Source organism: Acomys minous, assembly GCF_964271855.1.
Source record: "Acomys minous genome assembly, chromosome: 6".
In the NCBI taxonomy this organism is placed as follows: domain Eukaryota; kingdom Metazoa; phylum Chordata; class Mammalia; order Rodentia; family Muridae; genus Acomys; species Acomys minous.
The window spans coordinates 95903285-96044779 of record NC_140487.1 but is presented as its reverse complement, the minus strand read 5'-3'; the positions used below and the strand labels follow the sequence as shown (position 1 = coordinate 96044779).

Below are 141495 nucleotides of genomic sequence, written 5' to 3'. Positions count from 1 at the left end.
TAACAATAGACATATATCTTCTGTTTGCTCTGTGGATGAGTTTCTCCTTGGATCCTGAGGGAGGCCCCTTAAGGCATTTCCAGGTGGCGAAGGGTTACCTTGCCTGTCCATTTTTGATCTGCATTCATTAGCTCAGTGCCAGCCTTTGCCGTGCCTTCTGCATACTCCAAAAACCTGGAGCCTTCTTTTTTAATTATCTCTAGAAAAAAATCGTTTCTAGGAACACTTTGCCTACAATCTTGTTTCAAATGACCTGACTTTCCACAATTAAAATATCTGACATTGTGGGGCTGGAGAGTTGGCTCAGAGGTTAAGAGCACTGACTGCTCTTCCAGAGGTGGTGAGTTCAATTCCCAGCAACCACACGGTGGCTCACAACCATCTATAGAGTGATCTGATGCCCTCTTCTGGCCTGCAGGTGTACATGCAGGCAAAGCACTGTATACATAATAAATAAATAAAATCTTAAAAAAAAAGAAGAAAGAAAGAAAGAAAGAAAGAAAGAAAGAAAGAAAATATCTGACATTGTGATTTTTCTTAAAGCTTTTAGAAATTTCTTCTCCTATCAGAGTAGCGTCATAAACATGAGATCCACTATCAGCTGTATTTCTTTTTGTTTGTTTGTTTGTTTTGTTTTGTTTTGTTTTTAAGATAAGGTTTCTCTGTGTAGCCTTGGCTGCCCTGGACTCGATTTGTAGACTAGGATGGCCTTGAACTCACAGTGATCCGCCCACCTCTGCCTCCCGAGTGCTAGGATTAAAGGCGTGCACCACCACGCACCACGCCCGGCTCAACTGTATTCCTAATCCATTCATTTATTGGTGTTGATCTTGCCTTTAAGGGCCTGATCACCTCTTTGCATTCTGAATTAGCGTTTTCAGAAGCCAAAGATTCAATTAGCATTTTTCTGATTTCTGAATCTGATACTATTCTATTTACAGCTGCAGTCCATCTTTTCAAAAAAAAAAAATCAGTGAAGGCTTCTTCCCTAATTCTTCAATCTTGCCCCAATCATTTAAAGCTACTAAATGACAAAACACCAAGGTATGATCATCAAATTCAAGCTGGCTTTGTAGTTCAGCATACTGACCTTCCCCTACCAACTGATCCTGGGAAATATTAATACCTCTAGCCATATATTATTGTTCTGTGTCCCTTGCTTCCTCTTTCGAACGTGTTCACCGTCGTAACTGAAGACCAGTTTCCAATATTGCTGTTGCCAATTCTTCCCAGTTTTGGGGGATATTCTGTTCTGACTTGCCATGAACTTAATATCTGCTTCACAGAGGGTGAATGCATACCATATGAAGTAATCACTTCTTTAAATCTCCTCTATAGGATTTCATTTAAACTTCTTCATAACCTTGGGGATGCCTGTCATTTCCTGGTAGATCTTTTATAGTAACTGGATGAACTAAGGTTGGATCTCTAACAACCTAGAGCCGTGCCTCTTCAGTTTCATCATGTGGTGGTGTGGTAGGTTCCTGTCTAAATCTATCTGTGCCTGAGTATTTTTTTTCCATTTTTATTTATGAGTCTTTTTAGATTTTCTTCTAAGGTTTGTATCTTATCAATCCAATTTTCATATTTTTCTTTTTCCTGTATTTCTAAGGCATTTTTCTTTTTGATGGCACAGAAAGCCACTATGGCTATTAATGGTAAAATAGGAAATACCAAAATAATAATAATCATAATTGGTATTGAGCTAATCTCATTTAAGTCATTTATCTTTTCATTTTCTGCTTCTATTGTTTTGTTGTTGTTGTTGTTGTTGTTGTTGTTGTTGTTGTTGTTGTTTTGGTTTTTTTGAGACAGCGTTTCTCTGTGTGGCTTTGGCTGTCCTAGACTCACTTTGTAGACCTGGCTGGCCTCAAACTCACAGTGATCCACCTGCCTCTGCCTCCCGAGTGCTGGGATCAAAGGCGTGCACCACCATGCCCAGCTTCTGCTTCTATTTTTAAGCCACCTAAAGTAGTACTATACAAGGTAATGCCTGGTATTATGGCATTTTCCATCCTTAACTCTCTCCTTGAGGACTTTCCAGATGACTTACCAAATCTGATGGCTTGTCAGTTTGTCTGTAACTGGTGTGATTTCTCTGTAATGCAATCAAGCCATATGTTGGACTGCCAAATTTTGTTTTTAACAAAACATCAATTGTTCAATTATACCAATAAAGACTAGGGAGCCAGATGCTGAGGTAAAAGCCTGCTAGCTCAAAGAGGCAGAGGAAATACCCAACTTACCTTCCTTCTCAGTGGATGTCCCAGAAGGAAGACCCCTTCTCTACACCATCTCAAAAACACTTAAACTGAACGCCCCTGCCTTCTACTTTCTGCATGTCTCTCTATCCATCCTCCTGACTTCCTCTTACTCTCTATGATTTTCTCCTATGTTCACTCCCTGTCAACTGATTGCTTTCTCCACCTCTTGACCTATGGTTAATTTTATTTAATTCAAGCAGAAAGATCTTGGATTAAAGGTGTGTGCTAGGACTGAGCCACACCACAACTAGAAACAGGTTTTTCCAGAAAACCCACAATCTTGTTGTTCACACCATGATTAAATACTCTAAAGCAAATACATTGCTAATATCTACACAAAATGAACACACACACACACACCAAGGTGTAAATTTACCAAATATGTGGAAAACCTCTATAATAAAAACTATAAAACTGAAAAAGTAGGACACAAAGAGATAGACAGTTGTGTTCATGGATTTGAAGAATCCATAGTGTTAAAACATCCATACTTCCCAATTAGTTACAAATGATATTATATTTCTAGAAAAACACCAATGACTTCCTTCTGAGAACCAGAAAACATCCTAAAACGGGTAGGTAACCACACAGAAAGAAAAAAAAAAATCAAGTGGCCAAAGCAATCTTGAGATAAAAAACAAAGACATTCCATTACTTGTTTCAAAAACAGGGAGGTGGAAGACAGCATAGTTGACAATGGACAGTCACAGACTTGAGCTGAGCACCTAGCATTTCTACATAACATCTGGGCACATATCAGCCTGTGCCTGTAATATCAGCGGTTGGGAAGACAGAGACAGCCAGGTTCCTGCAGCTCATTGACCAGACAATATAGCCTAATTGGTGAGCTCCAGGTTCAGTAAAAGTCTCTCTCAAAAAATAAAGTGGATAGCAGCTAAGGAAGACAGCCAACATCAACCTCCAGCTCCCACACAAGCATGTACACACACAGACACAGACACACACACACACACACACACACACACACACGTGTGCATGCATTTGCATAAATACATATATGGGCACACATGCATCTGCATATGATCATGCATGCACACATGCACAAACACACAAGGAAGCATGTAATCAAATAAAATATATGCTTAGAAAATTTAAATCTACTTACATTACTCTTATGGTTAAAAGAAAATCAAAATGGAAATGATAAACTATATATCAACAAACAACAACAATAAAAATGTTTGGTTCCCAGCCCCCACATCAGGTGGGCTGTAACTCCAGCTCCAGGAAATCATATGCCTCTGGCCTCCACTACTACCTGCACCCATGTGCACATCACTTACACACAGACACACACCCATATGCATAATTAAAAATAAATCTTAAAACAAAATAGATATGGGAATCTTTAATAAAATGTTAACTGAAATTTATCTATATGTTAAAATAATAAAACATAACCAGGTTTTACTTACCCACTAAATGAGAAAAGAGAAATTATCACACCATGATAAAAGTAAATTCCCAATGAAAGTGAAAGTATGTAGAGCATTGGCAATGTTTATATTTATTTTTAATTATATGTAGGTGTGTTTAGATATGTCTGTGTGCGGGTATAGGTGACATGAAGGCCAGAAGAGGGCATCAGATCCCATCAAGCTGGGGTTACAGGTGGTCATGAGCTGCCTGACATGGGTGATGGGAACCAAATTGTCCTCTGAAAGAGCATTACATACTCTCAACCAGTGAGACAGTCCATATAATATTCTTATGAATTGAGGTCGTAGACTGTAAACCTGAGTAGAAGCAGGCAGACAGCCATAAGGGAAGAGACTGGCCTATTTGGAAAATATATATATATACCATGTTTCAAAAATCACTAAAAGAAAATATTTAAAACATATTGTAGGGCTGGAGAGATGGCTCAGAGGTTAAAAGCACTATCTGCTCTTACAAAGGTCCTGAGTTCAATTCCCAGCAACCACATGGTGGCTCACAACCATCTATAATGAGATCTAGTGCCCTCTTTTGGCATGCAGGTGTACATGCAGGCAGAACATTGTATAAATAATAAATAAATAAATAATAAATCTTTTTAAAATATTGTATACAGAAAATAGAGATACCAACATTTGACATCTAAAAAATATACACATTATACATAAGATATAAAGGACAAATATTTATAGTATATAACACATCAAAAGTAGGCCAGTAACCTGAACAGAAAGCCCACAAAAAAAAAAAAAAAATAAGAATACAGCTGAAAAACACCTGCAAAGATCACAGTCTCATTAGTGATCAGCGGAATGCAAATTAAATTTTGTGCTAATTCCCACTAAGACTGTTTACAAATGAAATAAGTGGCACACATCTATAATCCCAGCACTTGGGAGGCAGAGGCAGGCAGATCTCTGTAAGTTCGAGGCCAGCCTGGTCTACAAAGCAAGTCGAAGACAGCCAAGGCTATAGAAACCCTGCCTCTGGAAAAAAAAAAAAGTAAGAAAGAAAGAAAGAAAGGAAATAAGGAAGGAAGAGAAATAAGTGGCTGACTGGTTTCCAATTTTGGCAATGATGAGAAATGACAATGAATTAAATAGATTTATAGCTTTTATTCTTAGAATATTAACCCCTTATTAATCTTAGTCTCCACTTATATTTTCCTTCTCTCCCCTCCGAAAGTTAATGTTAGGAAGAAAATTAAAAAGGCAATGTGCCCTGACAGTCATTTAGTGTGGCCATTTGTTTGTTTGAGATGGAGCCTCTTATTACAGCTTTGCTGCATAGCCAAGATTAACCTTCAGTCTCCTACCCCACTCACCTCCACCTACCAAATGCCAGGTCCCAGGCCTGCCTGTGTCACCATTCTCAACTGATAACAGTCACTTTTGATTCTGTGATCATGAACTTGTTGCCAACAGGGTCCCTGATTGAACTTTGGCTTCATCCTTACAGGACCAGAGACGAACTGGCTCAACTCATAGTTTGGGTCTGAGTAATTTTCTCTTTATGATCAGACTTTATGAATGCCAAGCCCTTAGAAAGGGGGGCCCTCCTCCCATCACATCTGATCTCAGCTTAGCCCGTGTCCTCTGTACTATACGTGTAACCTCTTCCTCTGTGTCCTGGCAAGGCCACCCTGCCAGGGTGGAAGTGAACAACATTAGGAGGCCCGAGTCCATGTCAGAAGTAGTCCCTACTCCCCATATTGTGGGACCCACAGGGAGACTGTGCTGCCTATCTAGAGGCAGACTTGAATTCTGGTGTGAGAATTAGTGTTGACAAGGATATTGAACTGGCTAACTGTCATGATTTCACTACTCTTTACTCTTAGAGAAGAAAATTTTAAAGAAATTAGAGGTTGCAGATGTCAACCCTGTTGCCAGTCCCTGAGCTGTCGTGTAAGGACTAGCAACAGCCTTCAATTATCCAAGAAACTCTGATGTTGGGGAACAGACTTGTGATGTCAAGGCCAGCTGGAGGGGCAGGAAGCTTCTGAGACAGCAGCATTTGTCTCCTGAATTGAGAGACCTGCCTGAGGCTAGTGTGTGTGTGTGTGTGTGTGTGTGTGTGTGTGTGTGTGTGTGTGTGTGTGTGTGTGTGTGTGTCACTTTGCAGGTGCAGTTACAAGGCCCAGACTCTGGGCCACGGGGATCTCCTGAAAGCTCTGTATTAGCCTGGCACTTCCCCGGAGGATATAAAAACTGCCAATTACACAGAAAGCCGCCTGCCTCTAATCCCAATTAAACTAAAGTAACGTTAATTGAGAGTTCTCAGCTCCTCTCCCCCTGTTGCTGAGAGTCTCCCAGTTCACTCCGCAGTTCCTGGGGCCACCCCTCTGTTCCGCTGCCCCAGGAGCCCCCCATCCTGGCTGCAGGCCAATTATGCTGCAGCTGAGCTGCTCTGAACTAAGAATTCCTGGGAGGCTTGTTAACTTCTCTGCTTCAGAAGATGAGAGGAGCATCATTAAGAACTTCGGCTTTAAAAAAAAAAAAGGAGGAAGAAGAACTGTAGCTTATTAGGTAGTGGGGACCTCACCAGCAGCAGCGCAGAAAAAAACAGAAGTGACGAGGTGGCAGTGTCCCTTAGAGGCACGTGAGGAAACTTGTCCTAACTTTTCGCTAATTCCCTAATCCCAAAGGACTTCGCATCCTACCACAGAGACTTACACATCATGTTCATGGCTGCTCTGTTCACAATTAACTAGGAAATGGAATCAAACTAGATGCCCTTCAACAGATGAATGGATAAGGAAAAATACGGTACATACACACAGCGGAATATTACCCTGCCATAAAGAAAAAAGACACAGTAAATGTGTGGAACCGACAAAACTTAGAATGAGTGAGGTCATTGAGGCCCAGAAAGGCACACACGGTATGTTTTCTCCCACATGTGGATCCTGCCTTCGAGTCTTTTGTTTGATGTTTCATGAGGCACAGAAGTGGAAGCCAAGATCTTAGAAAAGAGCTTTTGGGGAAGGGGAGAGTCCTGTTAAGGTGGAGGCATGGTAGATTAAAAGTAAAACCTTCCAAATCTTAAATAAATAAATAAATAAATAAATAAATAAATAAACTGAAGGTCATAATGGCCACTATATCCCAGGATACATGAATGAAAGATATACACTGTGCACATACACATGTACACACACACACACACACACACACACACACATACACACACACACACACACATGCACATATGTGTGCACCTGATAAGCTATCCTTCACATTGTATCTAGAATGCTCCATGGAAGTTACAAGTCTCAGAGCATCACTCTGTTTCAATACTCTAACAACTTGCCAGAACTTTTAAGATTAAAAACAGCAAGGTCTTCACGGCCCTCAAGAGCCATTGTTTTGCTCAGCAGCCTCCCTTGCTCTCAGCCTAGGTGACCTTCTTTCTGATCTTTAGATGTCACATGTTCTTTCTAGAAATATGATTTTTTTTCCTCCACCCTCTTCCATCGTCTTCCTCCAGATCTGTAAGTGATCTCACGCATCTCTTTACATCCACAGGATGCCTTTCCCACCCCCCTCCCGGCTGTCTTTAATTACTCTGGTTTTATAAGTTTGAAGGCGCCCTGCTACGTGCGTCAAAGTTGTCTTAATTATTTGAATTCCCATGTAACAAAAAAGTCAGGATGTCCTTCCCACTCACTCAATCACCATAAATAATGAACACACCTATCGTTTGTGTGCTGTTTCATTAAAGCTATAAGATCTGAGCACCTTCCGCTTTCTTACTCATAATGCTGAGTCTTCCCGTTAGTGAACACGGCACATCTCTCCATTTGTCGGTATATTCCTCAGTGGCTCTGAGACTGCAACCATGCTCTGAGGAGTTGCACTAGTGACTTTTCTCGTTGCTCTGACAGAAGCAACTTAAGGGAGAAAGGCTCTGTTTTGACTCATGGAAAACACGATGAGGTTCACGGAGGCCGGAGGACATGGCGTAGGTGCCTCACATCTCAGAGGATCAGGAATCAGTGGGTGTGGGAATCTCAGTGATCTGCCTCCAACAGACAGGACCCACAGCCTCCCACAACAGCACTGGCAGCCAGAGATCACTAGCTGACACATATGAGCCTATGGAGGACAGTTTGTCTTCAAACCATAACAGGGTCTGGAACATTTTTTCATTTTATTAATTTCTAGATATTAGATAAACTAATACTATTTGAGTGGCTTGGTGTTTTTTTAATGTTTTTATTTTCAAATTGATTATTAATTAATAACTTAGCTATTAATTAAATTTACTTAGCAATCTAAGAATCTATTGCTAACTGTTACAAATAGGAATAACTGCAATTGAGTTAATTTTAATTTAATCTAGTGACAGCAATTCACTTATGCCTTGTAACCTGTAAATTCTTTAGGTTCTCAATGTATGCAGTCACATTAATCTTATTTCTTCTTGTGTAATCTTTATTTCTTTTTCCTGTTTTATTCCACTCCTGGGTCATCAGTATAATGGTGTGTAGTAGTGCTGACTGGCTCTGTTGCCTTTATTCGATCTCAATATGAAATGCTTCCAGGATGTACTGCTCCGTGCCTGGCATTTTCTATAGAAAAATTTTATCTGACAACGGAAATTCTTTTCTACTTCCAATGTTGTACAATTTTATCATGAACAGATAAATAGCTAAACTTTATCAAATGTGTTTTTGCATCTATACAGATGTTAACAACACTATCTAAGCCTTGTTAGTAATGTATTAAAGACATAGACCCTGGGGCAGGGCAGCCATTCACACAGTGTGGGTCCACTCTCCTTTTCACCTTAGTTTTTTTTTATTTTTTATTTTATGTGTGCAGGTATTTTGCCTGCATGTATGTCTTTGCACTATGTGCATTCCTAAACCAGTTACATTCAGAAATCCTGTAACAAAACATGGCTCCCCGTGGTGCCCAGATACAGTGTGAACACAGAGAGATCCAGACCTGAGCAATGTGGAGACTATATTTTCAGGGCTTCAGAACAAGGTTCCAAAGCAGGCTGGAGGGATGGCTCAGTATTAACAGCCCTTGCTGCTCTCACAGGGGGCTGGGGTTCGGCTCCCAGCACCCACATGGTGGCTCACACCATCCAGTTCCAGGGGATCTGAAGCCCTCTTCCAATCTCCAGAGGCTCACGCATATACGTGGCATGTATAGAACTCAGGTTCACAAACATAAACATAAAAGAAAATAAATACATTTTTTAAAAAAAGGAAATGGAGAGAAAATTTTTACAGAATGGTTTGAAAAGTCACTAAAAACATGAAAATCCGAAGTGAATAAGGAGGGGCTGATGGCTGATCAAAGCAGGCAGAGAAAGAGCGAGGAGGACGCGTGGACTGGGGCCTTCTGTGGAATGAAGCCCTTTGAGCAAACCAGCCACCATCTTCATCAGACCAGCTGTGCCTGAGTACCAGATCCCACTCTGCTGGGTTGTTGACTGTTGGCATCGCCCGCACAAAAAGGAGAGGTTGGAGAGAGTCACAAGCCCCTCGGCAAGGATTCCAGCCGTTCTTCCCCGCCATTTGTGTGCAATGCTGCCCTAACTGCCCATGGCCTCAGGCCCCCCCAGAGGTGCTAGGGAAAGTTAACTGAAAGAGGCTGCCGTCTGTGCAGCTATGGGGAAGTCATCATCCGTGCTGGGTGAGAAGCTTCCACTGTGGCTGCTCTGGGGCATCCCCACCCCGTAAGCAATCACTCGCTGGTGTTCCATAAGACTGATAAACCCATTGGCTCCCCAAGTTGGAATCTAGTGGAACTATACTCTAGTTTGACACTGGGGCCACATAAAAGAGGGCAGATGTTTCTATCTCCCCAGGGAGTGAACTCTTATGAGAAATAACAGCAGTCACAACTACATTATGAACACACAGATACAAAGTGCATATAAAGGGTCAGAAAACTGAATGTCTAAGGAAGTGACTTCAGAGGTGAGATAAGTCCCAGCTAACAAATAGCACAAGATATGATCCAGCGGCGTGGAGTGAAATGTAGGTGCCACAGAAACCAGAACAGCGGGCTTGGAGAGATGACTCCGTGGTTAACAGGATTTGTCGCTCTTCCGGAGGACCTGGATTCAGTTCCCAGCATCCACAAGGCAGCTCACAACCATCCATAGCCCCAGTTTCAGGGGATCTGATGCCGTCTTCTGACCTGCAAGGGTATCAGACACACACGCGGTACACAGACATACACACAAGGCAAAACACTCAGACACATAAAATAAAATAAGTGAATTTTTTTTTTTAATTTAAACAGAAACCAGGGAAAAGATAAGCCAGAGCCAGAAGCAGATCGGGCCATCTATATGCACATTAAAGACACAGCAAGAACAAAACTAAGAAAAGTGCTACAGTTTTCATCAGAAGAGGATCCAGCAGACCAGGACAGGTCAGGACAGGACAAGGCAAGCGGTGGCAGGTAGCAAAAAATCAAGTGGTTGTTAAATAGGAAGAGATCAAGAGTGACTTTAAAGGCCCTGAGAGAACCACTGCAACACTACAGGACACACACCCCCTGCCTGCCCGTGAAGGACCACTCTGAAGCCCTACTTAAGGTACTAACACGTACAAGGGGAGCAGTGTCCTCTTCAGGAACACTCCAGTTGTTTAATCCAGGAGAGGCGAGGACCAGCCAGTGAGAACCGAGTCAAGCCTGCTTCCCATGCGGCTGGACGGCTTAGGCACACGACTGAAGTTTTATGAAAGTGGGAAGAAAAGGGAATAGAGTCGGGCCAAGGCAGGAAAAATCAGAATACTGTAGAGGTGAGCTCAGAAAAGGAGCCCAAAGGAGTCTGGGATTTGCCATGGCAAGGAAAGAAACCGGACATAGGAAGTAGAGTTGCCAGACGAGGCCAGGATGTAGGAAACCTCTCGAACAAACACACAGAGTAGGCATCTCAAGACGTGAGAAGGTGCAGCCTACAGTCACTAACGTGCTTCAGGAGGCAGCAGTCACCCCACCAGCTTGCCCCCAGGTTTATGATTCTGCTTAAGAATTAGACAACAGAGCTGGAGAGGTGGCTCGGAGGTGCCTCTTCACACCGCTCAGCTCTGTTTGCCTCAGTCTCACGTATTCCGGGACGTCCCGCTCAGAGGATAGTGCTGCCCATAGTGCGATGGCTCTTCCACACCAATTAAGACAACACACACACACACACACACACACACACACACACACACACACACACACAAAGATGCGCACGGGCCAACTCAAAACAGACTGAGACTCTTCCCAGGTGAGGCTAGGTGGTCTGAAGTTGACGGTTTAAGCTTTTCCCATTTCCCCAATTCTCCCAGCAGGACTGCTGCTGCCTGCCCCAAACTCTTGGCTCTGTCCTGTCCCTTTGACCAAGCTTCACCTTTTGAGGAGGAAAAAAAAAAAAGCGTGTTATTTGGAGAACAGGAAGAGACTAAGGTTACAGCCCCATTTCTTTCTTCTCTTTGCTATCTGACAAGATTGCTCAGGCCCAGGCAATGGGGTCAACTCCCCTGGCTGTCAGAACACCCACCCAGTGCATCAAAAGGGCGGGGTGTAAACTCATAATGGATGATGTAACAAGCGATGTATGAAACAAATGCCGGATCAGGGGCTGACACTTGCTCAGACACTGGCTATGGTGATGTGATGAAAGATGACCAGAAAGCTTCCTCGGACCTTCTCATCTCAGCTGCAGCCTCGCTCCTCACCTGGCTCTCCGCCCTCTCATCATCATCAAGCCCACCTTCCTCTGCTGACGACTCCATCCTCCAGACTTCAGCCTCCTCTCCAGCAAGACCCGTCCCTCTCTGTTTTCTGCCCCACCTCTTTCCCTCCTCTGACAGCCCCTTCCTACTACCCCACCCTAAGGCTCTCCGTGCCCAGCACCTCCAGACTTTCCGCTAAGCGCACTGTTAGGCTTCCCCCCCTCTCCTGTTACTCCTCCATCCTTGTCCCTACCCCTCCCAACAGCCCTGCTGAATAGTTCTCTTTTTTCTAGTCCCCACCTTCGACCCCACCCACCCACTCCTCCAGCCACACCGGGCGAGCCTTCAATCTCATCTTGGGGAGAGGCTCTCTCCTACCATTGCTGCCACACAGACGTACCAGGACTGTGGACAAAGGAATGCGGGACCATGGAGCCAATATGGACCGCCTCTCTGGTTAGTCAGTCAGGAGAGCTCTGTGGCTAGACTCTGGCTCTTACCTACTGTGGCTCTAACACGGTGGTTCTCAACCTGTGGGTCGTGACCCCTTTGGGTGCCGCATATCAGATATTTACACTATGATTCATAATAGTAGAAACATTACAGTTATGAAATCATGGGGAAATGATTTTATGGTGGGGGGGTGGTTGTCACCGCAACATGAGGAACTGTACTAAAGTGTCACAGTGTTAGGAAGGTTGAGAACCACTCATATAACCACTCTGTTATTTGTTCCTCCTGCCTCTTCACCTACCTTCGAGCATCTGCATTTCCAGCAAATGCGGGCTATAACCAGAGTTCAAATAGCAGGATCAGAGTTGGGGATAGAGCAGAGAGAGAAAGAGAAATACAGAAGGGAAGGTCCTGATCTGCCCTGGACTAAAATAGGAGTAGGGCAGGGTTCCTGCTCCTGTCAGAGATGGGGACTCCCGTGTCCTTGTTCTATTTATTATTAGTCCATTTCTCTTCACCCTAGACTTCAGACTCAGGACAGACCCCACCTGCCCTAGGGAAGCAGCTCCTGTCAGAGAGGGAGGGCTCCCCCATTGTGCTGTCATCAAGATTCTGAGGGGGGCCAGCGGTCAACTGCCTCTATCTGAGAGACAGGTGGTAAAGCCTAGAAGGCAGGTGCCTTCCCTACAAGGTCTCACACAGATATCCCAGGAGCCCTTGACCTCACTATGTAGCCAAGAACGACCTTGAACTCCTGATCCATTCATTTCCACTTCCCAAGTGCTGGGGCTACAGGCACGTGCCACAATTCCTAGGCAGATGGTCCTGAATGAGGACCCCCAACAATCCCTACAGATCTTAGCAAAACTTGAATAACTCATTAAAATTTGTGCAGAAATACAAAGTATTAAAAAGAAATTCTTCGGGCTGGAGAGATAGATGGCTGAGTGGTTAAGAGCACTGACTGCTCGTCCAGAGGACCTGGGTTCAATCCCAGCAACCACATGGCAACTCACAACTGTCTATAACTCCAAAATCTGACACACATACAGGCCCAACACCAATGTACATAAAATAAAAATAATTAAAAAAAAAAAGAATGAAATTCTTCACTACCAGATCCAACAGCTAATCCTCCAAATTGTAATTTAAATACTATAATGTTGAACTGATGCAAACACAAACAGTGCACAGCAGGGTGCCAGATGGACTCACAGATAAGACACGCACATTCTTAGGTTAATACTTGGAAAAATATAGTTTGTTCCTAATACAAATGGCTTGTTATTTTATCTTGGAATTTCTAGTTGATTTGCTCGCTGGCTGGGTCTTGGCATCTGATCCTAAGTGAGCAGGAACCCAGAGACTTCTCGAGAAATCAGCCCCCTAAGGACACTAGGTGTGTCACCACCCCAGTGTTTCTCAGTTCACAGTGTCCAGACAAGAATGAATCCTGTCTCCCTTAAGGGACAAAAGACTGTGACTGGCACTGATGGCCTGGAAGGGTTCCGGACAAGCAGAAGCCAGCCACACAGTGTCAATGGGCTGCCTGAGCTAGCTGAGTCTAGACCAGGGCACCTGGAGAACACTGACAAGTAGAGCTTGGGGTGGAGAGAGAAGCTTCAGAGCCTCTGATTGCCTTTTTTTTTTTTTAAAGTTTTGGGGTTTTTGTTTTGTTTTGTTTTGGGGGGGCCTTTTATTTGTTGTTGGTTTTTTGTTTAAGTGTATTTCCCTTATGCATATGGATGTTTTGCCTGCAATGTCTGTATGTGCACCACATGTGTGGCTGATGCAAATGGAGGTCAGAAAAGTGCATCTGATCCCCTGGCATATGAGTTACAGACGGTTGTGGGCTGCCATGCGGGCCCTGGGAGCAGAAGCCAGTTCTTCCACAAGCTCGGCACATGCTCTGAGCCACCGAGCCCTCACTCCAGCCCTGCTCACTCCTTTTCTCTGAGTTTCCACCCAGCCCAGCACGGAAGCTGACTGTAGCAATTCTGGTTATTACAAGTCAAGTGGACCCAAGATGAAGGAACTCAGCATTCAGGGCACAAACATCCTTTCTAGGTGCCCCCAAACTAACAAAGTGGCTTTTTTTTTAAATGAAGGCCATTTTCCTGTTTGCCTCAGGGACACCGAGTGGAGTGAGGCATGCCCACAATGACAAGGTACTTCCCTAGCCCAGCCAGGTGTGGTGGCATCTGTGTCTGGATGACGTAAAGGTTAACAAGAGAGTCCCATAGATGACGGCCAGCCAGCAAACTCTTAGCCAAGCACACAGACAGAAATAGTATAAATAATATGCTTTGTGCTCACGTAACTTAGACAAAAGCTCCAATCCAAGAGAACTTTCTTTGATGGTGACAGTGTTCTGTATCTGGGCTATAGCCATTAGACACACGTGACTGATGAACACTTGGAACATGGCTGGTGTGACTAAGAACTAGAGAGAGAGAGAGAGAGAGAGAGAGAGAGAGAGAGAGAGAGAGAGAGAGAGATTTGTGTGCAATGTACATATGTATGCATGTGTGCATCTATTCGAAGAGCACAGGATACCCTTTGAGTGTCCTTCTGCAGACACTGTCCGCCTTTTGAGGAGGACTAGGCTCTCTCACTGTCCTGGAGCTCACCAGGTGGGCTAGACTGGCTAGCTAGCAAGCCCCAGGGTTATGCCCATCCCTGCGCTGGGAGTACAAGTGTGTACTCGTGCCCAGCTCTTAAAATGTGGGTTCTGGAGATCAAACTCGGATCCTCATCCACAGCAAGCACTTTGCCTGCTGAGCCATCTCCCTAGACCAAGACGCTGCTTTTTTTTTTTAATTTAGTCTTAAGTCATTTAAGTTTGAGTATTCACACAAGCATTTTTTAAATTGTGTTTAATCTTAGTCATGTGAACTCAGGCAGTCACACACATACCCAACAATCACTGTACTGAGCAATGCTGTTCTACACTTCCGGGTCCTGGAAGGTTTACTGAACTTTGTCCCCTGATGCCCAGCACTATAATCAGTCATGTGTCACTCAATGGGTGCTGAAGAGGTACCTAGTCCAAGTCTTCCAGAGGGCAGGAAGGTAAAGTTCTAGCCTGAGCCACAATGCTTTGTTTCTCCAGTTCTTACAATTGCTAAAATAATAAAAAATTTTTAAAAATTATATAAAAAGCCCGAGCGAGGATCTGGCCTTCTCATGCACTGCACAGCTTGTCTTGGGTACGGGCTCCAAGATAAAGCTCCTGCATGGAGATAACGATGATAAAAGGCTGAGTAAGTCCCGGCTTTCCAGCAAGGACGGGGAGTAAATGAATTAGCAGGATTCTTGCCAGTATTAGACAAGGCAGACATGAACACCAAAATCCAAAGAACAACCCAGTTGAAAGAGCTCAAGAGCGCCTGAGTGGAGTTTGTCGATGATGGAATCTTTGTAACTGTGAAGGAAGGCGTGTTGTGTGTGGGGTGGGCGCTGGGCAGAAATCGTCCAAGCAATCAGGCAACTTAGAAAAATATTAGAGAATGCAAGTAACGTAACAGCATTTCTCCTTTCTCTTCAAGAATAACGCCCTAGGTCCCTAGGTGGAAAGAACACCTGTGGACGTGTTGCATGCTTCACAACTTCCTGGGCACTGTGGCACACTCACCGCACGTGACAGAAAGAACCAGTGCGGCTGGCCCAGCCAGGCCAGCCTCGCTTCAGACCCCTTTGGACCCCGCAGAGAATAGACTGTGTTTGTCCAAGTCGCAAGAGATCTGAAGCACTCGTGCCTGCTCATTATAAACCCGGGAGCAATGTCATCAGGTGACACTGGTGACAGTCTAAGAAACTATATTCTCCAAAACACTAGACCCAGGTGGTATGGACCTGTAAGATGCGTCTCAGCTGGTTTCAGAATGGTGGTTGGAGCCAGAAGCAGCTTGAGGAGCCTCGACAGGGGTGGGAAAGCCTCACCCCGTTCAGGAAGAGTACCCCCAGCTTCCATATGGGGACCTGGGAAGCCATGCTGGGTGGATGTCTCAGCATGTCTCCTTATTCTATTTACTTAAAATATACTGACTATGCTTATTACAGCAGGTATCCTTTCTGTAAAATTCATGTCAGCTGTTTGTGTGACTCCTTCAACACCTTCACTCAACAAACCTATTCCAGAAAAATCCCTAGTGTGTGCTGGATGTTGTCCCGGGAGGGAGAGCTCAGCTAAGTCGCAACACCCAGTCTCCTGGAACCTGCTTCCTAGCAAAGGGGAGGGTATCGACAGGTGCGGACAGTTGGAAGGAGAGGAGGACACAGCGGTCCTGGGGCTCAGAAATGCCTTGGGTCCATGACATGCTGGGCAGTAAAGCTCCGCAGCTCTGACGGACCTAGAAGTATCAGTGAGCTTTTAGAGAGCAGACATTCGATTTTTTCAGAGCAAACAGAAGGCCACTGATCCTTTCATTATCACCAAACAAATTTGTACAGAAAATATTGTCTCGGGGTTTCACTGCTGTGAAGAGACACCATGGCCGTGGCAACTCTTATAAAGGGAAACCTTTCACTGGGGCTGGCTTACAGTTCAGAGGGTTAGTCCGTTGTCATCATGGCGGGAAGCATGGTGACACACAGGCAGACCTGGTGCTGGAGAGGCAGCTGACAGCAGGAACAGAGGGTGCCACACTAGGCCCGGTTTGAGCATCTGAGACACACATCCTCCAGCAACGCCACACCTCCCAGGAGTGCCACTCCCTGTGAGCCGTCTTTATTCAACTGCCACACAAAGTGTGCCCTTTTGCCTGTCTCCTTCTCCAAGAAAACAAAAACAAAAATAAAATGAAAAAAAAAAAACAAAAAACCACTCAGATCAGCTATTGGACCACACAATTCAAACTAAATAACTTTGTCCTCATTGTAAAAAAAAAAAAAAATCTAGAAATTTTTGATTATATTTCCATCCCCATGACAAATGCATCAGAAACTAGATTAACATACTATCAGTACTTTCAGGCTCTTTCTACTTGATCTCGTAAATCTGAACTATAAGACAAATAGTTTTATATTTTGTTTATTATTTATTTAGTTTTGGTTTTTCAAGACAGAGTTTCTCTGTGTAGCCTTAGCTGTCCTGGACTCACTTTGCAGATCAGGCTGGCCTTGAACTCACAGAGATCCACTTGCCTCTGCCTCCTTGAGTGCTGGGAGTAAAGGTGTGTGCCACCACACCCAGCTTAGTTTTACATTTTTTTAAACTATGAAACTACATGGAAAGCTTTTAGAAAGAGGTAAAAATTACTGAATTTTGAAATATACTTGTCACTGTAGCTTTCCTTTGACCTGACTAAAAAGAAGAAACAGTCAAGGATCTCTTGCAGAAACTTCAAAAACATGCTTGTGAGAACTTTTCTCACCTTGACGTTGACAGCATCTGGGATCATTTGGCATGGCTGTGAGAGACCGGCTAGGTTACTGTCTGCACCTGTCTGTGAAAGTCTGTCTAGTCTAGCCTCTGCGCATGCCTGTGAGAGACCAGCTAAAAGTAGCCTCTGCGCATGCCTGTGAGGATATGTCTGGGTTAGTGTCTGGACATGTCTGGACATGTCGGTGAATGGTATCGTGACTAGGCTGTTGTGGTGGGAAGATGCACTCTGGGTGTGGGCAGCACCATTCCCACAAGGAGAGACCAAGCTGCACACCAGCATTTATTGCACTTCCTGACTGTTTGCAATGCGACCAGGAGCCTCAGGCTCCTGTTGCTATGACTTCCCTGTAGCCTTGAGTTGTAAGTCAAAAAGAAAATTATTGCTTTTGTCAGGGATTTTTCATTTTCTTTAAATCACAACAATGAGACAACTAACATTCTAATAGGCAGATATCATCCTTGGATCTCATTTGTTCTGAGACTACAGGACATGGCCTCACATAAGCACACGGTCTCATTAAGGGTCAGTTCTATTCTGTATCACAGAGGCCCCTATGTGAAAAACTGTAAACTAATGTACACAATGAAACCCAGCATTGTGTGCAAAATCCTTACATCTCAAAGGAGTCTCAAAGGAAACGCTGTGCACCTTTCATCTTCCTTTTGTTTGGAATTTCAGCAGATACAAAAATCCAAGTATCTACCTACCTTGTCTTCTGTGTCTTTGGTTTTCTTGGCCCAAAGAAGCCTTTACCCCCCTGGTATCCCCAAAGCCACCACCTCCCAGAGAACACCATATGAACATGTCAACAGCAGCATGGCCAGGAGCACGGCAGGTTGACCAATATCATTTGATTTGATTGGGAAGTCATTTCACATGTACACATTGCAGGCCCAATGACTTCTGCTTAATATCTTACACTAAAACCACGCAAAGATCCTGTTGGGTGTTCACTCATCAATTTGGAAAGCATTCCAATCACTTGAGTGCCTAACAAGTAGAGTTTGAGGTGCAGAAGTGAATCTGATTTTTAAAAAGAAATTATGTGTGTGGGTGTTTTGATTGCATGTATGATGTGCACCACGTGTGTGCCTGGTGTCTGAGGAAGCCAAAATCGTGCTTTAGATCCCTGTGAGCTCTGGGAATCCTCTGGAAGAGCTGCCAGTTCTCTTAATTGCTGAGCTCTCTCTCCAGCCCACTGGTTATTTTTGTCCCAAGGGTAACTCCAGAAATGATGGTTATGTTCCTAAAGGTCTGTTCCTTTCCATAGAATCACCATATTTCTGCTTTCACCTTTCCCCAAATGACCTAATAAAATAATTTTCATTAGTAATGACTCTTCAATGCAGAAGAAAATTTGTAAAATTAACGTTTATTGGGCTATAGAGTAAAACAGCACACTGTGTTGTTTTATCCAAATGTTCATCTGTCTAAGACTACATAGTTGGTGATACTGAGTAAGCTTTTCTTTTTGGTTTAAACTGAACCCAGGACCTATCATGCAATAAACAGGCACTCTACCATGATGGGTTTTTTTTTCCTTCCAAAATTAGATTTTGTATTGTGCATGTGTGTATCCACACATGTGGAAGTCAAAGGACAATTTGCAGGAGTTAGTTCTGCCCTTCCACCCTGTGGGTCCCTGGTATTGAACCCAAGGCAGCAGGCTTGGCAGCAAGCTCCTTTAACCACTGAGCCATCTCATTGGCCCAACACTTTTCTCTGCCTTGGCAAATTGCCTTTCTCCCTCCCAAGTCTGGGTTCCCATCTGACATCTTAACAATTAGTGCTTCCCATGTCATGAAGCCTCCCAAGGTTCTTTTCACTGAGGTCTACTGCCACTTTTTTAGCTGTTTGTGGGTACCTCTTTCTTCTACCTTTCTCCATCCCTTTTCTTCCTTTTCAACCCCCTAACACTAGATAGGAGAGAAAAAAAAAGATACAGGGGAAAGGGGGTGATGTTATTAGACTAATTCCTGCTAATTAGGGCCATTGAGCTCCTTGGGGGAAAGTTTTATATTTTTTTCTCCTTTCTCCTTTCTTCTTCTCCCTTCTTCTTTCTTCTTCTCTTCTTCTTTTCTTCTTCTTCTTCTTCTTCTTCTTCTTCTTCTTCTTCTTCTTCTTCTTTTCTTCTTCTTCTTCCTTCTTTGTACATGATTACTTAACAAACCACAACAAATAGCAACTAGCAACTAACAACCCACCATCTCTCTCAGGACCCTAGCATTTATCTACCCTCTGAAAAGTCCCCAGAATTCTAAACATCACACACTCACAAACCATCTGCAGCTGGCAAAAATCACACCTCTGCTGGATCATAAGGCAAATCAGAGTTACCTGCTGGGAAGCAGTCTCATATCCTGCTCATCCCTCACACCTGGGATTAAAACAAAAACATATTCCCATTATATTGCTGTTTGTTTGTGTGTGTGTGTTTGTTTTTCGAGGCAGGGTTTCTCTGCGTAGTCTTGGCTGTCGTGGACTCACCTTGTAGACCAGGCTGGCCTCGAACTCACAGCGATCCACTGCCTCTGCCTCCCGAGTGCTGGGATTCTCAATACATTTCTCCCCTTTCTGTTTTAAGCTATTTTGCTATCTGTAGTGGGAGCCATGAAGTTGAATCTGTTCTTGTGTATCAGAGTACTGCCCTTCAGTATTAGCAGCTTCTTCCCTCCACCATGTTAACCATTAACCATGGCAACCGCGGACCAGCCTCTCCTACAGATGTCACCATCGATTCCAGTCTTGGGGAGTAAGTCTGACTACCCAGTTATTTAGAGTTTGTTTCACGTGAGTGCATCCATACGAAATCATGGCCTCTTTAAACCACCTTAGACCTATCATTTCTATAGGATGCCATCCTATTTCATAATCTTGATCCACACCATTAGCAGGCATATTGCTGCATTTTTTTGTTTGTTTTTTTTTAAAGAAACCAAAATTCCAAAATTCTCACTATATACAATCACTTCTGTTCATGATCCTGAGACCCCCAAACCTGGGAACCTAAGCTGTCTACTTCTTTTCTGCCTGGCTATAGGCTATCACCTACATTATTTAACAAGCCAGAGAAAACTGATGAGCAGTTTACACATCACTTGGTGTGAGAATGTGCTTGTCTGGGTTTTAACCAGATCTCAGAGTCGAGTATTTAATAACTAAATGCATACCACCAAACCAACCCTGACCAGGAACTAGCACGCTCAAGGGCCCCTTGCCATATATACAGCCTCTCACAGCATTTCAGCATCTCCAACTTGACCCGCAAGGCTCATCAGACTTTTAAGGGAAGTTGCCACTGTACCTGGACAACATCTGTGCCCCAAGAGCTCATGGTGTTGACGCACAAGGTACTCTCGGTGGTAGGATGAGGAGCTGCTTCAAGAGAGGAGTCCTAGGGACATTGACATTGGGAGAATTGGTACCCATGTCACAAGATTAGTTCTTACAGAAACAAGTTGTAAAAGACCAAAGCTGGCCCCACAACCTCTTCCTGTAAGCCCTCCCATCATCATGATGCCATTGGGTCATGTTGCTCTCACGTTCCAGCAGAAGGGACTGCTGACCTACCTACCATCTTGGAACTACAACCTCCAGAACTGAGCTAAATGACACTTCTTTATCAAGTACTCCAACTCAGATTTTTGTTAGAGCAGCAAGATAGATTACTACGCAAACCCAGCAGAATAATCCTAAGCAAGGGACTGCTTAAGAATTATTGCATATAGAATGATTGGATTGAAGCCGGGCATGGTAGTCCACACCCTTTAAACCCAGCACTGGGGAAGCAGAGGCAGGAAGATCTCTGTGAGTTCAAGGCCAGCCTGGTCTACAAAGCATGTCTAAGACAGCCAGGGCTAACTACAAGAGAAACCCTGTCTCAAAAAACAAAAACAAACAAGCGAACAAACAGAAAAAAGGATGATTGGACTGTATGAGGATTCTACCTTAATTGTGAGGTGGGCAATGTTTTAGGTGTGAAAGGAAGACCAGGTGGAGAGGGCTATAAAAACAGTAAATGCCACAGTGGTGGCTGCCTGATCTAAAGCCATCTGCTATTTCATGAGCAAGTAGGGAGTTCTGAACACAAAAGCAGTGAGACTGAGATAAACATTAATTACATTGACTTCATCAATATACTGTACACACATATAGTATAGCCATAAATATTGAAGTAACACATTTGAGCAAAGGATGATGGTGCAAGCCTATGGTTCCAATATTTCGGAGGTAGACAGAGGATCAGTTTGAGGCCAGTTTGGGCTACAGTTTGAGAACACCTCAAAACAAAATGTAAATTGAAGCCAAATGTGCAAGGAAGGAAATGGTTCAAACAGGATGAAGGGGAGAGAAGAAAATATTCTCAAAACTTACTATTTCCATCACCAAAACACTAGGGCATTATAACTGTGGAAAAGCATGAGTTCCAGGGATGATAAAATGGCAAGGAGTGGTTGCCAGGCAGAATTTTCAAAAAAAAAAAAAAAAAGGGAAAGCCTGAATCTGCCAGGTGTGGTGGTGCACGCCTTTAATCCCAGCACTCAGGAGGCAGAGGCTGGAAAATGTCTGTTGACATCCCTGGTCTACAGACTGAGTTCCAGGACAGCTAGGGCTACACAGAGAAACTGTCTCAAAAAACAAAAACACAACAAAAAATTTTTTTAAGCCGAAATCTTTCTAAAAAGCCTAGAAAGCAGGGTGCCAGAGGCCTCCCATGTCAGAGGAGCTTTGAGAGGGAAGAGGGGAGGGAGACACCCCATTCCTCATGGCAACAGGAGGCTCCAGGACGGGGCTGGACCCCTTACCATCTTACGGAACAATTCTCAACAGTCAAATTAAAGGCCATTTCAGAAACGGAAGGTATGAAGTTTATCTGTTTGCTTACTAAACAATGGAACACAAGAAAAGTCTAAAGCAAGCCAGGAAAATACCAGGCCCTGGGGAGCAATGTGACCAATCTAGGTAGCCTAAAACAGAAACCAAGTTATGGGAGATCTGGGCTGTCATAGGAAAACTCTAAGACAGAAAACCAGACAGAGAGAAAACTAAGAACAGAAGGAAGACTGGGCAAGTGGGGAAGTGAGAAAACGCCAGCGGCTATGCGAGAGGCAACCTGATCGCAATATACCTTCCCAGGGACTGGCTGTGACAGGTCAGACTCCTGTGAAAGGACGGTTTAGAAGGACAAGTTAAAGTGAGGAGGTGAGGTTCAATCTGCAGCTACCAAAAGACAGGGTTTCTCTGTGTAGCCTCGGCTGTCCTGGACTCACTTTGTTGACCAGGCTGGCCTCGAACTCAACAGAGAACACTTGCCTCCGCCTCGCAGGTGCTGGGATTAAAGGCGTGCACCACCACTGACCAGCAGCACAATATTGCCAAATGTGCAAACTTCTCAATCTTTTAAAAAGTCTATTTTTGATCCAAGAGTATCATTAATTTATTAAAATAATTCTCTACAAAAAGCAAGACAAAAGCTCTGAATGTGCTATAGTCTGTACATCCTCCTTTTTCTTGGTTCTTTATAGAAGATGACGCTGTTCAGTGGGCTTTGCTCTTCATTTTCTGTCTTGTTCGTTTTCCGGGTCTCTTCTGCACAAACACACAAACAAAAGAAACCCGTATGTAGTCAAACAGCGCTTGGCCTTCTGTGCCAGGATGAGAAGGCACCAAGGGGAGTAGGAATGGGGTTGGGAAGCGACTGAACAGGCCCCAGCCTGGACCCTGCACTTACATTTGCCCCTTTCTTCCCAGGCCTCTTGGGGCCCTTGCCATGAGCCACCTTGGCTCGGAAGCTGGAGACGTCGTCGTAGCTCTCGCGAGTGTTCCATTTGGAGCCTTTCTTCTTTCCACCAAAACCAAACTTCTGGTTTTTGTACCTTCGTTTGGCGTTAGGCCTGGAAAAGGTGGCCTCATGGGTTAGTGCGCTGTAAACCCGACGGGCCTTGTGTCTGGTGACAGCCACAGGCCCATTCTGGAGGAAATGCTGCAGGCCTCTCCTTGGCCCCACATCTTTACTCTACAAACCACCCAGGCAAATTCATCAACTCATGAAGTAACTGCAGAGAAGGAAAACTAACAGGAAAAGCAGAGACGACCTATACACACCGCAGCTTCCTGCTTCCACTGCCGTCCCCTAACTCAGTCCTGCTCGTCAGCCTCACTTGCCTCCATTCCTCTCAAGGATAAAACCACAGCTGTCATTCAAATGTAACAAACTTTAAGAACCTGTCAGATCCTGCCTGGCCAAACCATGCCACTGCCCCTCCCAGACTGGTTCCAGTTCTTTAGGAAGGGTCAGCCCAGCACCCACCCTCACCCCGCCTTCCTTCCCTGTGCACGGCACTTGTGAGGCGCTGCCCTTGCTCAGGGGGTGTCTGTGGAAGCGGAGACTACCATCTCAGAACAGGAACATGACCTGCTTGTAACTGAGTCAAGCCAGTGCCTGTCCCCCTAATGCCAACAAGATGAAGGACCCTAAACCCTGGCCTCATGGTGTTTCTTGTGAGGGCAAGCACAGGTTCCACAAGGAGTTCATCCAGATCTTTCTTCTCTGGCACGTTCCTGCTCAGATGTTCATGCCCTTCATATTAGGCTCAGGTGGGATGGTCTGCCATGATGCCATCCCCAGACTGTGGCGGGACTTCAAAGTGTGCTTCCACACTACCGCCCTGGTATACCTACAAATCACCAGCCCAAAGGCCAGTGTCCACCACTGAGCCCTCCCCCACCTCCACCCTACCCCCACCTGCCCCCACTCCCTTTCAATGTTCACAGCGCTGAAGCACAAGCCACTGCCATTTTGAGGATGAGTGGCTGGACCTGGATTTAACTCCTCGGGCTGGACTCCCCACTACCACTCTGAGGGTCACGGAGAAAACAGTCATTTGACACTTATTTCAAATGATCCAGGAACCAATTTCCACCTTCAAGCATTGCGATGGCCATGGGCCACCTAATAGTATCAAAGTATCTGCCCCATGAGCAGCAGTACTTTACACTGGAGGCCTTCCCTGGGGAGCTAGCTCCCTCACTGGACTGACTGTGGGCCATCACAAGCCCGACATATCACAAGACAAAAGCAAACTGAAACCCTTACTTACCCTTTATTCATCTGCTGGCCTTTAGCTCCTGCCTTTGCACGGCGTTCCACAGGCTTCTGATCGCCCTCAAGGAAATCCAGCTTATCAGAGAAGCCTGTGCAGGGAGAAGCATTTCCGTCAGCACCACTGTGTTTCCAGGGATGGTCAAGACATGGCTGCTACTCCCTAATGGACCTTAAGAAGCGCATCTTGTTCCCAAACCTAAGCCCAGAAGACTAAAACCAAGATGACTACAAAGCACTATAGGGCTCCCTTAGTTCTAAGATGCGGACACCCAGGACCCCCTTAGCCGACAGACACACGGACCTTTCTGGTACTTCTTGATGGCGTTCATCATATGTGCTTTCTCCTTCTGCCTCTTCTGAAGGACCTCAGTTTGCACCTGGGAGACAGGCACAGAGTCAGTCGCATATCCCAGACCATGACTCCAGAGACTACCAGCTCAGCTGCTGCTACCATGCTATGTTGGGTGCGCCGCCATGGTGTCCCATGGTGCCTAGTGAACCTGTGCTCAGGGGTACCGGCAGACACACGTCACCAAGAGGTAAGACCCGCAGGACCAGACGCACACAGGGCAAGAACCAAATCACACCACAGTGACCTGGCCTGGCCTTCCCGGCCTAGTCCTATTCCGTGCAGGTGTTCTCCTCACCTTCTTTCCGTATTTCCTAAGCGCTCGAAGTTGCTTGGCCTTTTCAGATTTCTCCATGGCAGCCTGTTTGGTCTGCAGCTTCTGTCGGATCTAAAACGCAGGTAGTATTTGGAGCATACTAGAACAGGGATCCGGTGTCCCATTAACCCTCAACACCGTGGAACTCATATACTTTCCTACTTTTCCACATAAGGACAACAGAACCCCAAAGCTGAGCCTTCAGCCAGGTACCAAAAGTGCCAGTGCGCAGCCAGAGCTCACAAGCGGCCCTGCCTCTCCGAGCATGCTTGTTCCCTCACATGGAGCTGCCTGCCTGTCAGATAAGACCTGCTTCTCCCCAGAGCTGTTCACAGATCAATGCTACACTTCCGTGCTCTCTTCTTATGGGCCACCTATGCACACTCATACCTTGCCTCTTCCATCACACACACATACATTTTACCCAAAGTGGAAGGAGTTATCAGTGCGACTGTCAGCTGTATCTGTGCATGTCCCTGATTAGCTTCCTGGGGTACCATCTCCAATTCTCTATGATGAAGACTGAGACCAAAAGGGAAATTTAAATACATCCTGGATGTGATGCCAAGAAGTTTCTTCCTCCTGACAGGACATGAAGATCAAGTCCTCCGAACCCTAAGTTATACCGTATCTGAGCCAAATAATCAACAGTTCAGTTTCTAGAAGACAGAGGCCCAGAGGACAAAAGCTTCTCTACAGGCAGGAGCATTCATATTTCTGGACCCAGGACCACAAGACTGTTGTGTCTATACACCATGCCACTGACGCCAGGAAGGAAACATGCGAGCCTTATTACAGGGACCACACTTCCTCCAGCCCTACTCTGTTTCACCTAGGCTTCTGGCATGCCTCCGACACAGAGAGGTCCTACAGAAAAAGACTGATTACAACCAGCACAAATATGACCACAGGAAACGGGCCAGCTGAATGGGTACACTCTCAGGTGAAGCCTTGGCTTTCCAGAGGAAAAACGTGCCTGTCTCTCACCTTTTGCATCTGCTGATCAGACTTGGCCATCTCTGCAAAATAATCCGTGGGCCGCTTTGTGGGGACTTGGAGCTGGTGGAGCCGGGGTAATACAGCAAGCACTGCAGCCTGTGCCTGGCGGTAGCTGAAATCACAGGACAGGGTGACATGAGGAGAGGAGAAAGGCATTCCGTCCGTTTCTTCCCACTGCCTTTCAGAAGTTAATTAAACTCAAGAGTAGCAACATCCCGCCATCACTGGCGAGACAAAACAAGTAAACAAAAACTGCAATCAAACTCCACTAATTTCACATATAACAGAAATCCCACTTGACGTTTACTTTTATAAAGGGAAAATACTTCTAAGAGTAAATCAGCAGTTTCAAACAATGAGCTTATTAAAGGTGCTGTCAAAACACGAACTACTTTCTCAATTACAGAAAATCCACTCAAACATTGCCTAGGCAAGCAGGGTGGTGGTGGTGCACGCCTTTAATGCCAGCACTCAGGAGGCTGAGGTAGGCGGATCGCTGTGAGTCCAGGGCAGCCAAGGCTTCACAGAGAAACCCTGTCTCGAAAAAAAAAAAATGTCTAGGCAAAGTCTTCTCTGATTGGATGCATCCACACAAACTTCAGACGAATTATTCTGAAACATCTCTCAAGCAGGGCGCTGGTTATATGATGCCAAGAACCTATTTTTCTCCCAGGAGGAAGCCCTTAGCTCCACTCTCAGGCTAGTGCCAACTCCTCGGTGCCTCTAAGGGTGCTGGCACACTGCGTCCCCCTCTCTGTGACTCTCTATGGGAGGACCCACAACCAACATACAAACTCATTTCCCTCTGGAAGTCGTCTTCCGGATTAACACCTTTCTTCTGGTCCTTGTTCTGGGGTGTTGACTGAGTTTCGCCGACTTCCCCCGGCACTGGACCCAGGGTCACATCGAGCCTTTCAACCCACTCCAGATCCCGTTTGAATTCAGCCAAACACTGCTTCAGGCCATTCTAGGTAAAGTCAGACACGGCGCTCATGAGAACCCGGAGTTCGTCTCTCTCAAGCCCAAAGTGCTAAACCCCAATATCCGCACAGGAAGCCCGACCTGTGCGATCAAGGCGCAGGGTGCGTCTTTCCCACAAGAGTCTCCCAAGTAGCACAGCGCCGGTGCGCAGCCCATCCCAAAGACCCTGATCCGCGCGCGAGCTCACCACGTCATTCACCGCCTTCTTCGGCTTCTCTAGCACCACGTTGAGGCCTGGCTTCAGGAGACCGCGGGAAAACGCATCCTGCAACTACAGATCGGGAGCGTCAGTCCCGCAGAGTCCCCGGCCCATCCCCGGCCCCGTGAGCTCCGCTGCTGCCTACCTCCCGGTCTGAGACCAGGGACTCTTCCGACTCCGAGTCCGAGTCTGAGAGCGGAGGGGTGTCCATCTCCCGGCCTCTCGCCCGGCGTGGTTCGGCCGCCACTCCACGTGCCCGCAAGCTGCAGCAGCGCAAGCAACTCTGCCACTCACCTCTGGCTCTTCCACACGGACTTCCGCTTCCGAGTGCAGAGCCGAACTTCCGGTTTCTCGTTGCTATAGGAACCGCTCTGGCGTTTGGGCGTGTCCGAGTTGCTCCGGATCTTTACGGAGAGCACCCGCGGAGCCCTGCGTGTTCTAGAGCCGTGAGGCGATAGGTGAGGGGTTTCTCTGGAGTCGTCTTAAGGGCCTGGAAGCATGGGAGGAAGGCAAAGCAAGGAAGGAACCGCGGGGGTGGGGTTAAGGGTCTGGGGGCGGGGCAGTGGAGAGGTGAGGCGGAGCCAGGGAGGGGCGGGCCCAGGGGCGGGGCGGGGCGGGGCGGGGCGCTGCAATGCCAGGTGGTCTCAACTTTGACCTGCTTGCTGCTTCAGCAGCACTCTTTGACAGGTACCATGTCCACTGTAGTAGCTCAGTCGCTGCATGTTTTTGGTTTTCGGTCTCACGTGGCCAACAATATCTTCTTCTTCGATGAACAAATCATTATATTTCCTTCAGGAAATCACTGTGTGAAGTACAATCTGGATCAGAAATGGCAAAGATTCATTCCAGGTAAAAATAAAATAAAATAAAATCCTTCTCATCCTGACATACATTAAAGACATGTGCTACACAGAACCACACAATCTCAACGATTGGGAAGGTCTTTTCTTTTTTCTTTTTGTCAACTGGGATATTCGTGTTGTTTTACAAATATAGACAAAAATAAATGTCAATTTGCACTGTTGAATTATCAACCTGACATATATGGCCAAAATGATGCAAAATAATGCTAATTTTTAAAGTACTTTTTTTGCTGTGACTTCATAGAAGAGGTACTTTAAACAGTGTTTTTCTTGTATTCTCCAGCAGTTGGGTTTGTCCTCACGAGAACCTCTCTTTGAGCCTAACAGTTTTGAGGGTGCACCACCTTCACTGAACCCTTGTATGGTGGAGACATTGGAAATTTTATCCTAAGTCACAAATAACCTTCCTTAGACCCTGCCCCTGTTTTGTTTTGTTTTTGTTCACATTGGTCCAGGCAATGATATTCGTGACAATTCTCCCACTTGTTTTGGCATTGGCCATTTTCATTGCTTCGTGTGCATATATAAAAGGCCACACCACACGTATATAATCATTAATGGATTGCTGTTACATGTGTGCACCCAGACACCCGGGATCAGCCAGTTCCAGGGCTTCTTCATTGCTTTTCTCTCAACCTACCCCAGCCCAACCAGCCCATCTCAGGTCTTAGAGTTTTGCCACACATCTGTGTGACCTTATAGAAGGTATTCTTTAGTTTCCACAGTTTTCCCATCTTATATAAGTGGAATCACAGTCTGTTTGCTCTGTTGCTGGCATCTTCTGCCCAGCTGCATGACCCATAGCTGAGTCCATCTTCTTGTAGTATGGCACTCCAGTCCAGGAACACACACACACACACACACACACACACACACACACACACACACACTGTTCATCCATTCTAGATTTGAGGGGCATGTGGAAAAGAACAATTAGTTGCTATAGAAACACTCCACCACAGCCACTCTTACATTCACACATGTCTGCAAAGATTTCCCAGGACATGCTCCCAGAACTAAAATTTCTGAGAAATTGGTTTATAAATTCCCACTGGCAATACATAAGGGTCTCTATAACCCCATCCTCACCAACCCTTGGTGTTGTTTGACTTTCTAAATTTTTTGTGTGATTCTAGTAATCCAAAAAAGAGATCTTGTTGTGTTAGCATGCACATCTGCATTACTAATTAAGGTGAGTATCTTTTCCTATTTAGGTTTATGTTAAATGCCTTTTACCAATTTTTCTATTACTTTTATAAGGTTTTGTTCTATAGGGTAACTCTCTTACTGAGTTATAAACACCCTTCATATATTCCATATACTAATCATTGTCAGGTATATGTGTTTGAAATAATTAGCAGAGGCAAAGGCAGGTAGATCTCTGAGTTCAAGGCCAGCCTGTTCTGCAGAGAGTTCCAAAACAGCCAGGGATACACAGAGAAACCCTGTCTCAAAAAAATGGAAAACAAAACAAACCCCAAAAAAGTTAAAAAAAAAAAAAGTTCTTTTCTGCAGCCTGTGCTTTTTTCTTGCTTGTGGTATCCATGGATGAACAGTTTTAATGAAGTAAAAGTCATCAGACACCATGTAAATATTCTGTAAGAATAAATTGTGTGTATTAACTATAGCTGAGGGGTGGGGCCGTGGCTAAGTGGGTAAAGCACCGTCCAGGCATTCATGAGGACCTGAATTTGAACCCACAGAAAGTCAGAAGTGATAGCACACATCTGTAATCCCATTGCTTCTGTGGAAAGACGGAAGATAGACAAAGGAGACTCCACAGAAACCTGTGGGCCAGCTAGCATGATATGCACAGCAGTGAACAGCAAAGGGACCCTGCCTCAAACAAGGTGGAAGACCCACACTCACAGTGTCTTTTGACCTCCACAAGTGTGCCACTGCTGAGAGAGAGAGAGAGAGAGAGAGAGAGAGAGAGAGAGAGAGAGAGAGAGACAGAGGGAAATTGACTGTAATTTATTAGCTTTTATGTCCAGAATATTTGCTGGACTATTATTAATTCTAATAACTTTTGTGTAAATTTTTTGGGGTGTCCTACATAGACAGTCACATCTAACAATCATAATGGTTTCTTTATATTGTGTCACTATACTGGGAAGCTCAACTCACGTAAGAGTTGAATAGAAGCAATGAAAATGTTCATAGTCTTCCTGTTTCTGGCCATAAAAAGAATCTATTAATATTTCCTTATAAAGGATATTTGCTATGAACAAATGTCAATGTTCTATATCAGGTTAAAACAAATTATTTTCCCCCATTTTTCATGCCTTTGCTCTCAGGGAACAGACAATGGGTTTCCTAGCATATAGTTTCTGTATTTAATATAGATCTTTATATATGACTTACTAACACTAAGCCATCATTTTATTCAGACAATATTTATGCATACTTTCTGTCATTTTTACCAGACTCTGCTATTTTTGCTTGTTACAATTAATACAATCCAGCTGGGGTCTTTTTCCTTTTACATTTAGTAGTGAGACCTAGTGCTCAAGTCTCCAAGTTTTGCTTGTTTGAGAACGCTTTATTTCATCTTCATTTAAGCAAGATAGTTTGACTGGGTATAGAAATTTTTGGATACAGGTTCTATCCCATTGTCTTTTGGCCTCATCTTTGTTAGAGTGGTTAAGGAATTAGAAACTGGGATCTTATTTCTATGGGTACACAATCTTTCGCTGGATATCTGGAATGTCTTCCCTGCCTCTGGATGTGTTGCACACACACACACTCATACATGCTGGCCCCCTCTCGTGTGTGTGTGTGTGTGTGTGTGTGTGTGTGTGTGTGTGTGTGTGTGTTCTTGTTTCTCATTCACTTAAGGGTTCTCTGGGATCTCAAGTGTCTTGCAGTGCTTTGAGATAACTTTAACAATTTTCTCTTCAGTGGCTCTAACTCTTCTTGGAGCTTTATCTTGCATTTCCAAGAGCCTCACCTACATGTGAGAATCATCCCAGGCACACGTTCAAGGTCTTCCCACACATCCCGTAAACCAGTCACTTTTTGAACATCCTTCAAGCCCAGGCCAAGGGCAAAGACAGACAAGGACAAAAATGGTGCTGGTGCTGGTGCTGGTGCTGGTGCTGGTGCCAGTTAGCTCTGGACCAGCTGGGCATAGCATTCCAGGGGCCTGGGCATCCAGGACATAATCTAGGAAAGGCAATTCAGAGGTCTGGGTGTTCTGAATTTTATCTCCTGGTGAGAACTACAGCCAGGAAAGAACCGCTCTAAAATGCAGGTTCTTTGGTGGCCAGTTCTCAGACCATTACTGGTGAAATGAAAAATAAAAAGGTCTGCAGGGTGGTGATGGTGCACGCCTTTAATCCCAGTACTCAGGAGGCAGAGGCAGGGGGATTTCTTTTGAGTTTGAGGCCAATCTGGTCTACAGAGACAGCCAGGCATATATAGAGAAACCCTGTCTCTAAAAAACCAAAAGAAAGAAGGAAAAAAAAAGTAAAAGGTCATGAACTTGAAAGATCTGAATTTGACCTGTCTTTTCCATCTTCTAAGCTCACAGTGTCCTCGTCTGTGAAATTGAGCTGATGTCCAGCTTGCTGTGGCCACCAAATAATAATGAGGCTCAGACATTATCATTTGTTCAATCAACAAAAATGTATTAGGCACTTCCTAACACACACGCACACGCATGCACACTTACACACTTCTCTTCCGGGTGCCTCTATTACACTGGGGGAGAGCAACAAGTGTAATGGAGATGTTAGCGAGGAGGAAACAGGCTGAACTTTGAGGGGCCGTGAGCTCTCAGACAGTGGACAGGACACTGGTGTTGGTTTGCTGAGGAAGGGACTTTTGGTGGTGAGGAGCTGGTCATGCGGATATGAGAGGGGGGATGGGTAAAATAGGATGGCATCTTAGAATGGGGATGAGTGTGTTAGAGGAATCTCAAAGGGGCCAGGCACAGTTGGGGTGGAGGGAAAGCTGAAGTAGGGAGCAAGAGACGAGGCAAGACAATGACACAGGCAACAGCTCTACGCAGGCATGTGACCATGTGACCAGAAGCCATGGTGGCGCTCGGCAGAGCAGCACAACCGAAGCTGACCATTCTGAGTTCACACTGGCTACTCCGGGGGGCGGGGGGCAGGGCGGGGGTCCTTAAGGAAGAACAAGGGTCACAGGGAGCCCTGATATTATCATGTAAGGGGATGAGGCGTGTAAGGCAGGGTGGGGACAGTCCCTGGGGATGGTGGAGATGAGTCTGGGGTCCGTTTTGGAGGCAGGCACATAAACAGACCAGTTTCCACAAAAACAGACACAGAAGCACAGTGGTTAAACACGAACACTCAGAATGACAGAGCTGCTGTTGGCTGAGGCAGAAAAGGCAGAGGGAGGAGACACATCTGCCGGAGACACACGGAAGCATCTAAATGGAACATACAGGGGCAGTTTGGGTTCCCAGGCTCAGGGAAAGGAATCTGGGCAGAGGGAGAAATGCAAAGCGCCTGAGCTGGTGGAGCTTCCGTTAGCTCTGGGATCCTCCTCCGTTTAAAGCAAGGAGCTGAGGAATTAAGTAAAGAAGAGGGACCAAGAAGATGCAGCCGAAGAGGGCGGGCCACGCTCTTATAGGAGAGATGAAGCTAGTTCAAGAATAACTGACTTAACTGCACTAAAAGCAATGTCAAAGTGTCCGGGAAACTAAAATCAGTTAAGAAATCCAGTCATGGACCACATGGAAATATCACTATCAATGACTGTGTTTACAATGGTCCCAGAGGGTTGTATGCCTGGTGATGCTGTGGGCGACTCGCTTTAAGTCCACACCACAGTTTTGGCACAACTCACTCACGGACACTGTTCTCAACATGCCTGTTCTTGCACAGGGCATGGCTACACTACGCACCTGCCAGGTAGCCAGTGCCTGGTAAATGAACAAGTGGATGAATGAGCAAGAAAGTCATGGTCCCTGCCCCCCCCACACACACACACAAGCTCTGGGCTGTAGCAGAGACCAGCACGCTTTTCAGCTCGCAGGCTTCTATCAGCGAGTGAGACAACCGCTTCACACACAGCACAGCCTGGCAGAGAGCGAGCACAGGAGTGAGCCCTTTCCCTTTGCCTCCCGTAGGCACCACCACACTCCCAGCTTTACCTTCTCACTCTGCCGTTTCCTGCCCATCCTGCCGTCAGTCCCAGCCTCCGCCCCCGGCTTGAGAATCTTAGTCAACTCCTACAGCATTCTACCCCAGATGTTCACAGCTTGGAGTGCACAGTGTACATCCAAAATTGTTTCATTGTTTCCTCTTTCCTCGTGTTTTTTCCCTTGCTGGATATTCAAACCTGTGTTAAAGACATTATTACAAAAGCAATGAGGCCCAAGCATAAATAGCACAGAAGACCAGTAAATGTGTATATAAATATGTAACTTTAATATAGCCTAGAAGTAACGTTAGAGTCAGTGTGGACTTGGGAGGCCGTTTAGAGTCTTCTTTTCTTTTTAAAAAAAGTGTGTGTGTGTGTGTGTGTGTGTATGTACATGTGTGTACGTGTGTGTGTGTGTACATGTGTTTACGTGTGTGTGTACGTGTGTGTGTACATGTGTGTACGTGTGTGTGTGTGTGTGTGTGTGTGTGTGTGTGTGTGTGTGTGTATGAGCACAGATGCCTGCAGAGGCTAGAAGAGTACATCAGATCCCCTGGAGCTGAAGTTACAGGCAGTTTGAGCCTCCCAACTCAGGTACTGGGAATCGAACCCGGGTCCTCTGGAAAAGCAGGGCACACTCTCACCTCAGAGCCGTCTCTCAGACTCCAGAGTCTCACTAATTATCCTTTAGCAGCGTGGACCCAAGATAGATTGGAGACTTAAATGAAGTCGGTCAAATCATTAAAAACTAGAAACAAATTCACGTAATTAAAGTTCAGTGATTTAGAGGGACCATTTTAAGCAAATTCCAACAGAGGCACTCTGTCAGTCTGTACCCCACCCCTGGTGCCCCACTTCTCCCAGGCACAGGACCCAGAAACCTAGTGTCATTCACCCCTCTCCCCAAGTCACTCACTGAATTCTGCTGGTTCCATCTCTCAGCGTTTCCCTAGCCACCCTCATTACATGCCCGCTGTCCCCCGCTGCCTTCACATAGCATTTTGCCACCATCACTTCCCACTTTACGCATCGCCTGCTGACCAGGCAGTCGCCCTGCCTCTAGGGAGATCCACACAGCTGCCAGGGAGAGCTTCCTGTCACATCCATCTGACCCTTCAGGAAGGTTCCCAGTGGCTTCCGTTGCCTCCCGGGTGCAGTCTAAACCCTTGTGCAAGGCTCTTGGCAACCCAAGCCTTGATCTTCTCTGACAGAGCTGTCCCTCCAGGCTTCCTGCAGGAGTCCAGTGTGCTGGGTGGATGTGCTGCAGGACAGCATCCCTCCCTGGGTTCTTAGAGAGCAACAGCCTGGAGCCCATCACAGAGGGACTCCCATATAACTTTCTAGTGCATCTTCCCCTGTCTCACTCCATCTCCCTGTCTGGGACCAACATCCATGGATGATGCACCCTGTGCTCAGTGACCAAGGCCCACATGAAAAGATTTCATTCTGTGTTAATATCAGAATAAAATGAATATAGCAGTATTGATTTGCAACCATCACATACGTGACTGTATGTATATTAAATATTATATATATTCAATTACATTACATTTATTTATTCAGTGTGTGTATGTGTGTGTGTGTGTGTATCTGTGTGTCTGTGTGTCTGTGTGTCCATGCTTGTACACCTGCACACCATGGCATGCACATGAAGGTCAGAGGACAACTCGTGGGAATTTGTTCCTTTTGTCATGTGGTCCTGGTAGATCGTCAGCCGTGACAGCAAAGCACTCTGGTCCACCAAGCCATCTTACCAGGCCTATTTTTATCACTTATTTTATTTTTACTTGTAATTATGTATATGTGTGTGTGCACAGGAGACATATGCACAAAATACGTGGGTACCTGGGGAGGCCAGAGGCTTTGAATCCCCCCGGAGCTGGAGTTATAGGTGTTGATGAGCCACATAATGTGGGTGCTGGGAACATAACTCAGGTCCTATGGAAAAGTCACCAGCCCTATGTTTTATCATTTTAAATGAAGCAGAGACCCACGAAAGCAAAGTACCTGGGGCCCACATGCTAGGGCCTGCAGTGGATGGAGTGTTCAGACTTTGACCACTGCTTTCGTTTCATGCTTGTTACTGCATGGCATCAGGATGCTGGCTGTATTCCCAACTGTTGTCTCTAAATTCTAGGAAAGGGGTAGATAGTACACATGTGTCTCTGGTTACCAAGGAAGCACAAAACTTCACCATAAAGACTTCTGCATCTGTCTAACTGGCAGACTGAGGAGTCACGTAATCAGCATCCAGCCTCAACAGTAGAATACCGAATGCTACATTCTCAGGACACGAAGGCCCATAGGATCAGGCCTTATTCTACCCTTGTTGGGTGACCCCTGGTCATCACAGACTCCCACACAATGCTCCAGCCATCTGTACCCTTGGGATCCTCCCACCACACTGCACCCTCTATTATCCCCACGCATTACTCAAGCCCTTCCTGTCACATGCCGCTTCCTCCATCCTCTCTGGCCTGATTCAGGACAAGTTCCTCAGCATCCCAGCTCAGCCTAGTGAGGTGCCCATCCCTAGGCATCTTTGCAATTACCTCCATACAGTCAAACTAACGGGTGGCCAAGGGCGGATCTTTGCACACTTGTACACTTTTCTCTGTTGCTGGTGCCCCTTGCTAAGCCTGGTTGGACTTTGATGGAAGCATTGCTTCCCCCTCCCTCATTTTACCTCCCTTTACAGGCTCAGACAAGAGTCAAGGCATGCTGGCCTTGTCCATCAGTCCCAATCGGCGGTACCTCGCTATTTCCGAGACCGTGCAAGACAGACCCACCATCACCATTTATGAACTGTCGTCCATCCCCTGCCGGAAGCGCAAGGTCCTGAATACTTTTGAGTTCCAAGTCCAAAAGTTTGTCAGCATGGCTTTTTCTCCAGACTCTAAATACCTGCTGACACAGACGTCGCCTCCAGAGTCCAACCTCGTCTACTGGATGTGGGAAAAGCAGAAAGTAATGGCCATCATGAGATCTGATCTTCAGAGCAACCCCATCTATCAGGTACCTCAGGCGTGACAAGGGCCCCGCCCGCTGTAAATCGGTAAGCACTGACGTGTGGACTCAGCGCTTGCTCTGTGCCACGGTGCTCATCTCTCCCGTGCATCTTAAATTTGAGCTTCAGAGTAACCACACAAGCTATACGAGGTCATCATCCCATCTTAGAGATGAGGGTCCTGAGCCTCTGTGAGGCTAAGTAGCTCGTCCAAGACTGCAGAAGTGGTGAGAGGCAGAGCCAGCTAGTTCCCAGCTGACAGCTAGTTCCCAGGTGACAAAACCTGTCTTCTTTCCTGTGGCCCAGAACTACTCACTGTCGGGGCACAGGTTAGACCCAGCTGTGCTGACTAAAACTTACTCTCCTTGGTTCTGGACCGTTTGTATATAAAGTGGTAGGTTTGGGGGTTTTATTTTGTTTGGGAGGGATTTTATTTTTGGTTTTAAAACAGGTTATTGAGCTGAGTGTGGTGGCACATGCCTGTAAGCCCAGCACTCAGGAGGCAGAGGCAGGTGGACCGATGTGAGTTCAAGGCCAGCCTGGTCTACAAAGGGAGTTCTAGACAGCCAAGGCTACACAGAGAAACCCTATCTCAGGGGAAAAAAAACAGGTTATGACCACATAGCTCAGGCTACCCACAAATTCACGGTCTTGCCTTCCTCTGCCTCCCAAGTGCTGGGATTAGAGGTGGGTGCCAACAGGCCCAGCAAAAAGGTGGATGTGTAGGAAACTGCCAATGAAGTGACAGTTGTGTGGAGAACCGAATTTTCTATTGCGGTTGAAAAACTAAGTGAAGACCTTTTAGGAAGCAGAGTGACTGATTAGGCAGGGAGCCCCAAGGTCTTATCTCTCTGCCGTCACCCTTGTCCAGCACTTTACACTCATATTTGCAACTTCAAGAAGTCAAGACTGCCCATACTCAGAGACACCCGCTCGTCAGAGCCTCAGGCACGCATCCCTCATCTCCCAGAGGCTGATGTGCGAACCTGGGCATCACCAGCAGAGCCCTCACGGCGGATGCATGGTGGTCAGAGAATCACAAAGGCAGGGAGAACGGGAAGACTGTCTCAGCCGGGCCATAGTGTCCCAGTGGCGAGCCCTGCTGAGAACAGAGGGCACCTCCTCTACAGTGGATCCAGTGATCAGTGAGTGCTGCCTAGATGCACGCTATGAACCTAGCTCTGGGGACACAGAGGCTCAGCAGCAACACGCCCCCAAGTTGCTCTCTGTCCAGTGAGCATGGCAGGCTGTCACTAGTGTGTGTTGGGATATGGCTCCAGATAAAGGAAATTCATCTGGTGGGACACCTCATTACCCCTCCTGATATGTGTCTTCTTTCCTGCGGACAGGCCTCCATGCACCGGCTCAACCCCATGTCTCTGCTCCCAGCTAAACTCCATTCCATTGCGCTGGTTCAGAGTATAGCTCTGCTCAAACAAGGAGACATGTTGCTGCATGCCTGTAATCAACAGCACTCAGGAAGTTGAGGCAGGAAAAGTAACCATTTAAGGCCATCCTTGGCTACAAAAAAAAAATGTTTACTCTACTTTGTAAAAAAATTTTTGAGTTGGGCATGGAAGTGTACGCCTTTAATCCCAGGCAGAGGCAGGAAGATCTCTGAGTTCAAGGCTAACCTGGTCTACAAAGCAAGTCCAGGACAGCCAGGGCTATTACACAGAGAAGCCATGTCTCAAAAAAAAAAAAAGTTGTTGACTGATAGTTCATCTGAGAGACATAGGCTTTTTTCTTTATTAAGTATAGTATAAAATTCCATGGTTTTGTGATATGTACAAGATATTAAGATTTACCTAAAGTGAGTTATTAACAGGTGAAGTGGGGAACATTTGTAGCAAGATTCATCTTGCCTTTTTTTCTTCTTTTATCTCCTGACATTTTGCAGGTTAGCATCAATCCCCAGGATAATACTCAAATGTGTGTCACTGGAAATGGGATATTTAAGCTTCTCCGTTTTGCTGAAGGAACCCTAAAGCAAACCAATTTCCAGAGGGGAGAATGCCCAAACTACCTAGCCCACGCCTGGGTGGCCGATGACAAGGTCATTGCTGGCACTGATACCGGCAAGCTCTTTCTCTTTGAATCCGGAGATCCGCGCTGGGAGACAAACATAATGGTCAAGGAGCCTAGTAGCTCCAGGAGCCTGGAGATCATCCACGAGTCAGAGAGGTAACAGCGCCCTCTGCTGGGCTAGTGCTTGTACTGCCAAATGAGCTTCTCACGAAGCTTGAGAGATGGCTCAGCTCAGCTCTTACTGAGGACAAGGGTTTGCCCCCACGTGGCGCCTCACGACCATTCCAGGGAATCTGGCACCCTCTTCTGGCCTCTCAGGGCACTACACACCCATGCAGTACACTTACAGATAAGCACGCTAGACACCAGTGAAAATAAAGAAACCTTTCATTTCGGCCCCTCACCACCACCCCACCCTGAAAACCAGCTGTGTTTGTCTCTTCTTTCTCTTTTAGCGTCCATCTGCACTCAAGTACAAACCCGACAGGTACGGCCATAGCCCACAGACAAACCATTTTATTTTTATGCCTAATCTCATTTTACACACAGTTCAATGTGACAAGTCTTCAGATTGTAGACTTTTTTTTTTTCTTCAAAAGCGTATTTTTCTATGACTGGCTGTCTAATTTACCAATTTTCCGGAATAAATGCCTTCGGAGCCCTCTCAGTGTGCGAGGCGCCTTGCCATGTAGGAGAGACACGGGCCCTCAGGCACTGACACTTCAACAGGAGGCAATAGTGAGCAAAGAGGGGCAGGAAAATGGACTCAGTAGACCTGACAGAAGGATGGAGGGCGGGGGTGGGGGGTGCTGGGAGGAGGGCGGGGAGGAGTGCTGGGGGGCGGGAAAAGTGCTGGGGGCGGGGCGGAGAGGAGTGCTGGGGGCGGGGCGGGGAGGAGTGCTGGGGGCGGGGCGGGGAGGAGTGCTGGGGGCGGGGCGGGGAGGAGTGCTCGGTTTCATCCGCATTGTAACAGGAGTAGTCACATCCCACACGGCACAATGTACTGCAGGACATGCCCATTTGAGTCCTGTCCTTCACATCACGTGTCATTGTCAAGCCGACTTTACAGACCAGGGTTACCAAGGCCTAAAGGCTGGGCCTCTGGCTCTGTGATGGGGCTAGAGCTCCATTTCCGTTCCCCCTGAGCCCAGACCCCAAGCTCCCTGACACTTGGCACCCTATGCGTTCTTCCTCCTCAGTATCCTCCACTTACCCAATTTCCTACAGTCCCCTCCCCATGCCAGTTGGCACCTCCTTCTTTTCGGGCCTCGTGTAAGGGCCTCCTAAGGAATTCTTGGCGGGGCTGTTTCCCCCATTACTAATTACTACTTACATTAGATGGTTCAGACTATCCTTTATATGCCACCAAGTCTTGGAATTTTATAGTAATATTTGATGAAGACACATGTCTACATCTGCAATGTGCACGGTATTTCGGTGGGTCCAGGGATCAGCACAAAGGCCCCTCAGCTTGACCCAAGCAGCCTTGCCTCTCTCCTCTCCTGAAAAAGAACATCATCAGCTGTCCTGCGGGTACCTCTCACTCTTGTTGGTGGGTTCAGCCAGGCGCGGTTCCCTCTCTCCGTTCCCTGCCCCAGCGCATAGACACACACACACCCCCATTCCTGTTTGCCCTGGAGGGCCTGGCTAAGTAAGAGCACTGAGTTTCTGCTCACCCAAGACAAGTGCCTGGCCTCAGTGCCTGGCCTCGGAAAGCCTGTGTTACTTGTGGCATGCCTACTTGCCCCTTAACACTCCTTAGCACGTGAGCCCGAGACTCGAAGCTCCCTAAGGTAAGGACTGTGCTGGTCTCATTGACTGCTGTTTCATGGGGGCCATTATAACTCTAAATTAAAATGTATGAGCAGTTATGAATATTTATTGTATGAACGAAAGAATGAAAAGAGAGACGCAGGTTCAGACCTCGGCTCTGCCAGGGTTGTGCAGTCTTGGTGAAGTCTATCTCCTGAATCGTTTATCCCTAAACAAAGTAAGACTTCATCATCCTTGGTCCAGCGAGCATCATCATCCTTGGTCCAGCGAGCATGTAGCGTTCCAAGCACCTTTTGACCACAGGAAAGGAGATCAGTGGGCTGCGTTGGTCAAAGGCAAGATGTTCCCCTCCCCCTCTCACAGGAGACAAGGATTCATTATGTGGCCCATATACTGGAACTCACTCTGTAGACCAGGCTGGCCTTGGACTCACAGAGATCCACCTGCCTCTGCTTCCCGTGTCCAGGAATTAAATACCCGCTCGCCTCCCCCACCCCCCGCCCCCCCCCAATCTCTCCAGACCCTAAACGCTTCTCCTTAGGATTGTCTGCAAAACCATCCCACTCTTTCCTTTTCTAGCCTGATCGAATTTCCACCACCCAGCTCCCCGGTCCCCTCCGTTGAACAGATTGTGACAACCACTAGCAACCACCACCAGGCCTTGCCGAAGGTGTTTGCCATCGCCGCCTACTCAAAGGGTTTTGCCTGCTCCGCTGGGCCAGGGAGAGTGCTGCTGTTTGAGAAGGTGGACGAGAAGGACACTTACCGGGAGAGCAGGGAAATCAGGGTAAGGCAAGCCGGAAGGAGGAAGCGAAAGAGGTCCTTGTTGCCCTGCAGAACTCTGACAGAGCATTTCACAGGGTGGGGGATGGGGGAGTGGCACGGGAAGGGGTGGGGGAGGGGTGGGGCAGGGGGTGTAGGGGAGAGGGGCGCGAAACCAAGACACAGAACCATGTCCTGAGAAATCTAGGAGCCCAGTAAACTGGACTGGGATTTAGAAGTAGCAAGATCTGGATTCCCGTGGGGAAACGTGGGAAATTACACTCCCTCCTGGAAACTGCTCTCCCATAATCTTTCCATTATCACACCCATGATATTCGGTATACTGCCCAGTGCACATGGTCATGGAATGATACAGAAATGACCAGGACCAGCAGGTTGTTCTTCAGTGACAGGGACCTGAGGGGGAGGCCCAGGAGATGGGGCACTAACGAGGATAGGAAAGCTGTCACCCAGTGGGATGACGTCATCAGAAAGCTAATCAAGTTGCACTGCACAAGGGAAACATAGGATGTCTCCAGTGCATCCCAGATCAAGTCCTCAATGGCCTTGGGACTGACCAGCACAGCCCTTCAAGGGGAAAAGGTCACGTTCTCAGGACCCAGAAAAATGCAATTTCCCAGAGGCCCTGGCCCCAGCCGTGACTGGTTTTGTGCAGCATGTGCCTGGCTTTAGACACAGAGTTAAGTTATTTCTTCATATAGCAGGGTCCCAGGGAAAGCCTCAAACTGTCCTGGCCCTCAACGCAGAAAGCACTCTGTGGAGACAGATGCAGTACAGCAGCTTAAGGAAGAACCCAGAAGGCTCCTGGGTATTTGATGCTATTCTGGAGGGTTCTAAGAAAATCAGTGACACTTGACAAGAGGGCCTAAGTCGGGAACTCCAGGTGGAGTCAACAGCTTAAGCAGAGGCACCATGGTAGCAGTGGCGTGTTTAGGACATGCCCTGCTGCCCAGTACAGAGGGGCTCATGACATTTAAAAGGAAAAGAGGGGCACTGTGGAGCGTGAAAAGTAGCAAATACCAGTCTGTAACATGCTTCAGCAGTTCACAGGCTTGGGGGCTTGTAACCGGTTATGTTTAAGAAAAATTCATTTCCCTGTGATACACAGCGCCAGACACGAATCTGTGACTTACAGGCTGAGATGAGCTGTCACACCTGCCAGCGTGGGTCCCTCTGTTTGCAACATAACACGGGAACCCCCATGAGAGGTGGAGGTGAAAGGGATGAGACAAGAGGCCGTGTAGACCCTCACACGCACTGCTGAGTCCCCAATATTCAAAGAATGGCAGTGCCACATGGCTGTAAGCACACATCACTGGAGAGCTTTTTTTGTTAGTACAGCCCAAAAGTAGTGAGGCCTAAGATCCAAGCAGTGGGTGTCAGGGGCAAGGGAAAGAGAGAACGCCTTTGTGAGTACTAATTCTGGGTAGAGGTGGGAGGAATGTTCTCAAATAGCACCCAGAAATGATGTGTGAGGCTTTGGTGTGGGAAAGCCCGGGAAAGAGGCCGGAAGTAGGGAAAGTGGAGATAGAGCAAGGAATGTGGAGGATGAGATGGCACAGGCCAATGCAGTGGGAGTTTAAGTCATCCATGAAGAACTGCACGCACACACACCCCTCCTCTGTTGGCTTGTTTATTTGTTTAGCAGGTGTTTATCAAATGTGTACTGGGCCTGGCAGGCTCTGTGTTGGGGGGCTGGACACACAGTAGGGAAGTTGACCCAGGAGCAGCCTGAGCTGAGCTCAGGACTCAACGAGCAAGAGAAACAAAACTGAACAGGGCGGCAGATGCGAACCAAGACAGGGAAGAAAGAGGGAGGAAAAAGGAAGAGGCCCAGGAGCTAGAGGGGGTCCGTCCCAGGACCGGCAGGGGACTGTCTCTCTGAGGAAGGTGCCATTGGGTCAGAAACCAGAGCAAAGTAAGACAGGAGATAAAAGTATAGACAAGAACTAGGGGGATGGAGGGATGGAGGGATGGAGGGATGGGGGATGGGGGGAGGGATGGAGGGATGGGGGATGGGGGGAGGGATGGAGGGATGGGGGATGGGGGGATGGGGGGAGGGATGGAGGGATGGAGGGATGGGGGATGGGGGGAGGGATGGAGGGATGGAGGGATGGGGGATGGGGGGAGGGATGGAGGGATGGGGGATGGGGGGAGGGATGGAGGGATGGGGGATGGGGGGATGGGGGGAGGGATGGAGGGATGGAGGGATGGGGGATGGGGGGAGGGATGGAGGGATGGAGGGATGGGGGATGGGGGGAGGGATGGAGGGATGGAGGAATGGGGGGAGGGATGGAGGGATGGAGGGATGGGGGATGGGGGGAGGGATGGAGGGATGGGGGATGGGGGGAGGGATGGAGGGATGGGGGATGGGGGGATGGGGGGAGGGATGGAGGGATGGAGGGATGGGGGATGGGGGGAGGGATGGAGGGATGGAGGGATGGGGGATGGGGGGAGGGATGGAGGGATGGAGGAATGGGGGGAGGGATGGAGGGATGGGGGATGGGGGGAGGGATGGAGGGATGGAGGAATGGGGGGAGGGATGGAGGGATGGGGGATGGGGGAGGGATGGAGGGATGGAGGAATGGGGGGAGGGATGGAGGGATGGGGGATGGGGGGAGGGATGGAGGGATGGGGGATGGGGGGATGGGGGGAGGGATGGAGGGATGGGGGATGGGGGGAGGGATGGAGGGATGGAGGGATGGGGGATGGGGGGAGGGATGGAGGGATGGAGGAATGGGGGGAGGGATGGAGGGATGGGGGATGGGGGGAGGGATGGAGGGATGGAGGAATGGGGGGAGGGATGGAGGGATGGGGGATGGGGGGAGGGATGGAGGGATGGAGGAATGGGGGGAGGGATGGGGGATGGGGGGAGGGATGGAGGGATGGGAGGATGGAGGGATGGAGGGATGGGAGGATGGAGGGATGGAGGGATGGGAGGATGGAGGGATGGAGGGATGGGGGGATGGGGGTGGAGGGGTGGAGGGGATGGAGGGATGGGGGGATGGAGGGATGGGGGGATGGCTCAGCAGCCAAAGCTCTTGCTGTTTGAGGTTGAGGACCCGACCAGTTCAGATCCTCGGCACCCATACATACGGCAGGTGCAGTAGTGTGCACCCATAACCCCAAGCTGAGGGAGGAGGCCAGAGACAGTTGAGTCCTGAGAGCTGCTTGGCCCAGCAGTCTACAATCCATGAGCTCTGGGTTCAGTGAGAGAGAGCCTCTGCCTCAAAAATTGTACCGGCAAGCCATAGAGGAGGGCACCCAGTGTCAACCTGCGGCCATCGCATATATTGGTACACCCACACTGGTACACACACATTGGTACACACACAAACATGAACATGTACGTTTATAGACCTCACAAGCACACAAAGGAAGGGAGAGAGGGAGAGAGGAAGATGAGTAAAGAGAATAAAGAAGGCTGAAGGATTCACCGTTCATTTACTCCCTTACTTACCACATCTGCTGTGCACCTACCATGGGGACAGATCCCATGCTCGGTGGCTGAGACAGTGGCATCAGCTCTGACCCCCTTCTCTCCAGGAACTTACTGTGTTTGGAGAACATGGCCACACCCTGCTACACCCTAGGCTCTTGTGCACACACTGGGACACATCTACGGAGCAGCATAGACGGGGTCCTCAGCCCAAAGCTCCCTTTCTCCTTTGTCTAGGGTGAGAAACGTGACGAGATGGGCCTCCAAGGGGCTACTGGTACGCCTTGGCGATGTCTGTCTCCTTAGCCCAGGATGCTCAGGGAAGGCTTGCTGGTAGAGTGGGGGGCGTTCGCCATGTGAAGAAGGGTCGGGCTGTGTACAGAGTCATGACTCCGAGCATAGAACCCAGTGTCCCACACCCCAGGGACCCATGGAGTATAGACACACCAAGGAGGAGTGACTAGATGGAGGCTCTGGCTTTAGTGATAGGCGTATGCTCCATCTTGCTGAGCATTTGCCAGGGAATGACACAGGGGGAGCCAGACTCTTAAGGAAGTGATTCTCAACCTTCCTAAAACTGCGGCCCTTTAATACAGTTCCTCGTGCTGTGGTGACCCCCCCCCCCAACCATAGTTATTTCATTGCTACTTCATAACTGTAACGTTACTACTGTTAGGAATTGACCCACAGGTTGAGACCCACTGCTCTAAGAAACTTAGGCCTGAGCAGATGGCCAGGGTGCAGAAATGGCTCATGCAGTCTGGCCCATCAACATGTTTGGTCACTAACAGAAGCTAAATACAGGAAAGGAACTCTGATTTTATTATGTGTCATCGGAACAACAGCTCCTCTCCAAGCCTACTGATGGCAGCAGTGACCCCCTTCTCCTTCCTGCGTCCTTTAACCCACCCCATATTACAGGAGGGCCACCACCTCCCTCCAAGGCCCTGAGGTGCACACAGGTGTGCTGGGTGCCGAGGGGTATCCCATGCACTGGGCCCCCAACAAGTGGGCGTCTGGAGTGGACTTAAATGAACGTTCGTGTTACAGGGTCTCACACTGGGATGCCTGGCCCGCTCGTTCCCACCTGTACCATTCGGATGCTAGTAGCTGCAAAAGGAACACGTGGTCCTATTTAAAACCAATGAAAGCAGAGGCACACCAGCCCTCCCTTCTCCAGACCCAAGCAAGATGAGGGAAGTAGCCTGCTCAGGAGTCTGAGCCAGAAGTACCCCTGGAGCCCTTGTATCCAGAGACCGTGACTGACAGCTGTTTTGTGCCTTGGGCAGATCCCTACGGACCCACAGAGCAACGACCCAAGCCAGTCAGACAAACAGGACGTTCTGTGCCTGTGCTTCAGCCCGTCAGAAGAAACCCTCATCGCCAGCACCAGCAAGAACCAGCTCTACACCATCACCATGTCCCTGACAGAGATCAGCAAGGTGAGCCTCCCGCCAAGGGCATCAGTCCCCCCTCCAGACCACACTGGGGTGCTCATCCGAGGGGCTGCTCACCACGTGAATAGAATTTCATGCAAAGTTCAGTATGGTTCATGCACACGTTCATACGAGCAAACAGAAAAGGCTGAGCGTGCAGAAGCACTCACAGGGATGAGGGTGGCGCGGGGCTGTGCCACCTTGATGTTGCCTATCAAATTCAAATCCCACATGTCCCGCCAGGAGCTGTGTCTCAAGGAATTAAGTCACCTGCCATATCTGTTCATGGCCCAAAGGTGGAGATATAAAAATCTTTGTGGTTGCTCTTTTCCACCCCGCCTTATTGGCTTGTTTTGGACTTGCAAAGGAGACTACCATAATAAAACACTCCAAATGAAGCTCACACTGTTCACTGCACACTTGATCAGTTAGATATCACTTCAGACCTGTGTCCCCTAACAGCATGGCCTCAAATATGTAAGATGAAGAAAACAGACCACCTACAATCACAGTCAGGATTTTAACATATCCTTTTAAGTCACATTTTTGGGAGATGTTTTTATTGCTATTTTTGGAAGGGGTTTGGGTTTTCATTTGTTTGTTTCTTTTTGAAACAGGAACTCATATAGCCCGAGTAGCTAAGTGTGACCTTGAACTTCCGACCTTCCTGGCTCTACCTCAGTGGCACAGGCATCACCTTTCCCGTTCATTCCATGCTGGGGATCGAACCCAGGGTTTCATGTATATGCTAGGCAAGCACTCTACCAACTGAGCTACATCTGCAGCCCAGTGGTTTATAGTAGCCTTGTTATCAGGAGGTGAACAACCAGTACTGCTGTTAATTATAGAATATATATTCATAACCTCATAGAAAGAACATCCCAGACCCTTTAACTGTCATCCCTCCACCGTCCCTCCCACCTCAACCCTAAGCAAGTGCTGATCTATTCTCTAGATGATAGATTTGCTTATTCTAGATACTATATATATTAAAAGAAATAATGCAGTATGTGGACTTTGATGACTGGCTTCTTTGCTATACCATGCTATCATTAAGGCTTTTCTACTCCATAGTATGTACCAGAACTTTGTAACCTTTTCATGGCCAAATAATATTCTAGTATATTATTCCAATGTACCACATTTTCTTTATCTGTACATCAATTTGGGTCATTCAAGTTATCTCTGTTTTATGTTACGAATATCACTGCTGTAAACACTGCTGTACCAGTTTTGTATAGACATAGATTTTTATTTCTCTTCCTAATAGTGGAAATACAGATCACTTGGTGACTTGGGGTTTTATTGCTATGAAGAGACACCATGACCACAGCAACTCTTATAAAAGAAAGAATTTAACTGGGTCTGGCTTACAGTTCAGAGGTTTAGTCCTTTATCATCATGGCGGAAAACATGGCGGAATGCAGGCAGACATGGTGCTGGAGAGGGAGCTGGGAGTTCTACATCTTGATCCACAGGCAGCAGGAAGAGAACTGGCCTGAGCTGCTGAGACCTCAAAGCCCGCCCCCTAGTCACACCTACTCCAAGGCCACACCTCCTAACAGCGTCACTCCCTCTGGACCTGTGGGGGCCATTTTCTTTCAAAGCCACGACTGTTGGTAGTTCCACGGTGGGCATTTGAGAAACTGCTTAAATTCCAAGAGGCAGTATTGCAAGGGTTCAGGTTTTTCTTTTTCCTTACTGACACCTGTAATGATCTGACTTTTTGATTACAGCCCAGAAGATGTATAGTGGTATCTCATCACCATGGTTTCAATTTGAGTTTCCCTGGTTACCATAACACCAGCATCTCTTCAGGTGCATTTTGCCATCCGTCCATCTTCTTGGAATAAATTCTATTCGGATCTTCTGCCCACTTTGAACTCTGTGCTGTCTTTTACTACTAGGCTCTAAGAGTTATTATGCATTATAGACATGAGTCTCTTATCAACTGTTGGACTCATGCCTCAGTCTCCCAAGTGTTGGGGTTATTGGTATGCCCCATTACTTCTAGAATCTTCTCACTTTCTTGGTAGTTCGTAAAGGCTCCTATTTCAGTAAAGTCTAGTTGGTCTATTTTCTTCTAGATGGCGGTCCTTATAGCCATCTTTAAGGATCTATCACCACAGCTTTGGGTAATGAAGATTTACCCCTGCGCTCAAGGGTTTTATAGTATTAGCTCTTATAGATTTAACTCTTTGATTTATTTTGACTTTGGGGGGCAGTAAGGCATGGAGTATAGGACTTGTGGTAGTTTAAATGAAAATGGTGCCCAAAGGCTCACAGGAAGTGGCACCACTGGGAGTTGTGGCCTGAGGCCTTGGTGGGGGAAGTGTGTCACTGGGCTTTCAGAAGCCTAAGCCAGGCCCTAGAACTCTCAGCTAGCTCTCCAGCACCATGTCTGCCTGCAGCAACCATGATGACAATGGACTAACCCTCTGAACTAACTCAGCCCCGATTGAATTCTTTCCTTTATAAGAGTTGCTGTGTCATGGCGTCTCTTCACAGGAACAGAAACCCTAAAACAGGCCTGAACCTCATCCTTGCACATGTAGATGTCCAGCCGATCCTGCACCATTTGTTGAAGGACTCTTCTTTCTCCATTGGGGGGTCCTCATGCCTTTGTCAAACTCTGTTGTTGGCGCATGGCTTTGTTTATTTCTGGAGTCTCCGTTCTAATCCATCCACTGTTGGTGGGTTGGATGTTCAATCAATGCCTGTCTGCCTGCCTGTCTGTCTGCCTGTCTGTCTGTCTGTATGCCTGCCTGCCTTTCTGTCCATGTTCACGTCTTCAATTTCTTGTTACCTTCTGTCTGTCTTAACCCTTGTGGGAAGTAAGTTGTTGAAATCTTCAGCTCTTTGAGTTGAAGTGCCTGTCGCCTTTCATTCCCAGCAAAGTTTTCACTTTGTGAGTTTGGTGTTGTGTTGTTAGGCATGCATATGCTTGTAACACACCATCTCCCTGACAGATGGACCCTTTTATCATCCTAAGATGCAGCTCTGTTCCCAGTAACATTTTGTCTTGAAATCTACTTTTTCTGCTATTACTGTGGGGGTTACAGTGGTCTCATGGTTGCTAACAGCATGGTTAAGTTTTTAAATCCTTTCCAATATGTTTGCAATTTCCTTCTAAAACATACTTTCCATACAAAGCCTGTGACTGGGTCTTTCATGTGTTTCCAGGTTTAAAGCAGGTAAGGGCTGGACCCAGGTCTTCACAAGTGTTGAGCACACACCCCGCCATTGAGTACCCTTCCAGCCTGGGTCTTGTTTATTGCCCATTCACATTTAGCGTTATTACTGGTGTGGTTGGATTTGTATCTGTATATTAGCTACTTGTCACTGTGACCACTCACCTAACAGAAGGTATGGGTTAGTGGAGGAGAACCCTTGACGTCAGGAAGAGCTCAGACTCTGCCAGCAGGAGCCCGAGGCTGCCTGTTGACATCTCTTTGGATCAGGAAGCTGGGCAAATACAAGAGGCAAGGCAGAGCAATAAAACACTAGCACCTCTTCCCAACCTCTCTAGCAAGACTCTCCTTCCCAACGGTTCTGCACAGCTGCAAAAGAGTGTCACTAGTTGGGACCACACGTTCAAACACATGAGCTTATGGGGGATGAAAAGAAAATACATATGTGAGATAGTTATCATGGCAATTAAGGCAGTAAAGACATTGCAGGCCATAGAGAATCTGGGGGAGACCAGTGAGCTTGCTGATCTGGCTCCCTGTCCTTCCGCAACTAGGGAACCTAGGGGGTAAAGAATTACTTCCCTTGTGGGAAAAAAAATGAGTGACTATGTATTGAGGGCAAAGGGAGTAACAGATGTGCAGCACCTCTGTCTCAGAGAGGAAAGAAAAGAAGTGGGTGGGTATAAATCTATTAGTGGGAAAGCACAAGACTGGTGGGAATTCTCAGTCAACATTTGGCTGGCTTGGGAACAGACCTAGCGTGTGTTCATCTCGTTGGGTTTCCCAACAGTCACTCCTCTCTGTCATCAGAGAAAATGTCTCACATGACAGACATCTGTAACACCCACCGGACCACCCACCCACTGCTTGTGTGCTAATGGCTCTCGCATAATTAGTACAGCCTCTGTGGAGAGAATTTTGGCATTACTTATTAAGACACTTAAAAATGTTTATAGCATTTACCCAGTTTTCCACATGCAGAAATTTACCCTAGGGAAGTAACGAGAGCTACAGAAAGGCTTCTATGTAAGGGCATTCCATGTGTGGTGTTATTCTCAGATAACAAAGTTAGAAGCCACACAGATGTTCCCACGGAGGAAGAACAGTTAAAGCCTAGGACACTAGGCTTGTGTTGCCATTAAAATAATTCATTTTTAAAGTTTTATTTATTATTTCTGTGTATGTGCGTTTTGTCTGCATGTATGTCTGTCTACCGTGTGTGTGCCTGACACTGCTGGAGACCAGAAGAGAACATTAGAGCCCCTGGAACTGTGCGACCATGTGGGTGCTGGGACTCAAACCTAGGTCCTCTGAGAGAGCAGTCAGTGATCTTAACCAGTGAGCCTTTATTATTATATATTAGTGATTATCAGAAGATCTTCATCACATTCTCCCCGACCCTGCCCAAATCTATTTGACTTTTTTTTTTTTTTAATAGAAGAGGCCATCTCAAAGCACTCATCCCAGTCCTCTGGCTCTTACAATCTTTCCACCCCCTTTTCCGTGATGTTCCCTGAGCCATCGGTGTTGGGGTTATGTTGTACATGCATCAGTTGAGGGTGGGCACACCATGGTCAGTTGTTCCCTGCATTTTGACCATTGTGGGTTTCTGTAATGTTCTCCACTGTCTGCAAAAAGAAGCTTCTTAGAGCAGGCGTGGTGGCGCACGCCTTTAATCCCAGCACTCGGGAGGCAGAGGCAGGCGGATCACTGTGAGTTCGAGGCCAGCCTGGTCTACATAGTGAGTCCAGGACAGCTAAGGCCACATAGAGAAACCCTGTCTTTTAAAAAAAAAAAAAAAAAAAAAAGAGCTCTTCTTTGAGAGCAGCACTTACCTGTGGGTGTAAGAAAAAGTACAGAAGATGCAGTTGGAGATTATACTGGTTTGGAAAAAAAACAAACAAAAATGAGCCGTAATAGGCTCTCCCATAGGTTCCACCAATATTTCAAAAATAATAGTGCCTCAGGAAAACCATGTGTAACGCTGAAACAGTTTGCCTCAGCCTGGTTTCTGTATGCGCAGGCTAATTAAGGGTCCCAGGCACTAATTCACGCTGAAGGACACAGTCAGCCTTTTGCTCACCCATCCCGTTCTGTGTGGTTTGCCCAGGGAGAGCCTGCCCATTTCGAGTACCTGCTGTACCCACTGCACTCAGCATCCATCACTGGCCTAGCCACCTGCATCCGGAAGCCCCTCATTGCCACCTGTTCTCTGGACCGCTCCGTCCGCATCTGGAATTACGAAACAAAGTAAGGAGGAGAGAGCTCCACCGCTGTCGTGTGTACAGAATGCCAGCCAAGTCTGTCTATGCAAAGTGTTTTAATTAGACAGGTTTATACAATCCAACGACCTAGAAGCTTTCGGCTGGAAAAGCCTTTTACTAAGAATCAATTTAGTGAGCTGTCTTTCCGTCTTGCATGGGCTAGAAAAAATCACTTTCTGGTTTATTATTAGAGACATAGAGGTAAACACCCCGCAATGGCTTGCCTTCCATTAACATCTTTGTCCCTCCAGCTTTCCGGTCCCTTCCCCTAGCCCGGTTGCTGCAGGGATCGCTCTACACCTTTAGCTCCTCCCTTCCTCACAGCACTGCCCCAGCCACCTTACCCCCGCCCCAACAGTTTACTCTTCTGGCACAGCTTTCACAAGGATCTCCAAACCCGAACTAGACCCATATTCTCCTTCACTCTTGCTGCTAGGAGAAATTACTTGCGCAGCTAGTCCCGGTAAACCTTGGGCTCTCGGCAGGGCTGCATGTTCATTCCTAGATGGCATTTCGACCAGTTTCCCGGTGGCTGTACTCAGTGCCCACCATTATCCTTAAGCAGCCAGAATCCAGGAAACAGTCATTACATGAAATAAAATAACCCAGCCACACGAAAACAAATAAAATGGGGAGTTTGACGGGGCTAGGGGTTCAGCTCACGACTCAGTACCCTTTCTCACAGCACACTGGAGCTATTTAAGGAATACCAAGAAGAGGCCTACACGGTCAGCCTTCACCCCTCTGGACACTTCATTGTGGTGGGGTTTGCTGACAAACTCCGACTTATGAATCTACTCATTGACGACATCCGCTCTTTCAAAGAATATTCTGTCAGAGGATGCAGAGAGGTAAAGACTGTGACACCAAAGTCTGTCTTTGGGGGACCCTAGTGGCTTAAAATAGCCAGTCTAACCAGACTCACGGAGGTTGTTTTCTTTTGTTTTGTTTAACTTTTATGTTCACTGGTGTTTTGCCTGCATTCATGTCTGGGTGGGGGTGTCATATCCCCTGGAGCTGGAGTTATAGGTGTTTGTGAGCCGCCATGTGAGTGCTGGGAATTGAACCCAGGTCCTCTGGAAGAGCAGCCAGTGCTCTAACCACTGAGCAGCCTCTCTGTCCCCTGCCCATGCTTTTCTACGCCCATCAAAATAGTTTGACTGGACCCAAGGCTTTGTGGGATTCCATCTGTGATAGGGCTGAGTATCTCAATAAAGATTAAAGAAGAAAAGCAATCCTAAGATACGAGTCCCAGCTGGGAGGGTAAAAGTGGAGATCATATCAGATTTCTCTCAGATGGCTTGAAGAAGCAAGTCTGTGATGCAAAGCGTCACCTGCCTGGCCTGAAACAGAGCTTCTGAAGACCCCATGAGACTCTGTGATAGAAGCAGGAAGTTAAAAGATTATTGATGGTGTCTGGAAACAGGCCTTCCCCTCACCCACACCCACACTCACACCCACCCAGAGTCCTGCCTGAACTCCCCTCCCAGGAAAAGTGGTCTCCACTCAGATGCTCACCTCTTGCCTGCTCGCTCCCTCCTTCCCTGTAGTGTGCCTTTAGCAATGGAGGTCACCTGTTTGCTGCAGTCAATGGAAATGTAATTCACATTTTCACCACCACGAGCCTGGAGAACATCACCAACTTGAAAGGCCACACGGGGAAGGTAAGTCTGTGACCAGTGGCCAGGGTAACAAGGGGCTCTGAGACGTGCACTGTGCTAGCCACAGGGCTCACAAAACACCTGCAAAAACAAGCTACAACTGATTCGGTTGCATGCAGTTTGCTGAAGAGGTGGGCTTAATTTAGGCTGGGATGCTTGTAAAGGCTTGGTCCTGGGGAACTGAGTAGGAGTTACACAGACAGAGCTGGTGGCGACAACCATCACATGTGAGACTATCTCTCGGACCAGCTCCAGAAAACAGTGAAAGGGAGAGAAGAGAAAGTCTCGGTGGATCCCTGGTAGGGAGAATTGAGCAGGCAGTGAACAGCTGGTTAAAGTAAACCAGCCACTGGGGAACAACTGGCTATCGGAACCAGCTGTTGAGGAGAGGTTGAGGAAGGAGGAAGAAAGAAATACTAGTCCATGCATAATTTGCGGTACAAACTGAAAGGTCTTAAAGCCCAGGAGAGCTTTACTTTTCTGTCTCTCTATGTTGTTTGCTTACTTAGGCCAACCCCAGTACTTTATGTAACGGGAAGTTCAATTTTTTTTATTACAGATTACATCATGATTTTTCCCATTTTTTACAATCAATAGGGCATTTAAAAATCAACAAAGCAAGAGAACAATCTAAGAAAGAAATACAAACAGTTCTGTATAACATACAATAAAGCATAGAGCAAAACTCAATTTCCCAGCAGAGGTCAGCAAGACCTGATTATTATTTCTTAAACAATACTTGGGAAAGTTTATTCATAAATTTCCCCAGGCTCTAAGCCATTGTGTTTATATGATTGTCATAGCAACATAGCTTGAAACTAAATGTTTTAACACAAGGAAGATTTGACTCACTTCCAGTCCCAAACCAACAGGTGTGCTGCCCAAGCCTAGGCTAAGTGCCAGGGGATCCTCTATTATAAAGCACCTGTAAGGCAAGACAGTCCAAGCTCGCCTTCTATTGCTCGCAAAGCAGATTCTAAAGACATTTTTCTCTACCTAACAGTATCTAGCCAGGTACTGTTATATCAAGATCCTAACTTTTTTCCAAGCAGTTTCTGCTTGGTGGGTGCTCACAGTCAGAGCCAAGAACTTTATCATTCATTGTCTCAAGCTTTTGGCCGGATGCCTTCCTTCAACATTCTCTGTGGGAAAATTTTTTTCCTGTGTGAATTTCATTAGGGCTGAGAAATAGAAGGACAGTTTTAGGAGAAAAGGCAGGTTTTGAGGTAGTTTGTAGACAAAAAAATTACACCTGGACCATACATAATATTTAATGGCAGTGGTGATCAGCCAGAGATCTTTGGAACTTTGTCAAGCAATGCCTCTATGACTTGCCATTGTGTCTTTAATAAGAATACAAACCCCAGAGATAGATGACAGGGAGTGTCAGAGGTCCTGAAGAGTCTGTGGGAGTAGAACACAGGTGTCAGGGAACACACAGGTGAACGGAGACTGGAGTCTTTTACAAGGCCCCCCGTGCATGGAACCTTGTAGATCTTCTAAGTATTTTATACTGTGTCGTCCTTGGAAGCTTTTCACTGAGTCCTGACAGGTACAATAAAAGAATGTGGAGCAAAAGACAATAAAACTACTGCAGACATGTTTGGGGGAATGCATAAAATTCAAAAGATGTTCAGATCCATTATCAAAAGCAATACATGTATTTAGGAATTTTATGGGAAATAAGGTCACCGTGTTTTTCTATAACAGCATTAAACAACTGAAGCATATCTTTTAAGAGGTGAAGGAAGACAGGGTTAAGATAGCTAAAGACTTTGACCTAAGTGAGAGTAGCCATTTTCACTAACAGGAGCCATTGGGTCAAAAGATTGGCTACTTATAGAAAAAGCAGGAAAAGCAAATGTTAAAAATAATTGAAGCCAGGTCTATTAGAATAGAGAGAGGGGAAAGCCTGGCGTGAATCCGTGGTTCAACTGAAATTAGAGGTAACACTGTGAGTCTGTGGCTTTTAATGCAGGAAGAGGTAGGCAGATCCAGAGAGTCAGGAGCAGGGGTGTCTATGCATTGAAGGGAACTTTAGGCCAATTCTATACAATTAGATCCCCCACAACAGAAGTGTAGCACATATTAAATCATTTTCAAGGCTAACATTACCCTAAGCCAAAAATCAAACAAAACAGTCTGAAAGAAGAAAAGAAACTGCAGATCTATACCCTTCATGAACGCAGACCGAGAAATCTCAAGACAGCAGAACACTGAAACTTAGCAACATACGGGGTTACAGATTGTGACCCAGCAAGGTTTATCATAGGAATGCAAAACTGGTTTGTACCAGAAAACCAACCAGTGTCATGCCCTGTATTAACAGGCTAAATAATGGAAACAGCCTCAAAAATAAATGCCTCGGCCTCAGATATTATCAGACTTAGCGCCAGTGAAGTGTTATACACCGGTCTCTTCAGTCCTGCCCTATGTTGTATTATATGGATTTTACTTAGTTTTGTTTACCTTTTTATTACTTGTACGTGTGCATGTGGCATGAGTGTAGAGATCTGAAGCAAGCCAAATTCAGGCTGTCAGAGTTGACAGCAAGCATGAGTTCCCCACCCCCACACCACAAGCCAGCTCTCACTGCTCCTGTATTTTATTTTTTACACATCCTATAGTACATTGTGGTCGTTGGTAGTTGTTTGGTTTTGAGACAAGGTCTCACTATGTAGCCCTGGCTAGCCTGAACCTTGCTATGTAGACTAGGCTGGCCCCAAACTCAGAGATCTGCCTGCCTCTTTCTCTCTGGAGTTCTGAGGTTAAAGGAGTGTGCTACCACACCTGGCTTATAATACATTGGTTTGATTGCTTCTTTATATAATTTTATTGTGTCTTTTTAAAAACTTAAAAAAAAACAACCTCAGGGTGTGGTGGGGCATACCTTTAATCCCAGCACTTGGGAGGCAGAGGCAGGCAGATCTCTATGAGTTTGAGGCCAGCCTGGTCTACAAAGATAGTTCCAGGACAGCCAGGGCTACATGTCAAAACTCTGTCTCAAAAAAAAAAAAATGAGTATAATTGTAAAGATTATAATACTTTCCATATGTCAGAGAGTTAAAGAAAATGTAACCCACCATCACATTGTCTCCTGGTTGCTTATAAAATTAACAATTGTTTTCTCTTTGATGTGGCAACATATTTTTTCTTTATTTTCTTTTTATTATTTATTCACTGCATCCCAGTTGTAGCCTCCTCCCTCTTCTCCTCCCAGTCCCACTCTTCCTTCCCCCTTCCCCCTCAATTCCCTTTTCCTACTCACCCACCTAAGTCAGAGATCAACTGCCTTCAGTCTAAACTTCCTTTGTTATTTCTTGAGAAGCAGGTCTGCCGGCAGTCAGCGCTCCAGTGTTTCGTTTACCTGAGGATGTGTGAATGTGTCCTTCATATTAAAATAGAAACTTAACTTCGCTAGACACAAAGGCGGGTGGTTCTTGTTGTTAATCTCTGCTCTAAACAGTCTCTCCCTACCTCCACATCTCCTTCCTGAGTTTCTGAACAAAAGCCAATGGTAATCTTGGGCTGGTCCTCAGGTGGACCACTTGGTTTTCTCTTAGTTTCTCATAGCGTTGGCTTGCAATGTTTTGACTGTGCTGTGTCTGGATGTCAGTCTCTTTGCAGTTCTCTTACCGGAAATGTACTGTAGTCCTTGGATGTGTGCACTCACGTTTTTCAACAAGTTTTGACTGCTTTCAGCATTACATACTTATTTGTAATTTTTTTTCCCCTGAGGCTCTTCTCTCTCCTCCTGTGGGGAGCCATGCTAAGTTCTGCCATGTCAGAAATCCCGTGCTTAGGCTGCATGCTGTGACCTTCCAGTTGCTGAGCTTTACGGGACGAGGTCTTTGTGTTCCAGGCTATCCTTGGACTATTTACCTTTGAAAGAAGTAGGGAAAGCCCTACTGAGAGACAACCAGAGGATTTCTGACATGGCAGAATTTAGCACGGCTCCCACATCCTCCTGGTACTCCCAACCCACATTTGCTGGTGCATTTGATGATCATCCATGGCTCTCTTGGACTCTTTTAACATCTCTTAAACATCTCTGTTCTTAGAAGCTACCAAAGAGAACTCTTGTGGTGGTGGTGGTGGTGGTGGTGGTGGTGGTGGTGGTGGTGGTGGTTGGTTGGTTTTTTTGTTTTGTTTTTCTTTTTGGTCTTTCGAGACAGGGTTTCTCTATGTAAGCCCTGGCTGTCCTGGACTCTCTTTGAAGACCAGGCTGGCCTCGAACTCAGTGATCCACCTGCCTCTGCCTCCCAAGTGCTGGGATTAAAGGTGTGCGCCACCACCACCCGGCAAGAGAACTCTTAAGGAGTATGGTGGAGATGCTAAAGAGTTTCTGTCTACTGCTGATGGCTCTGGCTGCATGCAGAAGGGGAAGGGCTCGGTTCTATTTAAGGGGCAGGCCACTGAGAGCTTGAGCATGCTCCAGTGAGTATAGAGATAATACAGATTGGACTTTTCTTTTTCTTCATTTTATTTTTATTTTTCTGGGGGAATAGATAAGGAGGTCATAAGAGGAATGTGGGAAGGACTGGAAAGTGATTGTGATTGGTGCATGATGTGAAACTTCCAGAGAACCAATAAAACAAACAAAAATGTTATGTGGGAGGAAATATCCATGGGGGAAAAAATGCCTGTTGTTCAGATTACATAACCACTTTTGATCTGTCTTCACGGTCCCCTGCTCAGATCTACTGTTGAGCCCCTCTAGTGAAGTTTTCATTTTTTACAACTACATTTTTCAACCCCAGGGTATCCATTAGAGTTTTAAAAAACACTCTCTCCCTTTAGTATTTCCAACTTGATGAGACATGTCATCGCTTCTTTTAACTCCCCAAGCAAGACTTTCTTGCTTCTTTGGATGTGTTTACACCAGCTGCTTTGGCGTCTTTGTCTGCTGAGTCAATCTGGGCACCCTCCAAGACACTTTCTTTTTGCCTCCTTGCTTGCTTTTGTCCTCTTTTTTTTGGGTATACTTTCATTAAAGTCTTTGTTGGTTTGTTTCTTGTGTGTTTCCTAACTATTTATTGGCTGGCTATTTTAGACACTATATCGCAGCCACATGTCCCAGAGCTGGCGGTGGGTGGGTTAGTTGGTCGGATGCCTGCTTATTTGCTCAATGGCAGAACTAATTCTGTAAAGCCCTTTCCTGTGCAAGATGCAGCCTTTTATGTCCCTGCTTATAGATTTTTTCCTTTGTCTTTTTCTTTTTCCTCTCCTACCCCTTTTCTTCTTCTCCTCCTCCTCCTTCTTCAATTGTAGCCTTTGATTTGCCTGTAGATGGCCTAAGGTACTTATTAGTCACAGATTTCCCATAAGCCTTTAGATTGTTCAGCCTTTATTACTAGGTTTGTGTCGGGGTTGGAAGCTGCAATCATCCATCCTTTAGGCCATTCGGTCTTTTGTTTGTTTTGTTTTCTTTTGGTTTTGTTTGGTTTGTTGTTGAGGTTTTTTTGCTCTGTGGTCTGCAGAGAGTTTAGATGCCCCCTCTCTGGTTCGACCTGAGGGGATGCCGCCTCAGATGCCGCCTCAGTTGGGTGCATAGTCTTCCATGCTGCCAGGGGTGAGCGCAACTTTACAACTTTAAGCCTGGATTCTTGGGAGGAGCCCTTGAGTCACAGAAACCCACTCTCTTCTGACCTCTGCAGATACTTGCAACCTCAGCCAAACTATGCATTCACATGAGATTAGCAAATCTTTAAATGTGTAAATGTGTTTAGAAAGGAAGGTTTTTTCAAAGATCTAAGGAAATGGCTCCGTAAGATATCTGACACACTAGCATAAGGACCCAGAACCCACATTAAAAAACAACTCTCACCATGATGTCCCACTCTGTAATCCTAGAGCAGGGAAGGCAGAAACAAGTGCATCCCTGGGGCTAGTCTCGCCTGCTCAGTGAGCTCCAGAGCAGGGAAAGGCTGTGTCTTTAACAACAAGGTGGATTGCTCCTGGGGATCAGCACCTGAAGTTGAACTTTGACCTCCATGCACACAGAGCACACACCACAACAGGTGCATGTACACATATGTACACACACATTTTCAAAACAGTATTAATAATCTATTCGTTAGATTAGAAAACTAATGTGAGTCAGTCTGCAGTCATAAAGTGGGAAGGAAACGGGAGTACATTGTTTTCAGTGTTTTACAAACACCTTAGAAAACAGATTAATGTGGCCAGAAAGCCATGTTCTGTGCTTAGGACAGACCTCTACCGGGAACGGACATTCTGCCATAGCATAGTAGAAGCCCTAGGCTCACCTCCTCCCCCAAGTTGTCACGAGTGTGTGTGTGTGTGTGTGTGTGTGTGTGTGTGTGTGTGTGTGCACGCGCGCGCGTGTCCATTCTTCTCACCCAGGCGTGCCTGCATACCTTGCAGATCCGTTCCCTTGTGTGGAACATAGATGACAGCAAACTGATTTCTGCGGGAACGGACGGCGCCGTGTATGAGTGGAATCTGTCCACAGGGAAGAGAGAGACAGAATGTGTGCTCAAGTCCTGTAGCTACAACTCCGTCTGCATCTCCCCTGATGCCAAAGTGATCTTCGCTGTTGGATCAGACCAGACTCTCAAGGAGATTGCGGATTCTCTGGTAAGTCCACCCTCCCTGGCTCTGGCTGTTCCAAGTGTTGTAGAAGACAGACTTCTGGCCTTCTGATAGGAAGCATGCATGAGAAAGGCCCTCTTGCACGGGACAGGCCCTCCTGCACGGGACAGGCCCTCCTGCACGGGACAGGCCCTCCTGCACGGGACAGGCCCTCCTGCACGGGACAGGCCCTCCTGCACGGGACAGGCTCTCCTGCATGGGACAGGCCCTCCTGCACGGGACAGGCTCTCCTGCACGAGACAGGCCCTCCTGCACGGGACAGGCTCTCCTGCACGGGACAGGCTCTCCTGCACGGGACAGGCTCTCCCTCCTGCACGGGACAGGCCCTCCTGCACGGTCAGGCCCTCCTGCACGGGACAGGCCCTCCTGCACGGGACACCTTCCTGCATGGGACAGGGCCTCCTGCATGGGACAGCACCTGCTGTGTTCTCTATTGGGTCCGCTCAGTCACTCCTTGATCCTCCTAAATGGATCAAACTGTGGATCTCCCATCCTCCATTTTGCTGGTTGTTTGTAACTTCCTATTTACCCCATACACATGGAGATCAGCAACATCTCGAAACCACTCTTGGGTCATCAAGATGACCCTGGGGATCCACATGGTGGAAGGAAAGAGCCAATTTCCACAGGATGTTCTCTGATCTACACACACACACACCATTTTGCTCATGCATATATTAAAATGTAATTAAAATGTAATTAAATTAAATTGAACTCTTGCCCTGTTCTGCACTCAGCTGAGATAAAGCCACTGCTATGGTTAACTGTCATCACCCAGGCTTGGCCCTGTGTTCTTTCAAAATCTGTAACCTCCAAATTTTTATATTACCACATTTGACCCCTGGGCATAAGGGCAGAGAGAAACTCAGTGAGGACCCTTTATACAGATGTGGCCCATGCCTTCGCCAGCCCAGGGGCCGCTGATCTTTAGCTTCATGGGTTTTCTCAGCTTCTGTCACGACTGGCACCTTCGGTGTGGGAGGAGACTCATGGCTACCTGAGGCAAGTTTGGAACACAGCTTAGCTAACACAGCGCAACTCTCTTTTGTACTCCCTGGTGGCCTAAACCCTAGTTTTTTAGGCAGCTTTTACAAAGCTAGACCAGAATAATGTTCTCTCAGGGCCTAGTCCCTCCCCTTGACACCCCTACTAGTAGGTGCACTGCCTGATCCCAACGCACCCTCGCCTCCCCACACACAAACACTTAACAAAGGTGTGGACATGTGAGTGGGTGGGTGAATTCCCAGGGTCAGGAGTAGAGGGATGAACGAGCTCCCTGAGAGCATAGCTTCCTGGATGAAGACAGGGATACACAGAGAAACCCTGTCTCAAGAAACAATTAAAAAAAACAAAACAAAACGAACTGAGGGGAGTTACTTCCTGCCTCGTTTGACTCATCTCCTGTCGTCTTTTAAATGTGACTGTAACGTCCTCAGTTACTCCTCTGGAATGACCAGATGAGCTACAACAGGTAAAGGACACGAGACAGTATCTTACTTAAGGTCTTACTGATGTGAAGAGACACCATGACCACGGCAGCTCTGTTTGTTTGTTTGTTTGTTTTTTGAGACAGGGTTTTTCTGGTGTAGCCCTGCCTGTCCCCTGTCCTGGACTCTCTCTCTGAAGACCAGGCTGGCCTCGAACTCATGGAGCTCCACCTGCCTCTGCCTCCGAGTGCTAGGATTAAAAGCGTGTGCCACCACCGAGACCAGAGGCAACTCTTAATAAAGGAAAACATTTCATTGGGACTGGCTTACAGTTTCATGGTGGGGGAGGGCGGAGGAGGGGCATGGCGGCACGCAGGCAGACATGGTGCTGGAGAAGGAGCTGACACTTCTACATCTGGAGCCACAGGCAGCAAGAAGAGACTGTGAGCCCCTAGTTAGGCTTGAGCCTCTGAAACCTCAAAGCCCACCACCTAATGACACACTTCCTCCTACAAAGACACACCGACTCCAACAAGGCCATACCCTATAGACTGATGGGAGCCATTTTTTTTTTCAAACCTCCACAGACAGTGTTTGCACATGGTGCCATAGGAAGATTTCCAGTCATTCCTTTCATATGGTTCCTAGCACCCACAACTGGTTACTAGTCAAGAAACCATAGCTGGAGAGGCAGTTCGGTGGGTAAGAGCACTTGCTGGGTGAGCGTGGGGACTTGGGGTGAGATCCCAGTACCCAGGTGTGGCCATGTGTACCTGTAGCCCCAGTGCTGGGCAGGTGGGCAGGGGGCAGGACAGAGAGAAAAGGATCCTCGGGCTTGCTGGCCATCACAACAGAGCCAGGATCAGTGACGAGATCCTGTCTCCAAGGAATAAGACAGAGACAGGATAGGATACCCGGTGTCCTGCTGGCATGTACTCACACTGGTATAAACACACACACACACACACACACACACACACACACACACACACACACACACACACACACCATGTAAGACTTGAGAACACCAGAAGGCATGATCTCACACTTTTGATCCCAGCACTTGGAAGGCAGAGGCAGGTGGGTCTCTGTGAGGCCAGCCTGGTCTAGAGAGTGAGTTCCAGGGCCACCTAAGTAAGGCTACACAGTGAGACCCTGTCTCAAAAATAAAATAAAATAAAATAAAACAAAACAAAAATTAGGAACTCTGAACTGGGGAGGCAGCGCAATGGCGCAGAGCCTGCCTAGCAGGTGTGCAACCTGAGTCTCATTCCCAGCACCAGACTGAGGAGAAGAAGGAAGAGAAGGAGAAGCAGGAACCAAGATGTATTTAGTTTGGGTCTTTTTCCAGATCCTTCGAGAGATCTCAGCTTTTGACGTCAACTACACAGCCATCACCATCTCCCACTCCGGGCGCATGATGTTTGTGGGCACGTCGGTGGGAACTATCCGGGCCATGAAGTACCCCCTGTCTTTGCAGAAAGAATTCAATGAGTACCAGGCTCATGCTGGCCCCATCAACAAGGTGAGAGGTGCCGTCCCACAAGGCCCCAGCCTAGGCCCTAACCGACCCACGCCAGCAGCTCCTCGGAGTTGCATGGTTCTCCCCGTCCCTCCTCTGTTTACTTACTCGCCTACCACTCACTCACTAGGCACCTGTTGGTTATTCAGACCCATGTCAAAACTGCTAGCAATTCATCCTAGGAAGTAAGCAGTGCCACACCCAATGATCATTTGACAAAAAATGGCACCCAAGAATGGACCCTTGGGTGGTGCTGTAGGTGTGTCAGCTAAGTCACCATCAGATTTCCCAGCAGCAGTAAGTTCTACCTACTAATGACCCTCAGATGTCCGCTGCTCCCAGACAAAAGGAAACCATACTACAAGATACTAGACCCAACCTCTCCCCGGGATATGAATATAAGGACTACCTTGGAAACAGTAACATAGACAAGCATTTGTAAATAGTCCTATTCCCCCCTTCTTGTGAAGTAATGTCCAGTAGCTAAACAGTTTAAGTCGTAATGGAGGAAAGAGGAGGAAAAGTGATAAAAGAAAGACAGACAGAAAGAGAAAGAAAGCAACCCATGTCCAGTGGCAGATGGACTGATAAGCAAATGTATTTCACACATACAGTGGAGCAACAGTCTTGAAAGGGCAGGAGACTCTGCACTGTGCTACAACACGGGTTGGTTTAAGAACACTGCACTAAATAAAACAAGCCAATCCCAAGGCAGCAAACACAGCACCATTCCACCCTCACCAGATGCTTAACAGTAATGAAAACGGACCCAATGGTTAGAATCACACTGTGGGAACAGGGCTCCTCGGCCCCTTCCAGAGCTTTTTCGGTTTTCCCGAAGCACAGAGTTTATGATAAATGGCTGTTGGCTTCCCATCCTACAGAGTAGACAATGGCCTGGCGTCTGCAGGATCTCCAGTGCTGCCTGAAGCCTTGGCCAACTTGGATTTATTCCTAGGGTACTGGTTCCGGTCCCCAGGGCTCTGTCAACTTCTGAGGCCTTTGGGTCCTTTCCACATCTCACCACTGCCTACTGTTTGAGTGTGGAACAGTGACTTGGGATTATGTCCATCTGTGACTCAGCCAAACTGAGCAATAGAACCTTAATTCATATTTTTGAAAGAAGGGTCTTAAGATTAAATGAAAGTGATAGAAAGTAGGATGGTTTTTCTATGTTCCTCTCGGAGTGGTAGCAAAGGAAGGGGAATTATTATTCAATTTGTACAGTTTTAGCTTTGAAGGACAAAGAGTATGGGTAGATGGTGGTGATTGCTACACAGCTTCACAGATGGGTCCATCATAACTGTATACCAAAAAAAAATGGATACAATGGTAAATTTTATAGTGTATGTATTTTGCCATAACAAAAAATGAATGAAAAAGAGTTTTCTGGCATGAAAAATGGATGTCCATAAATCAGAGCCAATGGAAAAGCAAAATTTATTCTTGGGTGGGGTGGGGTTGGGGGGAGAGGGTTACACAGACCTCTGAAAAACAGACCCTGAGAAAATGTATGTCTCCTTTATTTGAGATTGGATGACATGAAAGACGTTTAATTATGTCCTGAATCCTTTATTGGCTTACTGTTACTTTTCCACTGCTGTGATAAAATACCACAGCCAAGGCAGCTTATAAACAAAAGCGTTTAATTTGGCTTATGATTTTAGAGGGTCAGAGTCCATGAGGGCACAGTGACAGAACCGCTGAGATTCACACCTTGATCCACAACCACAAAGCGGAGAGCAAACACTGGGAACTGCATGAGCCCTTCCCAGTAACACACCTCCTCCAGCAAGGCCACACCTCCTCCAGCAAGGCCACACCTCCTCCAGCAAGGCCACATCTCCTCCAGCAAGGCCACACCTCCTCCAGCAAGGCCACACCTCCTCCAGCAAGGCCACACCTCCTAAACCTCCCCAAACAGTTCTGCCAACTGGGGACCAAGTGTTCAAATACATGAACCTATTGGACCATTCTTATTCAATCCATCCCACTTACCTGTAGGTTCTGTGCCCATTAGAAAAGGATTTTTCATTATAAAATGACACATTTCTGTACTGAGCCTGGGCATTGGGTTGAAAGTAAAGTGCCACAATATAGTCCTATCTTCCCTTCAAATCTACTGAGTTTTGTGGTGAGATCATTTTTTATTCTAGAAGCAATGTATGTTTACATTAGAAGTCAGACCTTCATAGTAGTAACATCATTCATATGCTGACATATATAGGCATACATATAATATATATATATATTACATGTATCTGAAATAAAGATCGTACTATATGATCACTCACAACTTGCTTTTAAAGAATTTAACATTATCATAATAGTTATTCTCTATGATTGAATGTTCCTCAAAATCATGTTTTTGAGGGGCTGGAGAGATGACTCAGTGGTGGGAGCTTGTGCTCCTCCTATAGAGTCCAGATGAATGTTGGCATAGCCCCCCCCCTCTCGTTGACCTCCGACCTTCCTTGCTGTGTGGCTGTGCCTGAGACAGGCTAGCCTTCAGTCTTACAGGGTTGACAAACACAGCAGGAAATTGAGAGTTTAAATAAATAAATAAATAAATAAATAAATAAATAAATAAATAAATAAAAGAAATCAGTCTCCGGGAGTCAGGGAGCCAGATCAGCCTTCAAAGACACTTGTGGGCAGCAGCAGTGCCAGAAACCCAGAACCCAGAAAAATAAGATCACTAAAATCAAATTCACCGAGGCAGAGTCCTGATGCGCTCTGTTGCTGAGTGTAACCAGGTCCTATCTCATACGACAGGGGACAGATTCCAAGTGCAGCCCCATTAGCACAGTGAGAGCCACGCTAACTCCTTCAGACCCGAACAAAGAAATGTGCTGCTACACCAGGGTGTTTCTGCCTGGTTCTCCTGGTACAGGGCACATGGCCCATGCCCGCAGTGAAGGTGTTGAGGGTTGAGTGGACAGAGGCCTACGCCGCAGCCAGCCCCGCCCTGGCCATCCTCGGCCCGGCCTGGGGCGCCACTTCGCCGTGCTCTCCTCCTTCACAGATCCTGCTCACCTTTGACGACCAGTTCCTGCTGACTGTGGCGGAGGATGGCTGCCTGTTCACCTGGAAGGTCTTTGATAAGGATGGCCGGGGAATCAAACGAGAGAGGGAGGTGGGCTTCTCTGAAGAGGTGCTCGTGACTAAAACGGACATGGAGGAGAAGGTAAGAACCGGGTCTAGTGAGCAGCAGCACAACTCTTTAGCAGCCTGCATTCAGAGAGCGCAGGCCAGAGTCAAAGGGGCCTCTGAAGGTTTGGCTACACCCATGCCTGCGGCGGACAGCTCTCTTCCCAACTGCATTCATGCCAGCCAGCTTGCTGCCACGGGACGCCTCCACCCTCACACCACCTGCACTCCACGGTCATCCTGTGCTCTAGTCCCGAGATCCCACCCTGCTCTCGCTGCAGTGTTGTTTAAGAGTGGGGCGAGGGAACTTAAAGACAACCAGTGCACACTCAAAGATAAACCTGCCCATGTGCCCAGGTTGTAGCTATGAAGCATAACAATTTCCACTGCAGCGAAACTTCATTTTAAAATATGTGACCCAGGCCTGGAGAGGTGGCTCAGAGGTTAAGAGCGCTGCTTGTTCTCCCAGAAGGCCCTGAGTTCAATTCCCAGCAGCCACATGGTGGCTCACACCCATCTATAATAAGATCCAATGCCCTCTTCTGGTGTACATGCAGACAAAGTACTGTGTACGTAATAAATAAATGAATCTTTTTTTATGTGACCCAGGGGTCAGGAGGAGGTAGACGAGCATAGAGACCCGAGATTGGCTCTCCAGCATCTAGCTGGGCACAGAGGCCCAGTGCCAGGGGTGGAAGAGATCAGAGGACCATGGAGCTCATTGGCAAAACAGCCTAACTGAACTGACGAGCCCCAGGTCCAACAGGAGACCTAGTCTCAGAAAACAAACTCTAGAGCAACCGATGAAAACAGTCAACCTCTGGACTCCACACACACACACACACACACACACACACACACACACACACACACGGGCACAGTAGCTCACGTCTGTGGTCCCAGCACACAGGTAGCTAAGACAGGAAGATCGTGAGTTTGAGGTCAGCATGGGCTGCCTAGTAAGACCTTTTCTCAGAATAAAAAGAGGAAAAAGAGACGCATTTGCCACGGAGCAGGCACAGTTCCAACAACATAATCTCTCTCATGGAGACCTTGGAATACCTCTGTGGAAAAGACAGTTTTCTCCTCGATGGTTCAAGGGTTATTGATCAACGTCCTTCAATGAGGTTTAGTGCTGGATCCAAACTCACTAAGGTGGTAAATAATGAATCAGAATTTGGTTCCAGATTGAGTCTGGACACAGCTCTCAGTCACTAAACCAAAAGAGCCTCCCTCCCGTTGACACACTAAGCCCAACACAGCACAATGTTTTGTTGAAGTCTTGAGTGCCTAGCCTTGGACACAGCTCATGACTGGAGTTGCTGGCTCCCAGGGAATCCCAGAGCTACACAGTCACTGCCGCTCAGGAAGAGCCTGAGAAGCCAAGTACACCCCACCTCCACCCCCGGGGTTGGCTCGGCTCTGGGCATGAGTGTTTGGACAGGTCAGACATGGGCACACACTGTGATCAGGAGGCTCTCAGTCAGGCGAGGAGAGAGGCAACAAAACTACTAGAACAACGATGCAAAGGCACAGCAGGATGGAGAGCTCTGGTGTTCCCTGGAAAGCCCTTCCAGAAAGCCCTGGAACTTTCTCTATGAAAGAGAGAGGAGGAGGAAGGAGGGAGGGAGGAGAACCTAGCCTCCCTGTGGCCTGCTCTTTCCTCTGTTTTCTTCTCATTCTTGCCAGAGGGTAGAGATGCCAAATAAGAGATGCAAGGACAAACTCGAGGTCAAACAGTGTCTGGGCTGAGTCTATCCCCTGACCCTTGACCTCTGGCCCCTGACCACTGACCTCTGACCCCTGACCAGGTCTGACAGCACTGCTGCTGCCACCACAGTGGAAACATTGTGTGTGTGTGTGTGTGTGTGTGTGTGTGTGTGTGTGTGTGTGTGTGTGTGTGTTACTCCCTGAGCCTCCCTCTTCTTCCACATCCATCATGATGGTTCCGTAAACATCTCCCCAACTCCCTGCCTCCTCTCACTATGTCCCTTAAGTGACATTCCACATTCTCCCCAATTCCAGCTCCCTGTCTTTCTATCCTATGATCTTCCATGTAACTATCTCTCGGCCAGGGATTTACTCCATGTGCTGGCAACAGAAGCGCCTGCTGTGTGCCCGGCAGGCCACAAAAGCTGGAGCTACAGAGATAAAAGACACAGGGGGTCCTAGGAGGAAAGCCAGGGAAAACACAAGAGGGAAGCGAGCTGCAGTGGTGTTATGAAAGAAAACTGCTGGGGGAACACAAGGGAAGGACCCCACCCCAGGCCAGGTTGTATCAGAGGATGCAAGGCCAGCACAACACTACCTTCCACGGCGAGCCAGCAGCGTGTGAAGGGTGAAGAGGTGGTCCTCTAGGAAAATGTGCCCCGCAGCTGTGAGTGGAATGGGATGCAGAGAAGAAAGCTGGAGAGAATCAGGGAGACCGCAGGGAGACCAGAAACGGTTAGGAAGGAGTGCAGACAGACCTGAAGTGAGGAAGAACGTGACCCGATACTCTGCAGCAATGTAGTGGCAGAACATGGAAGCCAATGAACAAGCACCTTGAACGTCCCCCATCAGAAACTAGACCACTTGCAGCCATATGTATCTCTCTAGTCCAACACAGGCCTTGGGGCGGCCTATTCACCTGCTGCCACTTGCCAGGGCCACAGTGCTGTTGCATCTGTGCGAGGCACTGGATACAGAGCAGGGAAGCCAGGTGGGTCAGCCCCAACCCAGCTACAGCCAGTCACCTGGGCTGTCTTCCAGCATAGCCCCCCCCTCCTCAAATCACCACAGAGACAGTCAGACACCACATTTTCTAGACTCTCTAATTTCATAGTCTTATAAATATTTTCAGTTCCTCCATGCTTCCCTCCCCCACCTCGGCCCCTACCATCTCTCCCCTGAACTCTGTAGTTACCTCCCAGTAATCACCTCATCTCTAACACTGTGCTGTATACCAGCAATCACCAAGGCCTTGTCACAGCAAAGCCAGCCTTAGGAGGCTAGAGGAGGGCCTTCTGAGGCCCTCCAGTGTCACATGCTTCATACATGACCACTCCAATGGTCTCCAAGCTCACACTCCTCTCCCTCCCGTTGGCACTAAGCCACATGAGGAGCCTGGGTAGGCATCCTTCCTCTCAGTGCCTCCCACATGCTAAGCCCATACCAAGTGCACAGGAACAAATGTAACACGATGCCTATTGTCATGGAAGTCGACCAGCAGAGACAAGGTGAGGGTGCGTGGGATGTAATCAAGGTAAGCAAGAAAAAATCATCTGTGGGGGCTGGAGAGATGGCTCAGAGGTCAAGAGCGCTGCCTGCTCTTCCAGAGGTCCTGAGTTCAATTCCCAGCAACCACATGGTGGCTCACAACAATCTCTAATAAGATCTACTGCTCTCTTCTGGTGGGCAGGCACACAGGCAGGCAGAATGTTATATACATAATAAATAAATTTGAAAGAAAGAAAGAAAAGAAATCACGTGTGTCCTCTCCCACTCTTCAGGAAATGAGGAGCTCATATTACAGCACTTTCAGAAAACTTTGGTAGTAATGGAAAAAAAAACACTAAAGTTTGGAGCCAAGTAGAAGTGGGACTAGTGATGACACAAACACAGGCATGGAAGACAGGAGAGGGGACAGTGGCCACGTCATTGGACACTTAGTCACAATTTATAATTATATGTTTATTTGGCTGCATAGGCTTTGAGTTTCATGGGGACAAGTATCTTCTGGGGCTGGGGTGTGGTCCAATATAGAACTTGAGGTGTGTGAGGCCCGGGGTTTGAGTCCCAGTACCAAACACAGAGAAGGCGATTATCTTTGGAGGACCTACTATGTTTTAGCTGTCAACTTGGGCTACGTTGGAGAACAAAACCAACAAAGACATCACCTGTGGGGAGCTTAAATACTATTGAAAGAAAAAGACAACAGAATAAAGAAAATAATAAGCAAAGCTCTTAGTAATTACCAAGTACCAACATCTGAAGAAATGGTTTTTTAAAAAAAAATAGAGCGTGGGGCTGAGAAGGGGAGTCGAGTGCTGAGAACAGGAAAGGGTGGATAGCAGGATTAAATAGAAGGTCCCAGTAGACCTCACTGAACAAGTTACATTTGTGCCCATCTGAAGGGGCCTTGAGGCTATTGGCACACAGTGGGGCCACTAAGCATGTGTTGTATGAAGACACTCTTGTGTGCCTTCAGGCCACCTGTACGTCTTGTGGGGGAACCGGTGACAAGTCCTAGCTGGGACCTACTACTGCCTTTGGAGTGAGCTGGAGCGATGGGTCCCAGGTCAGGATCGCTGATGTAAGTACTCTCATTCCCCCTCCTGCGAGCGCTCTTCATGCCACATCCTTCCTCCCAAAGACTCAGATTATGTTGGAGCTGAAGACACGCGTGGAAGAACTGAAGATGGAGAACGAGTATCAGCTCCGGCTGAAGGATATGAACTACTCGGAGAAGATTAAGGAGCTGACGGACAAGTTCATCCAGGAGATGGAGTCCTTAAAGACGAAGAACCAGGTGTGTCTGAGAGCCTGAGCCCGCGGTCTCGGCAATAAGCAGTTTCCTTGTTGCTGGACACGGGGCCAGCTGCATGGTCCAAGGGCATCCCCAGCTGTTCAGCTGTAAGGCTGGAATGCTGGGGAGAATGTGATGGCATGGGGCTAAGCCAGCCAGCCAGAACAGGAAGCTTTCCACAGTGAATGGTACTGCCAGGTCAAAGAGGTTGTTGGAGAAGAGGGAAAGAAAGATTAACCCGCAGCGCTGCTGTTATGGGTAGCTTACATTTTGTTTCTAATACACTCTTGTAATTTCCAGATTCTCTACGGTGAATTTTTTTCTTTTTCTTTTTTGTTTTTTGTTTTGTTTTTCGAGACAGGTTTTCTCTGTGTAGCCTTAGCTGGACTTGCTTTGTACCCTCAAACTCACAGCTAGCCACCTGCCTCTGCCTCCCGAGTGCCGGGATTTAAGGCATGCTCCACCACTGCCCAACTGAGTATTTATTTTTTATAAACAAGAAAAACTCATCTTTAAAAGATGAAATAACAAGAATGCTAGAGAAGGGATTAGCAGGTGCTGATTTCTAGATTGTCAAAAATAAAATCAGTTTTAACAGTGTGTAGTTAGGCTTAGCCTAGGAATTTTTAAAGCCCATCTCTGTGCTAATACAAACCTGCCTGGCCCACTCATATACAATACCCTCCTCCACACCCACAACCCCATCTTTTGGCTCAAGGGGTATTTGTACTGGTAACTTATCTCCATGGGTCTGTTTGGTTGAAAAGCCCTTGGCTGTTAAATTTATTCATTCATTCATTTATAATTCATTCAGGCAGGCATGTAGTGTTAGTTTGGTACTGTTAATAAGCCAAACACAGAGCCAGGCCCCGGGGCCGCACCCTCAGCCTGCCAAGAGCTGGCTGGCTCCGACAAATACTTAGATGTGAGCATACTGAACTGACAGCGCGTGGTTGGGGCTCTTGTTGGATTTTGGTTGCTTGGTTATTTGGTTAGTTGGTTGGCTGGTTGGTTGGTTGGTTGGTTGGCTGGCTGGTTAGTTGCTTGGTTTGGTTTAATTTCCTTTGGTTTTGAAACAAAGTTCCTCTGTGTATACCTGGCTGGCCTGGAACTTGATGTATAGACCAACCAGGCTGGCCTCCAACTCACAGAGATCCACCTGCCTCTGCCACCCAAGTGCTGGGATTAAAGATGTGCGCCACCACACCCAGGCATCATCGGTAGATGACTGGACTGAATCCCTGACTTTCCTCCTCAAAATCTACTTGGTCTGTGTCCAAACCAAAACTCCTCACTGACTAATTCATTTTAACACATGTGCGTAAAGAGCAAAGGCATTGAACTTTCAGAGCGAAAGACAATGTGGACAAAAAGTGGCCACAATGTGGACAAAAAATGGACAGTGTGGATAAAAAGTGGCCACAGTGTGGATAAAAAGTGGCCACATAGTCTGCACCCACAGAACACTGTCTGGTGCAAAGAAAGAGCTTGAGAAAATTTTATGAATAAAGAATTTACCAGTAAAAGTAGCTCCTGTCATATTTGCACTGTTAGCAAATGTGTAGAAATGAGAAAAGGTGACTCTGTGGGGTTTTTGTTTTGTTTTGTTTTGTTTTATCATTTATTTTATTTTATTTTATGTGCATTAGTGTGAAGGTGTCAGATCCCTTGGAACTGGAGTTACAGACAGCTGTGAGCTGCCATGTGGGGGCTGGGAATTGAACCCTGGTCCTTTGGAAGAGCAGACAGGGCTCTTAACCACTGAGCCATCCCTCCAGCCCTGTGACTCTATGTTTTAGGTTTTAAAAACAGAGAAAGAAAAACAGGACGTCTATCACCGAGAGCGCATGGAAGACCTCATAGACAAACAGAACCGGGAGCTGCAAGACCTGGGTGAGTCCACAGGGAGGAGCCACGCGGCTGTGGGCAGGTGGCTGGTGAGGGCAGGCATAGGCAGTTTAGGAACAACCAACTGATAGCTATCTCCTCCGCTCTGCCCCACCCCCACCCACCCCAACCCCAACCCCAACCTCCCGACACAGCAGGAGTCAGGGAACGTGGCTCTGTCTATGCATGCACTACTTTATTGGAACTCACCATATTTCCCCTCCTGTGTATTTGTCCCTTCCTCACAATACACACCCAGCACCTCTTACATGCGGGTGGGAGATTCAGAGTCAGAGCCTGACTAACTGCGAGTCCCAGGTCTCAACAGCTCGGTACCCAGTACCAAGGCTCAGCTTGATTGTCTATAAGATGGAGCTATAAAATCTGTGTTGCATACCTGGGACACTTTCCTGGCCCTGAATCCTCAAATGCCCCCTACCAGTACCTTTACAGAAATGATTTTTCTGTCCGGAGTTGAGGGGGGGGGGCAGGGATTTGGCCACCTAGTGAGATATAAGCAGGGGCTGGCAGTCAAAGGAGTTAGGTGAGCCTTGAACCTTGGCTCCGGAGGTGCCGCTCCAGTTGGCAGGGGAGGAGGGGCAAGGAAGCACCGTAGGCAAGGCTGCTGCCTGCCCGCCCACACAGCGCACAGACCACCCTGCCTCCCCACCCCCCAGAATGTTGCAACAACCAGAAGCTGCTCCTCGAGTATGAGAAGTACCAGGAGCTGCAGCTCAAGTCCCAGAGGATGCAGGAGGAGTACGAAAAACAGCTCCGAGACAACGACGAGACCAAGAGCCAGGCACTGGAGGAGCTGACCGAGTTCTATGAGGCCAAACTGCAGGAGAAAACTACCCTGCTGGAAGAGGTGCTCCCTGGGAGCCCAGCAGAGGGATTGGCTTGGGGGTAGAGGACGGAGGAGGGGAGGGGGAGGGGGATGGGAGGGGGTGGGAGGGGTGGGGGGAGGGGTGATAGTTAGAGCCATGCATTGGTTCAGCCATTCGCCCTGCAGCTCCTGTGTACAGCAGGCACTGTGGCCTGGGAGTTGATGGGGGGGGGAGGGGTCGCGGGGGGATAGGGGGAGAGAGAGAGAGAGAGAGAGAGAGAAAAGGGCTCTACCCTCAGGGCATTTTAACTAGGGGATGATGGAGCGGGCATTTTACAGATACAATTGCAGTGATTCAAGCTCTCTAAAACCGTGTCTGGGCCAGGTGGTGCCACACACCTTGAATCCCAGCACCTGGGGAGGCAGAGGCAGGCGGATCTCTTGAGTTTTCCAGGCCAGCCTGGTCTACAGAGTTCCAGGGCAGCCAGGGCTACACAGAGAAACCCTGGCTCGGTGCTGGTAGGAGAGGAAGGGGAGACAGGGTCTGAAGCCAGAGTGTCATATGAAGAACATAGACAAAATGGGGCATGCAGGGGACGGGGGTGTTGGTAAGAGGAAAAGAAGGTGGCGGCCCCAGAGGCCTGACCTGGTCCAGGAGAAACGGGGGACAGGAAGGTAGTGGACAGAGAGAAGACAGGGCAGGGCCTTGCTCTCCATTCCTGTACTTGGGCTCATCTTCCCTTCCACCAGAAAGGGTGCTCTTGTCATCCCAGGCTTTCTAAGTACAGCAGCCTCACAGCCCCTCCTCCCGGCACCCTCTGCCCTCCCCCTCCCCCCACCTCCAAACCAGGCACAGGAAGACGTCCGACAGCAGCTTCGGGAATTCGAGGAAACCAAGAAGCAGATTGAGGAAGATGAAGACAGAGAGATCCAAGACATCAAAACCAAGTATGAGAGAAAGCTTCGGGATGAAAAAGAGTCCAACCTGCGGCTCAAGGGGGAAACCGGCATCATGCGGAAGAAGGTGCGTGAGTGTGGGCTGCTCCCCAGCGCCCCGCCCCCCCCCCGGGAGTGGGCCCCGCCCCCGGAAGGCCCACAGAGGAGGCTAGGGGCAAGTGGACAGGAGGCCCTGGGTGGCCACACAGAGGTCCTGCCTCCAAGACAAAAGGGCTCTACCCTCATCTACCACATCGTCTTTGGGGACGCATGAGACCTGATCTTACTGTGTATCCCCAGACTGACTTAGCTCTCCCTGGGGAACCTATTCTGTCCTCGAACTCGTGATCCTCCCGCCTCATCCTCCCAGGTGTATACCACCGTGCCCGACTCTCCTTCCTTCTCGTGAGCTCCCTGTGCACAGAAAGATGCTCTGAGCTTTTCTTTCTAGACGGGTCGGGCCTGTTGGAAATGGCAATGGGATCTGAGGGGAGGTAGGCAGCAATTCAGCCCGGAGATGTCTTGGCTCCTCCTTAGAAGAGTAGTGGGAGGTGGGAGATACTTCCGCTGCAAGGTGAGGCAGCTACTTAGTTCACTGATGCTGCGAGAAGGACCCTCGAAGAATTGTCTCATTTCCTCTAAAATGGTGAGCCACAGAGGAGCTCAGTTCAAAGTAAGCCCATTAAGAATCATCCTGTTAGAAATCGCCCTGTTGTTAGTGACTCCCAGGACAATTGGGCTCTCCCTCCTTGGACATGGCTACAGTGCCTCATCAGATAGAGCTCATCTCTATGACCTTGACCAAGATCTCAAGGTCAGTGTGGTCTGGGTAGAACCGGAGTTCATCTAGAAAGCTGGTCTCTAAAGCATCTTGTACACAGACTGCTCTCTCCTGCACGGAATAGGAGCTGGTTCTCAACCTGTGGGTCGAGACCCCCCCCAAAGGGGGGCAATATCAGATATCCTGCATGTCTGACATTTATGTTATGATTCATAACAGTAGTAAAATTACAGTCATAAAGTAGCAATGAAATAATTTCATGATTTGGGGATGCGGAGGTCACCACAACACAAGGAACTGTATTAAAGGGCCACTGCATTAGAAAGGTTGAGAACCTTCAATAGAGCTGGATACCAAATTCCCCAAAAACTCACTCTCTGAAGCACACAAAATAAGCATGGCTTGACAGTCCATGCCTGTAATCCCAGCATTTAAGAGCTAAGTCAAGAGGAGCGTGCATCTAGCTACATAAAAAGAGCTGTCTCCTTACAGTAAGAGGGAAAAGCTGGGTGGTGTGGCACAGCACTCAGGGAGGCAGAGGCAGACAGATCAGTGTGAGTTCGAGGCCAGCCTGGTCTACAAAGCGAGACCAGGACAGCAAGGGCTACACAGGGAAACCCTGTCTCCAAAAACCATCAAAAAACAAAAGAGGGAAAATAGTTGTGACGGGAGGTGTGTGTCAGAGCTGGGATGGAAGTAAGACAGGGCGATGGCCACAGTACATTGTACGCACGTGTGAAATGTTCAAGAACAGGGGAGGAACTGCTGGGCAGTGGTGGTGCACGCCTTTAATCCCAGCACTCGGGAGGCAGAGACAGGTGTATTGCTGTAAGTTCAAGGCCAGCCTGGTCTTCAAAGTGAAAAGTGAGTCCAGGACAGCCAAGGCTACACAGAGAAACCCTGTCTCAAAAAACCAAAAAAAACCAAAAAAACAAAAAACAACAAAAAAAAAAAGAATGGGGGGAACTATTCCTCATTTTACAAAAAGATTGTTCCCACAAAAACTAAAATAACAGCAATAACAAAATCCACTCCCCCAAAAGCCGCCACTCCATAGGCCCCAAGGGTCTTCACTGCAGCTGTGTCCATCTTCAGTTCAGCAGCCTGCAAAAGGAGATCGAGGAGCGCACCAACGACATTGAGCTCCTGAAGGCAGAGCAGCTGAAGCTGCAGGGCGTCATCAAGTCCCTGGAGAAAGACATCCAAGCGCTCAAGAGAGAGATCCAGGAGCGGGATGAGACCATTCAAGACAAGGTGACTCTCTGCCCTCCCCAGCCGCTGCCCACAGGGACCCACACCACAGCTGAAAGGGTCCTGCCTTCTTAGAGGTGGAGGAAGACCAGCCGGTGCCGTTCCCACTGTGTGTTTGGCATGGAGCTAACTAGTGCCAACGCATCACACTCGACCCAGGGGTTGTGTCTCATGAAGCCAAATTCCAGGAGGCTGATTGTGGTACCCAAGGTCCCACAGTTTGTAGGGGACAGACTTTGAACCTGGGTCAGCTGGCTTCCAGATCCCTCCCTGTGCTGATCCAGGCATCCTGGGGCTGGCTGGCTGTGCTGAGGGCAATTCACCTGCCACGCTGCCCACACGGTACTGCTGATCAGAAGGGAACTCCCATCGCACCGGGTTGGTCCTGTCACTCCTGGGTAGCCAGGGAGACGGGGATGCCTTTCGGGCAGGATACTCAGCTGACAGGCACATGTTTTCCGTGGCACACCACCTCAGCATCCAGGATTTGCTACTCTCTTGAGCAAACCCAGATCCCATGGCCGCCTCTCCATCCACTCTGCATCCTTTGCCTCGGCAGGCAGAATTCTGCTGTGGCCCCACGTGGGTGTCAGTGCCAGATAAGTATCTTGTGGCACAGGCCCCTCTGCTGACCAGGCACTGAGCCTTGGGCAACTACTCAAAGCCGCCCTGTGCTCTCCTAGAAAGTGGGGCTTGCAAAGATTTGGTGAGCTAGTGCCTGAACGCTGTTTGTGCACAGGACTTCCTGTATATGGTCTGGCCTTTGGAGAAGGGGCATGGCTCTCTCCGGATTCTCAAAGAGGGAACTGACAAGAAAGCAAGCCCTTCTAATGCAGAAAGCCGTAACTCTTAGTCCAGCAGCCTTTCCACTCCCCAGCCCTGGCCCCCAGCAGCACAGCCGACAGAGCACAAGTGTAGTTAGGTCAGTCTTAGTTAGGGTTCTATTGCTGTGATGAAACACCATGACCAAAAGTAAGCTGGGCTGGAAAAGGTGTATTTGGCTTACGCTTCCCCATCATTGAAGGGAGTGAGGACAGGAACGCAAGCAGGGCAGGAACCTAGAGGCAGGAGCCGATGCAGAGGCCATCAGTGCGTGCTGCTTACTGGCCTGCTCCCCATAATTTTCTCAGCCTGCTTTCTTATAGAACCCAGAACAGCCAGCCCAGGGATGTTCCCACCTACAATAGGCTGGGCCCTCCCTCCATCAATTACTAATTAAGAAAATGCCCTAGAGGCTTGCCTACAGCCTGACCTTATGGAGGCATTTGCTTCATTGAGGCTCCCTCCTCTCAGATGACTTTAGCTTGTGTCAAGTTGACATAAAACCAGCCAGCACAGTCATTCTCCCACTGAAAATCCTCCAGTAGCTTCCCATGGCCCACAGCAGAGGTCAGTATATAAAGGATTAGATGGTAGATATTTTCCAAGCCATATGGTCTCTGTCTCAACTAACCATCTGTAGGTACCACGTGTGAGAGCACCCAGAGATAAAGCGGACGCAAATGAACTAGACCATGTTCCAACTGAAATGGACAAAAAATAGGCACCAGGCCAACTGTGGCTCCCAGGTTCAGCTTGCCAATTCCTGGCCTCCAGGATGACTTCTGACCTCTCAGAGCCTTGCCCTCCTGCCCTCCTTAGGCAGCCTCTGTTCTAACTCCCCTTGGCACCAGCATGTCACACTGAAGCGGGCTGCCCTCGGAGGCTACAACGCGAGCCACCACGCTGCCTTTTTCTCCCTCCCTTCCATCAGGCATCACTCTTGGGGATTGGCTTTGCTTATGTGTCTGCCCCGCCAGTCAGTATCTTTGCCTTAAGGATAGGGACTATGTCAATTCTCAGAGCTGTCAGGAAAATGTCACCCCGCCCAGGCTTGCTTGATAGTCTCTCCTGCTCCAATGACAACAGATTACCTCAAAACTCGGTGGTCCAAACAAACAGCCATCCTCTCAGTGTGAGGAACTGAGCAAGGTCCAACAGTATGGCTGGTCTCTGACCCCCAGTGTCTGGAAACTCAGCTGAGAAGACTTGGGGAAGGGTCTTTTGGGGGACCAAAAGCTAGAGGCTAAAAGATGACCCTCCAGGTGGCTGTGTCTTCCACGTGCCCAGCTCTGTCCCCCAGTGGCAGGGATGGTAAGGAGGCTGGCCTCACCTGAGTATTTCAGCCACAGAGCCCCGAGTATGCTCTCTATCTGAGAGATTTACACAGCAGCCAACCTCCACCACAGCTAGTGTCCCCGGAGAGCCGGGCGGGGAGCTGCCTGTCTGTTTGACCTAGCCTTGGCAGCCCCACAGCATTCCCTCCGCTGCATGCTTTGGCTTACCAGCGAGTCATAAATCCAATGAGACACAAGAGAGGAGAACAGATTCTGCTTGCTGGCAGATGTGCACCAAGGTTGTAAGTGCAACAGAAGTACAGTGTGGGGTGGAAGGCATTGTCTTTCGCAACCTACACGGAAGTGGGTGAGTTCCTATGGAGTCCGTGCTGCAGCCTGTGTGGGACCTTTGTATCCCCAGCCAAAAGTCTGTGCCCTCCTCCATCTGCAGTGTCACAGGCTCTGTTGTTTTTTTGTTTTGGGTTTGTGTGTGGTGTGTGTGTGTGTGTGTGTGTGTGTGTGTGTGTGTGTGTGTGTGTGTTGTTTTACCCTAGAGGGGTTCCGTATGCTGGGGCCTTGTGTCATCGCTCACTTCTCTTTCTCATCTCACTTCCAGGAGAAGCGAATTTATGATCTGAAGAAGAAGAACCAAGAACTAGAGAAACTCAAGTTTGTCCTCGATTACAAAATAAAGGAGCTGAAGAAGCAAGTGGAACCGCGGGAGAACGAGATCAAAGTGATGAAGGAGCAGATCCAGGAGGTGAGGGCCTTCGCTCCCGCGCCGTGCCCTAGGGAACCTCGGTCCCCTCTAACCCTGTCGCTCACCGGCCCCCGGGGAAATGAGAGAAAACGCTTCTCACAGCCAAGGCGTGTGCGGCTCCCGGCTCCCAAAAGCAAATGAGATGGACATTCAGCCTGGGCTGGGGCTCTGAGTCGGGCTGTGTAGGAGTAAGGGGTAGGGATAGTCTTACTATAGCGGCAAACGGGAGATACAGCTGTTGAACATTTGGCCACCAGGGGGCAGTATATACTCAACCAAAAGGTACTCTTGCCACCAAGATGGAGGGGGAAGGATATTGCTGGGCAGCGTTTGGACTTCTGACCGGGATTCAGAAGTCTTCAGAGGCTCTTAAGCCCAAGAGCAGAACAATTAAGAGTCTGTTCTGGGGAACAAACAGGACAAAGCTCAGGAAAGAGGAGAGATTAGAAGTCAGGCCATCCATACAAGGATTTCTAAGAGTCCAGTGGCCCAGATGTGTGCCTTTTAGCCCCAAACCCCAGCACGTTTTCTTACAGCATTCTGTTTACCTGTCAGCTTCCCACTGGGTACAAAACAGCTAAAATTTGGGGGCCATGATAAACTAAAATTGACTTGTTGAAATTTTTCACCAGAATCACTCGTGAAATTTTTTCCTCCCCCTCTATCGTTTGTTTCTCAGTCAAAATGAAATGTAAACATCTTTCCTGATTCTGCCCTTGTCTTAACTCCCGTGTCTGAAAGTATCACCAGCCTCTGTCTAGTCAGACATCAGTCAGCTCCTTCTCGGCTGCGACCGCCCCAACCGCCCCGTCCAGCCTCCACCACTGCTTCATTAAAAAGAAAGAAAAGGGGAAAAAGAAACACTAATTTACATCTATTTTACTTAGTGGGTGGGTGACACTTGGCAGCACCTCCTGTGGAGAGCCCAAGACATCTTGTAAGAGTCAGTGCTCTTCGTCCACCATGTGGGTTCCAGGGTGGAACTTAAATCCTTGGCCTTAGCGTGCAACTTCACTGAGCCGTCTTGTCAGCCCCCTGTGCCAGTTGTTACCTGGACTTGATTCAGGCTGCAGCCTGGCCTCCACATAAAGTGAGCTCCTTAGCCGGGCGTGGTGGCGCACGCCTGTAATCCCAGCACTCTGGAGGCAGAGGCAGATGGATCGCTGTGAGTTCGAGGCCAGCCTGGTCTACAAAGTGACTCCAGGACAGCCAAGGCTAACACAGAGAGACCTTGTCTCAAAAAACAAAAAACAAAAAACAAAGTGAGTTCCTTAATGGCGTCCCATCCCGCTAGAATGAAATCTAATAGCTCGGCGCCTCTCGCCTCTCCGGCCTCACCTCGTGCCTTCCTCCCCTGCTCCAGTCCCAGCTTCCTGACAGCTCTCCCATTTCAGGCCGTCTGTGGTAGGGTCTCCTCTGCCTGAAAGACAGCTTTTCATCTTCCCTGTCTCAGCTTAGATGTCACCTCTTCCCTGACACCATGCACAAAGGAAGCTCCCAACCCTCCTTCCATTTTCTCTAGATGTTTGTGCTGAATAGGTGTGGCAGGTGGCAGCATCTTTAGCTGTCTAGGTGCCCACAAGAGCCGTGGCGCAAGTGTGCTCAGCAAAGCTTGTGCTCCAAGAGGCTCTCAGTAAAGAAATCAAACAGAGATCAGCCAAGCGATGGAGATCTAGAGGGGATGGTATTGACTTTCCCTTGCGGCGGCTGTATGCTGTTCTGTGTCCCTCAGCTGAACACAGAGCTGCCTTCTGGAGACCTCCTGCCATACACTTCTGGGACAAGGAATGGCAACGCTTTGCTTTTTCAGTGGCAAACTATCTCAGCCTGGGGAACTCAAAAACAGCAATCATTTTTCTCACTGTCCTGGAGGCTGAGAGTCCAGGATCAGGGCAACAGGATCAGACCCTCTGTGGGGAGGGTCTGTATCTTATAATGACTTCTGTGTGTCCTCCCACTGTGGGCTCCTACAGGCATGCTTTATACAGGCATGCTTTATACAGGCATTTATGAGGGCTCTGCCCTGAGATCTTCCTGTCAACACACCTGTGGGATCGGGGTGAGCATGACCTCAGTTCTGTGCAGACATTATCCTTATGTAGGGGACTAGGGCAGGGACCTTCCTACCTAACCCTTCCACAGACACCCGGTGCCCACTCCTTATGACAGCAGCCCATGGATGCTATCTGGTCCTTTGCAGGAACCTCTCTCTGCCCATGGGCCTTTCCTTTGGGAATGGGGGTCAGTGACACAATCAGAAACACCCATTGCAGATCTCTGCTGAAGTTCCTCCTATAGGAAGGAAGGTTCAAGCCCTGGGCTTGAGCACAGAGATCTCTGAATGAAGATGTGACCAGCCTCGATTGAGATACCCCGCTTCATATACACTTCTCCAGCTTCTCTCTGTGGAGAAAGGGAGTCTCGGCCGGGGTTCTCGAGGCTTTGGTTTTGACTTACTTATTTGCTCATCTACTGTATGGTTTCTCTGTGTTCTGAGGTGGCTGATTCTCCACCGGGGCGGGAGCGGGGGTGGGGCCTTGGTGTCTCGATGCCAGAAGCACCCCCCCCACACACACTAGGTTGTTATGATCCAAAACATCTGCAGACACTGCCAGATGTGCACTGGGGGGACAAAATGATTCTTCCACTCTCCCACCCATCCCCACCGAGAACGACATGGAAAAGTGGATAGAGCATCCGTGCTGGGAAAGAGGCGTTTGTTGCCACACTGTAGAGCATCCGTGCTGGGAAAGAGGCGTTGTTGCCACACTGTGGGCTCGTCTTCTGGTTTCCCAGCCAAACACTTGCACTTTACATATTTTACAGTTTGTATTTCTATCCTTGATGTAATGTGAGGCTCAGCCTGTGGAGGAAGGAGCAAGGGCAAAGAATACAGACCTGGGCCCCCTTCCATCCTGACCCAGTCTGTCCCCGCTGGCTCAGGACTGATAAGAGGTCGGCTGTGCCACTCAGACATGACCTCAGGGCCCTGAGTATTAGGGGCACCCTTTCTCTCTCCCAGCTGCCGTTTCCCTGTCTTAAGGCACTGTCTTTCTTCTCTGAGACCAGCCCAGCCACCTAGCTGGTCTCCTGGGCTCTAGTTCTCTTTCTTCTGATAGAACCTCTATGTTAGACACACACACACACACACACACACACACACACACACACACACACACCAGATGCCAGTAGTCTCGCTGTCACTACACCTGGTGATGTTCTACGGTGACACCCAGTGTGGTAAACCCCTCAGCCTGGCTCCAGTGAGGTGCCACCTTGCAGCCAGCCCGCAGAAACGCACTGGGCTACCCACCCACAGGCCTACTGCAGGCAGGCTGCTCGCTGCCTGCTCTTCTCTTTCCTACTTTGTCCTCCAGTACTTTCCCTAAATCATTCAGGCAAAGTGCCCCTTCCCAGGGGAAGGTGCCTGCTCAAGTCGCTTGTGTATGCAGGGCGTCTTCTGTCTCAACCACAGAGGACATTCTGACTCAGTTCTCTCTCCCCGTTAAACTGGAGGCTTCTGGGACACAGAAAGCACCTCCACATCAATTCTGTATTTCAAAGCGTCTCGCAGCACTCATTGGGTTGTTGTTGTTGTTGTTGTTGTTGTTGTTGTTGTTATTTTAAGATTTATTTAGTTAAATAAACTAACTAAGGAGTGGTGTCGCACTCCTTTAATCCCAACACTTGGGAGGCAGAGGCTATGAGTTCGAAGCCAGCCTGGTATGCAAGGCAAGTCCAGGACAGCCAAGGCTACACAGAGAAACCCTGTCTCGAAAAACAAAAAACAAAAGAACAAAACAACAACAACAAAAAGATTTATTTAGTTGTATATGTTTTTTGGAAGTGTTTTGCTTGCCTGCATACGTGCACACCACATGTGTGCCAGGCCCCCACAGAGGCCAGAAAGGATCATTAGATCGCCTAGAACTGGAGTTACAGTTTTGAGCCTTCATGTGGGTGTTGGGAACAGAACCCGGGTCCTCCTGTGCAGACCAGCAAGTCCTCTGAACCACTGAGCCGTCTCCCCAGCCCTGAAGGTGCTCAATTCTGCTTTCGCTGCTGCAGAGCCCACTGTGTGTCCTCTGTGAGGAGGCTCTCCGCAGCTCTGCCAGCGCTGTTATCACCTCTTCCAGAGCCGGGCAGCGCCTCCTTCTCCCCCCACCCCTCACTCTCCTTCTCTTTGCCCTCCCTTCCTTCCTTCCTTCCTTCCTTCCTTCCTTCCTTCCTCAGATGTCCTATCTAGTAAAACGCCCCCTATAATAAAGAGGCATTCCTCTGTGTCCAGAACACGGGAGAAGCTTCTTTGAACCTTCTCTGGCCCTTCTGAAGGTGGACAGGAACCTTAAAAATGAGACGATAGAACCTGGGGAGGGGCCATTCCACCTACCTCCACCCTACACAGCAAACAACGAACTGCCCCATCCCCTACAAACAGCCAGTGAGCCTCCATAGTAGCAGGAGAACTCGTGCAAGGAGTGCCACACTAGTACCAGGAGTACTCGTGCACACCAGAGTTGCGGCATACATCACACCTCACCTGTGCTTTGAGCGGGACCTGGGGTTCCCCACGCCTAGTCTCACCTGAATCAGATATACCTTGGGCAAGACAGATTCAACCAGGGGAGGAAAGCCTTTCAGCCGCTTGTCTCCTGCCATCCTTTTGAAGAGGGCCTTGCCCTTGGTTGTACTTCTTTGACCCTTTGATGATCAGACTGGCTAATCCTTCTCAGCTTTTCCCTGCTCTTTGGCCCCAGATTGAAAGATACCCACGTGTTCCTCTGGTCCCTCAGAACTCTTACCTTAGAAACAAGCCTCAGCGTTCCATTGAGAACGACCGTGGCCCCAAGGGTCCAGCTCCAGCCGTACCACCTCCCAAATCAGGTGAAGGAAGTATTTCCCTGGAGAGACCTGCCCTGGGCTGCAGTAAAGAATTCAGAGTGGGGCTGGAGAGACGGCTCAGCGGTTAAGAGCACTAACTGCTCTTCCAGAGGTATTGAGTTCAATTCCCAGCAACCACATGGTGGCTCACAACCATCTATAATGTGCTCTGATGCCCTTTTCAGCACTGTATACATATAAATAAATAAATAAATCTTTAAAAACAAAAAACAAAAAAGGAAAAAAAGAGGAAAAGCCAGGCATGGTGTCATATGACTTTAATCCCAGCACTCAGAGGGCAGAGGCAGGTGGATCGCTGTGAGTTCGATCTCGCTGTGAGGTCTACAAAGCGAGTCCAGGACAGCCAAAGCTAACACAGAGACACCCTGTCTGGGGGGAAAAAAAGAATTCAGAGTGACTGAATTAGAAAGAAACATGAGAGAAATCTGCACAGTTGAGGCAGGGGCAGACATCTAAGAAGAAAAAGCCACAGCCTGGCCACAGACAGGTACGGGACCTGGGGTGGACAGGGTATCAGTCAAGAGGGGCGCTTATTGGATGGCAAGGAGTCAGGAAAGAGATCTCATTCAAGGAGACATAGCTGGGAACTAGAACAGAAACACTGTGGTGTCGGGGACATGCCCCACACCCCACAGTGAAAGACGTCTGCACTCAAACACGGTTTTCATCCCTGACTTTGCCGTTCACGCCTCCGTCCCCTGGTTCTCTGTAGATGGAAGCCGAGCTGGAGCGCTTCCATAAACAGAACACGCAACTGGAGCTGAACATCGCTGAACTGTTGCAGAAACTGAGAGCCACGGACCAGGAGATGCGCAAAGAACAGCAGAAGGTGCGAGGATTTGGGAGGCTGGCGGTGCGGGCGCGGCGCACTGGGAATCTGGCATCCGCCCCGTGATGGGCAGCTGCCTCCTACAGGCAGAGCCAGCCATTGCTAAGAAACACTTCCCATTTTAACTCATTCTCTTGCCCACAGGCCCGTCTGGTTCCAGGCCTGCACAAATTTACACGTCTAAATCCATCCAAGACTATAAAACAACTTGGGTGTCAGGATGGGAGGGTGAGAGTGTTGGTTTTATAGGAAGGAACGCCTTAGCCTTGGGTTTGTTTGACCTGGGGAAGAAGGTAGTTAAAAGGGTCATTTGTACTTAATGAAGTGGTTAAAAGCTTTGACCACCCCAGACTTACTGATGTCGAGAGAGCCTGAGAAGACTGTCCAGCTCTGTCTTGTTTACTTGGTGTGTGTGTGTGTGTGTGTGTGTGTGTGTGTGTGTGTGTGTGTGTGTGTGTGTGTGTATGTACACCGATGCCCACAAGGTCAGAAGAGGAAGTCGGTATCTGCTCCATCACTCTCTGCCTCATCCCTTGAGACAGTCTGTCGCTCACCCCAGAATTTGTCATTTTCTTCAGCTACACTGGCTGACCAGGGACCCCAGAGATCCTCCCATCTCCACTTCCGGGTGCTGGGGCTTTAGGTATGAGCAGCCATGCCTGGCCTTTATCTGGATCTGGGATCTAACCTCAGGTCCTGATGCTTGCACAGTTAAGCACTCTTACCAACTGAGCCATCTCTCCAGCCCTCTGCATATTCTGAGACACTATCTTATTCTGTAGCCCGGGCTGGTCTGAAACTGACAGTGTAACCCAAGCTTGCCTTGGAATTCTCAATGCTGTCTCTGCCTCCCAAGTGCTATGACGACACGTGAGCTGCCCCATCTGGCCTGTTTCAGTCACTTTGTGTTGTAAATAGGGACAGTAGGGGCAGAGAAGTGAGGAGGAAAAGAAACCTCACCCAGTACTCATAGCTAGCTAGTTCTCACTCTGAGCCAGCCTGGGAAAACCCTGGTCCTCTGGCGCCGGACTAGGATGCAGTGGCAAACCCTTCCCACGGGCCACTGAAGTGATTCTCAAACCAGACTGAGCTTTCCCACCCTCCATATCAAACACTGGCAGTGTACGAGGCCAAAGCTGCAGAGCTCCACGTGGGAAGAGGGTGTGGCCCCACCCTTCCCAAGCCGAAAGGGCTGATGAATGGTTTGTAGCCTGTGCATAAACTATGTAGAAATGGAAAATTATATACAAAGAGAAAATGTATATATCAGTATATATATATATATATATATATGTGAATACACACACACACACACACACATGCATATATAATGGAAAGTGGCTAAAGGGCTAAGGGGGTGAAGAGAAATAATGAGACACCCTTGGATGAGGGTAGGGAAGGTGGCCGTCAAGGAAAGCGTGGCTGAGGATTGAGAGCTAAGTCCAGTGTACAGAGAGCTGTAGGGGTTTCTCAGCCATTCACGGCCGTGCTCCTGACTGCCAGGAGAACAAATGGCGGGAGATGTCCTAAGGGGCATGGGGCAGCCCAGGGTGCGGATCTGCGGGAGAAAATGATACATCTTTCTTGGCGCCAAAGCAAACTGTGGCTGCATGGGCTTCCTTTCATCTCATAAGCCTGAGGCCATTGAAGGAATCCAGAGCAATAGGGTTGCCGTGTGTGTGTGTGTGTGTGTGTGTGTGTGTGTGTGTGTGTGTGTGAGGCAGGGTACTCAGCCCAGGCAGGTGCACAAGCATTTCAGAACTGCTCCTTTTTTTTGTTTGTTTGGTTGGTTGGTTGGTTGGTTTGTTTTGTTTTTGTTTTTCTGAGACAGGGTTTCTCTGTGTAGCCCTGGCTGTCCTGGAGTCTCTTTGTAGACCAGTCTGGCCTCGAACTCACAGCGATCCACCTGCCTCTGCCTCCTGAGTGCTGGGATTAAAGGCGTGTGCCACCACGGCCGGCTCTCAGAACTGCTACTTTTGGGCTGGCTGCCCAGCTAGGTTTCTGTGCCCATGGTGGCCCGCAGCAGTCAGGTGTCAATCCCAAACGAGGACACTCTGGGCCCTTTCTGTGACGTCAGCCTCTGCCTGAAAGCAGCGGCAGCCCCAGGAGTAAATGTCTGATTACAGGAAAGAGACCTGGAAGCACTGGTCCGACGGTTTAAAACAGACCTTCACAACTGTGTGGCGTACATCCAGGAGCCCCGGCAGCTGAAGGAGAAGATCCGAGGTATCTTTGAGAAGTACGTGCAGCGGGCTGACATGGTGAGCTCTGAGTGCCCCACCCCTGCCCTTCCCCCCACCACACTGCCACATCTCCCCTCCTTTGCTGAGCGGCTCCCCCAAACACACCAGGTGGAGATTGCCGGGTTGAACTCAGACCTGCAGCAGGAGTATGCCCGCCAGCGGGAACACCTGGAGAGGAACCTGGCCACGCTCAAGAAGAAAGTGATCAAGGAAGGCGAACTGCATCGCACCGACTACGTCCGCATCATGCAGGTAATGGCTGCAGCCCTTTGATGCCTGAGACCACCCTTCATCCAAACATCCAGGGACCCACAGCTTCCTCACAGCTCCTCTTCCCTAATCTCCCAGAGCTCATCCTGGCTGTCATCACGGCCCAGGGTCCACCAAAGAGCCCACCCAGGGATCATCACGCCCACTAGTAGCCCCTGTTTCTTTTGCCATCCGGTCCCTATCGCTAAGGAGCTAGCATCCTGCCTTGCTCTTCGCAGTTACCCATGATCCATCCAGGCCCCGGTTCTCCTGACTCCTTTGCTCCTTTCTCTGCTTCTGTTTCCAGCTCCCGTTTCACCACCCGACTCTGCTGCCTTTTATCCTGTCCTTCCCGCCTACCTGGCTGCGTCTGGCCAGTCTCCACCTGCCTCGGCTCCCTTTCTGGTGCCTCAGGTCCTTACCCTTATCTCCTGGTCCATATTGAACCACACCCACAGGGTTGGCGATGATCACAGTTAATGAGCTTCCCACACCCGACACCCAGCTCCCAGGATCCCTCAGCAGACAGTTCGAGGAGGCCGGCCCCATTCCTGCCACCCCCACCCAAGCACCTTACTGGGGCTGCCCATCAAGATGCTTCTGCCAGATTCTCGTTTGGGTGTCAGTATCATCTAAGGCAGTTAATATGAATTTCTATCAAAGAGACCATCGGACTCGCGTAGGGTGCATACTTTTATGGTTACACTTCTGTAATGCCTTCATTGAAATACTGGAATGGGAACAGGGTGCAGTTTGGATTGAAACCAGATACTGGGTTGGAAAGTTACACACAGACGAGTAGAGCACACAGCAACCCAGACCAGCCGAGGCACAGCTGGTCTCCTGCCATCTTAAAACCAGCACCTCCCCTCCCACTACCATTCAAACTGTCTCTCTTCTGGACCATGAAGGCTTTCAGAGACCTGAAAATAGGACTGGATGGGACTGGGAGGCTCCTCGGTACCAACAACCACACACAGCCATGCTAAGAGACCAGGCTACTGAAAGCCTGGGCTTTGAGCACAGGAAACTAGGCAGTAAGACCAGGATGACAGCAGTGTTTGTCACCTGAGCCCTGCCACCAGCAATAGGTCTGGTCCCTCTCTCCATACCAAGCAGTAACCCAAAACAAAAGTCCATCCCAGGAAAGCAAAGTGTGTGTGCGGGGGAGGGGGAAGGTGCATAGGCTTGCTGCAGGATACAGATGTCTGCATGCAGAAGTCGTGTTTTTTTCCTTCTCCTATTCCCTGGAGAAGCTGGGCCAGGGAAGGAGTGGGCAGCAGAAGAGATTGTGTGAGGTGGGTCCTGGAAAGTCTTCTGTCTTGCACAGCATTGAAACCTTTGTGTCGTTAGCAGGCCGTAGTGGCGCATACCTTTAATCCCAGCACTCTGGAGGCAGAGGCAGGCAGGTGGCTCTCTAAATATGAGACTATCATGGTCTACAGAGCTAATGGCAGGACAGCCAGGGCTACACAGGGAAACTCTGTCTTGGGGAGAAAAAGAAAGAAAGAAAGAAAGAAAGGAAACAAAAAAAGAAATGTGTGTGCTGGGGATTTTGTGACTTTTGTAGAAAGGTGGCTCAGACAACTCCAGGAGACAAGAATGGGGTCTGGAAATGGGGCTTTGGGACACCAAACACACACACACACACACACACACACACACACACACACACACACACACACACGGAGACTTCTTGTTGATTATATCAGGGCCCTGGGTAAGACCTGGCTTGCAAAAAGTTAGGAAGGACTTCTTTTCCCAAGGGCTAGGGATTACACCCAGGCTCTGTGTATGCCAAGTAAGCATTTCTGTCGCTGAGCCACATGCCCAGCCCTGAAGACATTTTAAAAAGAATGTTCCTTTTAATGACTTACTGCTCTTGATGCTAAAAAACTCTTTTCTTCTTTGATCTTGATGTTGAACAAGCGGGCTAGGCCCAAGCCACAGGAGGTTGCAGGGCCTCTTCGGGCAAGGCCTAGCTAGGAACTGTATTCTAGCCCAGGATACGGGAAGTGGATGGACACGGGATCTGTGTAGACCAGGACAGTAGTGCTCCACTACCCTTTGGCCATGAGACTGTGTGGGCCTCCACAAACCACTCTGTTTATCTGTAACATGGGGCAAAAGACACCAACCCCAGTGGCTACTGTGATACTTTGCCAAGACAAACAGCAGCCACTGGCCTGCTACAGAATTAGGGCTCCAGAAAATTCCATTCCTTTCCTTTTATCCCAACAAAGAAATTAGTCAAGAGCCACAATGGAAATAAAATGAGTCTAAAAGTCCATCACACATGGGCCAGGGAGGCCTGTGGCCTCAGGTGGGAAAAAAGAACATTGCTGATTACACACACACACACACACACACACACACACACACGGTGGCTAGGAGCCCAGGCTGCCTCGGTATATGGTGCTGAGGGGCTGCCTGGAGCTGCCTGTGTGGCTAGCAGGGCCTCAGCACTTTATTCCAAAATGGCTAAGGAAAGCCAGGGCAGGCATAGTGGCTGAGCAACTGACTGGAAAATAACCGAGGGAGAGGCGGAGGACTGGGTCGCCATCTCCTTAGCATATCCAGATAGGCGCTCAGGGCCTCCGGACATCCGTTCCCTGGCATGCTTATACAAATACGAAAATCAGAATCGCTGTACAATACAAACGCATTTTATTCATTCCCTTCACATTTTTTTCAAGGTCTTCTTAAACAACACGCTGTGTGTCAGCCACAGAGGATCCCAAGACAGATCTAAATAAAGTATCCCCACCCTCAGAGAGCTCCTGAGGGACGGGGGCCATTTTGTTCCTCCAGTGGCCTGGGCCCATGGGGGAAGCGTGCTCCTGGGAGGAGTGAGAGCCATTGGAGTATGGCCACAGGACGGGTAGAGGGTGACCGAGGACCAGCTGGGAGAAGAGCCTTCCTGCCAGGCAGAGGCAAGAGCTTGAGAAAAAGGCAGAGAAAGGGATGGGGGCTGCGAGTGGGGACTCATGAGCCCACAGACCTCAGTTTACTGCAGAGCCAGGAACCGTGAGGTTCATCCTGGACTCTGATCCGAGCGCTCCCCGGATACAGTCAGTCGCCTTTGTCTCATAAAGATGGACTCAGTCTGGTGAGGCAGGAAGTGGGCGGCATGGAAACCCTGTTAGAGGGCTGTCAGGTCAGGGACAACGAAGAGCTTGGAGAGGGGAGTGTGGTGATGTCAAAGGCACTGCAGAGAAGAAGCGGCAAACTGAAAGGCCAGGTCAGGCACAGAGCAGGGAGGATAAGAGGTTGCCCTGTCTGTGCAGGTAAATGGTCCTACTAACAGATGGGAGAGGCTCCCAAGATCACAGCCGTCACCTGTGGCCAAATTCTCTCCCACTGAGGAGCAGCTGACGCTTAAAGGCTCTGACTCAGAGCAGCCAGTAGGGGGAGCTATGGGCCTTCCCTTCCCTTCTCTGCTTCACATCAAAATGAGAAAGTTCAGCCAGGACTTCCATCAGTCTGTTCCAACTAAGGCGGCCCAGGTGTCCTTGCTTCAAAGTCTCTATATAAAGCTCTCAATGTCTGCAGGCTGCTCTCAGATTCACCAAGCTTAGAATCGGTCAGATCTTTCCTATGACCCCATAGCTGGGTAGGAAAGATCTGGAAGACTGGAAGGGTTTACAGACCATCTTGGCCAAGATGCCATCAGGAAGAGAAAGCTTAGCAAGGTTGTTAAGTTCACTTTTTTTTTTTTCAGTTTACAAAGTCACAAGCAGTTGACTTCACTATGACCTTTGGCCACCTAGAAAACAGTGTTTAGGGAGCTCAGCTTGTAGGAGTGTCTTCAACCATCATTCTGTCTGAGTGGCCGAAAGAGGAAGTGAGAAGGTGAGCGTGGTAGGAATAGGAACAGCGCACTCTGGAGGCGGACACAGCCACACTCAAACCCCCATTCTCCACTTCCCCAGTGTCCCCCTGACCACAGGAACCTGAGAGTACCTTCCCCGTGAGACTGCAGAAGGACAAGATGAGGTGGTGAACGCAGACTGTGGGCAGGGATGCAGCCCAGCCTCACAGGCACTATTATTCTTAGCAGGGTTTTTTTGTTTGGTTGGTTGGTTAGTTGGTTTTTTATTTCATTTTTCAAGGTTTCTTGAACCTACACAGGGTTTCTCTGTGTAACAAGCCCTGGCTGTCCTGGACTTGCTTTGTAGACCTGGCTGGCCTCCAACTCACAGAGATCCACCTGCCTCTGCCTCCCTAGGGCTGGGATTAAAGGCGTGCGCCACACCTGGCCTCTTAGCACTATTTTTTGTTTTTTGGTGGTGGTGCTGTTTTGTTTTTGTTTTTTGTTTTTTTGTTTTGTTGTTGTTGGTTTTGGGGTTTTTTTTGTTTTTTGGTTTGTTTTTTGTTTTGTTGTTGTTGTTGGGTTTTTTCGTTTGTTTGTTTTTTGCTTTTTGGGGTGTTTTGTTTTGTTTTGTTTTGTTTTTTGGCTTTTCAAGATGAGGTTTCTCTGTGTAGTCCTGACTGTCCTGGATTCTTAGCACTATTTTTATCATCAAAGTTTTAGTGCCTTTTGTTCTGCTTCCTCCCTCCAGGCTCCTGGCTGAGATACTTTTCTCCGCCTCCCTCACCCCTGCCTCTCACAGTTCATGCGACATCAGCTGTAACAGCCAAGAGAGACCTTCCATCTCAGGTTGGGGGTGAGAGGTGAATGAAGGAATGAACCAGCAGTTGCAGGCTTTGATTTCTGGCCTCAGTCACACTCCAGTAAAGACAGCATGCACAGGGCTGGAGAGATGGCTCAAGCGGTTAGGAGCATTTGCTTCTTTTCCAAAGGTCTCGGGTTCGATTCCCAGCACTCACAGGACAGCTCACCGCTATCTGTGTCTCCAGCTCCAGAGGACCCCGGGCCCTCTTCCGTCTTCCTCAGGCACCACGCATGGACCTGGTGCACAGATGCAAAACACCCATATGCATAAAATAAGATAAAAATAAAGGGTAAAAAAGATGGATTCATACTCTGGGAGCCCATCGCGGAGGTGCTGGAAACTGGCACTGGGGCCAGACACAGTCACTCACACCAAAGGGTGGCAGGAGCCTGAGATGCCAGTCACAGGGCTGTGGCTGGCCAGGGGCTGGGGACAACCTGGGGCTCTGCCTAGAGTCATTCTAATAGTAGAAGGAGGCTGCTGACTGCTGGGACAAATCACAGTGACACCACAGTGACCCAATCAGACACATACTGATGGGACTCGGTGACGAAATGGTTGGAAGCCAAGGAGAGGAACTTTTAAGGGGCACCTACAGTCTCTAGTCCGTGTCCTAGGTTTCCTCCTTTACTGATCGAGGCAGAAGTAAAACTAAACAAAGCCAGCTAAGAGGGGTAGAGAATGTGCCCCCACCCCACCCTCACCCAGGCCTATGAAGTTCTTTGTGGCGCTCAAAAGACCCTCTCCTCTCTTTCCCTGTCCACCACTTCTCCTCCTCCTCCTCCTCCTCCTCCTCCTTCTTCTTCTTCTTCTTTTTTTTTTTTGTTGTTGTTGTTGTTGTTTTTCGAGACAGGGTCTCTCTGTGTAGCCTTGACTGCCCTGGACTCCATTTGTAGACCAGGCTGGCCTCGAACTCACAGGGATCCGCCTGCCTCTGCCTCCCAAGTGCTGAGATTAAAGGGATGCGCCACCTCACCTGGCCACATCCTTCACTTCTTACCCAGCCCACCAATATTTATTGAGCACATCTCACATGCAAAAATGATGTTCTAGTGTTTTAGTGTCCAATGGAGAGATGGCTCAGAGGTTAAGAGCACTGGCTGCTCGTCCAGAAGTCCTGAGTTCAATTCCCAGCAACCACATAGCCATCTATCCATCTATAATGTGATCTGGTGCTTCCTTCTGGCCTGCGGGCAGAGCACTGTATACATAATAATAAGTAATTAAGAATGTATTGAAACAATCTCATGATGATATAAAGCTGGCATGGAAAAGATCCAGGGGAGTGGCAGGAAATTTTACTAGACAGCATCTGGAAAGAAATTATGGGTGACCCATCGCCAAGGGCCAGAGTTCATTTTTTAAAAAAAGTAAAGCATTAGATGGAGAAAGGCCGCCAACTCAGAAAAACAGGCATAGAGCCTGGCCTGGAAAACAAACTGGCAGCAGGCACTGGGCGACGCTTCCAACAAAGAGGGAATTTTTTTTTAAGTGAGGAGTGCTGAAATATAGTGGTATGCTGAAAGTCTAAAGGTCTAGATCTCTGCTTAGACTCCAGGGAGGGGGGATCTCTGCGTTATCTCTAGCAGCCCCTGCTCCCCCAAGGGCCCCTCAGGTGCTTGCTTCCTCGTAGCAGAGGTGAGCTTGTCACAACTCAGGAGGCATCTGAGACCATCTGAGGTCTGGCCCAGCACCCGCCGAGCCTCACGCAGAGGTACTTCAGTGCAGTTCTAAGCAGTGCCATCCTCCACAGACTTAGCCTGGAGGCAGGCACAACCACTTAGAAAAGCAGAGACCCGGCCTGGGGAGATGGCTCAGTAGGCGAAACTCCTGCTGCACAAGTGTGAAGACCTCAGTTCAAACCCCCAGCACCCATGTACAAAGCTGGTGTGACTGTGTGTGCCTGTAACCTCAGTGCTGTGGGGAGAAGAGGCAGGAAGAGAGCTGGGGTTTGCAGCCCACTAGCCTAGCTCCAGACCCAGTGAGAGACTGTCTCAGCCTCCGTGCCCACACAGGCATGCACCTACACACACACACACACACACATAGTAACAGAGCCTTGGAACCTGCGGCAGACCCGCTGAGCCACCAGCTCCATTTTACCATGCTGGGGTGATTTATTTGCAGGCGTGTGTCACTGCTCATCATCAAAGGAAGTAAGCACAGACATTTAAACAGGGCAGGAACCTGGAGGCAGGAGCCGATGCAGAGGCCATGGAGGGGAGCTGCTTACTGGCTTGTTCCTCGTGACTTACTCAGCCTGCTTTCTTATAGAACCAGGACCACCAATCCAGGAATGACAGGGTTTCTCTGTGTAGCCTTGGCTGTCCTGGACTCCCTTTGTAGATCAAGCTGGTCTCAAACTCACAGAGATCCACCTGCCTCTGCCTCCCTGAGTGCTGGGATTACAGGCGTGCACCGCCACCACATCTGGCTTATACCCAGATCTTATGGAGGCATCTTCTCAATTGAAGTTCTGTCCCTTTGGATGACTCTAGCCTGTGTCAAGTTGACATAAACCTAGCCAGCACAGTTATCCAGTAAAGATTTATTAAGCAGATGGATATTGGTCAAACACAAACAAGCAAATCTCCAGCGGATATCAGTGGAGATAGCAGATGGTAATTCTGCTTGCTTGTCTGTGTTGCTCACTACATACTGTGGTGCTGAGGGTAAGAGTCTTTTGCTGCATATAAGGACTTAATAGATGTCCTTTTAGTTTCAACAAGTGAATGGGGACGTTAGAAAAGGCTAGCATGGCCCTGGAGAATGCTGCTGAGGTTAACACCCTGGCTCTGCTACTTGCTAACCACGTGGTTCAGGCCACTTGCACAGCCTCTCTGGTGCCTCAGTTTCTTTTTCTGTAAGTCTATGATTATTATCTGGGGGTGTAATTCAGTGGTAGAGGAATGCTTAGCACTCATAAGACCCCGGCTTCAATCTCCAGAACCATCGCCACGGGATGGCGATAGACTCTATCAGGGCCACCATGCTCAAGCTACCTTAAAGCGTCTTCACAGTACCTAGGAAAGCATTGTCTGGATGTTTGAACGAGCACAGATGGGCAGGAAAGGTGCCAAGTCCGCTTGCAGTCAAGTTAGCTGGTACCTTGAAAGGCTTGGCATTGAACAGGACAGAGGCTCACTGCCAGATGCCAGATCCAGATGGTTAGCCTTGGTCCAGGCCCCTGGGTTCTTAAGCCCAAGAGGGCTCACCCTGAACCCACGGAGCACCTGTGCAGCCTACTCACTGCCTTCCCTTCTTTTCTAAAGGAAAACGTCTCTCTGATCAAGGAGATTAACGAGCTCCGCAGGGAGCTGAAGATAACCCGCTCCCAAATCTATGACCTTGAATCAGCCCTGAAATTGTCCAAGAAAATGAGACCACAGGAAGCATCAGAGACAGGTAATTTCCCCCGGGGGCCAGGCACTGAGACGAAGGCCCAGTGTCAGCCGTGAGCAGCTCTCCCTTTGGCTTCTTTCAACATCAGGTCGCACCGTGGAGCCTCTCCGCGGCACACATGGGTCTCCAGAGGACTGTGAGACCTGCCCACATCCATGTTCTCACTCATGGGGCCTCGGGGTTAGCAACCGTTCGGAACTCGGAATCTTGCAGGTTTTAGAAAGAGCATGCTGGATGTTACATAACACCCCTGCAAGGTCTGGGGCAGTGCCCTGAAATCAAACACATTAGTATTCTGCAGTATCATGTGAATATTCAAGCCAAGCTCCATGAATTTAAAAATGCATTCCATTTTTACATCTCTCTCTCTCCTTCTCTCCCTCTCTCCCTCCCCCCACCCTCTCTCTATCTCTCTGTGTCTGTCTGTCTGTCTGTCTGTTTCTCTTTCTCTCTCTCTCTCTCTCTCACACACACACACAGTTTAGAATCGTGGATAAAGGACTTATAATGTTTAAAAAGACAAAAAGATGAGTAGCTAAAGGGAGAGAGAAATTATGTAAGAATTGTTCAGTAAGTGCTGGGTGTGGTGGCGCACAGCTTTAATCCCAGCACTCGGGAGGCAGAAGCAGGCGGATCGCTGTGAGTTCGAGGCCAGCCTGGTCTACAAAGGGAGTCCAGGACAGCCAAGGCTACACAGAGAAACCCTGTCTTGAAAAACTAAAAAAAAAAAAAAAAAAAAAAAAAGAATTGCTCAGAAAGTCGTGGCTGCAGCGACACATTTCAGTGCCTCTCAACATCTGGTAGTCAAGGCAAAAGAGGGAAATAGAGAAGAGTATGAGAGTGAATCCCCACACTTGGAAGACTAAGGCAGGAGCATTGCCATGAGCAAGCACAAGTCCAGCCTGGGCTACAGTGGGAACCCTGTGTCAAAAATGGGGTAGTTTACATAATTCCCATTGTATGGCAGAAAGAAGGGGCTTGGCTTGTTTGCATTTTTTCCTAGAGAAACAAACTTTTTCCTGGCACAGATTGCCTGAGAAACATATCACATGGTTCTCAGAGAAAGGCAAGTTCACTGGCAGCCTCCAGGCTCCACGGGCTTTCAGGAGATAAAGAAGTGCTGTCTGCCATGTTCACACTGGCAATCAGCACACACCAAGAACATAAGGCATCTCAATGAAGAGTAAGCCAGTGAGGCTGATGCCCCGTGTTCTGGTGGTTGCTGTTTAGGAACAAAGAGTAGGTGTGCGGAAGGTCCCAGAGCAATGGCCTGGGATTCCAGATGCCACCGGCACTCTCGGTATTATGTTTGCCACCTGTGTACAGCCCTGTGCAGGGTGACGATGCGAGGTCTGTGATGAGCTACACAAATGATTCTGGTGCCTTGTCCTCATGGCCCCTTTAGTGTAAGGGTACTGTCTGATGTTTGCATAATGCTGAGGTCGCCTGGTGACTTGCAGTTCCGGGAACACATGCATCGCTGTTGGTAAGCACTATGTATACGTGTGTGTATACAGTTGTGTTGCATTATGGTCCCTTTAGGTTAGTATAACAGTTGGGATCAGAGTAAATCCTCTTAGTGGTACCCAAAGTCAGCATCTTCAGTCCCCAGCATGGACATGAGAACACAGTGTCTGTTCTAAAGGATGAGCTACAGATTTCTCAGAGCTGAGGCCACCTTCTTTTGGGGGGGTCAACAACTGCAAAAACTTCTCCTTAAAATGTTACAAAGCTGCCCTGGCATGCTGCCGCACACCTTTAATCCCAGCACTCAGAAGGCAGAGGCAGGTGGGTCTCTGTGAGTTCAAGGCCAACCCTGGCCTATATAGTCCAGGACAGTCAGAACTACACAGTAAGACCCAGCTTCATGAGAAAGAAAGTGGGAACAGGGTGGGGGGCGGAGAGAGAGAAGAGAAGAGAAAGCCAGCCACAAACATCACCGTCTAAAGGCACACACCTGCAATCCCAGCACTTGGCGGGTTGGAAACAGAAGGTGTAGCCCCAGTGCAGGCATGAGTGGGGACAGAAGGACAAGAAGATCCCTAGAGATTGCTTGTTACCAGCCCGACTAAAGAACAAGCCTCTTCAGGTTCAGTGAGAGACCTTTCCCAGGGGAATAAGGGGTGGAGAAGATAGGGGAAGACACGGGGTGTCCTCCTGTGGCCGCTCCTTCTGTACCCGTGCATACACCTCAGAAAGAAAAGGTGGGGGAAGAAAGGATAAAAGAGGAGAGGAGGGAGAAAATACTGCAAATTCACTGAAGCATCCTGAAAACTTTTTGGTTGGGACTACACACACACACACATACACACACACATGCACACGCACACGCACACGCACACGCACATGCGCACACACGGGGAAGGGGGGAAGAAAGAGAAGCCCTTTATATTATTCTATGGAAATTTCCAGATAAAAAGGTCAAGAGCAGAGCTGGAGAGATGGCTCAGAGGTTAAGAGCACTCACTGCTCTTCCAAAGGTCCTGAGTTCAATTCCCAGCAACGACATGGTGGCTCATGACCACCTATAATGAGATCTTCTGGCACGTAGGAGTACATGCAGGCAAAACACTTTATACATAATAAGTAAATAAATCTTTTTAAAAAAAAAAAAAAAAGGTCAAGACAAAATCTGGTGAATTTGCACAAATCCGTTTCTCAACTTCAGGAAGCATCAGTTCCCAGCACTCTGTCTCTTCAATATCTATCTCCTCCTCCCGCCTCCCAATATTCCTAACACTCACACCATGAACAGTTTGAAAGCAAACCAGTCAGCCGGGCGTGGTGGTGCACGCCTTTAATCCCAGCACTTGGGAGGCAGAGGCAGGGGGATCTCTGTGAGTTCGAGGCCAGCCTGGTCTACAAAGGGAATCCAGGACAACCAGGGCTGATACACAGGGAAACCCTGTCTCAAAAAGCCAAAAAAAAAAAAAAAAAAAGAACAGAAAAGAAAAGAGAGCAAACCAGTCATATATGCCACCCACTACACCTTTATTCAAGGAGCATTCGCCTATGACAGCTGGTAACAAGAAATACCAGTTGCCAACCTTGTGCAAAACCCAAGTCTGACTGGATTTCGAAATGGGTGCCCGCCCCCTTCCCAAGACAAGTCGGTGCAAAATACACAGTCTTCAAGTTGCTTAGGGACCTGGCCCATTCCGCTGGTGTTTAAGAATCCTTTGAACAGGGAGCGTGTCATTCCCTAACCACTATTTTAGCTTCAACAACATTTATATTGTTTTCAAATTTGCAAGACAATTAGCTAACAGATCTAGCAGATCCGCCTGCTTGTTTCTCAATTACTAAAACCACATCACTAGAATTTACAACCAAAGCTGGCTATTAAAACCCAACTAACATGGCATAAATATGCTGTGAGAACAAAGAGAGCACAAAGGGAAATAAGAGATTATTGGGGGCTGGGAGCTGGAGAGATGGCTCCGTGGTTAAGAGCACTGACTGCTCTTCCGGAGGTCCTGAGTTCAATTCCCAGCAACCACACGGCTCACAGCCATCTATAATGTGATCTAATGTGCACTGTATACATAGTAAATAAATCTTTTAAAAAAGAGAGAGAGAGAGAGAGAGAGAGAATTGGGAAGCTGGGAAATGGGTGGGGGAATGCTCCCTACTTCATAGGCCCAGGGAACTAACTCCTAAGCCGAAAATAAAGAGTGTAGGAAAGCAAAAAACAAAAAACAAAAACCACTAACATATGCTAAACCCTTGAGACATCAAACTATAGGCTAAAACCAACGGAGACCATTAAAGGCTGTTAAAATGAGACGGTGGACCCACAGGATGGTAAACAGACTGGTCCAGAGTTAGATCTTCAGGACCCACAAGGTAGAAGGAGAGAGATCAGAACCTCTGACCTCTATGTGTGTGGCAGCACTCATGGAAACACACACACACACACACACACACACACACACACACACAGTGAAGGGAGTGCTGAGTCAGTGAAGTCCTGAGTGAAGTCCTGTGCTGTTGACACATAAGGCAAGGGCCATGTCTGTCGACAGCACCCCAAAGCCTCGGCCCTGTGAGAAATGCTAAAAACCTTCTCTCCTGGTCCAAGAGCAAAAGCTGGCAATGTGTTCAATAAAATGTCCACTGTAGTTTTCTTCTCCCCCATCCCCACGAAAATATTTATGGCCTACAGATACAACCTCCTAGTTGAACCGTATGCGATCGTCTGGCCCCTCCCTTAGACTGTATAATAAACGCACTGGGCTGCTGGGGCTGCTGCGGCTTCTCCGGCAGAGAGCCCAGGCCCCTCAGGCCTAGCTTTTCTTTCTCTGTCTGTCCTTTCTTCAATTCCTTTTCACCCCAACCAAATCAAGTCACTGGAGCTATGCAAGGACTCAACATTACACCCAGGTGACACACACGAAGAAATAGATAGTAAAATATAATAAAAAGATTTGATACTTTATATGTTTAAGGAAATAAAAAGAAAATTTTAGTCTTATTTTATTACTACATTATTATTATCATTATCTATCATTATTATTTCGAGACAGGGTTTCTCTGTGTGGCCTTGGCTGTCCTGGAACTCACTCTATAGACCAGGCTGCCCTCGAACTCAGAGGTCCGCCTGCCTCTGCTGGAATTAAAGGCTTAGCTACCATTACCACCACGGCCACCATGGCCACCACCTCCCAGTTTGATTTTTTTTTTTCCATTTTGAGTCAGGGTCTCTTTGTGTAGCCGTAGCTGTCCTGGAACTCACTCTGCCGACCAAGCTGGCCTCAAACTCAGAGGTAAATCTTCCTCTGCCTCCTGAGTGCTGGGATTAAGGTGTGCATCACCAGCACCCGGCCTGTGGGTTTTTTTTTTTTAAAGGAAGAGTCTTCTAAAATCTTACAGACCAATTATACTTAAAAACCACAAAAAAAAAAAAACCTAGTAGAGATGAGAGCTGTAATTATTATAATTAGAAGCTCAGTGAACAAACCCAGCCATGTGGTAGACACATCATCTGAAAGGGGAATCTATGCAGGAAAGGAATGAGGATGTTTCAGCCCAGAGGGACAAGATACACTGCGAGCCAGGACGGGATGGAGTAAGTCAGCAGCCACCGAAGTGGACTCTGACAAAGAAGGGTGTGACCACAGGGAGCAACTGCAGTTTTGGTGACCATCAGATCCAGGGATCCTAGCAGTTCGGGAAAGGATAATTTACAACCAACCTTCATCAAAGCCACTGAGCACCAAAGTCAAGAAGTTACATGCAGTCAGGGAGAAGAGCAAGGGCTCAGACACAGGAGGACGCGGCCAGGCTTCAGCCGGGTGACTTCTCGGTGCAGCTTGGTCAGTGGCCAGCCCCTAAATATATATCACCAGGGAAATGATCTCCTTAAAATGAAACTAAAAGAAAACATAACTGACAAAAATTGAGCTTTGTCCCCCCTGCTCCCCTCCAAAAAAAACCTTCTTGAAAAATAAATTTTAAAGACTGTACATAGGGAAGAAAAATTATCCCAGAGGTGAGGCTGACTGCAAGAAGCAACAATAGATAAAGAAGGCAAACCGTCGGCGCTAGAGAGCCAGTGATGACTCCCACAGGGAAGACAGTAGCTGGATCGTGGCTCCAAATAGGCAATTGGGAAGAACCGGAACACCGTGCAGAAGCATCGAGGCCGGAGGAACCAAACCATCCTATGTGTCTGCTTATTTCACAACAGAGAACGTGTGTGTGTGTGTGTGTGTGTGTGTGTGTGTGTGTGTGTAAATGCAGGTGAACGTGCACCACAGAGTGCGTGTAGACGCAAGGGTCAGAGGACAATCTCAGTTATTAGTCTCACCTTCCTTGTTTGAGACAGGGTGACTTGTTTTCCCCCCCACACGCTGTGTGTACCAGGCTAGCTAACCCACAAGCTTTCAGGGACTCTCCTGTCTCAAATCCCATCTCCCTGTGGGAGGAGTTCTGAGATCACACACAGACACACACACACACACACACACACACACACACACACACACAATGTTTCATGTGGGTTCTGGGATTCCAAGCCAGGCTCTGCATTGTTTAGATTACATAAGCACATTAAACATTTTAGAAATCAGAAGGATGAAAGCAAGGAAGGCTGGCAAGAAAGAAAGAGAAAACCTCCCAAAGCAACAAAGGGAAAATAGATCAAATTTGGTGGTGGGGGGGGGGGGATTTAAAACCATGATAACAGAGTAGAGAAAGGAGGAATGAGTAAATCCAACTGCGTCCCTGACCACTTGATGATTTTCCATCATTTAAAGTCAGATTTGGGTCTGAGAATGTAGCTCGTTGGCGAATCCCCACCATATGTATGAAGCTGCTGGGTTCAGTCCCCAACACTGCCAACAGCAATAGTGGCAACAACAGTAAGCTGTTTAAGATATATCAGTCTTTATGTGTCTATCGAAGGAAGCCTGTGAGCAGTGTGCAGAGAGGGACACGGACCAGGTGTGGAAGGTGACAGGTTCTGAGCAGAACAGAAACAAGAGGGGCCTGGGGTGTAAGCAGAGGAGCAAGGGTAGACGGAGCTTCATGGCCAGAGTCAACTGTAAGGCTCACTCACAGTAGCATGAACAGGCAATTTGCTGTCAGAAGAATGGAAAGAGACTGGGGGGGAGGGGGTGATGGGAGAAACAGGAACAGCACAGCCACAAGCCAGAGTGGGAGACAGAGCAGGAGACATGACAAAAGCACCACACGGAGTCCACCAGGCCAGCTTCCACATGCTTTACCCCTAGGAACATTCAAGGGGCAACATAATCCAAGCCAGACTTGTTTCAGGCCTCCAGCCTGTAGCTGTGGGTCTGGTGACCCTTCCTCGCCTTGGTGGTGAGCCTGCCACTGCCCACCTCTGAGGTCCAGCGACCTCACTCAGTGATTGGAAATCCAACAGGCCTAAACGGCCTAGTTTTAGAGCAAGATCCTCAGCACATGTAGAGAGGTGCTGTGACAAGGAGAGGCTGGGGTGACAAGGAGAGGCTGGGGTGGCCTGGAAGAGCATCTCAGTGCTGAGTCTCCCAGGCAGACACGAAGCCCCTCCAGGACTGTGGTTTCACAGGCACCTTCATCCCCGGGGATGTCAGGTGGTGACTGGTTAAATATCTGTGTGTGGAGGAACCAGCAGAAGACAGGAGCTGATGCAGAGGCCATGCACTTGAGGGCAGTAGTCAGCAGGAACAACCAGTATCAGGAAGATGAAGGGTTGATACCTAGGGGAGAAAAACTAAGAGACCAGGAGCCTTGGCACTGCAGACAAGGACAGCTAGAAGTAAGGGCAGAAAGAGGCAGAACCAGGCTCTCCTAGGCAAGATAACCAATTGCTCTTTATTTTTTTTATTATGTTTTTTTTTTTCTGAGACAGGGTTTCTCTGTGTAGCCCTGGCTGTCCTGGACTCCCTTTGTAGACCAGGCTGGCCTTGAACTCACAGAGATCCACCTGTCTCTGCCTCCCAAGTGCTGGGATTAAAGGTGTGTGCCACCACACCCGGCCCATCAATTGCTCTTTAAATGCTGGCCCCATCGCACCAGTTAGAGGCCAAGACAAGGCAGACCACTGGCTACTGCTGACTGCTTGCTTCCTTGTGGAACTGTCCTTGCCTTTGCCTCCAACATCTCTTCTTTTTCTAGTTTTTCCTTTAGAGCTCCAAGTAAGGGCTGCCTGTAGGAAGGAGAGACAGGCAGTGTCATTTGTTAAGAGAAGGAATGGACACTCCTTTAATCCCAGCATTTGGGAGACAGAGGCAGGCAGATAGCTGTGAGTTCGAGGCCAGCCTGTTCCAGGACAGCCAAGGGGTTGGGGATCATGAAATGAAGGGGGGCGAACCTCATGGTAGATCTAGGTGACCGGAGGAAACTGGATTTAGGAGCTCATTGCGGGTAGAACGGGCTTACAGGAAGAAGCAGTCTTGTCTAGAATGGAAGTCCTGAGTGCAGACGGTAAGAGTCCATGGTCAGAGACTGGTGCCCTGGCATGGGAGGTGGGCAGCAGAGGGGACCCCTGGGTGGTGAAGAAAGGAGAAGGCGACAGGGCACCGAGGCCAATGTTACTGCTGGGAGTCTAGCCTTTTAAGGCCCAGGCCTGAGATAAGCCACAGGCTCTGTGGATGCCCAGGATTAAGAAGATGGCAAGTTCAGAGGTACAGGAAGCATTAGCCGGTGCCTCCCAAGGAGAGGGGGGCAGTCTGCATCCAGAAGCAGAGGACCGGTGGCTTGCATTCCAGCCACCGTCCCCACGGGAGTCACACGTGGCGTGGGCAGGTTCTACTTATCCCTTGGAGTGTCCCCTGTTTATCTCTGCCGCTGTGGATGCTCCGTGGCTGTTTGGAGGGGCCGGAGACTTCAGTAGTTCAGTAAACAGGCCACAGTGATGCTGCTTTGTCCCTTCCAGCCCTCAGCAAGGAAATGGCCAGCACCACTCCTACAATGAGACTGGATGAACAGGAAGAAACCGGGAGAATCATCGAGATGCAGAGGCTGGAAATCCGCCGCCTCAGAGACCAGATCCAGGAGCAGGAGCAGGTTCCGGGCTTCCACACCATCGCTGGAGTTCGCCTTCCTTCCCTCATTGACTCAGATGTGGACTTGGAAGTGCACAGCAAGTGACCTCTGGTGAGCTGGTTCCAGTCTCAGCCAGAAGCACGGGGAAGCAGTGTGTGTCTGGCACCAAACCAGACTCCCGCCTGCATCCCATCAACCTCCTTCATTCAGGAGAGCTGGGGGCAGGGCCAGAATAAAGGTGTTTGCTCACAACCTGGTCCAACCTCTGCTTAGGGTCAGGGCACGCAGGAAAGCACACAGTGGCGGGTGGGGCGGGGGAGCCTGAGAAATCGGGGCTGTGGGTTCCCCAAAGTCGCTGTTGTTTATTCCCATGTGGGTACTGGGCAGCATGCGCTGCAGAGACGAGCAGGACGTGGGGCCAGCTTCCTGCCACAGGCCTGGGATGAGGACTGGGCCACCTCTCACATCTTGAGTGGCTCACCTAGCACTTCCCTCCTGGCTTTAAGTCAGGACCAAACCAGGTCTCTTCCGGTTTCTTCTTCTTTATGAAACATGATGAGGCACTTCCTGTCCTGTCCTTCTTCTTGCCTTCACATCTGTGTTTGTGTGACCTTGCCTGGTTCTCCCATTTCTGGAGACACTTTACACTTTTCTCTCCAGTAATGCGTCCAGGGCCTACCTCAGGAGGCTAGCCACACGAAGGTATCAGGAGAGAGACTCCGTTATCCTTTACGCAATAACGTGCAAAAGAGGGTAACTCAAATGCCGCTGGTTTCTGCTTGCAGAGACCAGATAATTACATAGTTACTTAAGCCCACCACCCCTCCTGGTCCCTAGCGGTCCCCTCTGGCTACATGAAGCCTGCCATCTCCCAGGCTCCTCAGTTTTCCCAGGCTGCTTTGCCAACAGTAGGCACTGCTCCTGGGTATTTTCAGAGCCAGCCCAGACACTCTGCTGTCCAATATCCAAGGTGGAAAGGACTCTGGGGAATGAGGTGCTCCATGGAGGATGGGGTGCTCCATGGGGGATGGGGTGCTCCATAGGGGATGGGGTGCTCCATGGGAGATGGGGTGCTCCATGGATGATGGGTGCTCTGTAGGGGTGGGGTACCCCATGGGGGTGGGGTGCTCCATGGGGCATGGGGTGCACCATGGGGGATGGGGTATTCCATGGGGGATGGGGTGCTCCATAGGGGATGAGGTGCTCCATAGGGGATGGGGTGCTCCATGGAGGATGGGGTGCTCCATAGGGCATGGGGTGCTCCATGGAGGATGGGGTGCTCTGTAGGGGTGGGGTACCCCATGGGGGTGGGGTACTCCATGGGGATGGGGTGCTCCATGGGTCATGGGGTGCACCATGGGGGATGGGGTATTCCATGGGGGACAGGGTGCTCCATAGGGGATGAGGTGCTCCATAGGGCTCTACGGATCACTCCTCACCCAGCCTACACCCTATCACACAGCCAGTTCCTTTCCTCCACACCAGTGTGACAGCCATCCTGTTGCCCACTGGGAGGTTATGGCCTTTCTGCAAGATCCCACCAGGTAGCTGGGATCCTCTACAAATCAAGTCTCAACATTCTAGACTTGTCACCTTTGCAGGACAGAGTAGTTTAAAATGAGATAGGGGCTAGAGCAGGGACAGAGGTCAGCAGGGCCCTATCCTGCCTGACTGTGAGGACCTGTGAAAGAAGCTGACCGGAGTTCAGAGGTCAATGCCAGGCTGCTGGACTCAATGCCCTCGGCTTCCCAGGCCCTTTTGAGCCCTTTCCACACTGCCCTATTTCCAGTTTCCCTATCAGGCCATCATCTCCCTGGCTCTCCACCTACCTCCTCTGCCTGAAATACTGTTGCCCGCCACCAACAGGTTCAAATCTGAACTTAAGTGTCACTTCCTCAGAAAGTCAGCCCTTGACCTCCCGGGCTGCCGTCTTAAGTTACACCTGCCATAGTTGTTTTCCTTCATCATCCTCACCATGCCACATCTGTCTAGTTGTTTCGTGTCTGCCTTTCCTGGTGCGTGAACTCCGTAAGCGCCGTCTCTGAGTCTAAAGCTCACCTGGGTGTGATGCGTGGCATCAATGGTTAGGAAGAAGTTGCGGGTGTGTACAAGTGTGAGAGGCTGGTGGGCTGGCCCAGAAAGATGACTAAGGGAGAGAGATAAGCTCTTCTGAGGACTGGTGGGAGTTAGCCAAGCCAAGGGAGGGAAAGCATGGCCTAGAAAGGAGAAACGTGCAGAGGAAAATGGAGCTCTGAGGACCAGAAGCAAATTCCCTGAGGTTGGCATTCAAATGGCAAGCACATCACCAGGAAATTCCTCCTACCGGATGGCGCTCGGCACACAGTCACCAGGGTGGGGCCGTGACTGTGAGCCTGCTGCCCCAGTGGCCTCCAAAGCCTGTGTTTTCCTGTTCTGTGCTAGAGAGGTGCTTGTACAAACTCCACAGGCCACCGGGTTGGAGGGTATCGGAATGTGACTTCCCAGAGAGTCTAAACAAGGGAAGGTGGGGGGGAGGGTAAGGGGGGGCGGGGTGCTGCTGCCCAGCAGATGAAGAGAAGGAAAACACGCGCGCACCCCCAGCTAGTGCTTGAGCCAGTGGCTTGTCTCCTCAGAGTCTGAGGCTAGCGGCTCAGTCTTGTTTAACTCTCTGCATCCTGCCTTCCCAGCTCCTATGCCTGTGGGGTGACCCCGGTTCTCTCCCTATTGCATCTCAGACTTCCCTCTACTTTGCCTATATTGATTTCCTGGGGAGATAGAAGGCCCTCCTTTGTGTCAACCACCTTGTCCTAGAGGTCTCTTCTGCTGGTTGGCCCTCACTGATAGACTGAACCTAGAGTCACCCCCATCCCCCATCCCCCATCCCCCATCCCCCATCCCCCATCCCCATCCCCATCCCCCATCCCCCATCCCCCACCCCCCATCCCCCATAGCAGCTGTAGAGGCCGAGCCAGTCGCCCAGATGCATGTCAACTCAGTTCTGGTTCTTTTTGTTTGTTTTGTTTTCGGAGACAGGGTTACTCTGTGTAGCCTTGCCTGTCCTGGACTCACTTTATAGACCAGGCTGGACTCGAACACACAGCGATCTGCCTGCCTCTGCCTCCTGAGTGCTGGGATTAAAGACGTGCGCCGCCACCACCGCCCGGCCTCAGTTCTTGTTCTTATGGGTGCACTCCACCATCTTTGAGCTCTGGGGACTCATTCATTGAGGATGGCAGCTTTAGGTGAAGCTTGTCATCCTAGTGTGAGAGCCTTCAGCAGTATCCTTTTCCCCTATGCCTCTGACATCCAGTGTGCACGCCACCCCTGTTCTCCAGAATCTCAGCATCAGTGTAAACTGCTCAGGTCTCAGATGGGCCTTCTCTGCCATCCCGTTCTCTTGACCTGAGAGACTCCACCCCACAGCCCGAGTCCCGGCATCGATGTCTACCTTCCTCCACTGTTTCCACAAAGCACGACCGACCATTGTGGCATCAGCCACTGCTTACCAGCTGTTCCCAGGAGATATTTGAGGGGCGCAGGCAATCCTGGGAATAGCTGTATGACCAGGTAACACCTCATTACAATTATTCTGGATTCAGAAAGGAGAGAGAGCCCACATCCAAGGATCAGGAGTGGGGTTCATTCTCCCTGAGCTCCGCAAAACCATCAAAGATTCAAGGGAGCAGTTATGCCTTGTTTACATCTGAAATGCAGCCAGATTCCCATGAGTGGAGCCACACTGGTGGGGGGGCATATTTATAAGGACATGACCTTGTTGTACACCAGGAGGGACCAGCATTACTGACTCCCTGCTGTGGCTGGTGGGTTTATAAGAACTGGTATTTATTGCTCATCTACTAGGTGTCACATGATAGACGAGGGCTAGAATGTTCTAGGCACAAACTGAGTGTATTAATGTCGTAAATGTTAAAATTAGGACTATGAACACTAATGGTGGTGGTGCGCACCTTTAATCTCAGCACTTGGGGCAGAGGCAGATGGATTTCTGAGTTCAGGGCCAGCCCTGGTCTACAGATTGGATTGAAGATTTCATTTCTGTTCGGGGCTTCTGTGGAGTGGCGTTGATGTGCCCTTCTGCCAGCCGAACTTATGATGGGGTGCCTGTCTGCAGGGTCCTAGACAAGAGACAGGGTGGGCTCCAGCTGGGTTCCAGACCCTGGCTCGGGTCCTTCTTGAGGCCTGGGTGTTTCTCTGTCAAAAGAAAGCCTGGGAGACCCAAGTGGAGCCAGAAAATAAATTCCCCTCTCTTTGCTTAAGCTATCTGGGGTCATACCCAAGGAAGGGTACCTGTAGCCTTCTGCTAGAACTCAGTCCTAATTTGGGTTTTTGTTTTGGGGGTTTTGGTTGTTGTTGCTGCTGTTGTTGTTGTTGTTGTTGTTGTTGTTGACAGAGTTTCTCTGTGTAGATTTGGCTGTCCTGGAACTTACTCTGTAGACCAGGCTGGCCTTGAACTACTTGGCTCTGCCTCCTGAGTGCTGTGCAGTAACCGCCTAGCTTGTTTGTTTAAGGTTTACCTGCCGTGTGTGTGTGTGTGTGTGTGTGTGTGTGTGCGCGCGCGCGCTCTCACATGCACACACTTGGGTGAGTGTAGATGCCCACGGAGTCCAGGAGAGGGCCTCAGAATCCCTGGAACTGGAATTGCAAGCCTTTGCAAGCCTTTTGTATAGGACTTGCCTCCCTCTTGGTGAGTTCAGCTGGGCTCACTTGCAAAACCAGTCACCGCAGCTGGGCTGATTGACTGCTGACCTTTCCTGTGCTGCCAGAGGATCATGGGACCCTCACTGAGGATCCAGCCACACCTCCCAACCAGCTATATACAACTCTGGCCTAATTAAGTGGACTGGGGGGTGGGGGAGGCGGGATTTACTGTATACAGGCGGGAAGACTAGAGAGAACACTTCCTTTTACGTATCCATGGGGAGTGGTCATCCATTCTGAGTGCAGACCATCCAGTGTAGCTGCTTTAAGGCCACCCACATTCCCACCCATGACCTCCACTGCTCCGTAAGGAAGCCTAGTAAACTCACTGGTTCCCCGAGAAGGAACACCGGTGGAACTGTACCTCAGCTTGTCACTGGGACCTTCAGAGAGAGGTAGATGTCATTTACTTATTATTGTTTCAGAACTGTTTGACACTGTCCAGAGAAGCAGACACGGGCCCTCTGCAAGAGCAGCAGATGCTCTTAACCACTGAGCCATCTCTCCAGTGCAATCTTAATTGCTCAAAGGGAAGCTTTGGGACCTGGCTTGAGTCAGGGGCGTTACCTCTGTTCGATCAACTGTAGACGCAGGGGCGAGTCAGGAATGATAATCCTGGTTTCTAGGATGAGCATCTAGGTAGACACCTAGAGAAATGGTCAGTCACCATGTATAGGTATGGATCCACTGATGCCCTGTGGCGACCCTGTGCCTCCTAGCCTTTTCTCCCAGGTGACAGGGACATTAGCTCCCAGTTCACTCCTGTGTCCCCTGCACAACACCTGGTTCACAGAAGGGGCACAATAATTTTTTTTTTCCTGAATGAGTGGATTCAACCATAAAATTCCTCTCATAACCACTGACTAAGCTTTATCTCCTTTTTCAAATGAAGAGACCCAGACCCACCAAACATGTCCTGGTTAGTTGCTTTTATCAACATGACATAACCCAGAGTCATTTGAGAAGCAGGACCTCAGTTGGGAAAAATGTCCTCACTGGACTGGCCTGTAGACAAGTCTACAGGGCATTTTCTTGATGAACGATGTGAGAGGGCCCAGCACTCTGTAGATGGGTCCATCCCTGGGCTAGCGGTTTTAAGTGTTAATTGTAGGCAGGCTGAGCAAGCCATGGGGAGCAAGCCAGTAAGCAGCATTCTTCCATGGCCTCTGCATCAGCTCCTGCTTCCAAGTTCCTGCCTTGAGTTCGTGCCCTGACCTTCAGTGATGGACTGTAACGTGAAAGTAAGTGAAAAAAAAAAAAAATGTTTCCTCTCCAAGCTGCCTTTGGTCATGATGTTTTAACAAAGCAATAGAAACCTAGAAATTTACATAACTAGGGCAGAGACTTGACATTTCAAGATCAGCTAGCTCCAAAACCACAATCCCATTCAGCCACTGACCAACCATGAGTTACACACCTGTTGTTCTAGGAGCCGGAAAAACAGCAGTGAACAAAGAAAGCCCTTCCTCATAAAGAAGGACGTTCAAGAGGGAGACCCAGGCCCTCGGTAATGGGGGATGGGGTACGGATAAGGGGAAGGACAGGCGAGTAAAGGAAATAAGGATAAAGGAATAAGAAATGCTGGGGGAAGCCAGGCATGGTGGTGGCGCACGCCTTTAATCCCAGCACTTGGGAGGCAGAGGCAGGTGGATCTCTATGAGTTCGAGGCCAGCCTGGTCTACAAATCAAGTCTAGGGCACTCAGGGCTACACAGAGAAAACCTGTCTCAGGAAAAAAAAGAAAGGAGAGAGAGAGAGAGAGAGAGAGAGAGAGAGAGAGAGAGAGATAGATAGATGCTGGGAAAGATGGTGATTTATTGATTTATTTATTTTTGTTTTTCAAGACAAGGTTGCTCTGTATAGCCCTAGCTATCCTGGAACACTCTTTGTAGACCAGGATGGCCTGGAACTCACAGAGATCCACCTGCCTCTGCCTCCTACCACCACCACCACCGCCAGTGCTGAGATTAAAGGTGTGTTCCACCACCTGGCCAAGATGGTGGTTTTAGACAGGGTGGCCTGGAAGCTCTTCTGAGCCGGGGTTGTACGTGACTATCTTCAGATCCCAACAACCATCATCTTCAGGAGGTCAGCTGCACCACCTGCAAAAGATCAACCCAGCTGGGCTTGTTGGCTCTTCTCATAGAAGAGCAGAGAGGATCATAGGCCATCACCTGGGTATCAGCCACAGCATGCCACCTGCTATGTGCCTCTCTGCCCTGATTATATGTAGCCTTGGGGAAGGGCTAGAGTATATAAGTCAACGAAGACTACTGAAGGGGGATGTTGTGAGGTATCCACCAGAGAAGACTGCTCAGGTGTGGGTGTAAGCCCATAGGAAGTCTTTATTAGCAGCCTGGAAACTATACTGGCTGTTCAGTATAGGCCGAAGACTTTCTCAGAGCAAGCTTTTAAGCACAAAAACTATGTCCTGGGTTGACGTACTTCAGTTAACAAGAACGGTGAGCCAGAAGCAGAGCTACAGAAGCCAAAAAGCAAGGTTCGTACATTAAGAGACTTTTCCAAAACTATGGGTTTCATCTTGGCAAACGGCGCTGTCTATGTGCTAAGTTTTATAGCCTGAATGGCACTTCCATCATGGAGTCAGCTGTGCTAAGGTCTGGGGAGCTGTCAGACGCAATCCTCTGCCTCAGGTAAAGACTTTCCAGCATATCCTTTTGGTGGGGAGCACCCACGTTCTAGTAACCACCCCACAGCCTCTGCTGGAGCGACGATTCAGTACTAACTCTGAGCCACTGACTCCCCCGGCCTATGTTCCAACTGAGGAGGCTTTAGGCTCTGTATCCTGTTCTATAGACTCCAAAGGGGCTGCCCAGGACCCCCCGCCCCGGCTCTGCCTCGGACAGCTGGACACTGGGTCAGCATGAGACTAGACTTTCCCAGGGACCAGGATATTGGAAGTGTTTCCAGTGAATCCAGGATTGACAAGCTCGGCCAGACCTCTGTTCTGCTGGGCCTGTATGCTTTGCATGGATAATAAAAGACTTTCAAAGAGCTCATTAGTACCTTCTTGATAAAATATACTTTAGAATTCAAATACATCTATTTGTCAGTGCCGGGGATTGAACCTGGTGCTTGAGCAATCATTGGACTACATCCTCAACCCAGCATGTACGTTCATTTTAATGTGTTTTTTTAACTTGCTCTTTTGAAACAAGCTATTAGAAAGGTTTAAGTTACACAAATAAAGAGAGGCTCCCAGATAATCACGGATCCTGTATAAGTCTGAGCTAGGACCTCTGCATATACGTTAAGGGTATATGTATCTTGGTGTTCTGTGGGACCCCTAACAGTGGGAGTGGGGGGTGTCTCTGACTCTTCTGTCTGCTCTTGGGACCTTTTTTCTCCTACTGTATTGCCTCCTCCAGCCTTGATATGAGAGTTTGTGCCTAGTTTTATTGTAATTTGTTATGCTGTGTTCGGTTGATATCCCTGGGAGGCCTGCTCGTGTGTGTGTGTGTGTGTGTGTGTGTGTGTGTGTGTGTGTGTGTGTTGAAGGGAAATGGAGGGGTGGATCTGAGGATGTAGGGAGGTGGAGGGGTCTCTAGGAGGAGTGAGGGAGGAGAAAAGTCAGTCAGATTCAGATGCAACATATGAGAGAATTTGTTGAAATTATGTGTAAGCTCAAACATATACATACAAACCACGATGTCCTGGAGTTATAAGCTCCTCGTCATCTACACAGGGCAGAACAAAGAGGAAGCCCGGCCAGCAACAGTTATTTTGTGAACTGATCTTGGGAAGATAACTTGGATTTTATTTTTGTCGGTTTTTTTTTTTTTGTTTTATTTTGTTGTTTGTTTTTTTATTTTTATTTTTTATTTTTTTATACACATCAAATGAAGAGGGGAAAAGAGCACACTAAGGCATGTGTTTGAGTAGGAGGGGGAGGCAGAGGCTGCCTGACAGCCTGCACACCCTCCAGCCAGCCAGTCACCTCTGGCCACCCGGGGCATGGCCTAGGAGATCCTGATTCGCTGATTAGAAGCAGAGCCCTGAACCTTATCCGGGCTCCACTTCAGAACAGCCTGTGGACTCATCCCTGAGCCCGGGCCGGACTTGTCTTTCTGGTTTCATCCCAAATGCTCAAAGCTCAAAATAGTCACACCCGTCAGTTCACACTTTGATTCAGCCAACGAACTCAACCAGCATTTCTCTATTCTATTACCCTGCTTGTACAGGCTACCGCGCGCTGCCTGCTGGAATCACGGTGGTAAACTGGTCGCTAGCCCTGAACTGGCTGGGGACACACATCCTGGGAGTGGGGAAGGCTAACTAGAGGACAATTAAGAACAAAGAAGGGCGGTTGTTGAGGAAGCTCGGGCGGGGGGGGGGGGGGGGGGGGAGGGGAGGCGGGAGGGGGGAAAGTGCAGTCAAATCAGGCAGGTCAGATGGGGCACCTCAGCTGACTGAGTTCAAAGGGTAAATGGAGGCATTCCATACAACCGAAGGAAGCTCTGGCTTGTCAAAGGATGTGGAACTGATCCAGGAAATGCTAATTGTGGGAGCTCCCGCTGTCTACCTGAAAGGTCTCTACCCACTCATTGGGCACGCTAACGTTGCCACGCACTTGAGGCCTCAAGGAAAAGAAACCACTGGCTTATTGGGGGGGGGGGAGCCCAAGATGGGGCTGAAGCTGCGTTTGGGGTATCACTGATGCTGAGCTCTGGAGCTGAGGCCGACTTTGAGGCACAGCTGGGTTTTGAGGGGCTAGACTCAGGGATACGAATCAGGACCGGGACTGAGGGTACACAGCGTGGTTTTAAACTAAAGTTCAGAACACGCTGGACCGAGAAGTCGGAGCTGAGGTGCCAGGCCAGGTGTGGGGCCTCCCACTGGCTTTCCCTCTGCCTCAAGGATTACAAGCACCACGGAGTGTAACTACGTGCAAGCTTGGAGGTAGATCTTCGGGGAGGGGCTTAAGGTAAAATGACGTTGGAGTTGGGGAGTGGGTTAGAGCTCAGACTGGGGCAGAGGGAAGGCATTCTTTCCTCCTGCTGACCCAGCCAGCGCATTGTGCTCCAGACCTAACAGCAAGCAGCCGACAGAAGTCCCTCCCTTTCCAGGAATGTCTCAGCCCCTTAGAAGGCGCAGGGCCACGTCAGCCAATTGGCTCAGGCCCTGCCCTGGAAACAACACCTGTTAATCCCCCCTCCTTCCAGCTCACCTAGGTGCAAGTTGGGCAGGTGAATCGTCTCCCGGAAACGGAGCTAGAACGCCCCACCTGGGGGGCCCCTGCCTTCTCAAATCGGATTCAGCCACAGCCAGGCTTCTCGTGAGTGCCCCACCCGCCCTACCCCCACCTTTCCCACTGGTTCTACTACTGAGAACCTCCACCCACCTGGGGTCGTTCCCCCGCCCCAGTAGACCTGTGCCAGCACCGTCAGACCAGGCTGCCACAATCCTGGGGAATGCTCGCTAGAACAGACTCCGCCCATGGCCCCTCCCCCACCACCCGTGGGGGCGTGGGCACCTGCCCCGCCCACTTTGCAAGCCGGGCGGCCCCCGCAAAGGACAGAGGGGTCCTGGAGGACAGATCTCTCTGGTAGCAGTAAAAAACAACAACAACAACACCCCGTTCTCAACTATGTGGTCCATATGGGCTGTGGGACTTAAGCCTTCTGATTCATCCTGCGTCTCTTACTCAAAAAGTATGCTTTGAATCCCTTTGTCCCATGGGAAGTCTGAAAGGAAGCTCATAGATGAATTCTCCCAGTCCTCAGCATAAACTCTTGCGTCCTCACTTCTCAGATAAGGCCTCTAAGAGCTGAGCTGGGGCTTCCCGGTCCCATTCAAGGCCCTCCTGGACTCGCAGCTGGCACCTACAGGCTCTGTCTCTGCTGCTGCTGCAGGAAGCTGGCTCCTTGCCGGCTGTGCCAGCTTTATTTTTACCTGGTGTGAGTCATGCAGTCTGTCCTCTGGGGAACAGGTTAAATGAGTAACACTGTTAGATCCCTCCCCACATTCCCACGAGAGGAAGGACCAGGCTCTGGTTCAAATCCAGAGCCCTGCTTTTTTGCTGTCTCAGAGAACACGTGGAGGGATTTTGGGGGGGCGGTTGTAAACCAGTAGGGAGCATGTACGTCAGTGGCGGGGAGGTGGGGGGGGGTAAGGAGGTGAGGAGGGGGGTGGAGAAGGGGGCGCCCAGTTCTGGTGAGGACAGACCGGGATGGAATTATGTTTAGAAGCCCTAGGGGCATGGATACACAACAGCAGAGGGCGGTAAGGAGCCCCTGTGATGGGCTGAGGGTGGCAAAATTCATCTTGAGAAAGGAACACAGGAGGAACAGGTTTAGGGTAAGATGAGGAATTCGGGTTGGGCCCTGTTGCATCAGGGATGACTTTGGCCCCGGGAGGAAGACCAGCACTGGAAAGAAAGATCTGGAGCCTGCACCTTTTATTGCCAGACCAAGAGAGAGTGGGATTAATGGAAGAAGGGAGTGCTGGACCCACAGAGAAGGAAGGTTCCTGAAGGGTTAAGTCCTCAGCCTCCCCCTCTCCACACCTCCCCCCTCCCTCCCCAGGAGCCAGCAGTGACAGCTGAGGCCATGTGAGTCTGGTCCTGAATGAGGCTTTATCTCTGACCGTTCATCCCACCATCCACTGGAGCACCAGCTTCCTGGATGGAACAGGCAACTGAGGCGGCCAGAGCACGAGAGGTCAGGGGCCCGGCTGGGCAAGGGGATTCCTTGAAGGGGAGGGGGGTGGCCCTGTGGTGGAGGGAACTCTGTTGGGGTCAGGAGAGGCGCTTTCCCTGAGGTGGAATGCTGGGGCTGCAGCTTTCAGAAACAGGCCCTGAGGACCCTGAGATAGATTCTTGGGGCCCTTCCCTAAGACTCACAGGTAAGACTATGAGGGCCAGATGGGTGGGAAATAACGTGATCCTGTCCTGCAGGTGAGATAATAGCCATAGCCTGGACTGAGAAGAGGAGACTGGGCCTCTAGCTGCCAGCCAGGTGATGGGGACACAGGGCCGTGATAAACACCCTCTGAGCCCTGATCTTCTATCCTGACCCTGCCTGACCAAGCCATGTCCCAACAAGCCTCCGAGGGAAGGGGGCTGCCTCAAGATGTGCTGGCGGAGCAGGTGGAGCTATGGTGGTCCCAGCAGCCCCGGCGCTCCTTGCTCTGTTTCTCCGTGGCCGTGGGCCTCGTGGCTGGCTGTGGGGCAGGCGGCGTGGCACTGCTGTCCTCTACCAGCAGTCGATCTGGCGAATGGCGCCTGGCCGTGGGCACCGTGCTCTGCCTGCTGGCCCTGATGGTTCTGGTCAAACAGCTGATGAGCTCGGCGGTGCAGGATATGAACTGCATACGGCAGGCCCAGCACGTGGCTCTGCTGCGCAGCGGCGGAGGGGCGGACGTCGTGGTGGTGCTGCTCAGTGGCTTTGTGCTGCTGGTCACCGGCTTGACCCTGGCTGGGCTGGCTGCTGCCCCGGCCCCAGCTCGGCCACTGGTTGCCATGCTGTCTGTGGGCATTACCCTGGCTTCCTTGGGCTCAGTCTTGCTGCTGGGTTTGCTACTCTATCAGGTGGGTGTGAGTGGACACTGCCCCCCAATCTGTACGGATGCACCCTCCACCCAAAATGGCCACAGCGGTAACAGCAGCATCTTTAGCATCTCAGCACAGTTGTCGTCTGGCCAGCGTCATGAGACCACCTCCAGTATCGCCAGCCTCATCTGACAGAGCTGGAGCCCTTCTTCCCGTGACCTGCCTCAGTGTCCCCAGAACTTGTCGCAAGACGCCCACAGGTGCGTGCACATACGTGCATCCCTCTGGCCTCCCCCCGTGGTATTGCATAATACATGACTAGAAGCTCATGTGTACTCACACGTCCACACCATGAGAAGGTGAGTGATGCCTCCTCGGGGCTATTTGTGTCCATGGACTGTTGTGTTCTCTGCCTGGTTCTGGGGTCTCTACGGGATAGTCATCTGGAGCCCCTGAAGACCTGACCCGTATTTCCAACACCAGCCTTGCCCTATGACATCATCAAGGGTCTCTACGGAAGTGACTGTTGCCTCTCCATGACTACACCAGTAATCACTTTTCAGCGAGAGTGACTCTTGGCAAAGCCGAGGGAAATGGCTTCCTGACGAGGTAGGCCTGGACAGGGCCGGGACAGGGAAAAACACCTTTGAGCTTGTAACCTAGCAGCTGGGGCCTGGGTGAGGCCACTCAGCCTCTTCTGCCTCCGTCTCTCAGAACCGTGTTGCCATTGATTCTTAGGATTAAATGCTACCTGAGGGAGATGACTGGGCTCCTGGCAAATGTTGAATAAAAAGATGCCTATAATTGTTGTCTTCATATCACTATATCACCTCAGAGACCCTCATGCCCCCACTCCCACCCCCACCCCCACCCAAAAGCCCACTCATCCCAGGCTACGGAGCCATAATGGCATCTTCAGCCAGACCTGGAGTTTCTGTTCTCAAGAGAGAAAGATCACGAGGATTACAAAGGTTTGGGGAAACAGTAGGTTTCTGGTCTCTGAGAGTGGGGGAACCCAGCCCTTCACATTTGTTCATTGGGAGAGTTTTGTTTTGTTTTTGTTTTTGCCTTTTCGAGACAGGGTCTTTCCGTGTTAACCTTGGTTGTCCTGGACTCGCTTTGTAGACCAGGCTGGCCTCAAACTCACAGCGATCCGCCTGCCCCTGCCTCCCCAGGGCTAGGATTAAAGGCTCAAGGGGGAACTGGTGAGTGTTTTCTTTAGAAATGTGGCCCTGACTTATAATCTTCCTTCTGTGGAGTCCCTGAGGGATCCCTTGGAGGATGGGTCTCCCTCCCCCACCTATGAAACAAGAACAGCCTGGGATCCATGTGGCCCTACCAGTTGGCCCACTTCTGGGCTCCAGTCCTTCTGAGCAGTAAGTCACTTCCTGCTTGGAGTCACCCTGGAAGGGGTCTCTCTTTCTTCTGCGGTGTGTTTCCAGGTGAGAAGGACATAAGTTACTGCTTTTGCCACTTCCTGCTGGGCAAGGTGCAGACTATCCTAAGGCATCGATCAGAGTCCCAGAGGCCTGTCTCCGAAAAGACGCTGGTGCAGGAAACGCTTGAAGTAGTGAAATTGGAGCTGTAAAGGGCTTTACTAATGAACTCCCTGGGGAAGTATTAAGTTATACAAAGTAGAATTTCGCTAAAGGAGTGCCCGCTTCCAATGCCTGGACGATAAAATAGTACCCTAACCAGGCTGGCTGGAAGTTCTGTGCCACAGTTAAGTTTAGGCTTGCTGAGAAGGGTGCTGCTAACGTTTATTCACCAAGATTAACCTCCAATTAGGCTCCATTTCCATAAAAAAAATCAGGAGACAACCCTGATTTACAATTAGCCATTAGACCCATCCCCATATCAAAGAATGTGACTCTAAGGGGCCACTCAAGTGGGCAAGGCTGGGTCACAACCACCCCCGTTAAGTCCCCTGTGCTTGCATCTGGGAAGCATAGTTCTGCCAAGTGGGCAAGATGAGCCTGGTGACTATTGGCAGCAGAGATGCAGGCTCTGCAGACAGGGGCATCTCCTGGAGAGATGCTGGGGAAGAGGGCTGCAAACTGAGAGGAGGACAAGGTGCTCGGAGCCCGGGGAGGAAAATAGCACATGTCCCAGGATGCCTGGAACAACAGAAACTCACCTCCTGGATGCTCCGAGGAGCCTAGTCCCTTCACACATTCAAAATGGGATCACTGTTGCCTAATCTCAGGAGTTCCTACTTGGGGACTGAAGGTGCCACCAGTCACTGAGTGTCCAGCTCAGAGACCCCAGCGTGGTCCCAGACAATGGAGGCTCTTTCACTGGCTCTTCTCCCGAGACCAATGACAAATCATCTCTGAGAGGCTCATAGACATTTGCCTGATAACACACGTCTCTATTCTTTAGAAGGGACACTCATTGTGTTGGTCCTGATCGTACAGCTGCCTCCACATTCCTCTGATTCTGTTCTTTTGTCCTCAAGTCCACTTTCTGTCACTGACGTAACACTTGAACCAGAGTGACCATGGTACAACTAAAATGAAAATCTCCCTTAAATTTGTACCCTTAATTTTTTTTCCCTCTGATGTCATGTGGTCTTGTTCTCCTCTCGGCCTCTTGGACCAGCCACACCAAACTATTTCCACACACTTCCAGCATCTTTTCACTCTTCTTGCTTCTTATCTTCCTTATCCCATAGGACCGCATTCTCTAGGAAGTCCCCACCCCCAGCCCCCTGAGCCTCTCCCCTTAAATCAGTGGCTTGCTCTTTTTTGTTGCCCACAGCACCCTCAGTTGCAGACCCTAACTCAGCGCCCCCAGGGAAGGATATGAGGAAGAGACTAGAACATGTATGTGCCCCAGATGGCCGGCTCCCTACGCAGTAGAAGTCAGCCATCTACCCAGCTGACCATGGTGTGAGGCAGGCTATGCAGCCAGCAGGACATCTCCCACTTCCATCACTAAAGCAGGCCCCCAGCTCGACCTTACCTTCTACTACCTTGCTCCAGACACTTCACTCAGCCTCCGTCTGGTCCACGTCACCCACAGCAGCCCACCAATTCCTGGTCCACGTCATCCACAGCTGCCCACCAGTGTCTCTCCAAAGCTGTCCCTTCTTGAAGACGCTTTCCCCCTACTCTCTTCCCCTCCCTTGTCTTTTGGTTAAGACTCTGTGGCCCACTTTCACCCTTAGTCAGGTTCCTCTACTCCTCAGCCCTGCATTTGCTCTCAGCAAAACATCCTCTGCAGATGAACCCACCCCTCCCCGCTCCCCGCCCCAGCACCCTGCAGTGAATAGTCCTGAGAGGAATCTGCTTTGGATGAGCCTCCCTCCTCAGTCTCCACTGCTGACTCAGCCCCCTGCCACTACACAAACACACTCCAAGAGAAAATATGGGGGGCGGGGGGGAAGAGGCATCCTCTTTTCCCAGGGAGCAGTGTGGAGGGAGGAATTCAGACTTTGCCCTGGAGACACTGAAAACCATGAGGATCGTAATCCAGGGGGGTCCCGTGGCTAAAGTTGGTTAGACTTCCTGGCTCCTCCAGGAAGGCAGGGATTAGTTTTAGGAAGGAAAGAAGAAATGGCTAAACAGCCCAGAAATGCTGTCTCAGGGGGACTCTTTCCAGATGGGCCACTTCCTTATGGCCAAAAGGAAGCTAGTGAAGGTTGTGTCAAGTTTGAATGTGTGGATGTATGTGCGGTGTGCATTCGTGTATGCACGGGCACATATGTACATGTGCCCAGGAGAATGTGCAGATCTGAAGTTGCCTTGTATAATGAGGAAGGGTCTATCCCTGACCCTGGAGCTTGCTGTTTTGTCTGGCCAGGCTGCTTAACTTGCAGAGTCCCTCCCTCCACTGAACCCTGGGGATCCAAACGCTAGTACTCAGTCTTGCTTAGCAAACACTTTACTCGGGAAGCCATCTCCCAGGCCACAGTGAGGAGGATCTTTACGTAGAGAAATGGCTGGATCAGAACTGTGTGTTCAGGTGAGCATATAGTGGATTTGGAAGGGGGGCAGAAGTGGCGCTAGGGAACCAGCCATTGTAAGGTACCAGGACTTAGGTTAGGGGCTGCTCCAATAAAGCAAATAACCCAAGATGCAATGGATGCTGGGAAAATAGGGCCCACAGAGAAGCCCAGATGGGAGAGATGTGGTCAATTAAGCAGTGACCACCTGAAGATGAAAGACAGAAGTCGGCCTTGAAGAGGGAAGGCGGACAGCCCCAGGGCGCAAGGAGGACCTGCAGCTCCTTTTGATAAAGATAAGGAAGGCTGTGCATGCGGTGAGTGGGTGGGTTTGGAGCTGAAAACGGAGGGAGGCCCTGACCAATGGCTATTCTCCCCGCAAGGTGGAGGCAGCTTTAAAGAGCAGCTATAGCCGAGGGAAGGGGCTTTAACTGTTAGGCAGGAGGTTCGCTTTAGGAGGGGCAGAGGGCTGGTCCTCCAAAATAGGACGCAAAGAACAATAGGACTTCCAGCTGGGCCAGCTCAGAGACCCTAACACAGGATGTAAAGACTAAATGGTGTTGATCCCTCCAGCCTGAGGGACTTCCTTGCCTAGCTGACCAATTACCTTTCACCTAGTAAACTTTTCAGTTTTTGGAGCACTTGAATCCCTATACAAAGTCTTGCATCCTATACATCTTTTAACAATAGCTTGAAATCTGGGTAAAGTGGTCTCATGAGAAAAACCCACCCATTCCCTGGAAGTTCCAGGCCTGGGGGAAGCACAAGAGAGGAAACAGCAGAAAGTGGAGAAATATGAGCCCTATTGCCTGCTGGGATCTGGGATGTGGCCGCTCATCTCTGTGCCCTTTCCTGCTTCCTTGCTTGCTAAGAGTAAACTCGTCCCGGCTCCCTTTATCGCCTGGTCCCGGTGGAATATTCTTTCTAGAGCTCAAGAACGGAGGTTGCTTCTGGGCTTGAAACCAGCAGAAACCCGAGACCTCCCTGCAGCATGACCAAGAAAACCCCAAGAGCCCTAGAGGCTTTGAAAGCTCACTTGAGGCAGCATCAGGAGTGACCGGAAGCCAGGCTGCAGGTGTGGGCAGCAGTTGGCTGTGGGCTGGAGTTTCACTAGGGCATTCAGTGGGGAAACGATGGGCCAGGCATATAAAAGTACTGTGGTGAGGCTGGCACGGTAGACCTCAAACTCTAAGTCGGGAGACGAAGAGGCAGCAGGTAACGGGTGGCAGAGGCAGGCAGATCTCTGTGAGTTCAAGGCCCACTCGAGCTACATAAATTCCAGGCCAGTCAAGGCTACACAATAACACCGGGTCTATAAATATATAAATAAATAAATAATAACTGGGTCAATCAATACATAACTGGGTAAATAAATAAATAAATAAATAAATAAATAAATAAGTCAATAAATGCATAACTGGGTTAATAAATAAATAAATAACCAAACAAACAAACTGGCATTGAGCAAAACGCTAGTAGCAGGTGAGGTGGACAGAGAAACCCAATCCCCTCCTCCTGAGGCTATAGCCAAGCTTTTTGTTCTCAGGCATGTTTCCTGGACACTGGGAGAATGTTCTCTTCAAACTGCCCCTTCTGGTCTAGTCACATTCCACAGGAGACCCCAGAACTCCCGGTCTCCTCCTGGCGCTCGGTAACCAACACATGCACCCTCAGGCTCAGGGCATGTCATTGTGGAAGTCTCCCACATCAGGTTGGCCAGCTCTGTGCTCCCAAGCTGGAGCTTACACTCCGAAATCTCCTGGGCCTTGTGGGCTGGCTAAGTGGGGAAGGCAGTCAGCCCAGGCCAGCCTGGGGGGGGGGGGGGGCAGAGGGGGCAGGGGGAGGGGGGGAATGAAAACCGCCTAGGGGTATTCTTGTCTGCGGCCCTGTTGCTTCAACTTCCAGGTGAGACGATGGTCAGTTGTTGAGTGCAGCTGGCAGGTAGTAGCAGCCAAGATGTTTGAGTCTTACAGCCTGTCGGTTCCTTACAGTAGATCTGTTGGGAGAAGGTACTGATGCTGTTCTTGCTGTTCATGGCACTGTTTTTTACAGAATCTGAGGAGGTTTTGTTTTTTGTTTTTTGGGGTTTTTTTGAGGGGGTTGTTTGTTTGTTTTTCTTTTTGTTTTTTGTTTTTTGATTGTTTTGTTTTGTTTTGTTTTTTGAGACAGGGTCTCTCTGTGTAGCCTTGGCTATTCTGGACTCACTTTGTAGGCCAGGCTGGCCTCGAACTCACAGTGATCCACCTGCCTCTGCCTCCCGAGTGCTGGGATTAAAGGTGTGTGCCACCGCGCCTGGCTTTCTGAGGAGGCTTTAATCCAAATCCTTTGCTGTTCTCACCAGATCTAAGGCCTGAGAAGCTGCCTTTCAAGTCTCCAGCAAGAAGCGCATGGCAGGGGCAACTTGGCAAGCTCCTCCCTCAGAATGGACGCTGGCTTCCTGTGGCACAGAACTATTATTGTGGTGGTGCGCCGGTCATTAGGGTTATAGCTGGCACCTACTCTCTCCTTTTCATATGGAACTCCGTCTCACCAACAATATGAAGTAAATGCCATTACAATCTCCAGTTCACTGAGAAACTGGGAACAGATAGGTTCAACGCCTTGCCCAAGGTCACACAGCATGCCTATGTCAGAGCTGGAATTAACCAGTGCTCTCAAATCACAACTAAGATGCTGTTAAGAGTGCACATGCATGTGCATGTGTGTGTGTGTGTGTGTGTGTGTCTGTGTGTGTATGTGTCTGTGTGTGTGTGTGTGTGTGTGTGTGTGTGTGTGTGTGTGTGTGTTTATGCATGCATGGGTACACATATGTGCTCCTTTGTGTAGGGGCCCAAAGGTCAACCTCAAGTGTCCTCAAGAGCCATTCACCTTGATTTTGGGGACAATGTCTCTCCTGGCCTGATTTTCAGTAAGTGGGTAAGTTGTTTGGACAATGATGCCCAGGGACCCACCTGTCTCTGTCCTCTCCGGTGCTGGCATTACAAGCACGTGCCACCATGCCCAGCTTTTTATATTTCCTGGGATGCAAACTTAAACCTGAGGTCCCTGTGTTTGTGCAGCGAGCTCTACCCACTAGGCTGTCTCCCAAGCCTGGGAGTTTCTTAAGCCTCGTGTCTGTGGCTTTCACAGTTCCTCACTCATCTTTGGTCTTCCCACAGCAGAGACATGGTCATCCCTTTGGAGGTTGCCAAAACGCTGGATTCTCCTCAAAAATCAGGTTCTGGAGTTGAGGCTCTGGGGGCACAGCAAGTAGTGGGCAGTGGAAGCTGGGCCAGGACCCAAAGCTAGAAGAGGCCAGATGAGAGGGGTCCTGGCGGGGGGGGGGGGGGGTCAAGTTAGCGGCATTTTCCTCTTCCTCCACAGTTCAGCACCTTTGGCTCTTGAAGCCTATGACCCAGGCCAAGTATCTTCCCTGGGCCTGGAACCAAGCATGTGGAACGCTTGGGAACAGATTGCCCCAGCAAATCAAACGAGGCCTGGAAGGACAGAGTCCAAGGCTCTGTGGCTTCAGGGTCTTGCTCCGTTAAGCCTGGCATCCAACAGCAGGTTTCTACTGTGGGCTGGAAAAGCAACTGCTAACTTTGAATCAGGCACTTAACCATCTCTTGGGTCCTGAGGCATATGTATAAGTGAGGACAGTTAGTTGAGTCTCTCTCAGATCTGAAACTGCATTGGGGGCCGTTCCTCCTCAGTGGAGACTGAGGGCAGGAAACAGGCCAAACCGTGTTTGCTACAAACCTCTTCCCTCAGAGGCCAGGATGTACCTATAGCCCTTTTGGCCTGCTCTTCAGGGACGCTCCTGCAATGTCTCAAGCTGAGGAAGCCTCTGCTCTGTCTAAGCTTTCAAGGGTCGAACCATCTCTGAACTCAGGAACCAACTGGTAACTCAGACCCCAGGAGCCAGACTTCTCCCCTCAAGCTCTCTCCTTCCCTTCTTTTTCAGACAACCCCTGCAGTGTGGCCCCTCCCAGGCCTCCCTCAGCCTCTCCTCTCAATTGCTCTCCGGCAGGTTCATACATTGCTAGTCTCTATGACCACCACATTGCTGACACCTCCAAACCCAAGATCCCAGGCTGGACGGCTCCCAGGTGAACCCTCTGTCCTGGCTGTTTCCCCTGGAAATCCTTCCTCTGACATGGAATGGTCACTCCTCAACCTGCTCTCCTGTTACTATGTCCAGAGGCCAAGCCAGAAACCAGGAGCAGCTCCCCAGATCCGGAGTCAGCAAATTCTGTCAACTCCGCTCCTTCCTGTTTCTGGAGTCTGTGCTACACCTTAGGTCTGGCCACCTGTCTGTCTCTTCCTCCACTCCCTCTCTGATCCTCAACCACAATGGCATTAAATGTATGTACTTGTTTATTTATTATTAGTTAGTCCGTGTGTGAGCATGTGTGTGTGTGTGTGTGTGTGTGTGTGTGTGTGTGTGTGTGTGTGTGTGTTTGTGTGTGTGTGTACATGCATGAACACACATGCCACAGCACACATGTGGAGGTCAGAGGACAATTTTGTGGAGTTGACTCCCTCCTTCCACCTTGATTTGGGTGTCAGGGTTTGAACCCAGGCCATGGTCAGGTTTTCATGCTGCCTGCATGAGGCAAGAGCCTCTACTAATTCTGTCACCTCACCAGGTTTCCAAGCGCTTTCTCAAGCCCCTCCCTGCATCAGCCACTTCCCCCAACCCATCTTCTTCTCTGTGGGCTTTTCCTTCAAGGGCAGACACTAGATGGACACAAAGCAGGGTGGCTGCCTGGCTTGTAAGGACGGCCCTTGTCTGGGAATGGTCTAAAACAGATAGCACCCATCCCCCAAACTCATGTGTGCTACAGGACCCCACCCCTTGTGTCCCCCCCCCACCCCACCCCCAAGGCTTGAGTGATTAGTTCAGTGCTGAACTCCTGAACCAGTCTGGACCAGTGTCTTGCCTGATTGCTTGAAACTTGGATTCAAGGTTTTGGAAGTTCTAAGAGTGGAGAGTCCCGTCACTGCCCTTCTAAATGACACAGCCTCACAGGCTCAGTGCCAACCCCAGCCAGAGGGCTAGGACAACCTGCCTAAGTCCCTTTGCTTCTATTCAAAGCCAGGGTCTGTCATCCACAAGCTCCTTCCTCCTTCCAATGAAAGACACTTAACTCAAGCCCATCCCATCTCCGGCTGACTCTCCCGTCGGCTTCATGAGCCATTGCGTGTGAGCACAAATCAGAGGGCAGCTCTGTGGAGTCAGCTTTTCCCTTATACCTTTACAGGGATCAGCCTCATGTTGTCAGGCTTACGTAGCAAGCACTTCCCCTTCAGGGCCATCTCTACTGGCCCCATGTTTTTCTCTTTCTTCTCTCTCTCTCTCTCTCTCTCTCTCTCTCTCTCTCTCTCATTTTTGTTTTGTTTGTTTTTTATTTTTTGTTTTTTTGAGACAGGGTCTTTCTACATAGCCTTGGCTATCCTGGTACTGGCTCTGTAGACCAGGCTGGCCTCAAACTCAAGAGATTCACTTGCCTCTGCTGGGATTAAAGGTGTCCACTACCACTGCCCTGGCCTTCCCATCACTAAGATTCTTGGTGAAATCCTCCACATTTGCCTCTGCTTCCTCACATTCTACTTTCCACGTTCATTCCTTAGTCATTCAATCAACACCACCGTTCCTAGGAACCGTGTGTCCCAGAGCCCCTTGCAGAAACCAAAATCCATATACACGAGGACCTTTTACAGAATGTTACAATGTTTGCATATTCTCCTGGGTACTTTAAATCTTCTCTGAAATACTTTCGAGAGCAGGGCATGATGGCACAGGCCTATAATCCCAGCATTCTGGGAGGCAGAGGCAGGTGGATCACTGTGAGTTTGAGGCCAGCCTGGTCTACAAAGTGAGTCCAGGACAGCCCAGGCTACACAGAGAGACCCTGTCTCAAAAAAAAAAAAAGAAAAATACTTTTGATTCTTTTCATTTTATGTGTACTGTGTTTTGTCTGCACATGTCTGTACACCCTATGTGTGCATGTGATTCCAGAAGAGTCCAATAGAGAATGTTAGACCCATTCCCATGCCCCAGAATTGGAGTTACATATGGTGGTGAGCTGCCATGTGGGTGCTGAGAACTGAACCCGGATCCTCTGTAAGAGAAATAAGTGGTCTCAACCACTGAGCCATCTCTCCAGCCCCACTTTGATTCTTTGTTTGTTTGTTTGTTTTGGTTTTCCAAGACAGCATTTCTCTGTGTAGCAGCCCTGGCTATCCTGGAACTCTTTGTAGACCAGGCTGGCCTCAAACGCACAGAGATCTGCCTGCCTCTACCTCCTAAGTGCTAGGGTTAAAGACGTGGGCCACCACTGCCGAGCTCACTTTGATTCTTTTGTTTTGTTTTGTTTGTTCTTCTGAGACACGGTTTCTCTGTGTAGCCCTGGCTGTCCTGGACTCACTTAGTAGACCAGGCTGGCCTTGAACTCACAGAGATCCACCTGCCTCTGCCTCCTGCCCACTTTGATTCTTAATAGAATGTCTTCACATTTATTCCATCTTCATGGATTCAGCACACAATGATGGTGTGTGGTGAAGTCAAAGCTTAGGCATTTTCACCAAATATTTTCCATCCAAGGTTGCCTGAGCCCATGAATGCAAAACCCTTGGATAAAGGGCTGAGTATGTTTAGCATCACCTTGTGTGAGAATCTGAGACCCCAAGAAAGCAGGAGGATGGTGATGTGATGGAAGGAGGAAGTGAAGGGGGCATGAGAGAGGGGAGGGTGGATATGATCAAAATGCATGGCACACGTACGAAATTGTCAATTAATAATTCATTGTTATGCTTCCTAAAACATTTATTTATGTTGTGCTTGGCCCAAGTGAACTGCCGCACATGTAAAAGTCAGTCAGTCTCTTCTTTCAGCATGTGGGCCCTGGGGACCAAACTCAGACTGTCAGCCTCGGCAGCAAGCCCCCTTACCTCCTTGAGGAGAACTGCTACTTGGTATTGGCCTGAAAGGGTTAACTAAGGATTTTGAGGAAGAGCTCAGGGGCTGCCCCTCCTGGAAGGGTTGGGTGGCTCTGGCTCTGCTCCCAGAAGTCTTGGCAGTAGCTCCTTGTGAACTTCTTGATAAAGTCAAACAGTTGTTGGTTCAAGGTGAGGGAAGGCTTATAGTTATCTTTTTTCTTGTTCGTGAAATTGTCTCCCTTGACTGATTCCCAGAATGTGTTTAGTCTAATAGGTGTGAGAACCAAGTTTGTTATTGGTAATATTAATGAATAACTAATGTTACGCGCCAAGCCAGAATATGCTACTTTAGAATAGTATAAAAGCTGTACTTAAGAAATAAACCATTGCTATTTGCCACCGGAGCAATAGTCCTCCCGTTTCTTAAGGCTACTTGCCACCAGAGCAGTAGTCCGCCTGTACTCAAGACGTTCACGGAGCTGGTCTCCGTCACCTCCTGAGCCATTTCACTGGACCAGTAAAAAAAATCATTTTCATAAAATAAATGGTGGCCAGAGAGATGCTCATGGGAGGGAGGTTCCTGGAAGAGGGGAGGTCTACACAGTGTCTACCAGCTATGAGCAATGCATTTAGGCACAGAGAAAAACGTAAAAGGAATGACTTATGTTAATCCAAAATGAAAACAGATTTATTGATTACTGTGAAAAACACAATATATTATAGCCAAGTCACATACTGTATTGATAAGAAAAAAAAAATTTCAGTAAGAAATTTGGCACGGTCTTCTCCTGCTGGGTGGGACATGTGTGAAATCTGGGGGGGGGGGGGGCGGGAGCACCTATGAGTCAGGGCTGCCATCATGAAGAGGGTCAAAGTAGGCCAGTCAGGAGGTGACTGTGGTTATAAAAAACAAAAACAAAACCGTAGTAAAGCAGGGAGGAGGGAGGCAAAGGAAGTAAATTAAGACGCCTGCTCACAGGGGCGGTTCCCCCACATTCATTCACTGAGGCTGTATCCCAGGACAGCAGGGAGCCACAGAGAGTTATTGAGAAACAGAATTGTCACTTAGGCAACTAAGTGTTAGAAAACTGGACTCCTGGTCAAACTTTAGATACCAGAGGCTTCTGACCCTGAGGCTGGATGCGCGCTGTCTTTAACCGGCCAGACATGGAGTGGGATGGGGAGCTTCCAACGACGGGGCTCAGAGAGAGAAGTGGTCCCGGCTTCCTGACGCCTCCATCTCACCGGCCCCAGGCTGAATGTAATTGTCCTCGATGAAACCATCATCATCCTCATCTTCACCCACCTGTGGCCGGTTCCCATCCCTGGCTCCAGACAGCGGACGATGCCGGTAGCTGGCATGGTATCGCCGGCAAAGGTGGCATTTAGCAGCTAGTGCGATGAGTACGGAGAGCGCCACCGCCCCCAGCACAACCCCTACCAGCACGGGCCATGCCCGGCCCCCGGTGCCCAGTGCCGGGGCCATGGTTGATGCATTGGTGGACACTGGGAATCCGGCTGCAGAGAAAGAGACAAGAGTTAAAAGCGGCTCCCTAAATGGGGTTGCCGGGGGAAACCGAGGGAGTGTGGGCGTAGCTCTTTCTCCTCTCTCAGGAGCTGAGGGGACCCAATCCATCCTCAGCCATCCATACCTCTCTACCACTCACTTAGGTTTGCGTCGTCAGTCATGGAGAGGCCCTGATGATGTCAGTGAGTGAGCCTTGGCCTCTTCCAGAAAAAGCCCTGGTTCCAGGTACAGCCCAGGCTCCAGGCAGCCCTGGGGCACAAGTCCTGAAAAAACACAGATGTGTAGGGGTTAGAATAGAAGATGCGGCTTCCACATTAGACTCGCAACCATGTTAGGCTACTATAAATGCCAAGGACAGGACCGCTGACCACACCACTGGTCCATGGAAGAGGACTCAAGCTGTTGAAGTACAGGTCTAGATTAGGCTAATACTGGAATTTCTAATCTCTTAGTGAGCAGACCTTCAGATTTAGGCACTAGCAGCGTGCTCACAGAATCCCACTATAAATATATATAACTATATATAAAATATAAGTATATATACTATATATGATATATAAATATATATTATATAAGATATATATATATTCCTGCCTTATTGATGAGAGCACAGAGGCCCCCAAGATGGAAAATGATTTAGTTAAGGCCCCAGAATTCCAGTTCAGGTCTCGGACACCAGAGCACAGTCTGGCACGCTCCCCACAAGAACAAGAGTTTGTCCCCAGAGAGAGCCAGAGCAGCCATGCCTCTCTGCTCCTGCATCAGGAGTCTCTCCTACCACACCTCTCAGTTCCTCCAATGGCCTCCATCCGCTCAGCTCACCTCTACCACACTCCGCCCCTGCCATACTCTGTAAACGCCATGCCACCTCAGTGGGGTCTATCCCAGGGAACCCCCTCTGTCCCAGGCAGAGGGCCACGTGGAGTGTGAAAAGACCCTGGTGACTGGGAAACCCTGGGGGTAGGGCACCTGAGCCAAGGGGTTAGCTGGAGAAGGTCCTGTGTATAAGATTAAGATTGGCTGCCTCTGAAGGAAGTCAACGGTGCATGGGGAGATGCATGTGAGCCTGAGGCATGCCTAGGGAAGGAACAGCAGGACAGCTGGGGCTGGGCAGTGTCTACTGGAGGATGACAAGAGCCACAGGTGTCCCTGGGCAGAGTGGCCAGGCAAGGGACCGAAGCACCCAGCTGAGGGCCGTATCCAGCCAAACTCCTCAGTGGGGCACGCAAAAGATGTCCTCACTCCAAGGACTCAGCCCTCCTCCCTACCCTTGGCCACAGCTGTGTCCAAGCTATCTACACTTTGTCCCTCTGGTCACAGTCCCCAGCTGTGATCTCCTAAGAGGAGTCTAACCACCTCCAATCCACTCCGGAAGCCAACCCCGAGCCTATCACCACAGCTCTCCATGTGCCAACCATGTCCTGTTCTTAGTTGGCGGGGACACAAACTCCAGCATGGGACCCCCAGGTCAAGCTCATCAACTCTCTGAGCTTTCATCCCTCAGTGCCAAATCAGACCGCCCTGCCGGTGAGGTGGCTCCAGCGTCCATAGGTGACCTCTGCCTCATGAGCGCCCAGTCAGAACTGGACACTACCAGCCACACACTTCCCTGAGGCAGAGGGCTGGGTCTGCTGGTGTGTTTGCCTGTGGTTGGGGGCTGGGAAGCTGGGCTTCGGGGCTCAGAGCACCAGGCTTGTAAAGTGCAGGCCTGGGGTGGGGGTGGGGGGTATGGGAAGTGATTGTGTGGGGGAAGGGAAGCCTCGGAAAGAGGACATACCTAGTTTAGTCATTCATTTGCAAGCAATCTTTGGTTGCCTTCTGGGGGACCCGTCTCTAGGCACCCAGTATTCAAAAGACAAGGGCTTGTTACACTGCAATGAGTTAAATTATAAATTAGACTTCTCAAAGGCGTCACACCAGCTCCTTTACGCCCCTGCCCCTGCTCTGTAAATTCTTTCCAAAGACATACACAAAGTCACTTTCCACATGCCTCTGAACTCGCAGCCCACACTTGTCTGCCCATCCCCCTCCAACTGTCATTTCACAACCCACAACACAAGAACACACGCCCCCCCCCAACAGGACCTGGTTTCTCTGGGGCACACGGAAGCCCTCATGGATCAAAAGAGACCTGAGTACCGTCTCCCACAACCCCAATGTCCCCCCTCTCCGCTCCCACCTTCAGACACTGTGCACGGCCCCGTGGAGGTGGCTTCCGGCTGCGACTGCTGAACCTGGACAGGTGGGCGGGCCAGAGCAGACGCTTGACTCACCTGGAACGGTGGCAGGGTGGGAGGGGCAGAAGTGCAGGTGAAAGGAAGGCGGGGCCACCAAGGATTTGCAACGCCCTCAGCAGGGAGGACTCATCTCACGTCTCACCAAGTTTGAGGGAGGGGTTGTGTGTGGGGGGGGGGCTGGCTTGCCCCTTCCCACAATGCTGTGGATTAGTTGCAGCTGGAAGGCAGAAGGGGTCCAGCCTGTGCCTGAAGGGACAGAGCTCAGCAGGTGTTGCTACCGGCCCTGATAAACAAGTGGATTTGCAGTGCCAGTACAAAGTCCAAAGTTGAAGCTGGAGTTTTACAGACCTGCCAAGGCAATAAGCCAGATGGGACCATCAAGAGAGAGCAGTGAGAAGCCTTCCCAGGCAGAGCCTGAGAGAACCAAGCGTGCTCCAAATCCCCCCTGAAAAGTGCTAGCACATGGTGGGTGGGTGTGCACATGCGTGCGTGTTCATGTGTGTGTGTGTGTCTGTCTGTCTGTCTGTCTGTCTGTCTACACTCAACTACCCTCTCAGGAGGTCCAAACCTTCATCTGGGTCACATGATCCCTTGACCCTACCTTCCAGGGCCTTAGCTCTCCTCTCTCTTGCTTCCCTTTGCGGTGATCCTGAGGACTGGATCCTCACTGTCCTTCCAGGTACAGCTCAGGGGTCCCCTCTATCCTGGCCAGCACAGCCTGGGACACCTTTGGTGTCATTGTTTGTCAGGATCTTGGACTCATTCCTGCCTGCCCTGGGTACCTGGGTGGAAGCCAGCCTCAGAGGCTCTCTGGGGTCTCAGTGCTCAGCAGAGTACCTGAGAGTAGACAGGATCAACAGATGACTCAGGCAGGAAGGGTTGCCTGTGCTACTGATGCTGGCTCATGGGTGCTCCAGCATCCACAGGCATGCACAACTGGAGACAGGGCTGCCCAGAGGCGTTTGCACAGCAGATGATGAAGAAAATAGCTGGGCGTGGTGGCCCATGCCTGTAATCCCAGCATTCAGGGAGGCAGAGGCAGGCGGAGCTCTGTGAGTTCTAGGCCAGCCTGGTCTACAGAGTGAGTCTGGGACAGCCAAGGCTATACAGAGAAACGCTGTCTTGAAAAACTAAAGGAAAGGCCGGGCGTGATGGCACACACCTTTAATCTCAGCACTTGGAAGGTAGAGGCAGGTGGATCTCTGTGAGTTTGAGGCCAGCCTGGTCTACAAAGTGAGTCCAGGACAGCCAAGGCTACACAGAGAAACCCTGTCTCAAAACACACACACAAAAAGCAACAAACAAACAAAAACAAAAAAAAAGAAAAGAAAAGAAAGAAAGAAAAGAGAAAAACCAAAGGGGTGGGAGGATGCTCTGCAATGTCCTCACTTTACTGACAAAGGGCTGAGACTGGAAGGACAGAGAACAGGAGGGGAAGGGTTAATATCTTCTTGAATACATGTTAAGATGTGGAGCAGCAGGCCTCGCTTGCAGCCCTGGCTTATCCAGAAGCAATAGTCACCTCTCCATGCAGACACTCTGCCTGTTCCAAAGCCTTTCCCAGCTGAGCACGCTATCCCCAACCCCCTCCTATAGCTAGTGTGGTTTCCGTGCTTTAAATTAAATGTCTGTCTTAATCTCCACTATAAAGTACTGTGGCTTTTTAGATTACACAGGCTTTTCTTCTCCCCACAACTGCTACCTAGCCTTGCTGGGGATGCTGGTAGGGTGTGTGGCAAGGCAAGCCCTTTGGGGTGAACATCTGTAATGGGTCACTCAGTTGGTTCCTTTTCAAGACTTCTTGGTCTCATGAGGTTTTTTATTGTTGGGGGAGGAGCATTGTATATTTAATGTCATTTTGAGACAGGGTCTCTCTATGTGCCCCAAACTATCCTGGACCTCATTATGAGTTGAAGCTGGCTTCAAACTCACAGAGCTAGATCTACCTCTTCTGTTTTCCAAGTGTGTCAAAGTTAAAGGCGGGTGTGCCGTCACACTTAGCCTTTCTTGACAGGTCTTGTTTTGTTTTACTGCTTTGTTTTAGCAGGGGCATGGTGGGGCTGTCTGGAGGGTGGGAGTCCATATGCAAGGCTTGAACTCTCTTAGGATGGCGTCCCAGTTGAGGAGTCCTAGCCCTTTGGCAAATTAACTCTGCCCCTCCCCTCATCACTCTGCTCCTCCCCTCACCACTTTGCCCCTCCCCTCATCGCTCTGCCCCTCCCCTCATCACTCTGCCCCTCCCCTCATCGCTCTGCCCCTCCCCTCATCACTCTGCCCCTCCCCTCATCACTCTGCCCTTCCCCTCATCTCTGCCCCTCCCCTCATCGCTCTGCCCCTCCCCTCATCACTCTGCCCCTCCCCTCATCACTCTGCTCCTCCCCTCACCACTTTGCCCCTCCCCTCATCGCTCTGCCCCTCCCCTCATCACTCTGCCCTTCCCCTCATCACTCTGCCCTTCCCCTCATCTCTGCCCCTCCCCTCATCGCTCTGCCCCTCCCCTCATCACTCTGCCCCTCCCCTCATCACTCTGCCCCTCCCCTCATCTCTGCCCCTCCCCTCATCGCTCTGCCCCTCCCCTCATCGCTCTGCCCCTCCCCTCATCACTCTGCCCCTCCCCTCATCGCTCTGCCCCTCCCCTCATCGCTCTGCCCCTCCCCTCATCACTCTGCCTCTTCCCGCTCTACATTGCATTCCAGCTACACTCACCCCCTTTCTTTGCCCAGATCCTGCAATGTCCCCTCTTCCCAGGCTCTGCGTGCTGTGACCCCCAACTTTTCAACCAGCGCTTCCAACTTCTGCCCCAACTCTATCTCCAGCTTTTTCTCAGAAAAAGATTCTTCTTAGGCCCCTCGCTTCTAGGGTCCCAGCTTGGGAGCTTTTTAAACTAAACGTCCCTGCCACAGCCTAGTCTGAGTGACGAGCCATCCTCTTCTCTCTGTTGCCTTGGCTCTTTGCTCCCGCAGCCCAGTGCTATGCGCATCTTTTTGGAAACTTCCATGAGCTATGAGCTGTAATATAACGTCTGTATCTATCTTGTTATCATATCATATCGCCAATATCCGTAATGGCAACAATGGATATTTTGGAAATAAATTAGTGAGTTGGCATTAGTAAATTAATAATTGAAATAAATAGATAAATGAAATAAACTAATAATTGATGGGTGGGAGGGATGACTCATGAGGAGATGTGGGCAGGGATTGAGATGCAGGAATCCCAATGAGAAGGTGGAGACAGCATAGAAAGTCTGGGCAGAGGAATGAGTGAGAAGGAAATGGTTGCTATTCCAGGTGGGACTTGTTGTTGGCACCAGGAAAAGTGGGGTTTATTTATTTTATTTTTGAAACAAAGAAGTCATTCACTGATAGCTAATCAATGCCACCCATGTCCCAGGCACAGCGTTTTTTGTTGTTGTTGTTGTTGTTGTTTGTTTGTTTTTGTTTTTGTTTTTCGAGACAGGGTTTCTCTGTGTAGTCTTCACTGTCCTGGACTCACTTTGTAAACCAGGCTGGCCTTGAACTCACAGTGATCCACCTGCCTCTGCCTCCTGAGTGCTGGGATTAAAGGCGTGCGCCACCACGCCCGGCTATATAGCCTTTATTTATTTACTTACTTTTTAAAGATTTGCTTATTTATTTTGTGGACAGTGTTCTGCCTGAAAGCCAAAAGAGGGCATCAGATCTCATTACAGATGGTTGTGAGCCTCCATGTGGTTGCAGGGAATTGAACTCAGGACCTCTAGAAGAGCAGCCAGTGCTCTTAACCACTGAGCCATCTCTCCAGCCCTACAGCGTTTATTTTTATATGTAGATATTCCTGTAGCATAACTCTAGTCTCAAGACCTAAACCCATCCTGTTAGCCACTTCCAAGCGTGGGATTCTGTAGCATTTGGGATTACAATGCTGTGCCGCTCTTAGTGCAGTCTTAGTACTTTTCTCACACCAGAGGACAGCCTCCACCCAGTAAGCAGCCATTTGTCATGTCCCCTGACCCTGGTTCCAGCAGCCCCATGCTCTTTCAGTCTACATGGATTTGCCTTTTCTGGATATTTTGTATAAATGTAACATTATCTGTGCCACATACACTTATTTCTTTTATGTAGACAGGGTCTCACTATGTAGCCCTGACTGGCCTAGAATTCACTACATAAATCACGCCGGCCTCAAACTCACAGAGTTTGTCTCTGCCTCCCTGAGTGCTGGGATTAAAAGTGTGTAAAAAGAACTCTTATTCTCCTGAGGTAACTGTTGTCTTGGAAGATTACTGCCTCCTTGAACTGACCTAGTCCTGGCCCTGGAAGCTTCTAGCCTCCATACAGTAGAACCTAGGTCTAGAATGTTTTCAGCCTCTGAGACTTACTGCTTAGTAAGGTCATCCTTTCTTGTTCTTACTGAGCTCTGGGCTGGCTGCTCAGCTCTGGCTCAAACTCCTCTCCCAGCCGACTTCTTTCTCAGCCTCTGAATTGCTCTTCTTGGCCCCAAACTAACTCCAGCAATCTTTTCTAATCTTCTGTCTTCTTCTGTCTTCACCTGAGTTCTTCCTCTCTCTCTGCAACCTGTCTCTCATTACTGTCCTGGTAAAAAACTGCCTCCTCTCCCTCTCTGCATTGCCCCTTAAATAACTTCCCTTTCCTCTCTCTTCTCGCGAGAGTTAGGCACATCCTGCCTTTTCAAGCCTTCTCTGATTTGTCACTTGCTTTTTCAAGACAGGGTTTCCCTGTGTAGCCCTGGCTGCCCTGGACTTAACTTTGTAGACCAGGTTGGCCTCGAACTCAGAGAGACCCTCCTGCCTCTGCCTCCAGAGCACTGGGATTAAAGGCGTGCGCCACCACACCTGGACCTAAGCTTTTCTTTACCTGAAACTTGTTCTATACCAGGCTGGCCTTGAACTCAGATCTCTTTGGCTCTGTCTCCTGGATTAAAGGTCTGTTTGTATTCCAGGTGGATCACACAGACCTAGGAGGTCTTTGGATGTGATCTCTGGCCAGAGCAGCCATGCTCTGAGTTAACATCCTCTGCACAGGTAGAGGTAGACATTAATTATCCCCTGGCCAAAGGAAGAAAGCGAGGCTCGGAGAAAAGAACCGACAGGAAGTCCTGGCAAAGGAAATAAATGGTCCACATTATTGAGTGCACACTACAGCCATCCAATAAGCAAAATACAGAGCAACCCTGCTGGTGCTTCAGCCAGGAACTCGGGCGCAGTGTGACCTTCCGTGGACACCCTGCAACCGTGGTAAGCTCTGTGCACGTTGCTGCCATTGAGCTTCCAAAGCAGCGATGGACAATAGAGCAGCAAAAAATAAATAAATAAATAAGACTTATTTCAGATCATGGTGAGTGCTACTGAGGAAAGTAAAACAGGGGCGGGAGAGATGGCTCCCTGGTTAAGAGCATCTGTTGTTCTTGCCGATGGCCTGGGTTCAATTCCCAGCACTCATTTGGTAACTCACAACCGCCCATGATTTCAGTTCCAGGGGATCAGACACCTCCACAGGCACAGGGGATGCACCTAATACACAGGTGTACACGCAGGCAAAGCACTGCACACATACAATAAAATAAATACATTTTTAAGCCAGGCAGTGGTGGCACATGCCTATAATCTCAGCAGAGGCAGGCGGGTCCTATAAGTTCGAGGCCAGCGTGATCTACAAAGTGAGTTCCAGGACAGCCAAAGCTACACAGAGAGAAACTCTGTCTCAAAAAAAAAAAAAAAAAAAAAAAAAAATATATATATATATATATATATATATATACACACACAATTTTTTTTCCTTTTACAAAGTAAAAAGGCTTCCTGTAGCAGCTTCAGGTGAGGAAAAGAGGAGACTCACAGTATTAGTCACTGTACTGTTGCTGTGACCAGAAAGCTTGAGAGAAACAGCCTAAAGGAGAAAGGGACTTATTTTGGCTCCCTGTTTCAGATGGTTTGACTCTGTCATTATGGGGAAATATGTCAGTTGTTCAAGTCATGGCAATGGGGGAATGTGGTGGACCCAGAAGCAGACGCTGAAGAAGTGGCCAGGGATAACACGTTCTCAAGGACCAGCAGCCTACCTCCTCCAGGTAAGCGCCACCTTCCAAACATGTGAGAACCTCTCCAACTCGCAGCTGGGGACCAAGCATTCAAAGCAGGAGCCTATGAGAGGACTTTCACATCCAAGCCGTAATGTTCCAACCCCAGCCCCCAGAGGCTCGTGGTGTAAAATCTAACACTGTAAAATTTAGTCGGACTTCAAGTGTCCACACGGTCTCAACACTTCCCAACATTATTCAGAAGTCCGTGTGGCATCTCTACTGAGACTCAAAATACTCTCTAAGCTGTGAGTCCCTGTAAGTAAAAGAGGAGGTTATGAATTTCCAGTGTACAATGGTACAGAGTCAGCATGTCATTTCAGAAAGGGAGGGCCGGGACGTGGTGGCACACATCTTTAATCCCAGCACTCGGGAGGCAGAAGCAGGTGGATCTCTGTGAGTTCGAGGTCAGCCTGGTTTACAAAGGGAGTCCAGGACAGCCAAGGCTACACAGAGTCCCTGTCTCGAAAAACCAATAAATAAATAAATAAATAAATAAATAAATAAGGGAGGAATATGGTATTAAAAAGGGGGGGGGGTGATCAAAGCAAGACCAGCAAGGAGAGCATGAACCCCATAGCTCCATGGCAAACATCCAGGGACATCCTATCCCAATGTGAGTCCAACAGGCCTGAACAGCACTGTGGCACTGTGTCTGTGGCTTTTGCTGTTTTCAGCGCACATGGCCTCTCTCTGGGTGTGGTTCCCGGTGGTACGCGCAGCTCTCCTAAGCAGAACATCCTCATTCCCGGCATTTCAGGGATCCTAGCATCTCTACTGCAGCTTGGGGCTCACTTCACAGGTTCATCACTGATTAGCAGGGGCTCCAAGCCTATTCCGCAGGCTCTTCTCTGGCATCTCTAAGGATGACCATGCAGCCCTATAACTCGGCACCAGATGCGTGGTACAAATTCTGTTGCTAGCTTGAGCAGCTGCCGTGCCCCATTAGACGATAGTTGCAGACGAGTGTCTGGGTAGCCAAATCTGGAAAAACACTTCTTTTTAGGAGAGGGGGTGGGGCGGTGTGCAGGGGTTTGAGACGGGGTCTCTCTGTGTAGCCTTAGCTGTCCTGAGCTCACTTTGTAGACCAGGCTGGTCTCAAATTCAGAACGATCTGCCTACCTCTGCCTCCCGAGTGCTGGGATCAAAGGTGTGTGCCACCACCATTCCACAAGAAAAAAAACGCTTCTTTAGAAGGACCCATTACAGTAGAACACATGGTAACATTGTCTTCAAAGGAAAGGTTAGGTTTTACCAGTTCCTGAAGGTCCTCAGGGCATCTTTGCTCCTAAGCACTCACATCTCTCCCTCTCCCTCCCCCCCACCCCCTGCCTCTCTTTTGAGACAGAATCTCTCTCTATAACCCTGCCTATTCTGGAACTTGTAATGTAGACCAGGCTGGCCTTGAACTCACAGAGATCATCTTGCCTCTGCCCCCCAACTGAGATTAAAGGTGTGCGGCCCCACACCTGGCCACAGCTCCTGTTTAATGGTACTGATCTCCCTAATAGCTATGGCGTTCTTACCCACATCTCTAAATAAGTTTCTTTTCTGGCCAAACTACAAGTTTTTATTTTGTTTTGTTTTGGTTTTTTTGTTCTTTTTAGTTCCCTGCCCTCTTCAGCTATTTGTTCCCATTTCCCACTATAAACCTAACAGGAATCAGTCAGCAGTAACCATGCTACGGCCTGCCTGAGTGCTATGCCACCTTGGAGTTCTCTCTGCTAAATCAGTCCATTATTTGCGAATTCACTCTCACTCAAAATTTCAGAATGCAGGGAGAATACAGACAAACCCTCTGCCAGAACGTAGCAGGAAAAGTCTCTAATTCAGTCGAGTTCTTGCTCCCATCTGGAACGTCATGACCACAGCCTTGTGGTCCACACTCCTGCCAGGATCTGGCTTCTGAAACCCCTCCCCACCCCACCCCCACTCCCCCCACACCGCCCACACCGCCCAAATGCCTCATTCAACTCTGCATCGTGTACTTTAGGGCATCTGCAGCCTGCTTCTCCAGACGCTTTCCAACTCCTTTCAAAAGCCAGTTCCAAAGGCCTAAAGCCCACATGGTTAGACTCAGAGTAGGGCCCCTACTTCTGATACAAAATTTTATAACATTTAACAACAATTATTTGCAGTAGGAGTTTTGGTTACCTTGCGCAATGTGTTTTTGTTTTGATCCCAAGTATGGGATGTGAAACTCACTTTAGTTTCTCCACAGCTGATAACAGCCCCACGAGAGGGTGTGTGATCTTAGTCAGCTTGGAAACTGCCTCGGGCAGGAATCATTACATTTGGTTTGTAAATTTTATTTTTATTTGCACTTGGGGAGTCAAAGGACAACCTGAAGGAGTCAGCTCCCTCCTTCTACCATGTGGGTTCTGGGGATCAAACTCAGATCATCAAGCTTGGCGGCAGGCCTCTTTACCCAGGAAGCCATCTTGCTGGTCCATAATTTTTATTATTATTATTATTATTATTATTATTATTATTATTATTATTATTATTATTATTATTATTTTGGTTTTTCAAGACAGGATTTGTTATATTATTATGTATACAGTATTCTGCCTATATGTTCACCTGCAGGCCAGAAGAGGGCACCAGATCTCATTATAGATAGTTGTGAGCCACCGTGTGGTTGCTCGGAATTGAACTCAGGACCTCTGGAAAAGCAGTATGTGCTCGTTACCTCTGAGCTATCTCTCCAGCCCCCTTAATTTTTTTTTTATTAATTACTTTTCTATTTCTGTGACCATATTACCTGACCAAAACAACTTCAACGAGGGAACGTCTGTTTGGGATCACGGTTTAAGAGATGGCAGGGAAGGCGCGGCTGTGTAACCGGTTCATGGCAGCTGAAGCGAGACAGGAAGTGGGCAGGGATGATATACTCCCTCGTAACCCAGTGGCCTACAAGTTAGGCCCCACCTCCTCAGAGTTTTGAGAACTCCCCCAAATAGCACCACAAGCTGGGGCGCAAACATTCAAAACATAAGACTGAGCCAGGCGGTGGTGGTGCACGCCTTTAATCCCAGCCCCCGGGAGGGGAAGACAGGAGGATTGCTGTGAAATCGAGGCCAGCCTGGTCTACAAAGCAAGTCAAGGACAGCCAGGACTGCACAGAGAAGCCCTGTGTACAAACACAAAAACAAAAACAAAACATGAGACTGCGAGGAACATTTCCGATTCAATCCGCAGCATGCACTATAGAGGGAGGTTTAGATAAAATGAGGTCATGGTCATGGCAGTATCCGGGCAAAGGGAAAACAGTAGAGATCATGGCTGTCTTCCTCAAGCGACAGGATGAGCTGCTGGATGGCGTGCGGCAGGGAAGGTAAGAAAAATGAACATCACTGCCTCAGAGAGGCTTGAGTCTACTCCTCCTGAGGGTCACACATCCACTGCAGTTTTGGACTAAGGAGCCAGGGTAGAAGCAAGGAGGCCAGACAGAAGGCTGATGCAAGCACTTAAGCAAGAGTAGATGTGGCCTCAGGGAAGCCAGGAGGAAGCCGAGAAAACGTTCACATCACACATGTGTATAACTTGACGGCAAAGTCAATAAGATTTGTGTATTGGGTTTTGGAGTTGACGAAAAGAAATCAAGAACTTCGTCCTGAAAACTGGAGCCGTCGTTTACCCAAAGCAGGAAGACTGGAGTGGGACCCGGATAGGGAGAATCTATGGTGCCAGGACCCTCGTTTTGGGGTGCAGTGGATACCTGAGAACCACCTTAGAAACACACACACAGTATGCGTAGCCCGCAGTCACCTGGGTGTAGCAGTTCTGAACACGTACGATTGAGAATCAGCAAAATGTGGAAACAGGAAAAAAAAAATTCATGTGTCTGGGCAAGATAGCCAAGGAGCAGGGGGAGAGAGAGAAAACTCCAGGGTGTGCCAGGAGCGGAGGTCAGGGAGGGGAAAGAAAGCAGGTCAGGGGACTCGGGAGCTAGGGAGTGGCTGGTGGAGCAAGAGGCAAACCCAAGACAGAGGTGTCCTGGCCAGAGAAGAAAGCAATGAAAAGGCGAGGGCTTGGTTAGCTCTGTACAACGCCGCATATAAGTCAACTACAGGCTGCACATCCACCTTTGAAACTGGCAAGCTGGGTCTCTGACCGCCTTCACCAGAGCCGCTCTTCCGGGTGTGCTGGGGAATTGAAATCCTGATTGGCGGGTGCCCGTGCACACAGACAGAAAACCCCAGAGACTGCTTCTTCAGGGAGGTCTTGCCCTAAAGAAGCAGAGAAATTGCAGGGCCTGAAGATGGAGGAAAGCTGTTGCGTCCCTTTAAGGCGAAGTGTGGCAGGGACCACGCTTGTGTGCTGATCAGAACAGTGCGGGGAGAGCCCGGAAGGGACTTGATGATACACAGTGGGGAATGTCTCCTGGGAGTCATCTGAGAAGGTGGGGTCAGGGGCAGGGAAACGAGCTTTGGAAAGAGTCCCTCTGAGTCACAAGAGGAAGGTGACCTATATAGGTGAAGACACCAAGGCTGAGGTGCAAGCCTCAGGACGTTCTCTTTGTTGGTGTCTTTCCTCAGAGCAATAGGAAGCAACGCGAAGGAAGAGGGTGGGTGGTGAAGGGGAGAGTCTGAGGAGAGAGAAAAGGGTGGGGATGTGTTATCCCAGGGAGGGGAAAGGGGACAGGTTCACGGTGTCACCCTGTGGTTGGTTTAGTGCCCGCGTTTTACCTTTTTCTCTCACTGCTAGAACTGAAGACGTGACACAAGCAACTTACAGATAGAGTTAATTCTGTGTCCCGGTTTAAAGAAAGGCACACAGTCCATCATGGGGGAAAGGCGTAGTGGTGGGTGTTAGGATTCGGCTTCCATCTGCCTACCTGTGCTGTCAGTGCCTACCTGCCACGGGGGTGGGGTGTGGCAGTCAACGCGGTGGCCCTGCCCAGGACTATATAAAAGGACAGACCCTCACTCTCCTCATGGCTCTCTCATACCTCAGTCTCTCTTTTTCTGTCCCTGTCTCTGTTTCTGTCTCTGTCTGTCTGTCTCTCCCTTTCCCTCTCTCCCTCTCTTCCTCTGTCTGTCTGTCTGTCTGTCTGTCTCTCTCTCTCTCTCTCTCTGGGGCACCCTTCCCTCAGTTTCTTCTCTCCCCCCCCCCCATGCTCACTTAATAAACCTTATATAATATAATATCTGCTGCCTGGCATCTTGGTATCTTATTCTCTTACTCTCTTATTTTTTAAATAATCACAACAGAAGCCTAAAGCTGCTGCTTATATTGTGTTCTGGTCACAGAGGTGAAATCTAG

General features: G+C 49.0%; 4 protein-coding genes across 18 annotated transcripts; 2 read left to right on the top strand and 2 right to left on the bottom strand.

The window, feature by feature from the left end:
• Positions 1-22664: 22664 nt before the first annotated feature.
• Positions 22665-27533, bottom strand: EBNA1BP2 (EBNA1 binding protein 2). The gene is made up of 9 exons (XM_084787411.1): positions 27347-27533; positions 27190-27273; positions 26813-26988; positions 26010-26133; positions 25005-25094; positions 24659-24734; positions 24353-24446; positions 22984-23146; positions 22665-22841 (listed from the first exon to the last, which is right to left on the bottom strand). The coding sequence occupies exons 1-9, from the start codon at positions 27410-27412 to the stop codon at positions 22791-22793; spliced, it is 924 nt and encodes a 307-aa protein (XP_084643537.1). The 5' UTR covers positions 27413-27533; the 3' UTR covers positions 22665-22790.
• On the top strand, positions 27529-103562 carry CFAP57 (cilia and flagella associated protein 57). 5 transcript variants are annotated; one of them, XM_084787397.1, is made up of 23 exons: positions 27529-27659; positions 27873-28050; positions 35875-36191; positions 38084-38367; positions 40564-40771; positions 45496-45648; positions 50944-51083; positions 51783-51948; positions 52648-52761; positions 59146-59358; positions 62152-62325; positions 65348-65509; positions 69827-69982; positions 71779-71872; positions 72544-72734; positions 73543-73716; positions 75505-75663; positions 78373-78516; positions 84131-84247; positions 86374-86508; positions 86599-86742; positions 94688-94820; positions 103201-103562. In XM_084787397.1, exons 2-23 carry the CDS (start codon positions 27894-27896, stop codon positions 103413-103415), a joined length of 3750 nt encoding a protein of 1249 aa, XP_084643523.1. In that variant the 5' UTR covers positions 27529-27659; positions 27873-27893; the 3' UTR covers positions 103416-103562. The 5 variants fall into 5 exon arrangements, with proteins under 5 accessions (XP_084643523.1, XP_084643526.1, XP_084643527.1 ...); XM_084787398.1 differs by having other exon boundaries at positions 27561-27659; positions 27876-28050; XM_084787399.1 differs by having other exon boundaries at positions 27564-27659; positions 27997-28050.
• An 8575-nt stretch (positions 103563-112137) lies between these two features.
• TMEM125 (transmembrane protein 125) lies at positions 112138-116321 on the top strand. Of its 8 annotated transcripts, none has more exons than XM_084785070.1 (5): positions 112138-112241; positions 113191-113303; positions 113780-113925; positions 114553-114687; positions 114924-116321. In XM_084785070.1, exon 5 carries the CDS (start codon positions 115059-115061, stop codon positions 115707-115709), a length of 651 nt encoding a protein of 216 aa, XP_084641196.1. In that variant the 5' UTR covers positions 112138-112241; positions 113191-113303; positions 113780-113925; positions 114553-114687; positions 114924-115058; the 3' UTR covers positions 115710-116321. The 8 variants fall into 8 exon arrangements, with proteins under 8 accessions (XP_084641196.1, XP_084641197.1, XP_084641198.1 ...); XM_084785071.1 differs by lacking the exon at positions 112138-112241 and adding an exon at positions 112434-112557; XM_084785072.1 differs by lacking the exon at positions 112138-112241 and adding an exon at positions 112596-112927.
• A 10724-nt stretch (positions 116322-127045) lies between these two features.
• On the bottom strand, positions 127046-130433 carry LOC311600117 (type III endosome membrane protein TEMP). 4 transcript variants are annotated; one of them, XM_084786415.1, is made up of 4 exons: positions 130092-130179; positions 129690-129783; positions 128052-128175; positions 127046-127902 (listed from the first exon to the last, which is right to left on the bottom strand). In XM_084786415.1, exons 3-4 carry the CDS (start codon positions 128071-128073, stop codon positions 127586-127588), a joined length of 339 nt encoding a protein of 112 aa, XP_084642541.1. In that variant the 5' UTR covers positions 128074-128175; positions 129690-129783; positions 130092-130179; the 3' UTR covers positions 127046-127585. The 4 variants fall into 4 exon arrangements, with proteins under 4 accessions (XP_084642541.1, XP_084642542.1, XP_084642540.1 ...); XM_084786416.1 differs by lacking the exons at positions 129690-129783; positions 130092-130179 and adding an exon at positions 130186-130433; XM_084786414.1 differs by lacking the exon at positions 129690-129783.
• Between the last annotated feature and the right edge of the window lie 11062 nt (positions 130434-141495).

Excerpts from the sequence above, each read along its gene's own strand:
- CFAP57 (XM_084787397.1), top strand. The coding sequence starts at position 27,894 with ATGTCCACTGTAGTAGCTCAGTCGCTGCATGTTTTTGGTTTTCGGTCT. Across the intron at positions 28,051-35,874 it reads ATGGCAAAGATTCATTCCAG|GCTCAGACAAGAGTCAAGGC; the intron begins GTAAAAATAAAA and ends CTCCCTTTACAG. Across the intron at positions 72,735-73,542 it reads AAACTACCCTGCTGGAAGAG|GCACAGGAAGACGTCCGACA; the intron begins GTGCTCCCTGGG and ends CCTCCAAACCAG.
- TMEM125 (XM_084785070.1), top strand. The coding sequence starts at position 115,059 with ATGTCCCAACAAGCCTCCGAGGGAAGGGGGCTGCCTCAAGATGTGCTG.
- EBNA1BP2 (XM_084787411.1), bottom strand. The coding sequence starts at position 27,412 with ATGGACACCCCTCCGCTCTCAGACTCGGACTCGGAGTCGGAAGAGTCC. Across the intron at positions 24,447-24,658 it reads CATCAAGAAGTACCAGAAAG|GCTTCTCTGATAAGCTGGAT; the intron begins GTCCGTGTGTCT and ends CTCCCTGCACAG. Across the intron at positions 23,147-24,352 it reads GGCCAGCAGATGAATAAAGG|GCCTAACGCCAAACGAAGGT; the intron begins GTAAGTAAGGGT and ends CACCTTTTCCAG.
- LOC311600117 (XM_084786416.1), bottom strand. The coding sequence starts at position 128,073 with ATGACTGACGACGCAAACCTAA. Across the intron at positions 127,903-128,051 it reads GACTGACGACGCAAACCTAA|CCGGATTCCCAGTGTCCACC; the intron begins GTGAGTGGTAGA and ends CTTTCTCTGCAG.